The sequence below is a fragment of the Hemibagrus wyckioides genome, linkage group LG13 (assembly GCF_019097595.1).
Source record: "Hemibagrus wyckioides isolate EC202008001 linkage group LG13, SWU_Hwy_1.0, whole genome shotgun sequence".
NCBI classification, from domain to species: Eukaryota; Metazoa; Chordata; class Actinopteri; order Siluriformes; family Bagridae; genus Hemibagrus; species Hemibagrus wyckioides.
In genome coordinates this window covers 24,247,143-24,381,702 of record NC_080722.1, presented here as the reverse complement: position 1 = coordinate 24,381,702, position 134,560 = coordinate 24,247,143, and the positions used below count along the sequence as shown (strand labels likewise).

Genomic DNA, 134,560 nt, shown 5'->3' with positions numbered 1-134,560 from the left:
AGCTCATGTTGCTTAAAACAATGAAGTCAAAAGGACCACTAAAACCTTCTTGATTTTATGCCTCAGGTTTGGTTTGAAATATTTTTTCATTTCATTTCATTGTCTGTACCGCTCATCCGATCTATTCTTGGGTCACGGGGAGCCTGTGCCTATCTCAGGCGTCATCAGGCATCAAGGCAGGATACACCCTGGACAGAGTGCCAACCCATCGCAGGGCACACACACACACACTACAGACTCCAATCAGCCTAGAAGCATGTCTTTGGACTGTGGGAGGAAACCGGAGCACCCAGAGGAAACCCACTAAGCACAGGGAGAACATGCAAACTCCACACTCAAACACAGGGCGCTGGAGGTGTGAGGCGAATGTGCTAACCACTAAGCCTCCGTGCAGCCTAGTTTGAAAGATGTTATTTCAATGTACATTTAAAGCATTTGGCAGAAACCCTTATCCAGAGCAACTTAGGGTCAGTGGCGGCTCAAGTGGTTAAGGCTGTGGGTTGTTGATCAGCGGATCAGGGTTCAAGCCACAGCACCACTCAGCTCCACTGGAATTGGCAATTGAGCAAGGCTCTTAACCCTCTCTGTTCCAGGGGTGCTGTATCATAGCGCTGTATCTTCTGCCCCTGTGCTCTGACCCCAACTTCTGCAGCTGGGATATGTGAAGAAAAAAAGAATTCCACTGTAATGCATGTGTGGCAATAATCAGTTCTCTTACAATTGAGGGTTAAGGGCCTTGTTCAAAAACACAGAGGTGGACTTGGGATTTGATCTCACAACCTTCTGAGCAGTAAGCCAACACCTTAACCGTTTAGGGGCTATTTGGCTGCGCTAGACCCTAAACACTTCTATTCATGACAGCGAGGTTCTGCACACCAATGAACGCGCTGATCTGAATAAGCTGAGCATCAGTGGTGCAATGTAACAAAGTAAAATTACTTCGTTTCAGTACTTAAGTATTTTTTGAGAGTTTTTGTACTTTGCTTGAGGTTTTATATCTCTGTCAACTTTTACTTTTACTTCACTACTTTTTTTAAGCAAATTCTATACTTTTTCTGTTCGGCATTTTGGTTACTTACTACAAAAAAAAAACCTGCGTCCAAATTTGCGGTAAAGAAAGTTTGTGGTTAGTGATGACTATAGGACTTTAGGCTATGTCCAAACGTAGCTGGGTATTCTTCTACTTCATTTTTTAAATTTTGTCCACACGACCTACGTGTTAAAAATATCTTTGTCCAGATGAAAACACAAAACACCCTATTAAGTGCTGTCAGGAGCCTAGCCAATCAGAAGCTTAGACAAAACTTTATTACCAGTTTCAGTAGTTTAATAACAAGGGCGCGTTGCGGGAAAGCGATGCCTTTGACAAATTTTATTGTAGAATGTAGAAGTCCGACCGGGTCTCGTCCAAAACCGCCATCGCTGTTGTGGGAGTTTTGTATGCAGCAGCAGTGAGCTCTGTATTACATTCCAGCCCTCTGTTCATGACCGTAATGTGTGAGTAACTGCGCGTGTATGTGCACACGTAAAAAGTCCAGTAAACAACATTAACACAATCAGCAGTTTACGCAAGTCTGCTATTGCACAAAATATCTTCATAAACAAAGCTGATGTCAAATCAAGGAGACCGGCGCACAGACAATGATGTCAATTCATCAGAATCTCCGTTTCCCCTGTCCACACAACACCACTGAAAACGGAGTTTTGGAAAATCTTCTCTTTGGAAGGAGTTTTCCAAAAGCTCGGGTTTTCAAAGTCCTCAAACTGCATTAGCATGTGGACGAGAGGTCAAAACACAGAGAAAAATCTCCCTTCTTAAAAATCCCCGGGTACGAGTGGACACGGCCTTAATTACAAGTGCACGTGTATGGAAACACTGATACTGTACACTTCATTACAATACACTTCTTTCTTTCATGCAAGTCTTATTTTTTTGGTGCTGCACTTATTGAGAAGTTTAAGAAAGAAAGCAATACAGAATAAAATTCATAATTCTCCAAATTATTACAGTCTACTATTACATTTACTTGAATACATTCATGAAAATACTGCTTTTGATACTTAAGTACAGTTTATTTCAGATACTTTAAGACTTTTACTCAAGTAGAATTATAATGGTTGACTTTAACTTTTACTTTTACTTTTCTAACAAAATACCTGTACTTTTACTCAAGTGTGCCTTTTGGGTACTTTATACACTGCTGAGCATACTCTGGGCATGCATTTGCATCTTTGTTTATTACTAGAGAAACCTGCTGAAAAAAACCTTACTGCATCGTTTATCATTGTATAGCATTTCTTTAAGCTTCAAGACAAGAGTAAAGGATCGTATCCTTCAAAATTACGGCGATATCCTGAAAGCACAGCGGTCTCACCACACAGCATCTGTTCCTTACTGAGACTGGTGAATACACTACAGTTCTTGGTTATATTCACTGAAAATGCCAGACAAGTAGGGTCAGAAAGTTCTATCATTGGGAATGTTTGAGTGTTTTTAACATTAAACATTGTCAGAAAGCAGGTTTACAGAAAACCTGCCTGAGAAGAAACCTACAATTGTAGTGAACAAGCAGTATAAAGTGCATAGAAATGATGTTTCATTTTGGGATGATCCTAAGACAACATCTGGTCTGTGAGCATGTTCACCCCATGTCCATGTGGGTTTACTCTAAGCTCCTTTAAACATGAAACTTTTTTATGAAATATTTTTGACCTTGGCCAATTTGCAGAAGTATTAAAAGAGCAGAAGTGTCTGTCTACAGGGGAATAGAAACTGACTGGTGGATAGTGGTGCATGCAGGCCACCAGAAAGCCCACATCTTCTAATCTATGTAAAACACCTTAATGCATACAAATTCTGGTACATTATCTCCTTTTGGAAAGTTTTTTTCCATATCTATGTACTATATTTGAATATATGTGTACAAAATAAAGTTTTAGCAAATGTATAGATGTATAGGTTGCATGTATAGGTTATGTATATGTACTTTCAGTCGGTGTACTGAATGAAAATTAATACTAAAAGATGATGATATGTGCGAAAAAGACCCAGCAACATGAAAAGAAAGCACAAGAAGGAACAGGATTTTTTTTTTTCTTTTTATATTTTTATTTTATTGCAGTAATATATACTTGAGCCAGATCTTGTACCATGACGGTGCACCTGCACACACTGCATCGTGGACCAAGGGCTACTAGGACTACCTGGTGCCAAAACCTGCATCTACATTGAGAATGTGTGGCATATTCAAATTGTAGGAATTTTCCTTCCTCTTATATGTACGTGTGTGTACGTGTTTGGGTGTGTGTGTGCATATATAACTATATTTAGATGACCCCTGTCAGATATTCAGGCATGCCATATGACTGAGCATGTGTAACCTTTGCTGCCCTACTACATGCAAAAGTCATAGAAAGGTCAAGAAAAGGTGAAGGATCATCTTTGCCTTGGTAAGATTAGGTTTCTAATAGCAGCTTTGCAATGCTGCCAAATGAAGCAACAGGAAAGCACTGACACTGAAATTGAACAATTTATTTCAGCAGGTTAATGCACATAGAGAGCATGTGTGGTGATAGCGATGATAGCGAGATGATAGTGATAGCGAGAGCTTTAGCGATGATAGAGTGACCCTCCTCCACTTTTAGTCACATAATGTCAATGTGGAGCAGAAAGAGAAGTAGGAATTGGTTTAAAAAAAGAAGAAAAAAGACAATGAAACCACTGGAAAGAAGTGTGAATTTCTTGCCTATGAAGTAAGTGTTGCATTGTGAGTTTCCCATTTTACACTCAGTCATATTATTTTTCTGGTTGCACACACAGACATGGCCAGCATACAAAAAATAAACTGTGAAATCTTACAATACTCTTCTATTTAAACTACTGGCGTCATCTTCATGGCTACTTCTATAATACTCCACATTTGTGTGTAATCTGCATTTCTGAAATTTCCTTCCTATTTTTCTATACTCTGTAACTCATAACCTCACCATTATCTCCCTCCCTCAGTATTGCTTTAAATACCCTGCCTTGTTCTGTCTTTCTCTCTCTCTCTGTTTCACATGGAGGAATGTCGCCGCCCTTCTCCAGTGTCAGGTTGGGGCTAATTTTAGCCAAACAGCTCAAATGTGAGGGGTCATAATGCCTGATAAATACAGTGGCCAGGGCTGATTAGGGGGCGTCACGGGCTAGAGCCAGATCTTTTCCACCTCACCTCTTTCTCTCGCTCTCTCTCTCTCCGAGAGTCCCTCCATTCCCTCAGCTGTTCTCTCGACTGGGAAGGTAAGAGATGAAGCTTCTAAACGTTGCAGAGATATTGAGCTATAATCCTTTCGGGTAAATAATAAATGACAATTCATATAGACACTGAATGTGTTAATGCAGGATTTTCTCTGTGTGTGTGTGTGTGTGTGTGTAGGCATGATTTATAATATTTGTTTATGCCAAACTGCAATTAAGCAACGCAAGAGAAGGCAACCAGTAACACATTATTACATGTTATATAGCCACTTCCTTCCTCTTTAGAAATGGCAGGATGACGTTGCATCTCTTTGGCCAAGCCTAGCTAAGCTGACTAGAAGACACAATCACTTGTGTTCCTGCTACTTAGAGAATATCTAATGCTACTGAACAGAAGCAAGATCTGTGTACAATATTGTGGAGTGAGAGTATTCATTTTTAGTAGAAATGCCAACAAGCCTAGTCTAACCTGCTCCATGATTAATGCAAATAAAATTATAATGTACTTTCTAATTCATTTGGTCACCACCACATTTCTTTTTGAAAGGTTTTAAAGCAGTATCAAATGAATTAAACTGATCTTCTTGGACTTGTGGCATTACAAGCAAGGGCATTACAAGAGCAGCTGTCATCAACAGCATTTATATATAGCCTGACCTATTGAAGGGGTATCGTGGAAGGGCAGAAGAAAAATGAGCGCAGAGATAGAGAGGGGGTGCTATATATGTTTAAAGGTCAACAGTAAGAGTTTCTAAATTGCAAAGATAAGAAAGAGGGGAACTGCATGCAGCCAGTCACACTGTGACTCTTGTACTAAGTAAGTCTGAACTAAGACTCAGGTGTGAATTATGTGGGTGTGAAAAAAAAAATACAGAGGTCATGCTTCTTACACTCAAGTCTTGAATGTCTGAAGAGTCTTTGTCCCTGCTTTATGTCAAGAAATGAAACTTCTTAAGAATAAAATTTAAGAATAAAAGTAAAACAGGAAATAACGTTGTGCTACTGGTGTGTAGGATCGGTGTATAAAAAGGCATGTACAGATTTACATATTATACTGTACTGTGGAAGTGATGGCCGTTACCATCATGAGCCAAGTTTCCTACGTGTTAACATCTCTGCCCTGTCATTACTTCCCCTCTAGTTAAGCAGTAACATTTTGATATGCTATAGTTTTTCAAGGTATTGCACAACTGTATCCGTCGTATCCACCTCTCACTTCTGTTATTCTCTTTGACTCATGATTACAGTCACAATGCCTCACGCCTACCCATTCCTCAGCCCTGAGCAGAAGAAAGAGCTCAGTGACATTGCTCAGAGGATCGTCGCGCCTGGCAAAGGAATCCTCGCTGCCGATGAATCCACAGGTCTGTGTGTAAACACTGTCAAAATGCATGCCACTAGGAATACACTGTATCCATATGTAAGCCTTCAATACAAATCCAAAGATAATTTATTTACTGTTCCTTCTCACTCAACTGTACACTGCTACCACAGGCAGTGTAGCCAAACGCTTCCAGAGCATCAATGCCGAGAACACTGAGGAGAATCGGAGGCTCTACCGTCAGCTGCTCTTCACTGCCGATGACCGCGTCAAGCCTTGCATTGGAGGAGTCATCTTCTTTCATGAGACCCTTTACCAGAAGACTGATGATGGAAAGCTCTTCCCTCAGCTCATCAAGGAGAGAGGCATGGTAGTGGGCATCAAGGTTGACAAAGGAGTAGTCCCTCTGGCTGGAACTAATGGAGAGACAACCACCCAGGGTACGTTCTCCTTTTGTAGTTTTTTTGTACCAAACTCTTTTTGTCTTTTATGACATTCCAAAACCATTTTTCTCTCACACCGCCCCTCTCTCAGGTCTGGATGGCTTGTATGAGCGTTGCGCTCAGTACAAGAAGGATGGAGCTGACTTTGCTAAATGGCGTTGTGTGCTGAAGATCACCCCCACCACCCCCTCCAGCCTGGCCATCAAAGAAAACGCTAATGTTCTTGCACGCTATGCTAGCATCTGCCAGATGGTGAGATTCTCACAAACAATGAGATGATAAATCGTTCCATAGGTCTTTAAGCTATAAGTTTATTATTATGTTGTAACATCTCTCTCTCACCAGCATGGCATTGTGCCAATCGTGGAGCCTGAGATCTTGCCCGATGGTGACCATGACCTGAAGAGGTGCCAGTATGTAACTGAGAAGGTTCTAGCAGCTGTTTACAAAGCCCTGTCTGAGCACCATGTTTACCTTGAGGGCACCCTGCTCAAACCTAACATGGTGACAGCAGGCCACTCATGCTCTCACAAGTACGCTCCCCAGGAGATAGCCATGGCTACTGTAACTGCCCTGCGCCGCACAGTGCCCCCTGCTGTTCCTGGTTAGTCATACTCATACATATGCTAAAGTGCTCTCAAGCCCTAAAGTCATCCATATTATCACCATTTCCATCAATATTTTTGAAAGTAGACTTTGTCTACATTTAAGATAAGTTGTTATTATCTCAGGTTTCCTGTTTCCATTATGCAGATCACCTGTTTGTAGATCAAGCCTCAGTGGTTGTATATGGAAAAGAGACAGGGTTTCTCAATAGTGTCTAGACCACCCCATTTAAACACCAGCCTTTAAGCCTAAAAAGAAAAAACAGGAATAGAGAATGCTGACTGAAGACAGAGTAGTTTAATCTTAAATGTAGCTTAAAGCAGGAGACAATAAAAATAAAAAAATAAATAAATAAATAAATAAATAAATAAATAAATAAATAAATAAATAAATAAATAAATATGATGATAAATGAATAAATAAATATGATGATAAATGAATAAAAAGAAGAAAGGTTCAATTTAACAATGTTGCTTTCACCAAAGCATTTTTTCTAGGAACAAATCTATTTTTATCAAGCTTTTAACAAATTAAAATAATATAATAAATACATTAAAAAAATAAAATAAAGGCATTCTTTTTGGGGATTTTTTTGTGATCTCCTGTAAAGAAAATGCCCACTCTAAAGGTTAAGCTGGCTCAAGATGTCTGCTACACTTCCTGCTCGAATTTATAATGTTATCCATAAAAACTGGGTCCTTTAGATAAGTGGGGTCTCAGGTTATGATGCATATCACCAATGACATATCGCAGTTACATAAATCTGAATAAGACTATGACGATGACCTTAATGCTCCTTGCATGAGGCGATATTGCGCAAAGGAAATGTGGGCAGAATTACACAGCACTGAGACAAGCTCGATTTACTCAACTTTACCCCATAAACAACTCCTGTGCAACTTCTGAACAGTGGACTGAGTAAAACGTGTCAAATCGGACCAAATGATCCACTGTGGTCACCCTGACCAGGGAGCAGCCGAAAGAACAGCAGCCTAGCAGCTGTCCAGTTAATAATTGCTCACGATGTTGCCTTATGAAGTCGGTCTTTGGCACATTCTAAAATTAAAATATCTAAAAAGTAGGAATGCCAGACAGATGCCAGGTGGATATGTGGTTCAAACCAGTCAAAGTTTTACAAACCTCACATTGTACACTGTTGAGCTCACTGCAGTCTCCTTTTTCAATTTGAAAAAAATCAACTTTCCATATTTTCTCCTCACAGGTATTACTTTCCTTTCTGGAGGCCAGAGTGAGGAGGAGGCCACAGTCAACCTGAATGCCATAAACACATGCCCCCTGCACAAACCATGGGCACTCACCTTCTCTTATGGCCGCGCCCTGCAGGCTTCAGCCCTTAAAGCCTGGGGAGGCAAGAAGGAGAACGGCAAGGCCTGCCAGGAGGAGTATGTCAAGAGAGCCTTGGTATGTATCCTTAGAGTAGATGAACACTATCAACATTATCTAATGTTGGGAAATGCAATGTTTGTAGACTAAAATTGACTAAAATCTGCTGTTTCACCAGGCCAACAGTGCAGCATGCATTGGTAAATATGAATCATCTGGAGACAAAGGAGCAGCAGCAGGAGAGTCCCTGTTTGTGGCAAATCATGCTTATTAAAACGACCCAAAGCTTGCAGCGCACCAACACTCCAGCACCACCACCGTTTCCAAGACTTCACTCCGCTCTCACTCAGCTTCCTCTTTTCTGTCCTCTAATTACTCTATAGTACAGTAATAGGGTGTTCTGAGAGAGTGAGAGAAACTCTGGAGTTATAAAAGACAAAAAAAATTTCCATCTGCTTTTTCCAAAGCCTTAATTTAGCAAGAAAATTCCCTGTTTTCTAGGTGTAACATGACATTTAAAAAATTTTTCACATGATGTCCTTGATGCATAAAAACCAAGAAATAAAGAACATAGTCACCAACATGTGGACTGTGGTCATTCTAGTCATTTTAGTTCTGTAGCGTGACAAGTGTTGTGAAGTTGTCTACTCAAGTTAGGGTAAAATATACTCAGGGCTAAATATGTAAAAATCAACTATTTTGAATACAAAATAGAAAATATAACAATTGCCACAATTTCCTGGGTATGGTTATTGGGATTTAGAATAAAAGTACAGTCTGACTAAATTCTACTTAATTTGAAACACCACCACCTTTCATTAACATTCCTTTAAAATGACCTGGTGAATTTGGTTCATCTGATTCTGAAGAGAAAAAACACCCAGACACATGGCAAACACGGTCGTTGTGCATTGTGTTTGCTCCCTTTCAGCTTTGTGATGTGGGTGTGTGGGTCATCAGAGATGGAGCCTTTTTGCCACATGACTCAAAAGTGATCTCCTGTGTCATCATCGACAAAACCACATCCTCTTTTCAAAACCATTTTTTTCCACAGCTGATAAATGTTTCAATTAACCCTAGTAATCTCTGTGAAATTTGGAATAATCTTGTGTCTAAGGCAAGGTTCCTTTGAATCTGGTTCTTTAACTAGGCCACGCAAGCTAGCTGTACAAGCTGCAAAGACTCTCCAGAGACACCAATCAATCTTTGCTAATTTCTTGCAAGTTTTATGTTTCTTCATAATGTCTCATATAAGATTATGTAAGTAAATGGAAATAAAACCGGAACCACCGAGTTTCTGCAAGAACTTGACTTCCAAGGACTTTCATCCTGCTCTTAGTGAGCATCTTTGCTTCTGTCCTCTAATAACTAATACTGTTGTACAGTAACAGGGGATGAGTGGTGTCTTGAGAGTGAGAGAAACTTTAAAAAAAAAAAATTTAAAGAAAGAAAGAAAGAAAGAAAGACACAAACAACATAGTCATCAACATGTGGTTTATGGTCATTCCATTTGGTTCTACAGTGGGAGGTGCTGGTGTGAATTTGTCTACACAAGGGAAGTTAAAAGTTTTAAATGTACATACATATTTTTCTGCATGTTTGCCTACCACAAGTCGTTCTACTTTCTGTAGATTTTAAGGGGCTGGTGAAACCACTGCTTAAAATACAATGTTGTGCTTTTTTTGTCACTTCACTCAAAAGTGAGAACCCAACTCACCACATACAAAAGCAAGTCCTTTACAGTCTGAAACCTGGCTGTTTATAGCTGTCCATTTTCACCTTCTGGAACCATTTTTGTTTCTACTTTTGAAATATTTTTCTGATGATTCTACTAACTATAGTAGCAAAATTCAAAATAACTTTAAGTTTATTTATAGGGAAGTTTATAAGCAACATTATTTATTATCTGATGTAACCCAGAAAAGGACAGGTTCTTTTTTAAAGGTTTCATCATCAACAGAGAATTGCCTTTGCCCTTGCCCTTTCTTGCCACTTCTGGTTCTTTAGTGATTTAAATAGACAAGCTAACCATACGAACTACAAACACTCACACAACACCAATCATCTCTGCTCCATTCTTCCAAGTTTTATGTTTCTTTGTAATGTCTCATAAGTTTGTGTTTTGTTCTTGTTGTTGTTTAAACAGTACATGGGCAATTGCAAATAGGAACATATAGGAGGGACTCTGTTTGCACTGTCCTGTCTTGCACTGTTGCTCACATTGCACTTTATGTAGCTAGGACAAACTTTCTGTCCCTAGCTCTGTGTGGTTGTATTTGTTCTGTAGCTCTATGTTGTTATGCTGTCTTATGTAGCACCAAGGTCCTGGAGAAACAGTGTCTCATTTCACTATGTACTGTGTCAGCTGGTTGAAATGACAATCAAAACTTCTTGACTTGACTTATCAATGGAAAACCCTGTACCATACGCACCGTAGAACTAGACTGGGGAATCATTAGAGCAGTCAATTGGATTTCTTTGCTCTGGATCTTTTTTGCTATAAGAAAATCACAATTCATATGTCGCTTGTCATTCTGTCGCTACTGTCACTGAACTGGTAGCTCCGTGACATTTGCATGCATCAAAAATGAATTGTTGCCTGTTCAAACACCCTAGGGTGAACAGTTGCTCTTATAATAACCTCAACGGCTGGGCCCTTGAGCTAGGTCCTTAACCCTTTGTGCTTCAGCAGTGCTATGCCATGGCTGAATAATGGCTCCTACTTCTGTAATAAAGTATAATTATTCCCCTAGCTATGGTTATTGGGATTTAGTATATCAGTACAGTCAAAATAAATTCTAATTTTAATGACATCATTTGTTTTTAAATCTGATGAAACCGGAGTTTCTGAAGGAAACACACTACAAATATGCATGTGCATTGTGTTTGTTCCATTTCTGCTTTGTAGAAGATCGTTTTCAGTTTCTGTGATCTCCAATAAGACTCTCATTTCTTGCAGAAGAAACCATTTTCTGCACTCCACTTCCTTTTGAGCCTGAGAACTGGTGAAGCCATTGCTAAAAAAAAAAAAAAAAAAAAAAAAAAAAGTCCAAGTGAGGGTGATTGGGTCATCCGAATTTGAAGTTTGTCAAGCACTTTATTGAAAGAGAATTCATATCTATAGATTTTATTTGGAATAATGTTAACTCTATTCGAAGAGAAGTTTACAAGAAACATTTTTCATTTGCATTATCCACTCGAACCCAGAAAAGGACAGGTTCATTTTAAACAAAGTTCTTTTCGAGGTTTCATCCTCCCAAACACTCTCCTGAGACAACATCATCACTGGTAATTTCCTCCAAATTTTATGTTTCTTAAGTATGTATTCCATTTTTTTATGCATTCATACAAGACAAAATGCTAAACCAGCTCATTTCTATTGGTCAGGCATTCGCAGCAATTTGCAATTTGTTTGCAGGCGGTGACTACATCGGCCACCCAAAAAAGCACATTTGCTCCCATTACCAATATTCAAGGTCCCCTTTGAAAGAATTGGCATGGAGAGCTGAGCACACAAAGCTGTGTGAGTGAATGTATGTGTATATCTACATTACTGAGTTGTCCTACACTTTTATTGGAAGGAGTCTCCACTGTCAGCACTTTAAGAGAAAAAGCTGTACAGCTGACGTTTTTAAATACAGGATACACTTCATGGTTTTATGGCTGCTTTGTCAAGCCTTTTTTGGCCTTATTATATTCTTGAGAAACCAAATGCAGAAGCTGGTGAGAGGGACATCTGTTTATAGCTAACCGGAACTTGATTTGTGGCTGTTCCTTGTATTAAATGTAACCGTAAATGGAATAAAATTATCGTGTGTAAACATTTAATAAATAGAAATTGTGCGCATTTAGAAATTGAACACCAACAGACCATCCCATAGTTGACTGACCATGCTATTTTTAAATATTTAACAGCACACCCCATCATGCTGCATTCTTTAAATAGCATTAATTACTCATTTACTGATCACTAATTCAAAAAAGGTCAAAAAAGAGTGGCAAAGGGAGTTCTGGCTACTGCTGTCTATTGACCTCTTACCCCTTGCTATTTTTTCTGCTTTCTCCTTTTAGCGAGGTCAGTCAGTGGGCTGGTGACATCCAAAAAACAGGTATTAATTGAGTCCATTGTCCAATTAAAGAAAAATAAACCTTTATTATTGCCTCATATTACAGCATAGTACAATTCTTTTCTTCACATATCCCAACAGAGGGGGTTAAGAGCCTTGCTCGAGGGACCAACAGTGACAGCTTGGCAGTGCTGGGGCTTAAACTTTGACCTTCCGTTCCACAACCCAAAAAAAGTAAAACTAATAAAAGACCCATGGGAATTTCACCCAAGGAATTTGCCCATGAGGCTAAGCACTGGTTCCTCACCAAAGGCAGAAAAACACATGAAGAGACGTTTATCAGTTCTTTTATTAGAAGAATTGCACACAACACAATTAGAACTGTCAGTTTAATTTACCAAGTTTAAAAAATTCACCAAACAGTTATGAAACAAACATATTTACAGGCTAGCCTCTCCAAACTACCTGCAAAGATCCCAGGTGCTGGGTAGTACTATCTATAATAAGCAGATAATAACCTCTCATACAAAGCATTAAGCCAAATTTAAGCACAAATTACTGATAGCACCACGAAACCGGTAATATATTGTTGCACAGATCAAAACTACATAGCTGGCAAGTCTGAAGCACAGAAAGACACAAGGAATGCCAAAGCAGCTAGATTATTGACTCCCTCACAACTGCAAGGCAGAGAAAATAAACATCAGAAACACTGAAATGCAACAGACCAAATCCATACAAAATTCAAACTCAATTACATTCCATACTCAATCAGTTTTATTGTCGTACCAACGGCAGTCAGTGGCTTCCAGCAACAGGCAGCAAACAGAGCGATAACTTGGAAAATTATGCTTACTCATGCTACACACAGCAACAGTTTATGTACACTCTGGACACCCACTGATGACATCAATATCACAGGTCAATGCCAATGACATACTCGGGCAGATATGGCTTCTAGCCTCTGCTGCCATACAGCTCAGGGATGTCCCACTGGAACAGTCATTATATGAGACCATGGGGCAAGCACTTGCCCAAGTTAGAGTAAATGATGGTCTGCAAAGTCAACTCGAATTTTGGAGGCCTATAGTGTTGCCAGGGTAAATCTGAGGATAGGAATGTGATAAACCGCAGATTGAGGCACACTTTAGGCACCAGGCACATGTGGCAGACCTCAAACCACCCTGCAAGTTGCCTCCAACCAGCTCTGCCTCACTCCTAGACAAGCTCAAATGCTGCTTTTGAAAAGGGAAACTTGAAGCCCATGGTCGAGGCTGAGCTACTACCCGGTGAGCAGGCATTCACACTTTTTACCTCTAAAGTGTGTGCTACTCTAAGGAGCCGGTGCCCAAGCACTCTTTTGCAACAACACTCACTTTCTTTTATCTTGGTGCACTCACCCCATCATAGCTAAGTGCTGGTCCTCACCCACCTCAAAGCCTGTCTGCTCCCATTCTGGATCCACATCATTTTGCTTACCCCAACAGGTCAACAAAGGATGCCATTTCCACAGTGCTCCATTCTGCTCTGACTCACCTAGACAACTCCAACACTTATGCCAGGATGGTGTTCATTGATTTTAGTTCAGCATTTAACAGAGTAAACCCATCCAAGCTAATCTTGAAGCTTAAACTGTTTGGCATCAGTAGTCCTCTCCACAACTGGACAATGGACTTTCTTACAAACAGCCCACAATTTGTCAGACCGGACAACCTCACATGTTTTCCACAGCGATATGTACTGTCCATCTTCTAATACTCCCTCTTCACCCTAGACTGCATACCAGTGCACGGCTCCAACAACATCAAGTTTGCAAATGACACCATGTGGAAGAAGGAGATCCAGCACCTAGTGGCATTGTCTGGGAACAACAACCTGGAACTTAACACCAGGAAAATGAACATACTGGGAATCACACTCATTCTCCGACTGACATCAAAGGAGCTGCTGTTGAGTGTGTATCCAGCTTTGAGTTCTTCAGGGTCTACATATCTGAGGACCTCATCCCTGGTCCCTGAATGGCTCCTTTCGGGTTAAAAAGACACAACAGCACCTTTATTTTCTGAAATAGGCCTAACTGTGCTCTAATATTCTGGTGAACCACTCTACCATTGAGAGCATCATCACCAACTGCATCCCAGTCTGGTATGGTAAGTGCACTGCAACAGACAGAAAAGCTCTTCAGTGGGTGGTGAAAACCAGCTACCCAGCATTGGATGCATTTACAAGTAACTGTCTTCAGAGGGCGTAGATATTCATACTTATAAAAGTGTGCAGATGTAGAAAGTCCTTAGTACCTGAGAGGGCAGTTTAAATGCCTTTAAGTGCCTGAGGTGGTAGAGACACTGCCAGGCCTTCATCAGAACAGTGTTGATGTGACAGGACCATGACAAGTCTTGCATGTTGTGAACACCTATATACCGGAAACTGCACACTCTCTGCAGTGGGCTCCCACTGATCATGAGTGGCTGGTAGCTCCTCTTCTGCTTCATACTGAGTTCCAATATCAACTCATTTGTCTTGCTAAAGGAGATTGTTCTCCTGGCACCAAATCTCCAGGTTTTAAAGTTTTAAATCTCCTGTAGGTAAGCTGTCAGAGATCAAGCCTACCACAACAGTGTCGTCAATGAACTTGACGATGGTGGTAGAGTTGGAAGTGGCCACACAGTAATATGTGTACAGTGCGTACAGCAGAGGGCTCAGAACACAACTCTGGGGGTCTCCAGTGCTGAGGGTGAGGGAGGATTAGACATGTTTGCCCACCCATACGGCTTGTTGTCTATCTCTCAGGAATTTGGATAGGCTAAGTTGGATTGCTTGTCCCAGGCCTCTAACTTAAAGGTGATTCTGGAAGGAATTATGGTGTTGAATGCTGAACTGTAGTCTACAAACAGCATTTTAACATAATTCCCCTTTCTGCTGTCCAGGTAGCTTAGGGCTGTATGATGGAGGTGTGCAATGGCATCCTCGGTAGAATGTTTGGGATGGTATGCAATTCTGAATTCACTGTTCCATCAATGATGGTAAACCATCCTGGCCAAGATGCAGCAAAATGAGATAAGGTTATTATGCTGGAATGCAGTGTTTTCCTTTCTCCAAACATAGCACTTCTCATTTAGACCATAAAATTCTATTTTCTCATACATCCACAAAACATTTTCCAATAGTTCTATGACTTGTCCACATGATGTTTAGCAAATTCCAGATGGGCAGCAATGTTCTTTTAGAGAGATACAAAGGTTGTTCAATGTTCAGTGTTCTCCTGATGGTGGACTTGAACATGAACATTATTCAACATAAGAGAGTCCTTTAGTTGCTTAGAAGTTACCCTGGGTTTCTTTGTGGCCTTGTAGACTATTACAGGTAATGCTTTTGGAGTGATCTTTGTTGGTCAGCCAGGGTAGCAATGGTCTTACATTCCCTTAAATTCCCTCAATTTGTAAACCATCTGTCTGACTATGGATATGTGGAGTCTAAACTCTTTAGAGATGGTTTTCTAACCTTTTCCAGCCTGAAAGAACAATTTTTTTTTCTGAGGTTCTCAGAAATCTCTTGTGTTAGTACCATGATACACTACTCCAAACATGAAGATCAGACTTTGACAGATCCTTAAATAAAACATTCACTGACACCTGGTAACCCAGTGATTGAAAAGAAATAAACCTTCAATTTGACCTTCAAATTAACCACTAATCCTAGAGTTTCACATACTTTTGCTATTCATAGATATCTAATATTGAATAATTTTCCTAAATAATAAATTACAAAGTATATTTTTTTGTCTCATTTGTTTGAACGAAATCGCTTTTAGAACTTGTGTGAAAATCTGATGATGTTGCTGGTCATATTTATGCGGAAATATAGAAAATCCTAAAGGATTCAGAAACGTTCAAGCACCACTGTAGCTTGTCTGAGGACTGATGCATCCCTCTGCGCATAATGGCTTTAAGGTTCCATACCTGTCACAGGTAATTGTCTAATAAATCATTATGACGACTAATTGTCTGTTTTAGGTCTTTGACGATTAAATGATTACAGTTTTGTTTGCTGCATTCATTAAATAATTGTCACAACTTACTATGAATATTTAATTGACTCCTTTTTAAGTTGTCACTTGCAGTATATGATTAATAGACTTAACACTTTAAATATTAAATAATTTATTTAATGAATAATATATATCTTTCAGAAAACTAAAGATTCTGCCAATAACACATTTCAGAAAATTGAAAGTTCTAGAAATAACAGAAACAAACAATCACAATAAACTGTGACCTTAATCACAACAAACAGAACAGGCCATAAATATTTCCAAACAAAGCCAATCCTGCTCCTTAACAGCTAAGTAGATTAGGTGAAAGGAAGTAGTTTACAGATGGAAGTAGCACTTTTTTCACACTATTTTTCCACCACCAAAGTTAACAGGTTTGAATGTTCACACAGCATGCTGATTAGCATGTAGCAGGACCAGAGCAAAAGCAGCAACACCACATTAGTTTCGGTGGCAAGTTTATTTTTGCTACATGGTTCACGCTGATTTAAAGTGACACTGCATTGTTACTGGTCAATATAGAAATAGACACATATACGTGTATATACATGCATAAATATAGACGAATATGTCCAGTGAACAGCTGAACAGTTTCACTCTGCTGCGTAGAGAATGGCTCACTGGACACCTAACCATGAAACCCAACAAATAACATTTTCCAAAAAGTTGTTTAACTAGAACTAAAACCTAGAGGCGCCATCTTGAGGAGGAGAAAGATAAATGTCATTATCTGCGTGATTCAGTGCTTTGGTTACGTTTATTAGGTTTCATTTTTGCGAATTGTGACAGAAAACTAATTGATTTTTTTTTCTTTCATTATCAGTTCCAGATTTTTTTTCAGACTCTAAATTTTCTTATCTTTTCTTTTTATGACTCTCTAGTAAGGTCTAAATACTATTTATTACACTTTTGAATTCCCCACCATCCAATCTGTCCATTTCTGGCTCACTTTCTGAATCTAAACCACTTCCTTTCACACCACAGTGTTGGCTGCAACCTACTACTTCTACATCTGCTCTCAACCATATAGCAACCTACTCTCAAACCTACACCACCTTCTCCCACACACTAACCACTAGGCCAAACACTCCCCCACCAGACCACAAGTGGGTGTGCTCTTCCTTTGTCTTTTGCTTTTTTGACTTCCTGTGTGTCCATGGAGATAACTTTATTACCACATCACAGATTATAATGTTTTCTCCCCCTTAAGAGTCCAAACTAATTTCAACAATTTACTCATGAAAATCGCCAGCTTGTAAAGTCAGTCCCTTACCTACATGTATTTTTAAACAGATGCTACCAGAAGCAATCAAACCTCTTCCAAATAAACAATGAATATTTCATTGGGTACTGGCTTTGTACAAAAATCTTTTGACCAAGCAGTTAAAAAAACCCTGCTATGCTCATACAAATAGTATAGTTTTGTGCAAATGTTTTAGGCAGGTGTAAACATTTTTTACAAAGTGCAAAGTGAACAAACAGAAGACAAATCAAAATCAAATCAATATTTGGTGTGACTACCCATTGGCTTCAAACCAGCATCAATTCGTATACTTGCACACTTTGTACACTTCAGGGTTTTTGACTTATGTAGGTTCATATGTGGGTTGAAACAGAGCCATTAACTGTAACAGAAACGGCTGTGTGTCCTGAATGAAGCCGCAGTTCAACTGAAATGTAGAAGCGGCAAGAATGAAAATGTTATAATATATTAATAAATGTTATTTCCTAAGTAGGAAGGAGCCTTTGAGGTCACATGGCGATACAGGGATGTCGACTATGAGGTCAGGGAAACGGATAGAGGTACAGTCTGGCAAATTTACCAGCTGACCGTCCATAATCCATAGAAAGAGGTTGTCCAAAGGTCATTCCAGAGCGGGAGGAGCTGGGAACGGTTGGTAAATCTAAAAACGTTTCATCCATCCTGGTCCCTTGTGGAGACCACTTCTCATCGTCCCAACTCATGGAGGTTGCCAGGTTGCAGCAGGAGTTTTCCGATGTATTCTTGTATTCTTATCTCATAGAACACCACACTGAGAAACCCCCAGGGGTGGTAAAATTTGGATGGAAGTACGGTATCTGGACTTCCACTTGCCATGGGCAGCTGCATGGACAAACTGATAAGAAAGCAGTGATTGCAGCCTGCCCAAGACCTAAGACCTATAAATAAGTGAGTTTTTGGGGCTCACTGACTATTATTGCTGACTGATATCACTAAAAAGGAGCACCAGATATGGTCCAGTGGATGGACTCATGCCAACATGCTTTCATGGAGGTAAAGGCTGCACTCTGAGATGAGCCATTTTTACATTCCCCTGACTTCTCTGTCCCTTTTTAAAGACAGACACATTAAACAGGGGGCTGGAGGCCATGTTGTCACCGGTGGTGGAGGGGGAGGAACACCCTGTGCAAGAGAAGGCGTGGCTGGACATCAAATGGACGGTCCTCACCTTCCCATGTAATATCTCTTTATTGGTCCACCATTTGATACAGCTTCCAAGCTTCTTGGAATAGATTTATACAACTTATGAATATCTTCTAGTGGAAATTTGTACCATTCATCTAGCAGAATATCTTCTAGTTGCTACAGAGATGTTTACATGCTTCTCACTCTTCTCTCCAAAATTTCACACATTGGCTTGATGATATTCAAGTCAGGTGATTGAGCTGGCCAGGGCAGATGCTGAAGTTTATACTGGTGCTCCTCAAGCCAAAACTGAACTGTTCTGGCTGTGGGTATAGGCGCATTATCATCTTGAAAAATGGCATCATTGTTTGAAAACATTAGGACCATAGGATGCACCTGAATTTACAGATACTTGCAGACAGTAACATGACCATGTAGGCTAGTGATGGTGTCAGCAGAATACCACGATATGGCCACCAAAATCTCCCAGATTCACCCACACGTTTGAAGGTTGGAACCAGACCGTCCATGTTGTACAATTTCTTGGGGATTCTCCACACATAAACTCGACCTGCTATTAGGAATAATGTAAATGATGATAACATCAGACCATATCGTTCCAGACTGATAGACAGATTGGGGCGAAAGACATTGACATCCTGAAACCAGTGAAGCCAGTGATCAGTTTCATACCACTCAACACACATCCATGGTATAATTCTGCTTTCAACTCCAAATTTCTTTCTTTGCACTTCTTTATCTCCAATTTCACTTATGCACAGTATCCATGTTGATTGATGGGATGAAAGGTTTAAACCGCTGTTCTATGTTTTGCTCTGGTCCTACATCTAGATCATCTCCCCCTGAAGGGACCTGAAGCCAAGACCTCTGCTTTTGTCACTTGAATGTCACAAACTATTTGAGTTGAGGTTTCAGGAGTTGAATAAAGTTCTGTGATGAAAGTACAGTCGGAATAAAGTGTTCTGCCGATTCCATGTTCATTGTTGTTAAATACATTGAACAGGCATAACATTATGACCAATGTAGTGTTGGTCCATCTTTTGCTGCTAAGACAGCCCTGACCCGTCCTGCACTGTGTATTCTGACCCCTTTCTATCAGAACCAGCATTAACGTATTCAGCAATCTGAGCAACAGTAGCTCGTCTGTTGGATTGGATCACACGGGCCAGCCTTCTCTCCCCACGTCCATCAATGAACCTTGACCGGCCATGACCCTGTCGCTGGTTCACCACTGTTCCTTCTTTGGACCAATTTTGATAGATACTGACCACTGCAGACCGGGAACACCCCACAAGAGCAGCAGTTTTGGAGATGCTCTGATCCAGTGGTCTAGCCATCACAATTTGGCCCTTCGTCAAACTCAAAGCTTAAATCCTTACACTTGTCCATTTTTCCTGCTTCTAACACAACATTTGAGGACAAAATGTTCACTTGCTGCGTAATATATCTGCCACATCAGACTTATTCACTTCACCTCTCACTGCTCATAATGTTATACCTGATCACTGTATATATTCATAAAGATTTTACAATATTTATAATTAATATATTACAGTACATAATAAGATTAAGAAATAAGATTTTAGATTTTATTTAACTTTAAGATCAGGTATCATCTATTTTTCATGCAGATCGTCAAGTCTGAACCAGTTGGCATTTTCACTCGGTCCATTAAGTATGTTTAACAGTGGCTTCCTTTTTACTCACTCTGTGAGGAGGCTGTGTTTCTCTCAGTCCTCTAAATCTTCCTCTGTTTGCTCTTTCACTTGCTTTCCATCCCCATTTCTCTCTCTCTCTCTCTCTCTCTCTCTATCTCTCTCTCTCTCTCTCTCTCTCTCTCTTAAAACTCAATGGAACAATTTATTGCTATTAAATCGGTGCAGACTTTTGTGAAGCTAATCCCTGGCTGTTTGTTTAAAGCTACAGTCACAACAGCTCAGCATCAGCATTTGGAATTTGTCAGAAAATTGTTTTTGAATGACTTTTATTTTTACACTATATGGACTGATTCTTTACTGATGGCTTAGTAGTTAATGAGCTCTGTGGAATATTAACTAAAATTTACTAAAAGGGTTATGAGAGAGAGAGAGAGAGAGAGAGAGAGAGAGAGAGAGAGACAGAGAGAGAGACAGAGAGTGAGAGAGACAGAGAGAGAGAGAGAGAGAGAGAGGGAGAGAGAGAGACAGCAAGAGAGACAGAGAGAGAGAGAGAGAGAGACAGAGAGAGAGAGAGACAGAGAGAGAGAGAGAGAGAGAGAGAGAGAGAGAGAGAGACGGCAAGAGAGACAGAGAGAGAGAGACAGAGAGAGAGAGAGAGAGAGAGAGACAGCAAGAGAGAGAGAGAGACAGAGAGAGAGAGAGAGAGAGAGAGAGAGAGAGAGAGAGAGATCGACATATTATTTATATCTATTTTTTAATCTTTAATAGTTGTGTTAATAGGTGTTATTTCTAATGAAGCAATTTTTGAATTATAATAGAGAGAGAGAGAGAGAGAGAGAGAGAGAGAGAGAGAGACGGCAAGAGAGACAGAGAGAGAGAGACAGAGAGAGAGAGAGAGAGAGAGAGAGAGACAGCAAGAGAGAGAGAGAGACAGAGAGAGAGACAGAGAGAGAGAGAGAGAGAGAGAGAGAGAGAGAGAGAGATCGACATATTATTTATATCTATTTTTTAATCTTTAATAGTTGTGTTAATAGGTGTTATTTCTAATGAAGCAATTTTTGAATTATAATAGAGAGAGAGAGAGAGAGAGAGAGAGAGAGAGTGGGAGTGAGAGAGAGAGAATGACATTCACCCCTTCTTCCTTTGGTTTGTTTTTCTCCCTCTTGTTCAAGCCTTTGTGGAGGTTACAGTAATTTTTCTGCCCTTGTGTTGTTCTGTGACTCGACATGTAAATAATCACTGTGAGGTCACCAGTGAGTGAGGATTTTAGCTGGGTCACTATACACTGTGAATATAAAGCAGCCTAAAACACTGGAAAGCAGCCAGGTTGAATTTTAAGTGACCACTGTCCTAAAATCTCTCTCTCTCTCTCTCTCTCTCTCTCTCCATCTTCTCACTCTCCGGCAGTGTTTTGGAGAAAGCCATCATTACCAATGCTTTTTTTTTTACTCCTCTTTTCAGGTTCTAATTCTCTGCCCACTTCAAAACCGCCCACTCGTCTCGGCCGTCTATAAAAGCGTGTGTCACTAAGAGAAAGTTGTTGATAAAAAAAGAAAGAAAGTTGTTGATAAGGCATGTTTCCTCAGAACAGTGAAAGGCCATGAAGTTTAAAGTCCTGTTGTGTTTCTGTGTGCTGAGCCAAATACAGCAGGGTGAGTATTCATATGCATTGATCATTTTGTTTGCTGTTAAATCGAACAGGTAAGCGAGTGTTAGGTGAGATTTCTGGGAGTGTCTGTATTACAGTATGAATATTAGCACACAGCAGCACAACCTGTACACACTCTGTTAAATCACAGTCAGTGTTGATGCACTTAGCTAATATTTACTCGTCTATTAACAATAATAATAGTAACAATCATAAATATCAATTTTTCATATTTCATTTCATCTTGTTTGTTTATCTCGCTAGCTAACTAGACATCACATTTTAGATAAACCTGCCTGAAATTTAATTTTTTTTAAATAATTTAATAAAATAATAATTAAAATATTTTATTTACACACCCTCATGATGACACCTAGGATCATGGTGATCCTTTAGATATTATCTGGATATGGAAATGTGTCCAGTTTTCTATTATCAGACATGAAGTAGCGTGTTATAACTGCTAAGTCAGCTTTTCGATCCAAGAAAGCGTTTAATTTTACTTTTGTTTTTTTTGTTTTTTTCCACTGTAATGAATTTGGACCCATGTTGCCACTTGGTCTGAGAATGTTCACTTAATTCTTGGTATCCAGCTCATTCCTTATCAGTGGTTACATAAAGTTTTTTAACACCCTATTGAATCACTCTCAACTGTAAAACTGTAAAACTTTGCAGCTTTAGCCCAGGACTGATGAAATACTTGACAGAAACTCTTGATTTGGTTCCATGATGCTTGATTCAATCCATTTTTCTTCCGAGATAATATGTAAATTAATTCATATTTCTATTTTTTTGGCATCGCACATTACTAATCAAATGCAGCAAGAACTGAATTTATGTCTAAGGCAATAAATGTGTGACGTTGATTAGTTTAATAAATGACCAGAGTGATAAATATGTGTCGGTAAGAAGAAAGAGCGTGAAGGAGTAATGTGCAAGTCAAGGAGTTGGTACATCTTTTTTTGTTAGAATATATGATCAGATAACAGCACAGTGTGATGGAAAGACAGAGGTTAATGGCTCTTATCTTGATCCGACGTAACAGAAGTCGTCAGTTGTTACTGTACAGCGAGTGTTGTTCCACCCAGACGTATAAAGACATCAGTCAGCTCCCAGTCTTTGATGAATAATGTTTTAACTGGGTATTAATGTTAAACGAGGGTGTGAGTCAGATTATGCACTTACGATCACTGTGTGTGTGTGTGTGTGTGTGTGTGTGAGAGAGAGAGAGAGAGAGAGAGAGAGAGAGAGAGAGAGAGAGAGATTTAGTTCGACTTGACAATCTTTTTAGTTCATCATCTGCTTTATTCTGTGCACAGTTCATCTTTATCTTTACCTTGCTTAGTTTTCCTTTTTCCGTTACTGTGGAATCAGTATTATTCATATTATTATTATTATATATTATTATTCATTAGATAGATAGATAGATAGATAGATAGATAGATAGATAGATAGATAGATAGATAGATAGATAGATAGATAGATAGATAGATAGATAGACATTTTCATTTAACAGATACTGATTGCTCACTATTTCATTTTGTAACTTCCTGAGAGCATGTACAGGTCAATATCATCAGTGGGATTTTATTGGCATTCCTCTATTTAGCTTGTAATGAAATATGGTTTCTTTATGACCCTGGGGCAACACATTACAGTACACAAGACTATATAAAGTAAAATACACAACAGCACAGGGCAGTAAAACTACAGGTCTATAACATTGGTTGTAAACTATTGTTTAGTGAAGCATCAATAAGTTTAGTAGCAAAGTGCAGGTGTTTTTGCATCATACTGAGTTAGGGGTTTGATTAGCACAGGTAAGCGATGGAAGGCAGCAGTGTTGAGTAATCTAATGTAAAAGGATGAAAAGTCCATGGGATGGGTGAGAGAATTTGTTCACAATGCTGAGGAATTCCTGGGACATTTTTCTCCGCGTCCTCTTATGAGTAGGAGATGTTTAAGGTGAGTAGTCCTTCAGCTTAGTGTTTAAGGTGTTGGACTACTGATCAGAAGGTTTCAGTTCAAACTCCAGGTCCACCTGCTGGGCCCCTGAGCAAGGCCCTTAATCCTCAATTGATCAGTTGTATAAAATCTGGATAAGAGTGTCTGCCAAATGCCAGAAATGTAAATGACTGTCAATCTGATTTTTTCTACATGAAACGCCAATCAAATCAAATCTGATCAATAAAAAGTCAGCAAAAGTCCCGCCCACCCATGTATTCTGTTTCACAAAAATTATACATTAATATGTGGAAGAAAAATACCTTGTTAAATAAGAGCAGAGCAGCATTACTAAACTTCTGTGTGAATACAGTGTCATCATTTCGACCAAACTCCAGATAAACCTCATCTGAAAACACGTTAAATAAATATACACTGATCTGGCATAACATTTTGACCACCTGCCTAATATTGTGTCGGTACCACTTCTGCTATCAAAACAGCCCTGACCCAACGAGGCCTGGACTCCACTAGGTCCCTGAAGGTGTGCTGTGGGTATCTGGCACCAAGATGTTAGCAGCAGATCCTTTAAGTGCTGTAAGATGTCCTCCATTGGCCCCACCTCACAACTTACAGGACTTAAAGGATACTTTTGATAGATACTGACCACTGCAGACCGGGAACACTCCACAAGAGCTGCAGTTTTGGAGATGCTCTGATCCAGTGGTCTAGCCATCACAATTTGGCCCTTCGTCAAACTCACTTAAATCCTTCCACAGTGGAATGAAACAATGTTCTTTAGGACCTTGGAGATACAACACAGGACTCAGAGGTCCAGATTTGATGTAGCTATAGACTGCTGAGCTTCTGAGTTACAGTAGAAACTCTTGGCTAGTTTGTAGTGATCTGTCCAAGAGGCTTGGAGATCCAGTGTCATGGCATTGATGGTGGTATTAGTATGAAAGGTGACAAACCTGAGTGGAGATGAGAGAGCTGGACAGATTAATGGCTAATCTGCATCAGTCTATTTAGTTAGAGACGAACTAACAGCTAAATCCTGGAGGATATTCAAACAGAATTGTGGGTCATGTAAGAAAATCAGAAAATAAACCTTATGTACCACTGGATATCAGATATGCAAATAGTTCAGAGTGCATTTTTCATTTAATCTGTTACTCAGTCAAGCTACAAGAACTAAGACTGCTATTCAACGCAGAGTATCGATCTACTCAACATGTTTTCTTCTTCTATCTGTTTGTAACATTATACAACTTCTTTCTACAGTTTTAGCGTTCTGGTTTATATCTACATGATGTTTCATTTCTCATTTCTGTCTTCTTCCTTTCAGTATTTCCCACAGAGATATCAGTGAATGTGAGCTCCTCTGTTATCCTGCCCTGTACGTTCCATCTCCAATACGACGATTTAATTCTCAACATCACCTGGTCCTTCAACGGGTCAATCATTTCATCCAGTAATCAAACGGAAGGTGAATTTCCCGTGTCAGAAAATGGATTCAAGGGAGTTTCCCAGCTGAAGCTGTATAATGTTACGCCACACAACCAGGGGGTGTATGAGTGCCATGTGAAGACCAATCTAACCAATCAGCTCAGTAATGTCACACTCAACATTTTGGGTAAGTTTCATTCTTTACCTATTGTGGTGAGGATGACTTTTTATGAACTTTTAACAAAACTTTTTTTATTATTTATATAAGAAAATGTTCATTTAATCATCTCGTACAGCTATATCATTTCATAAGGTGACGGTTTTGCAGAAAACTACTTGAAATTTCAAGTACAGGATTCTTCCTTTACCTGAAGACACACTTACAATTCCTTTCTATGAGAGCTGTACAAAGCCAAAGAACATGGCTGAATGTGTGTTGTGATGATGTCACCCAATGCATCTTGGCCCAAATCTGTAGAAAATCTTCAGTAATTTTAGATAATTAAGAAATTAGGAAAATTCTATGAATATTATGAAGTTTACTCTATTTTTTTTTTGTTAATTTCTGTCATCACAAAATCCTTAAGGGGGATTACTAATGGTTTACTTGACAATGATTTACTTTTGATCTATAATTTCAGTAAAAGATTTCTTCTTTCCAAGTGGTTTTGTCAGAAATATCACAAAAGAATAAGACAACATATTTTTATTCTTCTCCTGATCTTCAGTAGATTCAACTGACTATAAGGCAGTGGTAGTTTAGAGGTCAAGGTGTTGGACTATTGATCAGAATGTTGTGAGGTCAAATCCCAGGCCACCAAGCTGCCACTGCTGGGTCCTTCAACAAGGCCTTTAACCCTCAACTGCTCAGTTGTGTAAATGAGATAAATGTAAGTCGCTCTAAGGGTATCTGCTCAATGCTGTAAATGACTTGTTGACTATTTTATAAGGGGTGAATGTGTTAAGATCAGATCAGATCAGATCAGATAAGATATGATAAGATAAGATAAGATAAGATAAGATAATGAAAGGAAATGAAAATGATAACGGAAAAGATAATATCAAGGCAAGGTGACTTGAAATTATAAGAGATATTATAGAAAGACTTAAAAAGACTTAGCATAAGTCAAAAGATAGTAGTAGTAGTATCTTCTTTATCTTTTTCTTTAGCAGCTAAAGAAAAAGAAAACGAAAATATCAAGGCAAGGTGACTTGAAAGTCTAAAAGATATTACAGACATTAAAAAGACTTTACATTAAAGATAACCAACTATATAACAATTAGAAAATTTGATTGACAATTAGAAACAACTAGAAAAAACAGGCATAACATAAGGTCTAGCAGCAGTAAGTAAAGGTGACTTGACCTTGGGTAGAAATTTAGAGCTGTTCCATAAGTTCTAGGTATTCTCTTAAAATTTTGAGAACACTTTGAGAGCAAAACAAATCATTTCTGTTTACTATTTACTTCCATATATGAATGTGCAGGTATACATCTCACTCTTCTTCATTCACAGCTCCACCGTCCGTCTTCGTGCCCTCTCCAGAGGTGGTGTTGGGGCGAGAGAGCATAGTAAAGTGTGGGGCAAAAGGCTTCAGTCCTCCTGGCATCACATTCTCCTGGATGCGAGCAGGCAAAGAGATCAGAGCTCCTCGTAAATCCAAAATAATTCACACAGAAGATGGTCTATATGAAGGTGTCAGCCAGCTGGTGTTCATTCCTGAACTTGCTGATCGAAACGCTACGTATGCCTGTGTGGTGGACCATGAAACTCTGGAGAAACCGCTTGTGAGAGAATTCAGAATAAACCTCACCAGTGAGTATTACTGATAACCTGGGGGATGTCACTGGAGTCTGTTAGTTTAATGTTACTTTAACTTTATTCAGAACTTTAGCAGGAACATATACTGTATATATATATATATATATATATATATATATATATATACAGAAAAAATATATATATATTTTCACTTGTACATTGCTAATAGACTTAATTTAGTTCTCTGCAGAATACACCAACTATGACCACCTGCCTAATATTTTGTTGGTCCCCCTTTTGCTGCCAAAACAGCCCTGACCCATCCTGCACTGTGTATTCTGACACCTTTCTACCAGAAACAGCATTAACTTCTTCAGCAATTTGATCAACAGTAGTTTGTCTGTTGGATCGGATCACATGGGCGAGCCTTCACTGCCCAAGTTCATCAATGAGTCTTGGCTGTCCATGACCCTGTCTCCGGTTCACCACTGTTCCTTCCTTGGACCACTTTTGATAGATACTGACCACTGCAGACCGGGAACACCCCACAAGAGCTGCAGTTTTGGAGATGCTCTGATCCAGTGGTCTAGCCATCACAATTTGTCCACAGGCTGTCAGTGAGGCTTCTTCAGGACTGATTTCTGTTCACACTCGTCTTGGTCTTGTGCCTTTGGCTGAATAAAAGTCATGCTTATATTCAATATAACTGCACTACTGCAATCTCGTGATATTGTGTTTTTAAATCATGACACTCAATCATGAGAGTGTCAGAAGGTGTTAATTCAACCAAACAGTAGGACTGACAGCATCAGAGCTGGCGGTGAGACAAATCAGAACTAGTAACAATTTACACAAGGACTGGTATGGCAGCCTTAAAGTGACGACAAACAAATGATATAGATAAAGCAGTTCTGATGTGCCAGAGACTTCAGCAGAGAAGTGGTATCCCAGTGGTTAAGGTGTTGGACTACTGATTGAAAGGTTGTGAGTTTAAATCCCTGGTCCACCAAGCTGCCACTGCTGGGCCCCTAAGCAAGACCCCCAAACTGCTTAGTTGAATAAACTTAGATAAACATAAGTCGCTCTGGATAAGGACGTCTGAATTTCTTTTGTCTCTTAAAGATTAAGAGAGAAAAGTCTAATGAGAGAATTACAGCTGTTATAACAAGTGATAATCATAAGAATGACTTGTTTCATGGACATTCCACAACATTAAGACTAACAACAAAAGGATAAAATATACTGTGGTGTTTTTTGTGGTATAAGAGGAATAAGATGTCCTGTTATTGGAATGTCACTGGACTGGAGTGGATACAGCATGCACTGTTCTGTTTTATTCCTTCCTTTATTAAAACACAGTGTCATCATTTTTATCTGTTTATGGTTGCATACTGTTGCAGAACATCCTTGAGATAAATTAGTTCCTATTATCAGCTTTATCTTCATGTTATCTTAGTCTTGTGTACATGTTCATATATCCTTCCACTCTGTGTGTGTGTGTGTTTGTGTGTGTGGGTGTGTGTGTGTGTGGGATGAGATGACTAACGTCATTTCTTTCAATCTTCCGGCTCTTCCTATCTTCCAGTCCTCCCCAAAGTCAGCGTGTCCGTCGTGCCATCCTCTTCACGCTCATCCCCCCTCACTTTAGCATGCGATATCAACGGGTTCTACCCCCAGGATGTGTCTGTGCTGTGGCTCAGGAACGGTACTGTCCTACCCGAGACTTCACAGATCCAACAGAACCAGGACGGAACGTACAGAATGCGTCGATTTCACACTCTCAGTGTAGAGGAGAGAGAAAGAGCCGGACAAGTCCAATGTGTGGCTCAACAAGCTCATGTATCCCAACCAGCTTTGAGCTCCATCGATCCATCAGCTGCGGATACGTTGGGTAACTTTCATAAATGTTCTGTATTTTCACTGAATGGTCTTGAAGAGCGTTCCTGAAGGAAGCTTCCCTTCTTCCAGAGGAAGCTTTTTGAGATTTTTTTTTCCATGTCTCATAAGTGTTTATTGTCCTTCTTTTCTCAGTACAGAAGCTTGTTCTGACTAAATCTGCAAAAGCATCAGTGGCAATGATGATCATCTCCTTGGTGCTTGTTCTTCTGCTTTGTTTTGGCTTCTCCTGGAAGAGGAGAGATGGTGAGACAGCATGGAGATACAAACACACCTGAATAAACATGTTGCTAGTTTTTCATGCCATGTTGACTGTGCTTGACGTCTGGGGTTGGACTCCTACGAATCTTTATACCAGGGAATAGAAGTATCAAAGATATTAGGCAACAGGCCACATTTTACTGGCTGGACCAAAAAATATGTTTAGAAGATCAATAACACATTAAAAACTTTCCATTTTCAATGGGCCTGTGCTGAAGGTAGCCTCAGAGTCCTGCTCTTCGTCCACCTCAAGGCATGTTGAGATGAGCTGCTCTTCTACTCACCAGATTTCTAACATTAAAGTGATTATTTGAGTTACTGTAGCCTTCCTGTCAGTTCAAACTATTCTTCCAGTCACATCTGGCTTGGACTCACAAATTTAAAACAAAATGATGTAAAGAAGACTTTTTTTTACCTGGCAGACAGAATTCATTTCCAGTACCAATCTTTATTGTCAAGGTCAAAGTTCAAAAGTCATTTTCTACTAGGCAGTGAAAAAGTTGAAAGGCCACTCATTCACTGATAACAGAGGGACTGGCTAAAGACACATTATAGACACCCCTCCAAATCATAGAATTCAGGTGTTGTTTTTCAGGGGTTGGGCTCGGCCCCTTAGTTCCAGTGAAAGGAACTCTTAATGCTTCAGCTTCATACCAAGACATTTTGGACAATTTCATACTTTGAAAGTGAGTCCTGACCTCAACCCCATAGAACACCTTTGGGAGGAATTAGAGCGGAGACTGCGAGCTGGGACAAAACTGGGACGTCTGCCTTTCCATGCACATGAATGTAATATGGAGTTGCCCCGCACTTGGCAGCTATAACAGCTTCAACTCTTCTGGGAAGGCTTTCCACAAGGTTTAGGAGTGTGTTTATGGGAATTTCTGACCATTCCTATAGAAGTGCATTTGTGAGGTCAGGCACTGATGTTGGATGAGAAGGCCTGGCTCACAGTCTCCGCTCTAATTCATCCCAAAGGTGAGGTCAGTACTCTGTGCTCTGTGAATTATAACCTATTATGACTGGTCCTTTTTTCGTACCATACAGTGTAAACACTAGTGCTGTGCATGAAAAACCCAGTTTCCTAAATTCTCAAGTTCTTTTGTAAAGATATATGTTTACACACTCACACACTTATTCTGTTAATGAGGACGTAACACATTTTGTCAGCAGTCGGGTTTAGGGCTCTGAGTTTACTGCTACATTTTGCCCCCTAGTGGAATAACACTATTATTCAATTACAATCCACAAAATGATTTTAATTTCGAACATGGAACCTGGTGTATGTTTGACACCACAGCTTTGTATAGAATAATGACCTTGACTTGACACAGAAAAGCTATAATGTCTCCAATTACCTCTCTTCTCCTCATAGAGAAACAGAAAAGTTTAAGTGTGTCTTGCATCATCCTGCCACCGAGGGTGGTGGTGGGACAGAAAGGCCGGGTCACCATCAGCATAGAAGGCAGAAGAGCAGATCAAGTCCAAACTGCCTGGTTTCTCAACGATGTCCATATTACAGATACGTCTTACACAGGTAACCCAAAGATAAAAGAATATTTACTATGTGATTTTATTGTAAAGAGTGTGTACGTGTGTGAATATATAACCCAGAGCAAGCATCAGAGCAGTCAGATCCTCAGTCACACCCAGACGAGGGTGTTTATATTCTCACTAGAACTCTAGACAGTGAATGAATCATCATCATACAGTATGTAAATAGAATACTGGGATTGTAAGTATTATACTGGGAACGGACTGCCCGTTATTCACCTTCTCTGTTTCTTTTCCTGGGTGAGAAGAAAGCAATGGCTCTAGAAGTCACACTCCGAGGACATCCCGTGTATCTCTGTTGTCAGAAAAAGCCCCTCTGCTGGCATCTACTGCTCTGGGCTATTACAAAATGCACACTCGGAAGCCCCTGCACTCGACCGGCCCCAACAAACAGCTCCTTTCCTCCTTCACCTTCATCCCTAACCTGTCTGTTCATAAGGGGGCCGTCTTCAAATGCCAAATCTCCTATAAAGGGAAAGACAAGATAGTGATGGAGAGAGTGTCAGAGAAGTTTACTATTCTGTGTAAGGAAATGACTTTTGGATTTTTGTTATTATTGTATTTTTACATTTAAATGTTTCTTTCAACAAAGAAGCTATTTTTGATGCTGTTTCATCTATATCTTTTCCATATACATATTCCCATGGTATTATTACATTTGTTTTTTGTACATTTTTTTGTACTAGCACCACCCGAGGTTTCAGAAATCCAACTCTCCGAACCAAATGAAGAGACAGGTATGAACGAAGAGGCACACACACACACACACACACAGCAAAACAAATGTCAGTAACACCCAATCCTTTCCCCAGGTATCGTGATACTGACCATCGAGGCCTCCCACTTCCACCCAGACGTCATCACCTTCCGCTGGTTCTGTGAGGGGGGAGAGCTGTGCCCCGTGGCTGTCCCTGCAGCCCTGGCAGCACCACGTCCTGATGCACAAGGCTTCTTCTCAGCCCGGAGCCAGTGCAGGTTACCCATGTCTGAGCTAGAGAGAGGACAAACTGCAGTGTGGGTCACTGTCCATCACATGTCTCTCAAACAGCCAATCAGACGAAAGACCAAAGGTGAGCGACTGCAAGCTAAAGGTGTAGGTTAAAACGTATATTGTGCATAATATTACAGTACATTTTATTTATTTGCTTTCTTGTTTGTTTACTTTCAACTGATATTTAGGTGTAAGACCTCTTCTGTGTATATTCACACTAATGTCTAAATATCATATTATTTATTAATTAATTACAAAATACATTTATTTATTTATTTATTTATTCAAGAAGTATGTTTGGTTATTTGTTTGGTTGGTTATGAGTTGGTTTGTATTTATTTATTAATGTTTAAATTGAGGTCTGAAACCTCTGATATGTTGTTTATTCATTGGTATATAAAGAAGACATTATTTGTTTTTATTTATCTATGCATTATTATTTATTAGTTTGTTTTTCGATGTGTTTGTTTGTTTAATAATGTCTTAATTTCTATCCAATTTAAAGTGATCACATCTTGCACAATATTTTTGTGTAAAACATCTTATATAATAATAATAATTTATATATACGTTTATTTTATTATTTTAATAGAATTCTATTTAATCGAATTTTTACACATAATTATAAATCAGAATAATATACAGTTATTTATTTTGCCATTATTTTTACTTTTGATTTATATTTATATGTAAAAATTCTTACATAATTTCAGCTGAATGTATTATTTATTCATGAACATGTATTATTTATGCATTCGTTTCACTGGTGCCGTCTGGACAAACATGAAAGTAACACGCATAACTAACAGAAAACTGAAGAAGAGAAGACAGAAGCATTGAAAGTGAAAGTGTATAGAAGAATGATGAAAGTAAACAGGGCTAATGACAGAAATAAAATAAACGTGTACGAATAGAACTGATAATACAGTACATTTCTTTCTCCTTTTACCAGGGTTCATAAAGAAGCCCATTGTATCAGAAATCAGCTGCACATCAAGCCCACAACAGGGACTTTTAACGCTGGCCTGTAGGCTCTCAAGCTTCTACCCTCCTGAAATTGCAGTGAAATGGCTGAAGCAAAGCAACAATGGGGAGATGGAAATTAAGAAAGAGGAAGGGCTGGTGGAAGTATGGGGGCCGATACAGACACAACTGAGGACATTTCGAGCCACGGCTGTGCTGACGGAAGTGGAGAACGGGCTGAAGGATGTAGATAAGGATGGAAAGATTGTGTGCAGAATCGAGCACTGCTCTCTGCTCGAGCCCATAGAGCGAGTCTGGACAAACTCTCAGTTTGGTAAGGCGTTTAATGCACATTAATGGAGTCTGAGTCTAAAAACATATCATCAGTAATGAAAACACAAACCGAACACAAACTCAAACACAAATACCTTGTTGTTCATCAAAATACATCAAAATAGATCGGTATCTACGATCCTGTATCTTAGACAAAATAAGATAAGTTATAAATACTGTGTATTATGAGAGTAATGAGAACATGGTGTATAAACAGGACATTCAGATATACACTGGTTTTCATATATATTCACTCTCCTTAAATTTTTCCACATTTTATGTTGGAATAAATCTGGATTAATGGAATAAAATAACTGGGTAAAGATTAGCCAAGTCATAGAAGCAGCCAAGAGGTCAAGGGTATCTCTCTCAGCATGATGCTACCACCAGCGAGCTTCAGTGTGTAAACAACAGTTTCTCAGAAATATAGAGGTCTCTGTTTTAAATAATGTAGTCTTCAATGAGTAAATTAATTCTTCTACTGGTTTTTGACATCTCCACCATACTGGAGTTTAAGTTAATACAAATATGGAGTCTTAGTGAATAGGACTGTACTACACTGAAACATCTTTTCATTTACTTCATGGTCTTTTCAATCTTTTATCTGTCCAGTGGCTCCCTCCATCCCCACGTCCTTGTCTGTTAACTGGAATAATGATGGTGTAGGGGTGTTTTCCGTGTGCCTGTCTGGTGGTGTTCCGTATCCCACACTGCAGTGGGCTGCAGGGGGCTCCACTCTCATCCCACTCATCTCCAGAGAGACAGAGAAAGTGACAGACAAAGAGGGAAGTGAGCTACTCAGTGTCTGTGCCTTGGTGAGGTCTGCAGAACCGCATGGAGACAAAGCCAGCTTACAAATTCTCCAAAAAGGACATCAGTGCAGTGAGTACATCCAAGCTGTACATGGATAAACTTGGAGATGTTATGGGTTAATTGTGTCTGTTATGGTCAGTTCTGTATATCTAGCACTCTGTAAGAAGCCGATGGAATTAAATAGACATTGCTGTAGACTTTTGAATTGGTAATGGAAGTGTACAAGGGTTAATAATAAATAATGTTAATGTTGATATGAAACTTTTCAGAATTTTAGCTAATTAGAAAGCTAGTCAAGCCTGTTTTAGAGTGTGATAATGTGCTCTTCATGGCAGATGATGATGATGATGACGATGATTGACCTGAGATCACAGAAAATGGCATTGTCCTAAAGTCATCAATCTGGGTCCTTTGAATACAGGCTTGAAGTAATAAAGATACTTCTTCTGTCTATTAGCATGTTTTATTTAGATTTGGCCATCACCCTCCTGGTGGTCCAGTGGCAGGATGCTGCGCTCTCATTACCACGGCCCGGGTCCGAGTCCCGGACAGGGAGCTAACCCAGCCACTGAAGAGTTAACTCTTTGTGCCAGTCCCAAGCCTGGATTAAATGGGAGGGTTGCATCAGGAAGGGCATCTGGTGTAAAACCTGTGCCAAATCAAAACATGTGGACTGAAATGATCCACTGTGGCGACCCTGACCAGGGAGCAGCTGAAAAAACAACAACAACATTTACATTTGGCCGTTATCATGATTCTAGTTGTATGATGTGCCTCCATACCTCAACCTTATATCAGTGGTTTTTATATGAACATCAGCAGCAGCAGTAACGCTCACACTAAATAAGAAAATTCAGATTTCCAGAATTTCCAGTTCTTCAGTCATCTTCAGTGAAGCAGTAATAATAATATAAGACTTTGGAAACAAGGCTGGTAAATTAGTTAGGTAAATTCTTTCTTCACATATCCCATCCTTGGAGGTTAGGGTCAGAGCACAGGGTCAGCCATGATGCAGCACCCCTGGAGCAAAGTGGATTGGGGGCCTTGCTCAGGGGCCCAACAGTGGCAGCTTGGCGGTTTCTGGAACCCCGATCTTCCAATCAACAACCCAGAGCCTTAACCACTTGAGCTACCACCAAACAGGAACAAGCAAGGAGAAAAACTATAGATAGATGAAGGTGTCATGTTCGTTAGACTAGTATAATCAGTTAAACATACTGTGTTTGTTCAATAGATTCTCAGTCCCCAGAATTGCAAATTGAAGCAAACGACGAGACGGCAGACGGTGGACGAGGACAAGAGAAGCAAATGGAAAGAGCTGCAGTGACACCAGACTTCACAGACGAGACCACGACAGAAGTAGGACAGGCCGAGTCTTTGTATATAAACACGGTATATGTGAGGGAAAAAAGAAAATGGGCAGAGAGAGAGTGTCTGAGAGTGACAGTGGAGATTACCCATCCTGCACTTCACCTGCCTGTTTACTGCACCTGGACAGGTAACTTACACATGAGCATCATTTTGTTAAATCGAGTCATATCTTTAGAATTTAGAACAATTTAGATTCATCCAATATATTCACATTTTATCTAGATTATTTTAAGAAACAAGATGGCACATTAAATATTTCTTAAATTTCTTTCAGCCCTATTTTTCTCTATATGCAACTTTACGATCTAATGAAATTATTAATAAAGGTTTGTGCCTATTGAAAATATTTTACAGAATGTGATTTCTGCTTTTGTTATACTTACAGAGCCTGGAGAGGAAGTACAATCCTAATAATGAAGTAAAAATATCCAGACAATATTTTTTTTTTACTCATTACGTTTACAACTTACAGCATGTATTGTTTTCATTTATATTTTAATTCCTATAACACGATGTATTTCTGTTTTAGTTGGAATAACTTATTATTTTTGTGTATGTTAAGTTATGAAGAATATTCTGTGTTTATCTGCATCGTTATAACAATACGTTTCACTGGTGGTGTGTCCTAATGTGTAACACTACTGTATAAAGGCAGTGTGTGTGTGTGTGTGTTGGGGGGGTCAGGGCGTGGGTTGTGTATGGCATGTTAGTTATAATAAAGCTTTAATAACTGGCAAAAGTGAAAGATTTAGGTCTACAGTGCCATTCTTACACATTAAGGAGCTGGTGTTGTTTATGAAGCATGAAACTTAATGAAAGTAACATAACTGATAAAAACAAGTTGTGGTAAATGTGCATGTCTGTAGAGTTTATTAAATAGCTTAGTAAGTTTATTAAAATGCTTTATTAAATAAAGATGAGTGATAAAAATGATAAAAAGATAATTCCGTGCTCTTTCTTTAATTCTTAGTCATACCACAAATTATATAGGACAAATTATATTGACGTCTTCCATAAAAGTAGAAGTAAAAAATGTTTCTTCAAATGAATAATGATCAGGTTTATAATTTGGGAACTGTTGAATATTCACGCCCCTCATTCTTGATTACTACTAAAGAGTCGTTCGCGAACGAGTCGACTCTTTGAACCGGCTCTTTTAGGAGCGTATCTGAAGAGCCGTAATCAACACTTTCTGCTGAAAATTAGTTGTGTTCACACTGTTATAGTGTATTGAGCGGGGCATAATAATCTAATAATGCAGAAATTCTCTTTATATACTGTCAATGTGGCATGTATGATGGCATGACGGTTTTATGATTCATTTACATGGAACATTTTATAATAAAAACAATGCACAGTATAATCTCATGTTATACAGTTAATCAGAATGTAGTATAAGGTAGATGGGATCGATAGGTAAGCTCAACGACTGAACAGCCCTGAAGTGGAGAACGACCGAAAGAGTCGGCTCTTATAGGTGAGCCGAACTGATTCATTTGACTCACTGAGAAGAGTCAGAATTCCCATCACTCGGACTCAGGCTTCTTGTGGTCTGTTGCTCCCAGTGAATAAGGCGTGGTTTCACACGTCGCAAAAAAAGTTAAAAACGGCGTCCTGATTAAAGGTAGAATACGAGTTATTCCCCTCCAAAATAAAACCTATGCAATAGTTGCTGATTCACACTGTACAGCCTTGTGTCTGCTTCACCCCCAGACCACAACAAACACCGGTCTGCACTCAGATACATCACCCGATTACTCCTACATCCAGCTCATTTCCTGGTTTATCATTTATAAGTTTAGGGAAGTGGACACACGCTCATGTTACAGCCGCAGATTACAGAAGTGATCATCAGCAAAGCGACGTGTGGAGATCGAACATCTAATATCTCTTTCTAATCATCTACATCTATCTATCTATATATATATATCTTTTTTTTACCACAAACCCACAGACAGTGCTACGTGTTTACTGTGATGTGCTTCTCTTCGGAAAAGAAAAGCTGGTCTATTTTGCTGTTTCCTCTTTAAAACTTCTCAACCTCAGGAGAACCTAAAGTCCGGCGACCTGCATGAAGCTCACAGACTTTATTCACACATCTAAACGACTCGGTTTTTATCGGTTTTGAGTATCAGACTGACACTTTATTCTAGATGGAAGGCTCTGAAAGTGCAATAAACAGAGTTGGTCGTGCAATGTGGACCGTTTGGGTGAGTTTCATTGTATATTTCTATAAATTCCATAGATTTATCAGTCAGTAAATGATGTGCCCAGGGGCCAGGAGATAAAAGCTACTTCCTGGAGGCACGTGAAACTACTTAACAACAATTGTGTTTAAATGAGTGTCCAGTTGTTTAGAACTTGCTGTCACAGTAGGATCGTTATTTCCTTTATTGTTGAGTTCATTGTTATAATTAGCATTCATTCTTATTGTTGTTTATACTGGTCACTTGAATTGAATGGATTAAATCCAAATACCAGGGTAGAAAACAGTCCAGGAAAAAAATGTCAAATTGGATGAACCTTAATGTATTGTGTAAGATAGATAGATAGATAGATAGATAGATAGATAGATTAATTGCTTGATTGATTGACAGACAGGCTGATAGATAGATAGATAGATAGATAGATAGATAGATAGATAGATAGATAGATAGATAGATTAATTGCTTGATTGATTGACAGACAGGCTGATAGATAGATAGATAGATAGATAGATAGATAGATAGATAGATAGATAGATAGATAGATTAATTGCTTGATTGATTGACAGACAGGCTGATAGATAGATAGATAGATAGATAGATAGATAGATAGATAGATAGATAGATAGATAGATAGATAGATGTTTAACATACATTACACACTCTAAGGTTATGTTTAGTACAAAAGTACAACAAGCACCAGCAGGCAACCAAGTGGCAATGATCCAGGAATGTACTTTGGGTGTGTGTGTGAGAGAGAGAGAGAGAGAGAGAGAGAGAGAGAGAGAGAGAGAGAAAATTCTGTCCAGTTGTCCATTAAATCTGAAACGCTACAGGTGCGGCTCAGTGTGTCATATTATAAGCCACGCCATTGTACACAATTAAATAATGATCTTTATATGTGAGTAGTGAGATTACTGCACATAAAGCAGTGCTGAGCGAGTGTCCAGGTGGTGAGAGGAACACGCCTCAGAGGTTCAGGGTCCCTGGCTCCAATTTTACATGCATGTCCACGTACTGTGGGTTTCTTCTGGGTTCACAGGTTTCCATCCATCACTCAAAAACAAGCCAGTAGGTGGATTGAGTAAGAAAAAAATGCACCTAGGGGTGTTGGTGGGTGTGTGTGTGTGTGTGTACGTGCGCTCTGAGATAACGTAGCATCTCTCCCAGGGTGTATTCCACTTCACACTCCAGATGTCAACACTCACCTGGATTGAGCCCTCACTTACTGAAAGTGATTGAGCGACATAAATATCTGCAGAACTTCTGACGTGGGCTAGCTACATGAAATAATCTGCTAAAATCAGCATCTTCCCAACATCCTGTATGGGTTCATGTTAATGTTTTTTGCTGGATTGATAAAAAAAAAAATCAGCAATTATGTGGGAGGCTAGGTTCCCTTTCGAGTCCTTGGTTCCTCTGTAGGTTCTTCCTCATATCGTGCCATGACACAGTCACCTCTGGCTTGGATCTAAATCTGGATTAAAAAGAAAATCGACATGATCTATGGTATCTACTGTATTCAGCAAGAAAATTGGCTGAAAAAGAAAAAAATTAATTCGGCCAAATACGCTTGAGGAAGCATGATTCGATGCTGAAAGGATCAGGATGAGGATGAGGGAAGAAATATAGCAAGCAACACAGACACGTTTAGACATGTACAGGTGTTCAGTATCCAGGTTCTTTACTACAACAACACCAGCCAACAGTGCTGCAGCGCATATCCTCTCACAGTTGATTCAGTTTGGCTGATTTGTTTGTATTACATGCTTAACACTGGTCTCAGAAGTGTCACTTGCAGAGTCATTTCCGTACTCTTCGAGTTAACACCTAAGCTATTATTTTGCAGTGTGGGTTTTCAATGCTGCTAATAATAACGGTGCTGATTGAAGGGCCACAGCTCTATAGGGCAGTGTACAGTCATGGTGCACTTTTTAGACGACAAAAAAGTCCTTATTTTTAGAACAAACACAAGGTGATTCACTTAGCAAAAGCCCCCCCCCCCCCCATTTTTTCCTTTCCTTCAGTTGTAATATTTTTATTTCCTTGGAAACTTTGATATAGTGTGGAGGCTTTTAACACCCATCCTAATGACCTCCTACCTTGCAGATTGAGTGGTTTAATGTTTATCCTACCATCAGTGCACCCAATCCTGCTGATCTGCTAATTATTAAGCCCTTAATGAAGTGAGCTAGGGGTGTTGAGGATAGAGAGTGCAAGGTAAGGGGTCTTCAGGACTGGAGGTAAAATATATATTGCTATAGCTGTACCCTTAGGGGAGAAAATATCTGCAGCTTGGAGTGTAAACAATATGTTTTAAAAATATTCAACACTTTTTTTAACCCGTGTCTTGAGCAGTGTAATACACACTCACTGTGCAATTTATTAGAAACACCTGCACTTTCATGCAGTTATCTAATCAGACAGTCATGTGGCCGTGGGCTGTGAAAAATATCATGCAGATACAGGCCGAAAGCTTCAGTTTAGCTTCACATCAAACGTTCGAAAAGTGTGATCTCTATGACTTGTGTGGCTTGGGCTAGTTTAAAGGTTTCAGATCTCTTGGGGTTTTTCACATACACACAAGAGTTTACACAGAACGGTGCAGGAAAAAGCCAGCCTAATGTGTGCAGAGGGTCTGCAGGCTGAAACACCTTGTTGATGAACCATTTCATGTAACTGAAGCTCTTGTCCTGTATCTGCATGACGTTTTGTGCTGATGCCACGATTGTCTGATTTTAAATAACTGCACTGATCTGTTGCAGGTCTGTAGGTGTTCCTAATAAAGTGCACAGTGAGTGTAGGTTCTTTTGGATGTCATTGATTTGTAAGTCCCTGTTGTATAACCAGAGATATAGGTACAATGGATATATATAAAAAAAAAATCTATACACCATTTCAGATTTTATTTTTCCAGCCACAGTGTGAAATAACGACATATAAAATATAAAAATGAAGAGAATTACAGAAAGAAACATTTTAGGGAAAGTTTACAATAATCTGGTGTTTGCAGATTATTGTTCAAACAATAATTAGCAAGTTTGCACACCTGTTTATGCAGTTTGATGGACCAGGGATTCGAACTCACTATATATATATATATATATATATATATATATATATATATATATATATATATATATATATATATATATATATATATATATATATATATATATATATACACATACATTTTATATAATTTTGTTGGACTACTCATCCGAAGGTTGTGAGTTCGAATCCCTGGTCCATCAAACTGCCATTGCTGGGTCCTTGAGCAAGGCCCTTAACCCTCAGTTGCTCAAATAAGATAAAATGCATGTGGTTGTGGATAAGGGTGTCTTCCAAATGCTGTAAATGTATACCTGGAGATGTTGCTGTGTTTCATCCAAGTGCAAGTCTGCATGATCTGCAGGGAGATTACAAAGCATGTATAAAATCTAACTTGCTGAAAGATATCAATCAGGAGAGGAGTATAAAAGAATTTCCAACCCATTTAGATGTACCATGGAACACCAAAAAGTCCATCATCAACAAATAGAGAAAGTGTAGCACTACAGTGATGTAATCAAAAAACAGGAAGTCCCTTCCAAAGTGCATAACAAGACAAAAGCGTTCCATTGAGGCTGCCAGGAGCCCTGCAGTAACATTAAAGGAGCTGCAGGAATATCTGACACCTACTGATTACTCTCTGCAGGGCGCTGATGGCTCAGTGGTAGGTTTCTTGCCTACCATGCGGAAGGCTCGGGTTCGCTTCCCAGCCAGTGCTCAAACCCCAGCCACTGGATGCAGTGTTGGTCCCAAGCCCAGATAAAAATGGGAGGGTTGCGTCAGGAAGGGCATCTGGCATAAAAACTGTGCCAAGCTGTTGTGCAGACCGGTTGGTCCACTGTGGTGACCCCTCACACATGTAGGGAGCAGCTGAAAGATCAACAACAACTGATTACTCTCTGAATCAACATGTGACAACAATCTCTCTTTTTCTTTACATGTTTGGGCTACGGGGTAGGATGAGCAGATGGAAGCCCTTTTCACATCTCACAATTCACATTATGGTTGAGATATCAAAATATAATATTATTATAGACTGAAAAACCTTTGGGGGGAAAACACCCTTTTGGCCAAGCCCTTTTTTTAAAATAAATATCCATTCTGTTTTGCTGTATCTAGAGAATACAATAGAATTATCTCTAAAATGTTACTAATTATAGCGACATAATAAAAAAAAATAGTCACACAGAGGCATTGTGTGAGCAAATATCCAGGGTTATCATAAAGTATGCGGCACCTATTAAGCCCTCTTCCTGCTGCTGTAGAGGTGACTATATTGCCTTTTCTGCTATAATTGACCATAATCCTGTGACCAAACACAAAACTGCATGGCTCTTACTCTAACTTTGTTATTTCTTCCTTTTTCATTGTTGTGTTTGTACAGGGCTACCTTACAGGCGCTGTAGGAAGATATCTCAGACCAGAGGTCAGGAATGAAGAGGCCCAGAATGTTCAACAAGAAGACACTGTACCCATCAGTAAGAGTTATAAGGAGTTGAAGGTCAAGGATGAGGAAAAAGAAAGAGCTGAAACAAAGATGAGAGATGATCTGCAGTATCCCGGGGTTAGAGTGCGGGCCGCTGCTGTTGAGTGGGAAAAGGGGAACTTTGCTCATTGTGAAGATAAACTCAAGAGCAAACTCACTTGTGGTGGCTCAGAGGCCGGAGACAAGAAATCTCAGGCGCAGAATCAGCTCAGCCATTGTACTGAACAAGAAGATTCACCTGCTAACGTTGATGCAGATGGAAAGAACCAAGACAGAACATTTTCTGGAAGTGAGGAAGCCGATCTAAATGTCGAATGGAATAAAACCAATCAGGAACAGACAAAGAAACCAGAAGAGGAAGAGAAAATCATGCGGAGAAAGTTTGATGAAACTGATGAAGAACCCATTAAAAGTGACCAGGGCTTACTGGCCAAGGAAGCTGAGCTAAATGAGACGAGGAAAGACTATCAAGAACAAGGAAATGAAGAGGAAGAGAAACATGTTGGTGAAAGTATAAAGAGAGAGAATGATGGAATGGAAGCGGAAGACAAAACAGTTAAAAGTGAATTTATTGTCCAGGGCTTACTAGCCAAGGAAGCTGAGCTAAATGTTGAGAGAAGTGAAAGCAATCAGATACCGACTAAGAAACTGGAAGAGGAAGGTGTTGAAATAATAAGAAGAGCGAATGATGAAACTGGAGAAGAACTAACTAAAAGTGAGTCTATCGAACACTTCTTACTGGCCAAGGAAGCTGATCTAAATGTTGAGAGGAGTGAAAGCTGCCAGGAACAGGGAAGAGAAGAAGAAGAAGAGGAACGTGAAGATAAAATAATAATGTGGAGAGAGAATGATGAGTCTGAAGAAGAACCAATGAAAAGCCAGTTCACTGAGCAAGACCTACTGGTTAAGGAAGATTATCTACATTTTAAGAGGGATGAACACAGTCAGGAGCAGAGAAGGGAATCCCAAGAAGAGGAAGAGGAAGGTGTTGATGAAATCTTGAGGAGAGAGAATGAGGAAACTGAAGAAGAACCCATTAAAAGTGAGTTTGAACAAGGATTATTGGCCAAGGAAGCTGATGTAAATGCTGAGAGGGATGAAAACAATCAGGAACAGGGAGGAAAACAGGAAGAGGAAATGGAAGATGATAAAATTATGAAGAGTGAGAATGATGAAACTGAAAATGAATCCATGCAAAGTGAGTTTATTGACCTGGATGTTCTAAATGTTCTGGGGAGTGAATGCAGCCAGGAGCAGAGAAGGGAAGAGGAAGAGGAAGATGTTGATGAAATTATGACAAGAGAGAATGATGAAAGTGAAGAACAACCCATTCAACGTGAGTTTATTGACCAGGATGTTCTAAATGTTGAGATGAGTGAATGCAGCCAAGAACAGGGAAGAGAAGAGGAAGAGGAAGGTATTGATGAAATATTGAGCAGAGAGAATGAGGAAACTGAAAGAGATCTGATTAAAAGTGAGTTTATTGACCAGGAATTATTGGCCAAGGAAGCTGATCTAAATGTAGAGAAGAGTGAAAGCAGCCAGGAGCAGAGAAGGGAAGAGGAAGGTGTTGATGAAATTATGAAGAGAGAGAATGACGAAAGTGAAGAAGAACCCATTCAAAGTGAATTTATTGAACAAGGCTTATTGGCCAAGGAAGCTGATCTAAATGTTGAGAGGGATGAAAACTATCAGGAACCGGGAAGGGAAGAGGAAGTGGATGAGGAAGAGGAAGATGTTGATGAAATTAGGACAAGAGAGAATGATGAAAGTGAAGAAGAACCCATTCAAAGTGAGTTTATTAACCAGGAAGTTCTAAATGTTCAGAGGAGTGAATGCAGCCAGGAACAGGCAGGAGAAGAGGAAGAGGAAGGTGTTGATGTAATTTTAAGGAGAGAGAATGAGGAAAGTGAAGAAGAACCAATTAAACTTGAGTTTACTGACCAAGGCTTATTGACAAAGAAAGTTGATCTAAATGTTGGGTGGAGTGAAAACAACCAGGCGCAGATACGGAAAGAGGAAGAAGAAAAGGAAGAGAGAGATGTTGAAATAATGAAGAGCGAGAATGATGAAACTGAAGAAGAAGACATTAAACGTGAATTCCTTGAACAAGGATTATTGGCCAAGGAAGCTGATCTAAATGTTGAGAGCGATGAAAACTATCAGGTAGAGGGAAGGGAAGAGGAAGGGGATGAAGAAGATGAAGGTGTTGAAGAAATTATGACAAGAGAGAGTGATGAAAGTGAAGAAGAACCCATTCAAAGTGAGCTTATTAACCAGGAAGTTCTAAATGTTGAGAAGAGTGAATGCAGCCAGGGACAGGCAGGAGAAGAGGAAGAGGAAGGTGTTGATGTAATTTTAAGGAGAGAGAATGATGAAAGTGAAGAAGAACCAATTAAACTTGAGTTTACTGACCAAGGCTTATTGACAAAGAAAGTTGATCTAAATGTTGGGTGGAGTGAAAACAACCAGGCGCAGATACGGAAAGAGGAAGAAGAAAAGGAAGAGAGAGATGTTGAAATAATGAAGAGCGAGAATGATGAAACTGAAGAAGACATTAAACGTGAATTCCTTGAACAAGGATTATTGGCCAAGGAAGCTGATCTAAATGCTGAGAGGGATGAAAACTATCAGGAACAGGGAGGAAAACAGGAAAAGGAAATGAAAGAGGATGAAATTATGAAGAGTGAGAATGATGAAAGTGAAGAAGACCCCATTCAAAGTGAGTTCAGTGAACAAGGCTTATTGGCCAAGGAAACTGATCTAAATGTTGAGAGCGATGAAAACTATCAGGTAGAGGGAAGGGAAGAGGAAGGGGATGAAGAAGATGAAGGTGTTGAAGAAATTATGACAAGAGAGAGTGATGAAAGTGAAGAAGAACCCATTCAAAGTGAGCTTATTGACCTGGATGTCCTAAATGTTGAGAAGAGTAAATGCAGCCAGGGACAGGAAAGAGAAGAGGAAGAAAGTGTTGATGAAATATTGAGGAGAGAGAATGAGGAAACTGAAAAAGATCTTGTTAAATGTGAGTTTGCTGATTTAAATGTTGAGATCGACGAACACTATCAGGAACAGGGATGGAAACAGGAAGAGAAAAAGGAAGATGGTGAAATTATGAAGACTGAGAATGATGAAACTGAAAAAGAACCAAATCAAAGTGTGGAGATGAGTGAAAGCAGCCAGGAGCAGAGAAGGGAAGAGGAAGGGGTTGATGCCATCTTCAGGGGAGAGAATGATGAAACTGAAGAAGAAGCAAGTGACCAAGGCTTTGACCCTGAAGAACCAGCAGGTGTGTGTGATCCAGGAGCTACAGCAGAGGTCCCCATGGCCTTGGTGGATACGATAATGGAATATGTTTATAATCAGGATAAAAATGAGCTAAATGTGGAAGAACAAATCTGTCATGTAACAACCGAGCATGAAAACAAAGCTTGTAAATTACAAATGGTGGATGAGGGGTTGTTTATTCAGCTAACCTCAACAAGTGAAGGGAGGGACCCTTTAAACCCCAGCCTCAATCTGGAGGTAGAAATGCCTGACAATGCCACACTGTTGCAAGAAAAGGAAATTATTCAAGTCCACAATGAGGAAACAATGCAAGAGGCTGTGGGAAATGAGAAAGATGGATACCATGAAGAGTTCTCAGCATGTGAGAAGTTCACAGACACTGGCATTATTGAAGAACAGAAAGTCTGTGATATGGAAATGAAAGAAACTTTAAAACAAGTTATTGATAGAGATGTGGAAACTGAATGCGAACCTTTGGTGGTGACACAGATAGAAAATGCAGAAATGTACAAGAAAATGTTTGAACCCAGCAGCGAGTTTGACGACGAGGACAATACGATAAAAATGCAGCAGTCAGAACAGAGTGAAGAGCAAAAGGCCACATCTGAGATGGACCTGAATGTAGAGCTGAGACAGTTAGATGATACAGTCCATAATCACAAAGGATCACAAAGACCAGTGGTAATGACTAAACAAGACTTTGAGGGTGTCATTACACAGCCAGAAACAGAGACAGGAAACCAAACGGAAACGGTTGAAGCCACATCAAAATTCAGAGCAGAAGTTGCTGCAGTAGATGTGAAGAAATCAGCTGAAAGAGAGACTACATCGCATGAGCAGCATGTAGATAAAGAAGAAGTGGCTGCACAGAAAATAACGGGCCAATGCTTCCTTGAACAAGGGTCACTGCTAGAAGACCTTGTATCAGCTGATACAAAAACAAATGAAGCACCATTTTCTGAAATAAAGTCAATTCCTCTTGAGGAAACTGTAGTTGAGTCTCTTGATGAAATGAAAGGTTCTTCACTGCAGGAACTGCATGAGTGCTCCAGTGAAGCTGAACTAAACCTGGACGCAAAGTCCAGCTCTCCTGTTCAGATCAATCAGGATGAGTTCACAGAGCAAGAAGCTTCATCACATGGACTCTCTGAGATCGAATCAGAACAGGAACCCCTGGAGATGCAGACAGATTCCCAGAAAGATACAGAGGAACTAAAGAGGCCTGATGAAGCAGATAATGGATTAGTAGATGAAATAAAGGATGTGATATCCTGTTTGGGTGTTGAGGAAGAAATGAGTGTTTTGACAAAGGATTTAGAGAATAGTGAGCGAGAAATGGAGGAAATAAAAGCGCATAGTGAAACTGAAAGCTGTGAGGAAACATCAGAGAGTAGCATGAATGTGGAATTACTGAGTGACACACGGGAAAGTGAAGCAGAAATGACAGATGTTGAAACTATGGTAGATTCAACAGGTGAAGAGATCAAAGCAATGGAAGAACCTATCCATCAAGAGGAAGAAACGGATAAGTGCCATCTAGTTCCTTCCGAATCAGAGGCATCGGAGGAAATTGGCCGGGAACATGAAGAAAAAGTCGAACATGGACAATCGGTGGTAGACAGTAAGGAGGACGTCGGAGATAGAGGCAGATCTGGACTGAAGAGAGGGTTTGAAAAAATCACAGGAGACAGTGACCAGGATAAACCACCTGTATTAACAGATCTTTTACTTCCATCACAGGTAAAATGCCGGTTAATGCAATTGGAGTAGCCTCTATTGATAGTTTCTGAGATTTGTGTTTAAGTTTATGGCTGTTATTTTCATTTCACACTTACAGGCTTCATCCTTGGACTTTACAGTCCAGAAGTCGAAGATCGCTGTGAAAAACCCTCTCGTTCGCCCCCCTAAAGACCCTCGTACACTTATAAACATGGCTTCTGTTGAACCCTTGACTCCTCATCCTCCTCATCCTTCACTGCCCGGCTTTCTAAAAAAGAGTCATATAGAAGGTGCATCACTGCCAAGCAAAGGTGTGATCGGATTCAAACTCCCAGGTGAGTTAATACACCTAATTATTATAATCCAAAGACTTCTAAGTGAGTAGGTCATGTCCTAGCGTCCATCGATTGACCTTAATTGTAATAGGGAGAACATATTGACTCCATATTGGTTCCGGCGCAAACAATGACTTGGCCATTTTGCAAGTTTTTTTTCCCTCTTCATGTTACACTACATTGCTAAAAGTATTGGGACACCCCTCCAAATCATTAACTTCAAGTGTTGTTTTTCAGGGGTTGGACTCAGTCCCTTAGTTCCAGTGAAAGGAACTCTTAATGCTTCAGCTTCACACCAAGTGTGGGTTTGGGGATGACCCCTTCCTGTTCCAACATGACTGCACACCAGTGACCAAAGCAAGGTCCATAAAGACATGGATGAGTGAGTTTGGTGTGGAGGAACTTGACAGGCCTGCACAGAGTCCTGACCTCAACCCCATAGAACACCTCTAGCATGAAATTGTCCAAAATGGTATGAAGCTGAAGCATTAAGAGTTCCTTTCACTGGAACTAAGGGGCCGAGTCCAACCCCTGAAAAACAACACCTGAATTCAATGATTTAAAGGGGTGTCCCAAAACTTTTGGCAATATAGTGTATCTCAGGAAGTTTTTTTTCTTGCAACTCTTGTCTCTGTCTTGCTCATTATGGATCTAATTCTGCATCCGGATTTCTGTAAAGCTGCAGTTTGACAATGTCTATTGTTAAAACACTATACAAGTCCAATTTAATATCAAAAAATGACTAGATGTTCTATATGACTTTTCTGGGGACAAATGAGAGCATGATCATAATGAAGTATGTATTCAGTATATAGTTTGAAAAAAAAAGAAGGTACACAGGCATATTTCGATGTTGTGATATTTCGAAATAGTGACTGACTTCCTCTCATTTTGTTGTTGAGGTCTGGGTTCTGGTTTCCCTGCACTGAGAAAAACTGAAACTGGAGGAAAAATAAGAGGCGGGGAAGATTCAGAGAGTGTAACGTCACAGGTACGGGTGTAAAAAATAAACAAAACAAACCACAAAACCTGAAATTTCATTGTAATGTGCATATAGCATGTTCACTACTGGCATTAATGATTAGTATATTAATGGTTTGCTAGATATAGCTGTATTAGTATGACTACAGTACCTACTGTTTATCATGCAGAGACCCGACTCAGGCTCACAGTCAGCAGATGATAACGTCAAGCAAGAGACATCGCCTCAGAAACCAAAATGGACACCACCAAGACAACCTGGGTACAGCCGTCTATTTTAATACGCATAGATGGGTGACAAATTAAAAGAAAACTAAATATACAGTGTGTTAGTAAGATGTTGGGCTACCACAAGTGACCAGAACATCTTCAATGTACATTAGCATCGATTCTACAAGTCTTTATTAAACCATTTTGTGAAGTCCCTGTGCCCTGTGCATGGGGGCGGAGTCAACCTAGAAAAAACCACACCCATCAGGATAGAATTGTTTCATTAGATTAAGGAGATCCGTGAGAAGACCTTTTTATTGGGTTTTTTCCCCTTTAATTTGTTACCCATCACATAATGATACAAAAATTTAATTGTGTTTAAGCAGTTAATTTTTCCCCTTGTGTGGTGTTGTGTGTGTGTGTGTGTGTGTGTGTGTATGTGTATAGGATGGGCAACCCTATGATGATGGCAGAGCTGAAGAGCAAACTCAAAAAACCTGCAAAAGAGTAAAAGAAATTTAACAGAAGTTTATTTTTTTTCCATCTGTGCAATGTAAATAAATTGATGTCTAAAAGAGATTTCATGTATGTTTATCATTAAAATGTTTGTTCAAAATGAGATATCTTGCTTTGGTGATTAGACAGACAGGCATTGAGTCATTCTTTCCCCCTATATTTTCCCATATGCAATGGAACCATCACAACTGGCCCACCTTTACAAGTACTCGGCCCTGTGCCAACTGTGAGCCAGTGGCATCGCTTCTCCTCTCCTTCTCTCCTCCTTTCAAGCACCAGATCAAGGCTTGGCTACATCTCTCAACTGTACATGGGTTGGTAGTTACAGCCGGTCATCAGATGGGCACCCCTATATTTAAATGATTTAAATCCCATTCATTTTTATGGAAATCTCTTAACATCTGCCATATCATGACATAATCCCCTTTGAGTTCATTTTACTCTCAGGCTGTAACATTATAAGATAAAGTTTAGGGGGGTGAATACTTATGTAGTCTACTGTAGACAGGCAAATAAAGTAAAATTTCAGTGTAGTACATACAGCTTCTAGAGTAACAGGACATGCTGAGCAAAGTCCTCAGTGCGTTTCACACACACACACACACACACTTCTCCCTATTCAATAACCCGCTGTTGGTTGCCTTTTATTTGTGAGGTGTCGTTTGGGAACGAGTCGGTTCTTTCGAGTGAACGTTGAGAGCCGATTCGCATATGCTCCTTTTAGTATTATTATTATTATTATTATTATTATTATTAAATAGCTATGTAATTTAATTGTTTTGAAAGTGCTGTTTGCAACATTTGATTTGTGAATGGTGGCACGTGAGTTTGAATCTGACTCTTGAGCTGTTTGCTTAAATGAATGTTAAAGTTAAAGAGAAAATTTTATTTTGTTCATTAAAATATACAATATTATACAAGTTATGAAACAATCCAGAGTTAAGCAAAGAGGGGGGAGAAAAATATAATGAGTCGTTTACAAGCCGAAAGAGTCGACTCTTATTGGTGAGCTGAATCAAATGATCTGACTCACTAAAAGCAGTTGGCGTCTTTTTCACTAGTTTTTAGGCGGCGAGGGAGACTCTTTACGAACGCAAGACACAAGGGCTGTGTTCCAAATACGATTTGATCCCTTGAATATAAGCGCAATTTAGTGTAATCTAAATGACGTTGCGCCCTGTTGTAATGCACTATATATACAGTAGGGAGCTGTTTGGGATGGAGTCCAGGTCTGGGCGGGATGATGACGGCGTAGATGGCTGTGGGAAAGGGGCGGAGCTAGACGCCGGTACATGGTGTCGAATGAAAAAAAAAAACGGTGAGCCGGTTGAAAGAGAGCGAACGACTCGGGAGAAGGGAGAAGTTTCCTCGGTTTCTCCGAACTCACCCGAAATCCGAGTCAAGGGTCTCAGGTAATTTTAACAACCACTTTTAATCGATTCCTCGTAATTGGGTTGATTTCGGTGGTCAAAGAGTTGTAGGTTTCAGCTGAAGTACCGTGGTCGTAAAATTGTTCCAGGCCCAGCTAAGCTAAGCTAAGACAGGACTCCCTTTTACTTCAGCACACTAGGCGACATTTTAATGTTTAATTTATTTTAAACTCGCCGTGTCTTTTTAGGTTCGTGTAAAAAAAATAGTCTGTGGTAGAACAATCCCAGAATGTGTTGTTTAAGTGTGTGGTGTGAAGTTCAAACGCGTTAGAATTGTGTCCTTAACCTGTCGCGTTGATTAGCTTAGCCGAGAAGCTAACGGTGCTCTGAAGCCTTCCGGAGCCGAACGCTTTAAACACGGCGCCTTTCAACAATACGCTTTTAAATTAATTCATAGATTATTAATAACGTTAACAACAACAACCACCATAGCCGCCGTCTCTGGTAGACGCGAAACGATCAAGAACGCGCATCTCATGCCCACTGTGTGAGTTAGCTAAGCTAAGCTAAGAGATGCTAAGAGCTAAGCGTTTGCGTCAGAGTTTGGTTCCGCTGGCTGGAACTGGTTTATTTTTTTTTTCTTCTTCACCGAACTCTCTCAATGTATCCCAAACCTACACTTTCTTGTCACGTGAAGAAATCACTTTTTGTTTATTACGTTTATCCAAAATCGATGTAATTTATTTATAGTATTTGATTGGGATTGGGAGTTGTCTCGGCTGCTGAAATTGGCGTTTTGTTTGTTTCTATATAGAGAATGTTGGAAGTTTTCGCAGATTAAAGTAGGACACTTCCGGTCACTTAGGGATTGTTTATTTGCATACACGCTTAATAAAGCACAAAAATGTCCTTTTAATGTTATTAGGGGTTTAAAACATTTCACTGTGGAGAGAGAGAGTGAAGAAGAAGAAAAGTTTGTTAGAAAATCGTGGCTTTGTTTTTCAGCCCAGATTATCAGGCACTTGTGTGTGTGTGTGTGTGTGTGTGAACTGTGGTCGTGTTTTTCCCCCTTAATCAACATGAAATGGTCAGTTTTTCTGGGATCAGGCATCACAGATCATCTTAAAAACTGAAGATTGTTGTTGTTTCTGAATATAAAGGGGTGGAAGTTGTGGTGTTTTTGTTTGTTTTTGTTTCCAGCTCTAGTGAAATGTGGTTTATGAAGGAAACTGACATGCGTATGTGTATGGGGCTAAAACTGGGGTCAGAAACTGTGACGCTGATGCTTGTTTGACGTTTGGATATATTTTGCTGTAGATGTGGTGAGATGATGTTCCTACAGAGTGTTGTTTTTACCTGTAGTGTCTTGCCTTAAGGTGTACAGAGACAGAGAGGTGATGTGTGTGTTTCTCCTCCTGGGAAGGTTGGGCAGTAATGTGTAAAGCACCTTTGGGCTGGATCCAGTACACTCCCTTTATATATAACTGCATGACCTATCCTATCTGCCTTTATTTTCCATGCCTCATCTGCTCTTTCGTTCTTTCTTTCTTTTTGTTTGTTGTCCTTATCTTTTGTTTCATCTTTCTCTCTATTGTCTTGGCTTCATCTACTGTACATAGTTTCCCCCAGCTTTTTTCCCCCCACTATCCTTAGTTTTCTTTTTGCTTTGGTTCCTCTGGTTTCATGCACAGTCTAAAAGGAAATAAGCTAGCTCATTTTTTGTGTCCTAATATTTTAAATCGTTAAAGAGGTTATTTCATATAACACTGCTTAGATTATGCTATAATACACAAATGTTTGCCATGTTAATCCGTGTTTCATAGTCGAATGTGAGACTGTGAGGTTAGTATAAGTTTCTCTAGTGGTTTGGCAGAAAAGCCTCTCAAGTTTTCTGTTTTCTGTTATGTTCTGGTTAGAAGATGTACAGCCCGGATAATTGAACTTATCTGCTTCATATCTCACCCAGAAGTCACACTAGTTTTACAAAGTTTTAAACTCACGAGCCTTATCATCTCGCACAGTCGTCAGTAATCACAGATTAATCAAGATGCACACCCCAAGATGCAAGTTTTTTCTTAGGTTATTTATTTATTCATTTATTTTTTAAAAAGTGAAAACCAGCTGTCATCCAGGATGCTAAAGTGTGTGACTGCACTGGAGCGGGCAGGCATTCTAGATCCCTATCAAACACCTCGGTAAAACCTTCAACTCGAGAGCACAATCGGTTAGAAACGTTTTTTCTTTTTCATCTTAGCAAGTAACCGGAATGAAAATTCTTCCATGTGTTAGAGTAACATTCAGCGTGCTTGTTTAAGTAAGTAATATTACTGCGTGTTATTTAACATGCCCCAATTCGGTGTTTTCGACCGTGTAAAGTGAGCTGTGTATTAAACTAGTACACAATGATGGATGGTGTACCTAATAAACTGGTCATTAAGTGTGTTTGTGTTTTTTTTTTTTCCTCTGTTCCCCAGGCTTCTTTACCATCAGGATCCCCGTACCCCCAGTGCCGTGTTGTGTCTCGTGTGTGTATGAGTGCCTGAGTGTGTGTGTGTGTGTGTGCGGGAGGAGAAAACCAGTTCAGCTCGCTTTGTGCGCTTGACCATGGGTGACATCAGTGATCTGGACCGACAGATCGACCAGCTGAGGAGATGTGAGCTCATCAAAGAGAACGAAGTCAAGGCCCTGTGTGCCAAAGCCAGGTAAGAAACAATGAAAAAGACCCTCTTACTAATCATGGCTCCATACTGACTGTATACCATAACCCAGGATTTCTGACGCAGCTGAAGTCATGCTAGTTTAGACCTCACAATATCACTCGCTTCAAACAACACCTTAAGAGCATTCGCGTATACATACTGTGAGTATTTCCTTCCTAACCGCACTGTGCTTTTGTTTTCATCTCTTTGTGTTCTAGAGAGATTCTCGTAGAAGAGAGTAATGTACAGAGGGTGGATTCTCCCGTCACAGTAAGTAAAGGGAATCCTCTAAATCACTCGAATTAAATGACTCATTAGAGTTTCATTGGAATTTAATGACGCTTGGGACGATTGAAATGTTTTCATTATCCGTGTTCAGAGGCTGAAAGTCTTGTTTTCTCCTGTCATTGGTTAAAAAACAAATAGCAGCTTTCTCAGACCCTGACCTGTCGTCCAGCACATCTGTGTAACATCTGCTTACATTACATTCATGTATAATCTACTTTTGCATTCGACTGACCCCAGACGCAGGAAGTCAGAGTTCAGAATAACTGAATTTTTAACTGTGTTCAACATGCAAAGTGGAGGGAAAACCGACCATATTTGCCTTTTGTTAGCAACAAGTTAAGCAGCTGACTGTGAAGTTATTCATATAGATATAACAAACTAATATGTATGTTAATGTGACATCCTCCAGTGATGGCACAGCGATCTGTGACTCAGTGTCACAGAATCCAGTCATGGCTGTTTGTGAGCTCAAGTATGCGGAATGTGGGCGGATAGTCCGGTCATCCCTGTACATCACGCCGCCCTGTGACCTAGCATGAGCAGCAGTTTGACTTAGCATGTCTCAGAGAAATGACTTTGTTTGCTAGGCTTTGTTTACTCTTTACGCTTTGTTTACTCTGAGCAGCCGTGTTGATTTGATTTGACGTGGCTCGAACTCCTGACCTTCCTGAGGAAGAAGAGTCAGTCCTGTAGTCAAATGCTGTGCTGAGCAGATCCATGGAAACGTCTCGCGAAAAGCTTGTTCTGAAACGTCACTGTTTTTGTACCTCCTTCACTGGTGCACGCGATAGAAGCTAATCTGATAAAAAAAAAATGCTCTGTTTTTAATAAGCATGCTGAAGAAGTTGTTTATTTGACTAATGGAATGAGTCTCCAGTGTCACTGGAGCTTTGTAATACCAATATTTGACATTTGAGCTTTCTGATTTCTTAGAAATGTAACTAGCTGAGGTTTAGCTTTGAGCAGAAGAAAAGACTTGTGTTTATTAACAGGAAACAGCTCGTCTACAACGCCAAGTTTAACTGATTTTACAAGTGTGATGTGCTGCTGTTTAATGCTGTAATAACAGTAATAAAAACTTTACTTTGTGCTGAGACACATCCCACCACCCCTTTGCTGCCTATAGATAATAGCACAGGTTTATAACACAGCTGATACACTCTCATGCTGGAGGAATATCATATGAAACACCTCAGATCAGGGTTAATAAGACATTTGGTTTGTGTCAGAGATGTGCCAGATAGCATGGGGGGATAAAATAATTGTTTATATCTTGTTTAGTTAAATGTTTGCTTAATCTTGGAAACATGTCTGGTTTTATAACTGATATAAAAAGTATATGATCCTTTAGGCTTTTGCTTGCTAAAAAAGTACAAAGCATATCCTTATTTAAATGGCATTACCCTTTAAGCAGATCTAACTGGTTCCGTGGATTTGTAAAATTCTGGTATCTGCCAAATGTTCTCATCACTTTGGTGCTTATGTAGTTGAAATTTTTTATGCAGTTTGTATGTCTAATGCTGCAAGAAACCACAGTGTCTAGAATACACTCAGCTCTCACACACACACACACCCATGTGAACTGCAAACACACTGACCTTTCATTTTTTACAGATTTTTTTTTTCTCCCTCCAGTTGTGCCTGTGTAAACATGCAGATTGATGTAACATGGCATGATCTTTTCTCCCCTCAGGTGTGTGGTGACATCCACGGACAGTTTTATGACCTGAAGGAGTTGTTCCGAGTGAGTCTTGCATTCACACCCACAAGTTACCAGATTCAGAATTCCTGTCTATTGGATGCGAGTGTGTGGTATTGGCCACAGATGGCACATTTGGAAATGTTTGGAATTTTTAGTGAGGGCTAAAAATAAAAAAAATCACAAGAGCACAGTTTTCCATTACACTTTTACTTTTTTCCATTACACAAACTATTAATTCTTCATATTTAACTAGAGCAGAGCCACAAAAGAGCTGAGCTGATGCTTTAAAAAAATACATCAGTAATCACCTCCGCTGATGTAAAGGGATCACAATAACACTGTGCCGTTAGTATTACAGACCAGGGAGGACACATGATTTCACTGGCCTGGTCATGCAGACTGTATTGGTTTTTCGTTTAGTTGTCATGTGTACAAACAGGTTCAACAAGCTGTTCATATAACTGTCCCCAACAATTTACACTCAGTATAGTCTAATAACCATGAGAGTAAAATATAATTATTGACCCGTGCAAAGAAGAATCTGATATGCTTGTGGAAATACAACACAGCCCATTTAGTTTACACAATTCCTAATCCCGATAACTGCTGTACTATGCGCATGCACACACACACACAGAGGATCTGATCCAGCTGTTGGTAGGAACATTTTTTGTTTCTTCTTCTCATCTTAATCTTCTTGGACTGTAGCGCTCTGGATTTTTTTTTTCTATAGCATATTGGCGAAAGAATTTCTGCTCTCTTGTCACAGACACAAACACAAAGCTTCATGAACAGAGACATAATCAAGGCTTTTAATTAATTCATTTATTCAGCTGGGCTCGGGATAGATTTGAAGCTGAATGGTGTTAGTTCCCCCTTTTTACTCTAGTTAAGTGGACATTCAGCCATGGGACTGGGCACAGTGGAGCTGATGGGCTAGCTAAGGAACTTGTTTGTCCAATCCTGACATATTATATTACTTATTATGTCAGAAGTTTCGTTTAGAGAAACTGGCTCTTTGGTTCTATTTAATAAAGTTTAAAAAAAAAAAGTGCCTACTTAAATAAACGTAGTTGTTTTGATTAAAAACCTGTTTAAATGGATGTGTTTTCTGTGCAGGTGGGAGGAGATGTTCCAGAGACAAATTACCTTTTCATGGGAGATTTTGTGGACAGAGGCTTTTACAGTGTTGAGACTTTCCTGTTGCTCCTAGCTCTTAAGGTTTGTAATTGGTTTTTCCCTACAGTTCTTATTGTTGGTCAAATGTGTTTAGGCTATTGTTAAAAGCTCATGTAAATAAATAAAGGGCTGAGCAGTCCAGGGTCAGGGATTGTTCTTAAGGGGCTGCCAGGTTCTCTGGGATTTGAATAACGACTCTCTGAGCACTAGCTATTCTTTACACTGACAGTCAGAGCCTAATGTTTGGCATTTTGCTGTGAGAAGAAGTGTGAAAGAAATAGTTCTGTAGCCTTCATTAGGCTAATGGTTTATAAAAAGCTGATTTGATACTAAAGTTGAATTTTCGCTCTACCTCAGGTGCGCTACCCAGACAGAATCACGCTGATCCGAGGCAACCACGAGTCCAGACAGATCACGCAGGTGTACGGCTTCTACGACGAGTGCCTAAGGAAGTACGGCTCCGTCACAGTGTGGAGGTACTGCACAGAGATCTTCGACTACCTCTCCCTGTCGGCCATCATCGACGGCAAGGTCAGTCTGAAATAAACACTAAAACGAGCTCCATTCCCTTCCTTTGATTTGTTCTTGGGGTAATACGATATTTAGGAGGAAATATGATGTTATTTCGGCTGCTCTCTGTTCTGGCTCGCCATTTGGTCCGCAAGTTATGATTTGGCGCAGGTTTTATGCCGGATGCCCTTCCCAAAGCAACCCTCCCATTTAATCTGGGCTTGGAACCAGCACTGAGAGTTAGAAAATATGATATTCAGAAGAAAACCTTTTCTTTAAATAGTCTGTGCATCACCATGCAGAGAGAGGAATCGTGGGTAAATGTAGCAAAACATGCTAGTGCAGGAAAACTGCTAATGCCAGTTTTCCCTCAAGCACCCGTGTCTGTTTGCGTATTTGGAAATGGTTTGATGAAACATTGCGATTGAGATTAATTGTTTAGTTCAGAGTAATACTTTAGTACGTCTAACAAAATTGTAAACTATAAAAAAAATTTCACCCAGAGCTTTCTGTCTTCCCTAGACAAGCTTGTGTCTCGGAACCTTTTCTGGAAAATGTAGTCAGTTTCTGGAAAAGACTGCAAGGATCAACATGTCCCAGTGCAAATACACTATTGCCAAAACTTTTGGGACACCCCTCCAAATCACTGCGCTCAGGGGTTGGGCTCGGCCCCTTAGTTCCAGTGAAAGGAACTCTTAATGCTTCAGCTTCATACCAAGACATTTTGGACAATTTCATGCTCCCAACTTTGTGGGAACAGTTTAGGGATGTTCCTGTTCCAACATGACTGCACACCAGTGCACAAAGCAAGGTCCATAAAGACATGGATGAGTGAGTTTGGTGTGGAGGAACTTGAAGGCCTGGCTCACAGTCTCCTCTCTTAATTCATCGGGTAGTTCATCAATCTAATTCATCAATCTAATTCATCAATAGGGTTCTATCACTTTGAGGTCAGGACTCTGTGCAGGCCAGTCAAGTTCCTCCACACCAAACTCACTCATCCATGTCTTTTATGGACCTTGCTTTGGTCACTGGTGTGCAGTCATGTTGGAACAGGAAGGGGTCATCCCCAAACTGTTCACACAAAGTTAGGAGCATGAAAGTGTCCAAAATGTCTTGGTATGATTAAGAATTAAGAGTTTCTTTCACTGGAACTAAGGGGCCGAGCCCGACCCCTGAATTCAATAATTTGTAGGGGTGTCCCAAAACTTTTGGAAATATAGTGTATATTCACTCTTGGTGTCTCAGACCAGTGTGATTTGCTTAATGCTTGATTATGTGAAACGTCCATAGATTTCATTTGAGTAGCCTGATGGCCTTGGAGGACTGCATTATAAAAGTAAATAAATAAGAACTGTCTTTAATTTACTACAATATTGATATTATACTGTCATATTGTAAATTCAAATTTTTATTTGTCACATACACAATCCTACGTAGTATGATATGCAATACAGCCCTTATTTGTAAGAAAACAACAAAGTCTACTGGAACCAATAGTTCAGTCTCAACAACAGAAGCTTCATTCAGTATTAAGGTCATTTTACTTGTAGCTGCCTTTTCTTTTATCTAACCTCTGCTCTGAAACATTACTTTTATTTTTAGGAGCTCACAGGATGTGTATTTTAAATGAACATTTCTAGGCAGAAGTGTGCGTGTGTGAGAGATGGTGGTGTTATGAAATAGCTCAGTAGTTGCAGCCAGATGCAACGTCCTGTGTGTAAAACAGTTCATCTCTACTTTGTGTTTCTCAAATGCAGCATTAGACTAAACACATCCCTCCATCATAAACACAGCCTTTTCCTGCTCTACAGAAATTGTTTGTCTGGATATTGTAAGACACGTTTGGTTCTTCTGCACAGCTTTTACCACGAGAGGAAAACATGACTAGCGTATTTTCCACCACACACCAGCATGCACCTCGAGGCTTTTAACCACCGTCTGTAAACTCTTGATTTACTGTGTTTGCTTTGACGTGTAAATGTAGTATATGTACAAATAGCAGTATTTACAGTCTGGTGACTTTATAGAAGTTGGCTAGCTTGTGTCAAAGATGGCGTTTGCTATCTTTACATCGTGGTCACTGTGCTTGTTCTGTAGCCACCATGAATCCTGCCTCATTTTTAAGAAGTCAGATAATCAAAGTCTTGATACGAATGGTTTTGTGCTCCTGGTTTGCTCTGCAGATTTTCTGTGTGCACGGCGGCCTCTCGCCCTCCATCCAGACTTTGGACCAGATCCGAACCATCGATAGGAAACAGGAAGTGCCGCACGACGGGCCGATGTGCGACCTGCTGTGGTCAGACCCTGAAGGTAACAGGATTTTTTTGGGATTCGCAACATCTGCGGTTCCATAGATTCAGTAACCAGATGCTTTTATCCTAATTTTTCGACTTTTAGAACTTTAGACATTTTTGAATAATGGAGAAACTACATTCATGCATGTGAAGACATTTCAGCCAACTGGTCTTGTAAATCTTCCACATAATGAAATAGAAATATGGGTACTATTTTAATCATTGGACAAATAGCTGAGGTGTGAGAGGAATAAAACACAAAAAAGAAGACATTTATTATTTTCTAATAACAGCATGCTCCAAGTGTTTTATTCCTCATATAATTGAGTGGAAATGAAATGGAATTAGTGGATTACATTTCCCTGATTTAAAGTGAGCCTCTACAGATGTTTATGGGCAGTGTCATTTCTGCTCTAGGTGTCTAATTAATGATGATTTTGTGCATTTGCAGATACCACAGGCTGGGGAGTGAGCCCAAGAGGAGCAGGATACCTGTTCGGCAGTGACGTCGTGGCCCAGTTCAATGCCGCTAATGATATAGACATGATCTGTCGAGCCCACCAGCTCGTTATGGAGGGCTACAAGTGGCACTTCAACGAGACTGTGCTCACTGTGTGGTCTGCACCCAACTACTGCTATAGGTGAGTGTGTGTGCGCATGAGCAGACGTCTCCATTTTATTTATTTAGTAGAATAGGAAGTAAACCATATGGATGGTTTCATACATACTAAAAAGTTATTAGGTCAGAATGAATCTTAATGTGGACGCTGAAATCATTAGTACAGGGTCTCTACAGATGTTGGGTCAGAGCCAGGAAAACTGTTAGCCTTATTAAGAAGCAGCACATATTTCCAGCAGTTTGAGTGATTATGCAACCTGAAGCAGACGGATCCTCACTGCTATGTTTTAGTTTGTTTTTGTCGGCTGTCACGTAAAAGACTATTGGTGGTCTGTCGATTTAAGTTCGTCTGACTGAGCCAAATTTTATTTTTTATTTGCTGAAGATGCTTGTGCCAGTTTGAGTAATTTTTCTCTGGTCTCGGTCAGGTGTGGGAACGTAGCAGCCATCCTGGAGCTTGACGAGCATCTGCAGAAAGAGTTTATTATATTTGAAGCTGCCCCACAAGAAACCAGAGGCATTCCCTCCAAAAAGCCAGTGGCCGACTACTTCCTGTGAGCCTGCCCCAAACGTAGGAAAGGAAACGCAGGAAGTGTCATCTCATAGATTTACCTGTATTTCTCTCTGTCCCACCCTTCCCTGCCCCACCTGTCTTAACTGTGCTTTTTTTTTTAAAAAAAAATACTTTTTCTACTTTTTTTTTTTTTTCTGTCTCTACCCTTCTTTTTGTCCTTCTGCTTATTTTCTTCCTTAGCTACACACTGTCACCTGAACACACACACATGCAGAGACTGGCTTTGTAGTTCCTCATACTGCTGTAAAGTCACTTGCTCTCATAAATACACTGTAGCTGTATGCAATTCAAACCAATGTGAATAGCACTCTGGTCAGTTGAAAGCAGCAGGGAAAAGGAGGTAAAGACGGACATTGGTGTTTCAAAGAGCCCTCATTTATGTTTAAGGAAAGCTATCGGATATCTGCATTATTTTTTTTTTTTATTTTAAACTGCTTCTTTTTCTCATCCCTTCATTTTAAATGCGTGGGCAAACAAAAGTGACACTACTGCCCGTTGTTATAGATTATGCATCTTTTTTCTTCCCCTCTCAAGCCCTTGTCTTACTTTTGACCTTTGTGAAGGAATGCCTACGTTCCCTGCAGTGATCAACTGCCACACTGGAAAGTATTGGAACAAAACCAAACTGTTTTAGGCAACATGCTTTCTTTTTTTTTCTTCTTTTTTTTCTTTTTTTTTTTCCTCCCATCTGACTTCTCTCAATAGAGGAAATGTTGATTTTTATTATTATTTGTGACAATAAACTGTACTTTTGTATGAACATAAAGTGTGTTCTTTTTTAATGTATTTGATGATGCATGGTTACTTGCATATAAGGTTTTAATAACTATAATGTTCTACATTATGGTTATGTGGTAATATACACTTAGCCTTCTACTTTAATAGGAGAACCCTGTACATCTGCTCGTTTATGCAGTTAACCATGATCAGCCAATCGTGTGGCAGCTGCACAATACATAAAATCCTGATACAGGTTCACATTTAGAATGGCGTTCACACAAAATGGTGCAAAAAACACAGCAAGACCTTGTTGAAGAAAGAGACCAGAGGATGATACCCAGATTGGTTTGAGTCAACCAGGAAGTCTATGGTAACGCCACCCCAGAGATCACGTCACATCAACCCTTGACCTGGATGAGCTACAACGGCAGAAGGTTCTACTATCAGCCAAGCACAAGAGCCTGAGGCTACGTCTTGGATGAGACACCAGTCTGCCACAGACACTGTGTACACATACTGCACATTAACACACTCCTCCACACCTAGGGAGGAGTATCCAGTCTGACTGCTGGTGTGCTATTTCTGTGACCTGTCTGGAAACTCATGTGGACATGGAAAGAAAATGAAACTGCACAAATGGTTGCATAAGCTCAGGTTTAATTCTAGGACTTTGGATGTGTGAGACCACAGCACAAACTACCGTGAGGTCAGATAATCCCTGTGGCTAGGCACAATTTGCCCTCTCTAGTTGTATGCTGCACCGCACTCAGCATTGCATAATATTAAAATATTATGTATTGCATTTCACCCCCACTTCCCAAAAAATATGGTGGAATCCACCCTATGCCAATGAAATACTGTCCAATCCCGCCCACTCCCAAAGGAATACTGTCCAAATCATCCACTCCCAAAGGAGTACTGTCCAATCCCACCCACTCCCAAAAGAATACTGTCCAATCCCGCCCACTCCCAAAAGAATACCGTCCAATCCCGCCCACTCCCAAAAGAATACCGTCCAATCCCGCCCACTCCCAAAGGAATACTGTCCAATCCCACCCACTCCCAAAAGAATACTGTCCAATCCCACCCACTCCCAAAAGAATACCGTCCAATCCCACCCACTCCCAAAAGAATACCGTCCAATCCCGCCCACTCCCAAAAGAATACCGTCCAATCCCGCCCACTCCCAAAAGAATACCGTCCAATCCCGCCCACTCCCAAAAGAATACTGTCCAATCCCACCCACTCCCAAAGGAACTTTGGCCAATCTTTCCCACTCCTAAAGGAATACTGTCCACTCCCAAAGGAACTGTGACCAATACCATCCATTGCCGAAAGAATTCCAACCAATCCCTCCCACTCCAGAAGGAATTCTATCCAATACCACCAAACCCTAAAGAAATTCTAAATAACCCTGTCTAAGCCTGAAGGAATTCTCCAGCAGAAGGTTGGAGCAATACCGCCCACTCCTGTGCATGCTTGCAATGGCTCAGGATTTTTTTCTAAAAAATTAAGTAATGTAACCCACCCTGACCAGGATGAAGCATTTAGTGCAATAAATACACTGCACAAGAACCCAGTACACTTCCATGTTAATGTACATGGCATTATAGAGTATATTTATAGTAACTGTAAAGTTTTGAGGCATAGTGCAGATATATATAAATAAAACCGAAACTGGACATACACTATATGACCAAAAATTTGTAGACACTGACCATCACAGACGTGGTTTTTCTCCATACGGTTTCCACCTTGGAACTTGGAAGCACACAGTTAAAGTAAATATGTATTATTATTACACTTTTCTTTCACTGGAACTAACGGTCCCTGTGCCTGTGTGGGTTTACTCCGGGTACTCCGGTTTCCTCCCACAGTCCAACAACATGTACATTAGGTGGATTGGTAATTCTAAATTGCCCATAGGAGTGAGCGTGAGTGTGTGTGGTTATCTATCTATATGAGTGGGTATCGAAAATGGATGGATGGATGGAACTAACGGGCCCTAACGAAGCAAAGCTCTTAAAGGCAGAAGAATCCTAGGGGGCTGACCAGAGCCCTCGTCTCATCTTTTTTTTTTAGAATGAACTGTAATATAGACTCCTTGTTGGACATTTTGTGCTTTTGTGAGTAAATAAACACAAATCACAATAACCCGTCCTAAATCTAGCAGGAAGCTTTCGCAGAAGACTGTAGTCTGTTATAGCAGGAAATGGGAGACGACTCCATATTAATGCCCATTGGTTTTTTTGAGCCCTGTGATGGACTGGTGACCTGTCCAGGGTGTACCCCTGCCTTTCACCCAGTGTGTGCTGGGAAAGGCTCCAGCAGATCCCCCTGACCCTAATTAGTTGGATGTTGAACTGTCAAGAGTCCACATACTTTTGACCAAATAGTGTATTAAAGTGATAATTTCTGTACTAAATACAAAATAAATGTAAAATAAATGTACTTTAAATGACTCGAGTAAAAGTTTTGTTATTGCGGTGTTGGTTGTTTTATTCGCCTCTACACGAGGTGGCAGCTGCTCTGGCGGGCTACGCAACGTCATTTCCTCTCTCGCCGGAAGTAGCCAAAAAGGCTCGGACGCACGCCGTCATTTGTGCTGACAAATTCGCAAATCTGGATTTTAACTTGGCTGTAAATAAGCTCGAAACACGAGAATCGACCGGCTCTATTAGATAACAGGTAAGTCTGCGTGTGGATCTGTAAACGTTTAACGATGAGGATGTTTAATGTCACGTGTAAATGTTAGCCGGCGTCATGCCGTACTGCAGAGCAGCCTCTCGTGTCTTAGCTAGCATGCTAGTTATCTTAGCGGCAGATCTTAGGCTTGGCGTAGTCAGTATTATTGTTATAATAGTCACCTTATTATTATTATTATTGTTGTTGTTGTTATATATGTATTCAGCCTGTGTATTATTTAATCCGCAGTTAGCTTGTTGGTCAGAATACAGCTAACTGGATGCTAATTATTTGCCCGTTATAGACACTTAGCTTAGCAGCTAAATGGGTGAAAAGTCTTAGATGGAGTCCAGCTTTTTGCTTATTAACTACTTCAATTATGTGGAAGTGAAAGAGTGTTTTTTATTTATTTATTTTTACAATATATTCTGATTTGCACAACCTTTCGTTCTCCACAGTCAGTTGTAGTCAGGCCTTTTTTTCAGGGGAAGGTAGATGATGCCTGTTCAAAATGTCGCTTGAGCTCGCCACGTGACGTCACGCCCTAATTTGCATGTCGATTTATTTGTGTTTTTGTGTTTATTCGCTCTCGGTTATTTGCATAATTTATTTATTTTTTTTATTAGGATAGATAGAAATAGTTATTAACTTATAAATAGAGGTGGCCAGGCTGGTACGGTGTTCAGGGTTGATGAGCTCGCTGTTCACAATTTTTAAAATTATTTTTTTATTATAATTTTCATTATAATCTGATTGGTCAGAAGGTGTGCACTAGTCTCGTGCATGACCTCCAGCTGTTATATGAGCGCTAGGTTGAAATGAATGCGCACATTTTAATGTTATTGTTTCTATAGTAACCGCTCTTGCATAGAGACACATGGGAGATGTGACACATAATCTAAGACTAATGAACACTGGTGGCCAGTGAGAACGTTGGTGACCAGTGATTAGCCAGTGAAAATGCTAGTGACCAGTGATTGGCCTAGTGGGAACACTGATGACCCGTGATTGGCCAATGAGAATGAGCAACAAGTTTCTGAGACAGCATCACTGGTCCAGATAGTGGCAGGAGCATCACTGGTTTTATGTGCTGGTGCTGATCATATATTCGTTTTGCTCCCAGTGTGAACAGCTTTCACCATGTCCCGTTTCTTCGCCACCGGATCCGACAGCGAGTCGGAAGAGTCTTCATCCACCGATGAGATCGCCCCTAAAGCGACCGGGACTACTTTCAACAAACAGTCAGTACTCACTCACTCGCACGCCTTCTACATGTAGAGACACTGCTCTGTTGTTTTCCTCCTTCTGTGATTAAGATTCAGTATTTATTTTTTATTATTTTATTTTTTCCTCCTCAGAGCCTTGTTGTTGAGTGATGATGAAGAAGACACCAAAAGAGTGGTGCGCAGCGCCAAGGACAAGAGGTGAGCAGGGGTTTGGGGTGTGTGTGTGTGTAAACACAAAAGGGGAGTTGACCAAAATGTTCTTTACCCACAGTTAAAAATAATGAAGCGTTAAATAAATGTTCTATTTAAATAAATAGATTTATTTATTTTTCATTTATTTCTATTTAAATAAATGTTCTATCCAATTCTATTCAGATCATCATACTGAGTTTGTGTAATAAAGTTATTTTGTCAAAAATAATAATCTGATCCTTGTGTGTTTTTTCCCTGCCTTAGGTTTGAGGAGCTGACCAACTTGATCAAGACCATCCGCAATGCCATGAAGATTCGAGACATGGCCAAGTGTCTGGAGGAGTTTGAGCAGCTATGTCGAGCGTTCCTCAAGAGCAAGGCGATTGTAGATAAAGAGGGAGTTCCACAGTTCTACATTCGCCTGCTGGCTGACCTGGAGGATTACCTCAACCAGGTGCGTGAGATGAACCAGAGAAATGGACACTTCATTAAAAAAATGAAGGCTTTTTGGTTTTTCCTTGAGAACATTTTGGTGACCTTTGTCTCGAGAGTTGAACAGATGCATGTGGTTTGCTGTTGCAGCTCTGGGAGGACAAGGAGGGCAAGAAGAAGATGAACAAAAACAACGCCAAAGCTCTGAGCACGCTGAGGCAGAAGATCCGCAAGTACAACCGTGACTTCGAGACGGACATCGCCACCTACAAGGAGGTCAGTCCTCAACATTTGAAGACTGTTACAACAACTGTTACTAATAAAGTTTAAACTGATGGAAATGGAAGATTTTTCATCTCTATCTGGCTGAACAATCATTTATACCTTTCAGTGTTACTTAATCCAGTCCTTCCAGGATTGAACACAATCATTTTGGTTTAGAAACATAGTGACATCATTTCTCATTGACTGTTTTGGGGAAGTTTCTAATTTCACCTTTGAGCAGTTTTAAACATTTAAAAGATAAAATACTTGAGCTGCTCTCCTCTTTGCTTTTAGAACCCTGATCAGTCTGCTGATGAAGAGGAAGAGAAGGAGGAAGCTGGATCAGGTACGTGACGGATCTGTCTGTTTGGACCTATCGCACAGTTACTGGTTTGAAACCATTACATGTCGAGAAACCACTAACTGAGCTCATCGGCCAGCTTGGGATTATATTTTTGTATTATTTTGATTAGAATTAGCAGAATTCTTCCAGAATTCTCATCTCTTTCTTGGAATTAAATCAGTTTCTTTGTAGAGCGCTCAAAGCAGCTTTACAGAAGTGTAGAAACATAGAAATAATGCTAAAGGTAAGTTGCTATTTATCCCTAATGAGAAGCCTGAGGTGACGGTGGTGAGGGAAAAACTTCCTGAGATGATCTGAGGAAGAAACCTTGAGAGGAACCAGGCTCTGAAGGGAACCTCATCCTCATTTGGGGGACACTGGACAGGAAATAATGGAAATGTTGATAATGTCCTTTCTACAACATCAACCAAGAGCTCTTGAATTAGATTTTATCATATTGTCCAGATGTAACAAGCTTCTGTAAATATAGAAGGAGAAATTATCTCTGTAAAATCTCACGTTACAGCACACGAGTCGAATTTTCCAAACCCAAAAGTGTTTAATGCTTCAGATACCTATCGTATTGTCATATGTACATATCATTATTCCTGTGGAAACTTATGTTTTGATGATTTTTGTATGATTTAATGCATTTCTTCTGCGTGTGTGTGATGTGCAGGCTCATCCTCCGACAGTGATGGAGAGGGAGCAGGGGAGAGCGTCACAGCCAAGAGTTTTATGAAGAAGAAGCCCGCGGCTGAACCGGCTCCCGAAGCCAGCAAGTTCCTCAAGGGGGCAACTGCTGTGAGTCAACGACCTCAACATTTATACACCAGAACACCATCAGCAACAAAAATACATAATAAAAGTTCAGGGCGTTCAGTTTCCATTTCAAAAATGAAGTAAGCAGAAGAGTGTTTACATTTTTCAGTGCATATTGAAAACAACTAGCTTGTTAGCCGGCGCAGTACTGGTCTGTGGTGTCAGCTGAACTTTGTGTCTTGCAGGATGAAGAATCCGAGAGCAGCGATGATGATGATGAAGACTGGGGCAGCGACTCCATGGACAGCAGCAGTGAAAGCGACGACAACGAAGGCAACACTACATCCCTGGCTACGGCTTTCCTCAAAAAGTAAGCCTCACACTGGATTGTGGTGTTTATTTCGTTTATATATATATATATATTTTTTTTTTTTATTTGGTTTGTTTATATGCTTAAGTTTTGTTTGTTTATTGATTGTATAATTGATTTATTTTTGTTTTGTTTATTTCATTTTATTTCATTTACATATTTATTCGGTTTGTTTTTAAACTTTAGTTTTGTTATTTATTTATTTTTTTTCACTATATATTTTTTTTAATTTGGTTTGTTTATATACTCAAGCTTTGTTTATTGTACTTATTTTTGTTTTATTTTTCTGCTTATTTATTTCATTTATATACGTATGTTTGGTTTATGTATATAATTTGTTAGTTTATTGATTGTATTATTTGTTTGTAATTAATTGATCAATTTGTTTATTTGCTTCCTCATTAAATTTATTATTATTTTTTGTTTTTGCATCTTAAATATTACATTGAATGTTTGACCTCTGTAATGGACATATTTAGCTAAAGGTATGTTTGTGTGTCATCGAGCTCTCCGTTGCTGTCGCAGTAAACTAAAGGTTTGTTTCTCAGGACCCAAGACGGAGACAAGCAGCTGGGTGATCGCAAGAAGGAGGACAGGAAGCGCAGGACCAAAAAGAAGGAGCGTGCCGATGAGGAGGGCGAAGAAGGTGAGGAGGAGGGAGCGGACGGTGAAGAAGGAGGCTGGAAGAAGGTGAGGGGAGGAGTGCCCCTGGTCAAGGAGAAGCCCAAGATGTTCGCCAAGGGCACGGAGATCAACACGGCCGTGGTGGTGAAGAAACTCAACGAGATCCTGCAGGCAAGAGGAAAGAAGGGGACAGACAGGTACTGGCTTTACTGCTCAGATTGACCAATCAGCAGCTCTCCTTTCAACTCACCTTTAAAGTTTTATTTTAACCTCTGTTGGTTTCCTGTGCTGTTGTATTCCTTGTATTGAATTGGTGTGTGTGTGTGTGTGTCAGAGCTGCTCAGATCGAGCTCCTCCATGCTCTCGCTGGCATCTCCGAAGAGAACAACCTGGGTCAAGGCATCACGGTTAAGATCAAGTTCAACATCATCGCCTCTCTGTATGACTACAACCCCAATCTGGCCGCCTTCATGAAGGTGGGTGCTTTTCATATGCACTTTATTCAAACGGCTAGTCCACTTCTGCTTTAGGATCGACGTGTGCATGCTCATTGTCCTTTCCGTCTTCTCCGTTCTCAGCCGGAAATGTGGAAAAAGTGTCTGGAATGCATCGACGAGCTGCTGGACATCCTGTTTGGCAACAACAACATCTTCATCGGAGAGAACATCGCTGAAGACAGTGAGAACCTGGCCATCTCTGACCAGGTCAGCAATTTCTGTTCAGAGGAAAAAGCTGTAACATTTGCCCTAAGCAATTACTATGGCTGGGGCAAGAGGTCATTGGAATTTTTTTTTATGATTTCATTTGTTGAAAATCTGATGAAATAAAGTTTTTTTTTTGTTTGAACTCAGAGTTTATGGCTTGGTGTCACTAGGCTTTATATTCCTGATTCTTATCAGTTTCAGGAGTTTGCACTCAGACACTGTAGAAATTCCCCGTGTGTGTTTTTTGTGTCGCAGCCTTTCCGTGTCCGCGGTTGCATCCTGACGCTGGTGGAGAGAATGGACGAAGAGTTCACCAAGATCATGCAGAACACTGACCCCCATTCTCAGGGTGAGCTCAATAACTAAACTAACAGATCGACCACGAGTGGGTCTCATTTCTACTACTATATTGTTAATGTGTTTGCTTGCTCAGAGTTTTCCATTTTCAAATCTATTAGCTTAACCAGGACCTCGAACATTTCTGCTGTCTAAACTCGGAGAGGGTAAAATAAAAGAATCAGCTGCGCAGTTGCAAAAACGGAATTTATCCAAATTTACTATAAACCATAACACGTTTGCTCCTCCAGAGTACGTGGACAACCTGAAAGACGAGGGACGCGTCTGCAACATCATCGACCGCCTGCTGCAGTACCTGGAGAGCAAAGGCACGACGGAGGAAGTGTGTCGCGTGTACCTGCGCCGCATCATGCACACCTACTACAAGTTTGACTACAAAGCCCACCGTCGCAGCCTGGGCCTGCAGGGGGAGAGCAAAGTAAGTCAGCTCAGAGTGTGTGTATATACTGTATAAAAGCATCATTTGTTAGCATTTTAATCAAGCCTCCCTCCTTCCCCAGTCTGAGCAGGACCAGGAAGAGAGCGAAGGTGAGGACAGCGCCATCCTCATGGACCGCTTGTGCAAGTTCATCTACGCCAAGGACCGAACCGACCGCATCCGCACGTGCGCCATCCTGTGCCACATCTACCACCACGCGCTGCACAGCCGCTGGTACCAGGCTCGGGACCTCATGCTCATGAGTCACCTGCAGGACAACATTCAGCATGCTGACCCTCCTGTCCAGGTACACTAAAGGAACCTTTAAACATAATTCTTAATAAATAACGGTCTGAGATTGATTTAACGGTTTAAGTTTTCACTCGACAGATCCTCTACAACAGGACCATGGTGCAGCTGGGCATCTGCGCCTTTCGCCAGGGCATGATCAAAGACGCTCACAATGCCCTGCTGGACATCCAGTCGAGCGGCAGGGCGAAGGAGCTGCTCGGTCAGGGTCTGCTCATGAGGAACATGCAGGAGAGAAACGCAGAGCAGGAGAAGATCGAGAAGAGACGACAGGTACGGTTAGCACTGTGCTGTGAACCATCTATAAATAACCAGGGCTGTGGAGTTGATAGCGACGTAACGGTTGGATGTGTACAGTACGTTTATACAGTAGACATTTTCACAAAGCCTTGTGGAAGTCCGGATGTCAAGTCGAGGAAGCAGTGGTGAGAGAAATGACAGGAAGAGATGCATTTAGAGGAGTCACCAGATTTATAAATTCTTATGGTGTAGAAGTGTAATGTCAAACTATTTGTGTCTGCAGTATACAAGTGAGGGAAGAGTAAACCTTGCACAAAAACGGTGCAGATTATCTATGTAGAACCATCAGCAGCATCAGGTCACACAGTCAGAGCTCTAGTGCAGAAGCTCCAAGCAGAAATAATGCTGTGAGGTTACGCTCTGTGCCCCTGAAGGTCATGATTTTAAGCCAGTTCACCACCACTGTGCAGTAAGTAAAGCCCTCATATCTCCCCTCTCTGCTCAAGGGCAGATCCGAGGATGTGCTTCTTTATTCACTTATCATTTACTTTGTCGTCATCGTCTGTAGTGATGGACACACTTTCAGACCCCTGTCATCAGGTTTAATTTAACAGAGATGTTTAAAGATCTTTAGATACATGCTAAAATGTCAGTAATAATGCTTAATATGTTTATCATTAATCTTGGATGATTATTATTATGGAGCATCCTCGTGGATGAATTGTTTCTATAGAAACTGATCAATGCCTTCTGATCACTCTAAGGAGTCAGGAATCAGAATTTAGCCCCAGGCATGTCTCAGATCTTACTATAATAGGATGGTCATGTTAATAAGCGTTAATCTTTCCTGCTCGTCGCTCAGGTGCCGTTCCACATGCACATCAACCTGGAGCTGCTGGAGTGTGTGTATCTGGTGTCAGCCATGCTGCTGGAGATCCCCTACATGGCAGCGCACGAGTTTGATGCCCGTCGCCGCATGATCAGCAAACAGTTCCACCACCAGCTTCGTGTGGGCGAGAGACAGCCGCTACTGGGTGAGGGCCCCGGTGCATTCTGGGATCTTAAGAGTTACTGCTATGAGTGCTGGATGCAGCTTGAAAAGAGAATCATCATCATCAGTTCATTTTATTTATACACTTATAAACTGTTTGACTTAAGGCTAGTTGCTTAGTAACAGACACAATATTAGAAACTGAACTACGTACGCCTCTTATCACATGCTTCATACAGTCACAGAAACCTCACACTCAAGGTCACATTACCACCGAAATAAACCGCTTCTCTCCATTTTCTCCAGGCCCCCCCGAGAGCATGAGGGAGCACGTTGTGGCTGCTAGCAAAGCCATGAAGATGGGCGACTGGCGCACATGTCACTCCTTCATCATCAACGAGAAGATGAACAGTAAAGTGTGGGACTTGTTCCCCGAGGCGCAGCGCGTCCGGGAAATGCTCGTCAGGTAAAGACCACGCTCAGGTTTGGACGGCAGTTCGGGCAGCTGATTTAAATACACTCGCATCTCTTTCTTTATCACATTATTAATGAATAAAAATGCATGGGATGCTGATGTCAAAATGAAATGAACAATTTCCTATCAAATGCTTACAAGAAAGAAATGTAAGATTATTAAACCTATTTCTTGACATTTTTGACAGATTTCAGAATTTATTTAAGCATTTATTCCTAGAAAGAAGCAAAAAATTAGACAATAGAATAAGAAATATAAATTATGCTAAGAAATAGGTCTTAATAGTAAATGGTAATAATCTTACTTAAGATATATTGTTTAAGCTATTTTAACTTTTTATTTATTTTTTTTATTCGGCAGGAAGATTCAGGAGGAGTCATTACGCACCTACCTGTTTACCTACAGCAGTGTTTATGACTCGATCAGGTACGGCTACAGTGAGCTGTGTGTACAGTCTAGACCTCTGACTGTGGTGTGGTGGCGACGCTACATGACGTGTGTGTGTGTTTCCGCAGTATGGCGATTCTCTCCGAGATGTTTCAGCTGGAGTTACCCACAGTGCACAGCATCATCAGCAAGATGATCATCAACGAGGAGCTGATGGTAAAGCCCAAACTGCTGGCTGTTGTTTGTGAATTTGCCCAATTTCTATTCGATTTTTACACCTTCACACCCATCTCTCTTCCAGGCGTCTCTCGACCAGCCGACTCAGACGGTGGTGATGCACAGGACGGAACCCACGTGCCTGCAGAACATGGCGCTGCAGCTGGCAGAGAAGCTGGGCGGACTGGTGGAGAACAACGAGCGCGTCTTCGACCTCAAACAGGGCGTCTACGGAGGCTACTTCAACAGAGGTGAGAGGATGTTGTCTGGAATAAATGTACAATGGGGCTGAATATTAAGTGAATGCATGCATGCTTGCTCAATTGCCCAACAGTGGAGCTTAGTGATGCTGGGGCTTGAACCCTGATGAACAACACAGAGCCTGAACCATCACTGCCCCTTTATTTATTATTCAACTGAACAGGAAGTGACCTAGTTCTTCATTTATTATTCAAATGAACAGGCTCATGTGTTCCTCCACTCACGATGCTGCTCATGTCCTGAGAAATTCTAATATCTAATTTCTCATTCTGCTTAACAGATCAGAAAGGAGGATACCAACAGAAGCAGGGCTACCAGAGAGGTAGGTGTACACACACACACCCCTGATCACTTGGAATTCCTGTGCTGCCAGATATTTACAATCATTTGTAGTCTTCACCTCAGAGCTGTGACATGAGCCTGGTTTGCTCACGTTTGTTTGTTTGTTTGTTTATTTATTTATTTTTATTAAGGATACTAATCTGTTTATAGTTAATGGTCTGAAACCTCCATGTAATTGTCAGTAGTAGTTCCTGTTACCTTTGGATGACGGCTATGATCTATAACCTTCTCTTGAAGTTAATAAGACCTAAAGAGAGAGAGACTGTAATACCTGCTGTCCTCCATCCTGCCGACTTTCTCGTGCACCACATGACTGAGACTGGAGACTCCTTCCATACATGTTAAATAATTTAATCATGAGACAAGATTAAACTGATCCTGATGCTTCAGGAGAAGTGAGTTACGCGCTCGGTTTCTGCTCTGATTAACCCCCTGGCCCTTCACCTTACATTAAAACACCATGTCTGTGTTCAGGAGGCATTTAGCTGGAAGGTGCCATTATTAAAAATGATTAAATACAAGCTTATTAAAACCTGTGGAGTTTAGCTCATTTCCTCAGACCAGAGTCTTTGCTGAAATGTTTTTAATTTATTTCTATTTATTTGTTTTGTGTTAAATTTCTATGTAATGTATGAGATTTTTCTGACCTCTTGGTTGCGGTGTCATTGCTAACAGTTTCTTTCTCCCTCTCAGATCAGAAAGGTTCCTACCAGCAGAAACAGAACTACCAGCGAGGATCCTACCGGAGCCAGAACCAGGGCTCGTATTGAGTTCATTCAGAGCGAATCTCTCATTCCATACTCGCCTCTGCGCACTTCCATCATCTCCTCTGCTTCACAGCATCACCACACTGACCGCTCTGCAGTTTTATAGCTGTAGCAAACAACCATCCAGATATTTCACCTTCTGCTGCTTCTTCTTCTTCATTGGTTGAATGCATTAAGGGTGGAGCAGATTTTCTGGTAGAACAGATAGAGCATTGTTTTTTTTTTTTTCTGTGATCAATAAATCAATAAATATTCAGTTGATAAATCTGCTTGTTTGTGTGGTTTAAGGTAGATTTTATATATTTATATACATCACTTACACTGATCAGGTATAACATTATGAGCAGTGAGAGGTGAAGTGAATAAGACTGATGATCTCCTCATCATGGCACCTGTTAGTGGGTGGGATATATTAGGCAGCAAGTCAACATTTTGTCCTCAAAGTTGATGTTAGAAGCAGGAAAAATGGACAAGCGTAAGGATTTGAGCGAGTTTGACCAAAAGGGCCAAATTGTGATGGCTAGACCACGGGATCAGAGCATCTCCAAAACTGCAGCTCTTGTGGGGTGTTCCTGGTCTGCAGTGGTCAGTATCTATCAAAAGTGGTCCAAGGAAGGAACAGTGGTGCACTGGTGACAGGGTCATGGGTGGTCAAGGCTCACTGATGGACGTGGGGAGTGAAGGCTGGCCCGTGTGATCCGATCCAACAGACGAGCTACTGTTGCTCAGATTGCTGAAGAAGTTAATGCTGGTTCTGATAGAAAGGGGTCAGAATACACAGTGCAGGACGGGTCAGGGCTGTTTTGGCAGCACCAACAGAATATTAGGCAGGTGATCATAATGTTATGCCTAATTGGTGTATTTTTGTCTTATGATATTCTGACCACTTTCATGTAAACAGTTTGATGATGGACATTGTCCCATTACAGAAAAATATAAATTCAAGATATAAATTATACATTTTAATGAGGAAACCAGAATTGGTCATGATGGAGTGGAAAATGTCCATGACATAAGAAAGAAACCCTAAAAGGAACCCCATCCTCATCTGCATGACACCGGAGGGTGCGATCGTAAATCATTTCCCTTATAACCGTGTACTATATGGTCCAAAAGTGCAGTCGTGCAAAAGCGCAGCACAGATTAGCCCTGCAACGTACAGGTCACTGCACAGGTCCTTCAGTTCAAATATTTGCTCGAGCCTCTGCTGACCACCAGTGATGAACTCGGAGAGTGTGTCCTGGCCGAATTGAGAGACGGTGACAGTTTGAAACATAATTTTAGCACACTTGTATAATATAGCCTGGGGTCAGCAACCCCTGGGATGTTTCCAGGAGGTGAGATGAAACCGGAGAACCTATAGGAAACCTCGGGAAGCCATGGAGGGAACGTGTGAGACAGTGACCTGAGGTTCTTGTTGAATTGAATGAGAATCGTTCCAATTTCAGGTCACTGCATAACGAGCGCAATGTGGACGTAGTGTGTGTTTAAAACAGTAGCTTAATGAAATGTCTCCAAAGGTGAAGAGCTTTGAGATGTCTACACTACCCAACTCATGATATCTGAATGAATTCCTCCTGAATTAACAATGTGCTTGAATTGTGAACATTCTTCTTCTTCTTCTTCTTCTTCTTCTTCATCTACTTATCATCTTAGTCCATATTTACACTAAAAGATAAGCCCATATCGTGGATGCTGTTCACTTCTCATTTAATTGAATTAGGAGAAATCCTGGCAGTATGATTATGAGTTTAGTTTTCTGGAGCGTAGTTGTAGGTTAATCTTTGGCCCCTGGTTTGTTTGCAGGGTCCAGTTTTGGATCAAAGTCTGTGTTTTGAGCTGGACATGTCACTAACCAGTAACATCACTCTAGTGATGAGATTTTATTCTTTATGTTTTGTGGCTTTTTCTTTTGATTTTTTATTTCTTTCTTTTTTTCCAATTTAATGGAAATGTTAGTCTGGAATGTTACGGTTACTATTTCTGCAATAATTATTCTATCTGACTGTCTGTCTCTCTCTCTCTCCATCCCTCTCTCTCTCTCTGTCTTTATCTCTGTCTCTCCAGTTCTTTCTAGAAAAAAATCTCTGTAACATCAAAATCCCACACCGTCTTTCAATATTAAGCTGCGATACAACACATTGAGCCATTATTTTAAATGCACCACCCCAAATGAAATGACCAAACGTTTCTTCCTAGCGTGTTCCCCTGTCGCGCAGCCCAAAGTTCATCCTGTCAGTAATTAACCATGAGACCCAACATAAACCCCAAACCTCTATCCTCTCTCCTTTTTCATCCAAAATTTGTCTATCACTGGATATTCACCTGCCAGGTTTTCATAATAATCTCTGGTCTATCTGGAAGTAACTTCTTGGACTTGAGAAGGTATGAACTTCTGCTGTGACTTTTAGATAAATGGATTTTTGTATGAATTTTGATTTCCGTTGTAATAAATAAGTGAATGCACATTCTTCATGTACAGATCTGTAGCAGAGAACCGATTTGGATTTTGGAATGATTTAAATCCAGTTTGTGGATAAATTTCTTTCACGAGACATACACAAAGTTCTGAACAAAATCCACAGAGATGTCCTTAGTGCTCCGCTTGAGAACGTTCCAGCATTTCCAGTCCCTGAGGATAATAGGAGCACGGACGCTGACGTCAGAACGCTCGGGGTTCACGCCCATCAGGAGTCATGAGCTCAGGGACCCGGTTCCAAATGCACTGCTAACGTTCAAGGACCCACGAGCGTTTCAGGCTAAGAGCTTTTGGGAACTCGTAAGAGCACTCGGGGTTTTTAGACTCTGCTCTTACCCTGCGCTGGTCAATAACTGTGACAAGGTGAGTCTCACTAAATAACTGGTTAATTGGATGCTTAGTTGCTGCTTGACCAGCTGTGCCTCATTAGCATACATTCACACCAGAGCTTATATAATGAATGCTTCAGGATTTTGTGTGTATATATGTGTGTATTTCTGTTTACCTGGGTGACCCTGTCCAGAGTGTCCCACACCTTGTGCCCCAAATCCAGGTTCCTTACGAGCTGTGGAGTCAATTTGCGGATAGAAATTGTCTTAATAATAGAAATTCCTCCTCTTTTGAGTCAGTGAGTCAAATTCTCCCAAATGATTCTTTTTTTTCTAAGCCAGATGTTGTTCTTTGCTAAGACCACTCTTTATGACTCTTTAAGCCACCTCCAGGAGGAGGAATCTGACCCCCCTGGGAATGGCTATGCTGTTCCAATAATTTCACAGAGAGCTGTATGTTTACTACTGAGTTTATTATATGTTACAGTTTAAACATGTCCCGTTTTCTCTCAGCTTATGTCGTTCACAAGGGCCATCCTGGGCAAACGCGTTTTCGCCATGGTCCTTCGTCCGTTTGTGTACGCTCAGTTTGTTGCCGGGGAAACCGAGAGTGAGATTGCAGCATCCATGGAGAAGATGAACTCGCTAGGACTACGTCCCATGTTGGCTGTTCCCATTGAAGAGGATCTAGGAGAAAGCTCTGGGTACTAAAACAAAAACCGTTCATAAGGACATTTCTAAAAGAAAGAGACTAAAAAATAGTCACTGCCTGTTTGAAATAAACAGAGAGAAGAGGTACGATGACAACTTGGCAGCCATGTTGGAGTGTGTGCGCATGTCTCACAGCAATGCTTGGAGCAAAGATCCCATGATGCAGCTGAAAATCACCGCCTTGATCAGCCCCGAGCTTTGTGTAAGTGACTGATGGTCAGATGTTAATGTTAGAAAGACTCCTATCAATTAATCTGCATCATGCTGATACAAACAGTAAATTAGTACTAAAAAGTAGTATTAAGACTAAAAGTTCCTCCTCCCCCCACTGCACAAATTGGTATTGCCCAACTATCTCATCAAAACACGGCGATTGATCCAAAGTTGTTCACACTGTATACCCTTGTTAAAATTCCACAATAAATAATGTGTTTAAGTTTAATCAAATAATTATCTGATCATAAATGCCGATGGATGGATGGATGGATGGATGGATGGATGGATGGATGGATGGATGGATGCATGGATGGAAGGATGGACAAATGGTTAAATAGATACAGACTGGTTTCACAGGCAAAGGGGAAAAATAACCCATAGTATTTTTTTAACAGAAAATAAGACAGTGTGGATGCCAAAGATCCAGAAAACACCTAGCTCATCAGCCGGACCCGGTGCTTACTGTATTGACTATTTACTGCTTTGTTGAATGTGTGTAGGTCAATCTGACGTCCTTGCTGAAGAAGCACCATTATGATCTTGACCTGGTGGTCAGAGCTATGGACGGAGAGGTACAAATGCCTGGGAATTTATGTTTTTATTCCTTTTGTTCTATAGTTACAAAACCAATAAACATTTTGGAAATCCTTTCCCTAACAGTCTGTTACATTTCCTGGACTCAGAGAAACTGAAAACACACATTTTCTTCTTGGACTCAACAGACTAAACCAAATCGGAGAGGTATTAACCCTCACGAGAATTAAACTGTTTTAAAACAATAAAAATGAAAACAAATGCTGATGAAGTAATTGTCAACAGGCAAGTGTTAACAAAGTCAGAGTGCTAGTGGATGCCGAGTACACGTACATGAATCCTGCGCTCTCGCTCGTCACTATGGCCATGATGAAGAAGTTCAATCTGGATAGCGCCTGGATCTGGAACACGTACCAGTGCTACCTGAAGGTCAGTTGTCATTTAATTGGAAAGAGCAGTTTATACGCCGCTTTCACCTCCCAGAAATATGCCAAATTGCCCCTAAGTGTGAATGTGTGTGCTTTATTCATGTGGTACTCCATCCAGGACTGAGACTCGGACACAGTGTTCCATCTGGTTTCACCAAAATCCTGTTACTGCAGATGAATGAATGAATTGTGTTTTTCTGCCTCTCACCAGGAGTCCAGAGACCTTGTGTTCGATGCTATCCGTCTGTCTGTGGACCAGTCTTTCTGCCTCGGGGTTAAACTTGTCCGAGGTGCATATATGGACAAGGAGAGGAAGCTGGCGATCAAGGAAGGACGAGATGACCCCATTCACCAGTCCTGGGAGCACACAAACAACAGGTAAATAAATCACAATCTAGAAATATCCTGCGTGATGGTTTCTGTTTTCATGCTGTGGCGACTTTTCATTACAGCTACAACGAGTCTCTGGAAGTGATGCTTAACCTGATTTCTCAGCAGCCTGACCGCTACAAGATCATTGTAGCAACTCACAATGAAGAATCTGTTAGAAAGGCGGTGACGTGGTACGGCATGATGAACACACCAGTATGATTATGATGGAGGCTTTGCTTTGCTTTGAATTTGTTCTTGATTAAGAAAGATTTCCAATTATTATGGAAATGTCTAGTTCTGTGGCTTAAAAAAAATTTTGCAGGGAGAATATAATGAATCTCTTTTTCAGGATGACTGAGTTAGGGATTGCTCGAGAAGGAGGTTCAGTGTGTTTTGGTCAGCTTCTGGGGATGTGCGATCATGTGTCTCTCACTCTGGGTAAATATCATCATTCACCTCTATGATGTAAGGAATAAACTAAGATGGCTGGTGCTGTTAGGAGACAATAATTAATGATGTTATGAAATCGATTTAGTGATAAAACCCCAAACTTTATTATCTTCACAAATAAACAACTAATTCTACGCTACTTGTTTTATGCTAGGTAACAGCGAAAAGAATTAGGCACCAGTCAGTGACAGGGTTTGATTTTTCAAATCATTTTTATTGGTTTAAGGGAAAAAAAAACCCATATGGCGTCCATTCCAGTGGACGCAGGGTCTTAAACATGACCATATTTTAATTTAATTATATGATTTTTGATTATATAGAGCCTTACAAGTCCCTGTGAATGAGTTGTTACTACTGAAACAATAATATATTAAGGTGAACACACTCATGTACACCAGTGAACTGAATTACAGCTAGGACTCCGGTCAAAATCAGATTTGAGGATGATTTATAAAACACTGGTGCTAATATCCTTATTAAATGTTAGATTATTTTGCTTTTGTGACTATGTGACTTCCCTCCAGCTCAGCAGGGTTTCTCGGTGTATAAGTCGGTGCCTTATGGCTCAGTGGATGACACTCTGCCGTATCTGGTTCGGCGGGCTCAGGAGAACCGAACCGTGCTGCAGGGGATCCGCAAAGAGAGAGACCTGCTGAGGCAAGAGCTACGTCGCAGACTCCGGGATAAGATCACTCGAGCCAAGTAGAGAGAGGGAGAAAGAGCAAAAACAACAGAAGATAAGGTCTGCAGTAGGAACGTGCTAGCTGATTAAACTGAAGTCAAATTAAGTGAAGTAATGAGTAATTGGTACAATGAAAAGAAAAGAAAAGATAAGATGATTTTATGATAAGTGTAATCTCACTGCATAGGTATGGTTTGCGAAATGTACTACGCTACTGCTACGTATACTTTCCATGTGGTGTTTTCCTGCATTACTCTGCTTAAAGTGTGCCTCATTATATCATCAGCTTGTATTACATCAGCTTGTGGGCTTCTGAATGTTTACTTAGACTTTCGGCTTTTTCTCCAAACCACCCCAACACCAAATGGAGAGAAAAGGAGAGGGGGGCTCTGCGGTCATTATCACCTGCTCTTTAATGACTTTCAGCGCTACAGCCAGTTCACTCCCATTCAAAAACCTGTTCTTGAGCAAATGGGCTTGTACTCTTTTACTCCGCAGGATAACAAATAACAAAAAAGTGCAACAATTTAAAGGGCCAACCTTCGTTGTGTAAATAACGCCAAGGAAAATAGGAGAAACAGAGTGCAACAGATTTATGGGACATCTTTAATCCTTGTCTGCAAAATGACACAGGACACAGTGGAGCAGCTTTAATGGGACACAGCTTGCCGGCTCGAAGCGTGTTCACTTCTCATGACATATGGAGGCTTATGGAATGTACAAGAGAACGTGTAGCCCTCAAAGTGAAGCCTCAATGAGTTATTTAATGGAATTAAGGAATTGGTAATGAAATATACCTCAGACCTGGTACACTGTGTCTCAATATCTGTAACAAATCAATGTCCTTCTTTAAAAATAGCAAATCTACAATGGGGCCCAAAAGTCTGAGAGCACTAGTTAAAAAGCTTAAAATTATTTTTCAAATGTCAAAAATCAGTATTTGGCTCTATCAGTGCTTTGTCTAACAATAGAAAGTGTTACTTTCTTAGTTTTAGTTGTATTTAAATTTCTTAAATTTCAATTTTGTGGACCAAAAAATGTTGTAAATTCATCTATATACACTGATCAGGCATAACATTATGACCACCTTCCTAATATTGTGTTGGTCCCCCTTTTACTGCCAAAACAGCCCTGACCCCTCGAGGCACAGACTCCACTAGATCCCTGAAGGTGTGCTGTAGGATCTGGCACCAAGATGTTAGCAGAAGATCTTGGTGCCTATGGAGGCCCCACCTCGCAATTTACATGATTTAAAGGATACTTTGGATAGATACTGACCACTGCAGACCAGTTTTGGAGATACTCTGATCCCGTGGTCTAGCCATCACAATTTGTCCCTTTTGGTCAAACTCGCTCAAATCCTTACTCTTGTCCATTTTTCCTGCTTCTAACACATCAACTTTGAGGACAAAATGTTCACTTGCTTCCTAATATATCCCACCCACTAACAGGTGCCATGATGAGGAGATTATCAGTCTTATTCACTTCACCTCTCACTGCTCATAATGTTATACCTGATTGGTGAATATAAATTGAATGCTTGCAATGAGAACTATGTGAAATGGCCAAAAGTTTGTGGACACCTGGCCAAAACTCTATATCCCATTCCAGATTTATTCCACTCTGCCATTATAATAACCTCCAAAAGTGCATTAGTGAGATCAGACAGTAATGTTGGTGAGGAGATCTGGGGTGCAGTTGGTGTTCCAGTTTATCACAAAGGCATTCAGTGGGGTTGAGTTCAGGGATCTGTGCTCGAGTAATTCCAGTCCAACTTGGAGAACCATGCTTGCTTTGTGCACATGGACATTATCATGATAGAACAGGTTTGGGCCTCTTAGCTCCAGTGAAGGGAAATTGTAACACTACAGCATACAAATACATCCTATACAATTGTGTGTAATACTACAATTGGGTGTGATGGTCAGATGTCTACAAACTTATGGCCATATCATTTAGAATGGGAACTGTTAATCTGCTCTAGAAGCTAGAAATTAGGCAAAAACATTCACAGCACTTTTGGTGCTTTCATTAATTCATTCATCTTTAGTAAGAACTCTATGCTTGTCAGGGTCACTCTCTATCTGGAGCCGATCCTGGGAACATGAGGTGGGAATACATTCTGGATTGAATGCCAATCCGTTGCCATTACACAAACACTCACACACCTTTTTAACAACTGAGGGGCAATGTTTGTGGTTTTTTTGAGGACCTGGAGGAAACATGGAAGCTGCCCTGATGCTGTGAAGTGGCCAGACTACCTGCTGCTTAACACATTAAAGTTTTACTTGAATAGATGATTTTGGTGGAGCAATGTATGATGTCACATATTTACCATGAGTGTTACTAATGCTTATTTTTACAAAACTGGAAGAATGTCTCAATGTTTTCTGTGTACATTAAAGTGTTTAGAACTAAAATGAAGTTAATTGTGAATATCGAATTTGTTTTTCTAGACGCATTTATAAAGGTACATTCATGAAAATACATTGTTTGAATTTCTTTTGTTCATATTTTGTGATTCTTCAGTCGTAAATAAAGAGAAAGGAAAATGTTAAACACACTTTATTTGCTAGTTTCGGTATACAGATATTTTAAATGAGGTAAGAATGATATATTTGATTTATCTATCCTGAATGCAAAAATAAACACTAAATCCATTACATAGAGGTTCAACGACGTAGCTTATATTCAGAGGATGTCAGGCAAAAATTCCTTCTCAAAATGCAGGCCTTCCTCCAAGGTCTAGGTAGGACCCTTGGCTGTTAGCATGTACATGTTGGGGCTGCCTGTAAATGTGTCTGAGCTGTAAATGAAAAGATGATCGGGGGTCCTGACAGAGCCGGAGAGGATAAGAAGGAAATGGGTTATAGAGGGAAGTAGCCGAAGAGGGCAGGGTGTTATCTAATGAAGGGAGTAGGGAAGGGTGCAATACCATATCAGGAAGGTAGGGGGCAGCTGCATTGAGCTGAGGAAATGACCCTATTTCTGATGGAGCTACTGGAGGATATGCAGCGGAAGTAGCAGTGTACTGTGTATGAGTTGATCCTGGCATGGGGTGGTTTTGTAGGGCTGAATGTGGAAGAAGTGAGGCTGTAGATGCTGGCATAGGAGCAAAGGACTGTGATGGAACTTGAGAAGCGTTTGCAAACTGGGGAGGGATACTGGACAAAGTAGAGGTTGAGAATGACTGAGTCATAGTTGGCTGGACCTGGGCTATATTTGGAAGAGTTGGAACAACCTGAGAAGATGCAAGAGTAGGAATTGCTACATTCTGGAGAGGAGGGGGACCAGATGGGATGGAAGCAGGTAAGGGATAAGATATGTGAGAGGCTTGAGTCGAGTTAGAAATGGACCCAGGGACTACATGAGAGAGCGAAGACGCAGAGATTGAATTGACTATGGGGTTGGTAAGGACTTGTGAACGAGCTCCATTTACGGAAGACATTTGATTGAAGGATCCGTTTGCTGAACTTGTTGGGTTTTGGTAAGTTGAATGGTTCATATGAATAGTTGCAGACGACTGGAAAGAGTAAGGTGCTAGGGTTTGTACAGGCAAAGAGGTTGAAGTACTTGTATTGCTGGGTTGTGGTGGGAAAGGAAAAGCAGTCGTGTTGCTCTCCTGATCTGATGGGGTATTTAAAGGGGTGGAGGTGGATTCTGGCACAGAATTAAAGGTGAATGCTGCTGGGATTTGATTTGTATCTGGTTGTCCATTTGGATGCGTCACTGGAGGAAAGGGAAAGGCAGTTTGGGATAGGATTTGGGATGGGGGAGTGGTGGAATCTGGATTACTGGAGGATTGCACTGGTGGAAAGGGGAAGGCAGTTGGGGTGGAGTCTTGAACAGCAGAGGGTGTAGAATTGGAGGAAGCCAAACCACCAATCGCCTGGCTCTGAGCTGTGTCAACAGATAGACCAGGAGCGCAGCTGTTGATGGACTGGCAAGAAGGTTGAGGAAGGGAATGGAAAGGTGGGTTTGTGGGTGTGTGAGGGCTTAGGTTTTCTTGGGATGGAAGAATGGAGTGGTAGGAGGAAGAGGGCAACTGTGGTGAAGAAGATGAGTGACACATAGAGGTATGTGTAGAATCTTGGGGAGGGGTAGCAGTGGAGGTGATTGGAGAAGAGGAATCCATGGTAGGATAGTGTGATGAAGCTAGGGATGAATAATTTTGCACAGATGTAGGATTGGAATGAGAGGATGGTAGATCAGTCTGAGTGGAGGACAAAGATGAATAGAGGGATGTAGGCTGTGATAGAGGCACTGACAGATGAGATGAAGGTGGAATTGAGGGAGCTGCATATGTAGTGTATGAGGAAAGGCCAATCATCTGGGTAGAGCTGTTGAAAAGAAACAGTTATGTATGAAACACTGGCAGTGTTTTCTTTCACATAATTCATTAAATAGATTTAAAAGAAGCATATGACTATAGTTTGCGCTTTATATATGGTAGGTTTATTTGTAGTGTAAGACTTACCCATCAAGCAATCCATTGTTCACCTCGTTATTAGATGTGGACTGAGGTTGGTTCTCTACTGACTCTGGAATCTCTGAAATCTCTGACATCTGAGTCATCTGGGAACTCAGAAATGTTTGACCAGTGCTATGCTGCTGTACTGCCTGCTCTGGTATAGATGGCACATCGGAGCAGAAACCTGAATCAGACAGCGACAGAGTGGTGCTTTCCAGTCCCATGGGCTGTGGTAACACCTCGGTGGAATCACATGGGTCACATGATTCTGGTGGAAAGAAAGACAAACGCTGAGTCACAGAAAGAACTAGAACTATTCCGTCTATTTGGTGTCTGTTTCGAGAAATTTTGAAGTGAGTTTGGTTACCAATGTCTAAAGGTTCCTCTTGATTGGGGTAGTTTAATTTCCTCTTTTGCCTCGCCTCCCTTTGTCTGGAAGAAAAAAATGATATGTTTAATAATGACATGCTTTTCCACAGACATGTTTTTCTATAAATAATTGACAGGACTTACTTCTTGCTGTTCATGCCATTCTCCCTGAAACCTTTGGCAAAGGGATTGGAATTGATCTTCAGTTCAGTTATCTGAAGAAAACATTATTGAGTCATGTTAAAGTGAAATGATCCTCTTCCAGTGGTTTATACTACTCTGTCTGTCCTTTAACATGAATTTATTTATACCTTGTTGTTCTGGTAGGCTGTAACAGTGATGAACTGGGTCTCAGGGAAGGTGAAGGTGTGTTGAGCTCCACCCCACATCATCACATCCCTGGTTTCAACCACATGCACTCTCGCTTGGTACTTGTGCAGGGAGTGCAGAATGATCTGGTGGTCAGAGATGGTGGACAAAAGAAGGTAAAATGCTTTTAAAGGGGCAATAGCCTTTCTATGACTCTAATTCTTTCTAAGAACTAGATTCACAGAGGAAATAAAAACAGACCATGATAAGCATGATGTATATACTCACATATCCTTGTCCGTCCAGTGTGTTGTTGGTGAGTTTGGCTCGATGGAAAGATATGGTCCGGTTCTGCCAGTGTTCACCAGTTGCGGGAGAGTCGGGGTGGATGAACACCCTGTCTGGAAGTCGAGCTTCAGCTCCTCCCACCACCTGCCAATTGTCATCCTGGAAACGATAGCGGAAGGAGTCTACGGGTATGATGTCCAGCAGGAGGATGTAACGCAGGGATGGGTTCAAGCCAGACACCTTCACTTTTAGCTGAGGAAACATACGTCTGATGGAGAGAAATGAATATAGGAATGTTTAATAACATTAAGGTCATTCATTCATCTTCAGTAAGCACTACATCCTGTTCAGGGGTATCTAGAACTTATCCTAGGTACAAGATTCTATACATAACAACAATCATGCCACATACTTTGCACTTATTTCTATGTGAATATATAAAGAGTCTTTAAAGGCACAATACCATTTTATATTATTTGTCTTTATTTATGAAAGAAATTAACAAATTAGACAGAGGACAGCTTAAAAAATATAGAGTAAAATGGTATGGAAATGCAATTGGGATACAAATAACCATTAGATTTCACTTTCATGTCTGCATCAATTAATAATAAAAAAATGCACTACCTGCCCTTCTTGGTGATGATCATCTCAGTGCCAACGGTGCTAAACTGTTTCCATAGCGATACATTTTCCAGCTCTATCTTTATAACGTCTTCAGTTTTCCCAAAGTTGTCTCTTTTTGCCGTGGGTGGGGGTAGCAGACGGGGTGGCAGGCTCCGGGCCGCCATGTCACATGATGTAGGGTACAGGGAAACGTGGGCTGGTGGCTCTCGATCTGAAGGGCAGAAGAATGACAATATATTAGGCATAGCATCAGCACTAGTCATATGATCACATCTCAGCTTTCTCTTTCACATCTGAGGTGCTCACAGCCTACTGAATAATTTGATGAATAGCTGATAAGGTGAAGAGCAGTAAATTGTTCTGATTTCCCGTATGAGGGGGCCGGCACAGTTTATTTGTTCTTTATTCAGCTTTATTTATTTATCTAATAGTCTAGTAGACCGCATTAAAATACAACTCAATCCAATTTTATTTGCATAGTGTTTTTAAAATGGACATTGGATATATAAATTCAGGATATAAATGAAACATTTCACTAACGATCCTGCCAGAGGCAAGGCTTGTGAGGAAAAAGTCCATATGAGGGGAGAATAAGACATTATTAAGGAGAAACCTTGAGAGGAACCAGACTCATAAGGAAACTCTTTCTCATTCATGTGACACCGGAGAGTGTGATTATAAATCATTCATGTCTATAACTGTGTAGTGTGTGGTCCAAAAGTGCAATTTTTTCCTGTAACCAGGAAATTCGTTCGAGTTATAACATGAAGCATGTCTATACATGTTGTTGTTGTCGTTCTTTCGGCTGCTCCCTGTTCAGCATCACCACAGAAGATTGTTCAATCTGCATATTGTTCGATTTTGCACAGTTTTACACCAGATGCCTTACACCTTTCTGACTCAACCCTCCCATTTTAGCCAGGCTTAGGACCGGCACTGAAAGTTAACTCTTTAGGGTCTGGGTTAGCGCCATGTCTGGGAATCGAACCCGGGCCATGGCACTGCCACTGGACCACCAGGAGGCTTGTGAAGGCTCACTATTATCTGACGTGAACAATCTACTAATAATCTGTCCTATCTGTCAGCCCTGCTTGAATTAATACACTTAATACCAGTTATTTAGGCAACACACACACACAGTGATTAATAATACACAGTAATCACTAAGAATTGGGAAATATGTGGCAGAAATGTCCCTGTCCATTTCATTTAAACTCACATTCTTCTTCGACTCATCTGATTCTGAAATCCGAGATCCTTCCAGTAATTATGTGATTGAGTGAAGAGTAAATCCTCTTTTTGTCTTCAAACGCAAAACACTCTCTTACCTCGATAGCAGCAGTCTCCAAGTCTTTGTGCTGCGAGAGCTAGACTGGGATACATCTCCACTCCCAACATCCTCTCGCCCGTCCTCAGGCTCCTTTAGAGCTTCAAGAAATCCTTTCTACTGTGTCAAATCTTCCAATTTACCTCGAACGTCTTAACATGCCTCACTTACGTCTTCTTCTCTTGTTCTGCTCTTGCTTCTTTTACCAGCCAGTGGCTGTGTGCCTGTGTGTTATATAGGTGAGCGTGGATTAGCATATCAACCAAATGGCAAAGTTTTCACACTCCCTCCCTCTCCTTTCCTTCAGTCTCCATCAGGCCTGTAAGGACCACACGCTTGTCCTTTGCATACTGTTTAAACAAGCAAACACACACACACTCGCAGGCACAAGCATGCAAATTTCTATGACGGCAAACAAAATTCTCACACACTCGGGATTAACAAAGCAAACAAACCAAACAAACAAAAAAACTCTGACACAATATCGAGCAATTAATTATACACAGTTATGTTACACTTTAAGCCTGTTCCATAATCAGGGTTGTTTAGTCGGACGTAGCTTCAGCTACAGCTGATACTTCTTGGTGATAACACACTTCAGACTGACTTCTGACCACAAGCTATAAGAAGTGACCCAGTACATATGCACTGTATCATTAGATTGTGTCAAAGATTGATCAAAGTGGGGTCCGTCATCATTATTTTTTTTTTTACAGCTTTGTTTCAGCTCACTTATTATACATTTTTAGACAAACTCAATTAAAAAATCCCCTCAAAACATTTAAACACAAAAAACACCTAGAAACGATCAGTGAAGTCCAATTAAAATATGTGTTGTGAGTGGAAATTTCAGGAATTAAAAATATCTCTCCGGTTCCATTCAACAATTTCATCAAATTCTTACTGTACACTTATACAAAGAAGAAAAATAATAAGTGTAATACATGAATTGCTGATTTATGGTCATTAAATTAATTTGTACTGAGAGTTAAGATAAGATGAGATGAGATGAGCTGAGATAAGATTGAGATGATGAGATAAAATCGATCTGCTTTAGAGTACACAAGAGAAATAAATATAAATATAGAAAATGTACAAAAGGTGCTTGAGAATTAAGATAATATTGCACATAATATAAATCACTATTATTAGTTGAATCTAGGAGATTTTATTATTCAAATACACGGAAAAGTCAGGGAAAAGTTTACCAGGACACAGTGATCGGAAAAGAGCTGAAATGTAAACAGCGTGCAAGTCTTAACATTATTTGACTCCCTCTATCCTTCTCCTTCTCTCTGACGGAGGTGTGGAGGGCAGGGTTTTCAGGTGGAAGCATGTGGCACAGTTTGGTCTGATTGCTGCAGTTTGGTCATCTATGTAAACACTGCAGGTCAGACACCATGTATCCACACGTGGCCGAAACAGCCTTACAATAACACAGAGCTGTAGAATAACAACCGACGAGGTGCTGGATGAAATAACAACTTCCCACAGCGCCATGAAATACTTTAATAGTTCGGTCTGTTTAGTCAGGTGAATAGTTTGGTTAGTCATGCAAGTATAATATTTTCATCAGGTTTCTTTTACAGGTTATTTCACCAGCGTCGCCTCTGGATCGCTCACGAATTTCTTTTTCCAATAAACATCGTCACAAAGCAGAAATCTTAAATGCAAATTCAGCGCTCTCCGATCAGCAAGCTAGAGCCGACAGCGGCAGGAGAAATGAGGAAGAAAGATCAAATAGAAATCCTCCACTTCTGGGTGACTCTGGATTATGAAATAAAGAAATAATTCTTCTGCTTTAACTCTATACTGTGTTAATGATCTCATCAGCAGTACTTCTACTACAGGTCATCAGTAAGGTGTAAGGGATTCAGGACACTTCGATTTCCGTAAAGCTGCTTTCTGACGATGTCTACAACGTTAAATCAAATCGAATCGAATGGAACATTCCAGGCAAGTTCACATGCCATGACCTTGACTAGTTTAATTCCTTGACTTCTGCCTCAGGTAGAGGTTAGAAGCAGCTTCTCTTGTTTTCCACAAGCTCCACATTCTCAGTGTTGTTGTAGTTGTTGTTTTTATTTGCCACTTGACGGGGGGTTTATGAAAGACAAACTGGGTGAGAGAGGAAGTTCAGGCGTGAAAGCTCCACCCTACTAAAGTTTGTCTCACAGCCTTAAGGTCATTACTTACCCGTGTGTGTGTGTGTGTGTGTGTGAGGGAGTGTGGGATCAGAGATTGTTAAGCGTAATGACCTTTAATGTGTTTACGAGTGGACAGGTGTGCCGCTCTAGAACCAGTAGCAGTACGGACACCCTTCCATGATATTAGTGGTTACGAGTGTTTGTTTTTTTTTTTTAAATGCTTGACCAGTGACCTGTGCTAAATGTCTTTACTGCACCATTTAAGTGCAAACACTCACTTGTCACACATCACTGCTTTAACACACCCATTCAGTCCATACTGATACCATTAACACCATTATTAAGTCCTTTTCAATTATCTTTCTTAGTCATCGAAAGAGCCTTAGCCGAGGAAGTCCTTTTTAAGGCGAGCGACATTACATCAGAGTTGTGTAACTGTGGGAAGCAGCTTTGTGGTGTCCATTGTGATACGCAGCACTTAGACACCAAGATGTGTGCAATAGTGTACAATCTTAGAAAGAGGATACCGCAGTCCTCAGGATTTCAGTCTCATGAAGAGGTCAACACACACACACACACACACATACACTCACAAGGTATAGGTCATGTATGAACAATGTGATCAGACCCAGCGGGCAGTACAGATAAATAAACCTGCCGCTGCACAGTTTCTGAATCATTTCATCATACTAGTGGACCATGGAGGCTGAGCTGGGAGTCGGGGTGTTGGTGGTGTTTGTAGCATTGTACATCTCATGCTCTGTGTATCTGCTGCGTAACCCCATCGTTCTCCACAAGAAGAAACATTTAGCTTTTTACAGCAGACATATTTCTCACAGAGGAGGTGAGTGCTCCAGTTATCTCTGTTTTTTATGAATATTATAAATCTGTTTTTTTGAAGATTTTTGGATCTTACACAGTATTTAGATGCCTTTGTAATCATTTTGGTCAGGTGCAGGTGAAAGGATAGAGAACACTATAGAAGCTTTTACGCAGTAAGTAAGACAGATCTCTCTCTCTCTCTCTCTCATCCATTTCTCCATTCAGGTCAGTCGAGCGTGTCTCAGTTTATAGACTGAACGTATTGAAGGTGCTTTAATCAACACAACAACTAATACAAATAAATTTATCATTACGTTTCCTGATTCTATGATCACTTCATTTCAGTATATTTGATGAATAATGAATAGAATGAAGGTTTGAATTGAGAAAGTTAACAAACATTGATATGTTTATACTGTTTATTCCTTACATAATGTCATTTAAGGATTATTACAGTATGAAACAGTGTATAGTTCATTAAACAGACGCTTTTTTATATTTTATAAAAGTTATATAGAAGACACTTCCAATCAACGTAATGTAGGCTTTAGAGACTTTTCAACCAAGAAAGAAAGAAAGAAAGAAAGAAAGAAAGAAAGAAAGCCGTACATTTTTTGTTTGTTCTTCAGGGGAAGATGATTTTTGTTTTTTCCCACCTTGTGTCATGCAGCTCTCCTAAACTGTATAAATAAAATTTGTAATCAGAAAATTAAAAAAGGAAAGGTAAAAAATGTTTTAAAATGATTATTTTAAGCACACTACACTTGCCTTAAACAACAGACAAACAAAACCTCATAGATTTACCTTTTTATAGACGTGATTTATAATAAAAGGATTTTGATTCATGCACTTTGTAGTAAAAAGAAAATCAAAAAATTCTTTTATAAATAATTTATTATGCAATAAATTATTTATAAAAGAATTTTTTGATTTTCTTTACTAATGACCACTGCTATTAATATTATTAATATAGGGCTATAAAATTCTACTATGAAATAATAATAATAATAATAATAATAATAATAATAATAATAATATTTCAGATTTTTTTTTTACTACTGTTCAAGACACAGTGTAAGAGTTTTAAAGAATCAGGTAGAATTACATTACATAGGCACGCAGCAGGCAGTGGAAGCATGCAAAAAAACAAACATCTTAAACAAATGAGTTTACTTCTGAGATTTAAATAAAACAATGGAGTCCAACTGACGGATATTTCAGAGAAGTGATTTCCAAAGACGGGAAGCAGTGCAGCTGAAAGCCGTGGCATTACGTGATGTGGAAGTGAAAGACTCAGTAGAGGAGGAGCTCAGGGTGTGGGAGAGGAGAGCAGATAGGCGAGAGGATACTATAATAATAACAATAATAATAAAAATATTAATAATAATAATGATGATGATGTTCTCCCCCTCAGTGCAGTGGACGTGGGAACTGAGATGCTGGAACTGGACTGTCATTTAACTCTAGATGGTTACGTTGTGGTGTGCCATGACAAAAACCTTGAAAGACAGACGGGATCTGACGTGGACATCTCCTCGGTTAAATTTCAGGTGTGATTTCCCCAAATTCTTTTCTTCTTTTGCTTTATTTTAATGAAGTTCAGTTTATTATCTTGTTTTCTTCTTTATTGCTTAGGACTTGCCTCTCTATAGAAAGAAGCTTGAGGTCACCTTCAGTGCTGGTAGGTTAGGTCAGATTCCAGTGCAATGAAATGTTAGACTGTGAAGTGTTTGTTTACTAAAAAATATGAAAATGTCCGTCAGGGCGATACAGTATGGGACGAGACCGGAGAATTGCCCTGCTGGAGGACATCTTTAAGAAATTCCCTCAAACGCCGATCAACATCGAGGTGAAACAAAACAACGATCTGCTGATTCAGAAGGTATTTACCGTTTGACCGTATAATAATAATAACCGCTGTTGTTTCAGCTGTAATAACAGTGCTGTGGTCTTTAGGTCTCCTCACTGGTGAAAAAGTACAACAGGGAGAGCATCACTGTCTGGGCCTCAGAAGATTCTCACATCATGGCAAAATGCAGGAAACAGGTACGGAGTTAGACGTGTCTGTGATGTAGACGTGTCTGTGATATAGACGTGTCTGTGATGTAGACGAGTCTGTGATGTAACCATGTCTGTGATGTAGACGAGTCTGTGATATAGACGTGTCTGTGATGTAGATGAGTCTGTGATGTAGGCGTGTCTGTGATGTAGATGTGTCTGTGATGTAGACTAGTATGTGATGTAGATGTGTCTGTGATGTAGACAAGTCTGTGATGTAGATGAGTCTGTGATGTAGACGAGTCTGTGATGTAGACAAGGCTGCGTTGTAGATGTGTCTGTGATGTAGACTTATCTGTGATGTAGAAGAGTCAAATGTAGACTTGTCTGTGGTGTAGATGAGTCTGTGATGTAGACGTGTCTGTGATGTACACGAGTCTGTGATGTAGATGTGTCTGCGATGTAGACGTGTCTGTGATGTAGACATGGCTGTGATGTAGACGAGTCTGTGATGTAAACATGTCTGTGATGTAGACGTGTCTGTGATGTAGGTGAGTCTGTGATGTACACGAGTCTGTGATGTAGACTTGACTGTGATGTAGACATGTCTGTGATGTAGATGAATCTGTGATGTAGACGTGTCTGTGATGTAGACGAGTCTGTGATGTAGACGCGTCTGTGTTGTAGACGAGTCTGTGATGTAGACGCGTCTGTGTTGTAGACATGTATGTGTTGTAGACGAGTCTGTGATGTAGACCGGTCTGTGATGTAGACGCGTCTGTGATCTAGACGTGTCTGTGATGTAGACGTTTCTGTGATGTAGACGAGTCTGTGATGTACACAAGTCTGTGATGTAGATGAGTCTGTGATGTACACGAGTCTGTGATGTAGATGAATCTGTGATGTAGACGAGTCTGTGATGTAGACGAGTCTGTGATGTGCACGAGTCTGTGATGTAGATGAGTCTGTGATGTAGACACGTCTGTGATGTAGACGTGTCTGTGTTGTAGAGAAGTCTGTGATGTAGACGGGTCTGTGATGTAGACGCGTCTGTGATGTAGACGTGTCTGTGATGTAGACGTTTCTGTGATGTAGATGAGTCTGTGATGTACACAAGTCTGTGATTTAGATGAGTCTGTGATGTACACGAGTCTGTGATGTAGATGAGTCTGTGATGTAGACGAGTCTGTGATGTAGATGAGTCTGTGATGTGCACGAGTCTGTGATGTAGATGAGTCTGTGATGTGCACGAGTCTGTGATGTAGACGTGTCTGTGATGTAGACGAGTCTGTGATGTACACGAGTCTGTGATGTAGACGAGTCTGTGGTGTACACGAGTCTGTGATGTAGACGTGTCTGTGATGTAGACGAGTCTGTGATGTACACGAGTCTGTGATGTAGACGAGTCTGTGGTGTACACGAGTCTGTGATGTAGACGTGTCTGTGGTGTACACGAGTCTGTGATGTAGACGAGTCTGTGGTGTACACGAGTCTGTGATGTAGACGTGTCTGTGATGTAGACGAGTCTGTGATTAGTTGCCCAAAGTATGAAAGACTTTCATTATTTCATGTTTAAATGGTGTTTGGTGTTCTATATACTGACTGACTTGTGAAACTGCGTACCCAGAATCCCTTCATGCCGTACAGCTTCACAGTTAGACGGGGAATCCTTCTTCTAGCACTCTACTACACTGGACTTCTGCCCTTCTGCCCTCTGGGAGAAAGTCTACTCCAGTTCTACCTGCCCAGAGTGTTTAACAGGTCAGTAGCTGTAAAGGACCAGAGCTTTAGGTTTTCTACCCAGTCGGGTTTATTTTCTCTGCAAGTTCAGACTTTCTGTATGAGAAGAGCTTGAAGATGTTTGTGTGGCTGATGGTGAAGTGATGAACAGATGATGTCATAAAGGCTGACTGAACACTCTAATAATAGATATGTAGGAACAACACATCGCTCTTTTTATAGAGTCTTATATGACAGATATGACATGGATATGACAGATGACAGACATGACACAGATATGACACGGCTGTGACACAAATATGACAGGGATATGACATGACTATGACAGGGACATGACAGATGACAGATATGAAACAGATATGACACAAATACGACACAACTATGACACAGATATGACACGGATAGGACATAGAGGGAGAGGACACAGGTATGACAGTGATATGACACGATACAGATATGACAGGGATATGACACAGATATGACAGGGATATGATCCAGACATGTCACAGATATGACACAGATATGACACAATAATGAAATGTTCTTTAGTGAAAGTAAAGCAATCTTCACATTCTGTAACAGACACAACACAACAATTATGTTCTGTATTAAACGTAAAGAAAACCCCTTTTAAGCCATCTTACCATCTTATGAGACACAAATTTTTTGCTTCAGTAGCTGCCACTTTTTATTCAGAACCTAATGCATTTGATTCAGTTTCTAATGCATTTTATTCAGGACCTAATGCATTTGATTCAGTGATTTTGTGTGTGTGTGTGTGTGTGTATGTGTGTATGTATATCTGTGTATGTGTGTGCGTGTGTGCGAATGTGTGTGACATTATGATGCATGTACAATGACGCAGTGTGCATTGACTCTATAGCAGAAGGTCAACCAGGTATCATGGATACTGAAAAACCGGACATACTAGTCCTTTAGCATCCTGTTTTTCACCTACTGTAGAGAAGAGCAGTATGGAAATCCAGACGCAGCTGACTGAACCCCAGACTCCCTCACTTACAACAGTGTCTGGTCTCATTAATGCTCTCGTGAGTCATGACCCTCCTAGAAGGGTGGAGCTTATCACAGAGGCAGAGGGAGGAATAAATCTGGAGTGGGATGCTTAAAAAACACACACGAGTGTGATAATCATGTACTGCACACACACGTGCAAAAGATTTACGCGCTCTGTATTTACTCTTACAGGGGTTATATTCCTGAGGAGTCTTTTCTTAAGAGCAGAGTTGTGGTCTCTCTCATTGAAAAGTAAGTCAGACATTTTATTCTGGTTTAATGTGTGCCTTAATGTGTGAATGAGTGTCTGTGTGTGTGTGCGTATATGTATGTTTGTGTGAATGAGTGTACGAGTGTGTGTGTGTGTGTATGAGTGTCTATGTATGTGTGTGTGTGTGTGTGTCTATGTATGTGTGTGTGCGTATATGTATGTTTGTGTGAATGAGTGTACGAGTGTGTGTGTGTGTGTGTGTATGAGTGTCTATGTATGTGTGTGTGTGTGTATGAGTGTCTATGTATGTGTGTGTGTGTGTCTATGTATGTGTGTGTGTGTGTGTGTGCGTATATGTATGTTTGTGTGAATGAGTGTACGAGTGTGTGTGTGTGTGTGTATGAGTGTCTATGTATGTGTGTGTGTGTGTGTGTGTCTATGTATGTGTGTGTGTGTGTGCGCGTATATGTATGTTTGTGTGAATGAGTGTACGAGTGTGTGTGTATGAGTGTCTATGTGTGTGTGTGTGTGTGCGTATATGTATGTTTGTGTGAATGAGTGTACGAGTGTGTGTGTGTATGAGTGTCTATGTATGTGTGTGTGTGTGTGTGTGTCTATGTATGTGTGTGTGTGTGTGTGCGCGTATATGTATGTTTGTGTGAATGAGTGTACGAGTGTGTGTGTGTGTATGAGTGTCTATGTGTGTGTGTGTGTGTGCGTATATGTATGTTTGTGTGAATGAGTGTACGAGTGTGTGTGTGTATGAGTGTCTATGTATGTATGTGTGTGTGAATGAGTGTACAAGTGTGTGTGTGTATACATTTATGTATGTGTGTGTGTGTGTCTATGTACACTACCAGTCAAAAGTTTGGACACACCTTCTAATCCCATGGTCTTTCCTGATGTTTACTTCTTTCTACATTGTAAAACAATGCTGAAGGCGGCTGAAATCCACAATAATGTCGTTTGAACAGTTGATATTGAGATATGTCTGCTACTGATGCTCTGTAAAGCCTTCATAACGCCTCTAATCTGAGGTGCTGTTAATTGGTGATTTCTGAGGCTGGTCACTCTAAATGAACTTCTCCTCTGCAGCAGAGGTCAGTTTTGGTCTTGTTTTACTGGGATGGTCTTCATGTGAGCCAGTTTCATCATGGTGCGTGATGAGTTTTGCAAATGCACTTGACAATACTGTTCTTGCAAGAACTATTCCAGAACACCTGACCTTCGTGTCTTAAAATAACAACTGACTGTTTTTTGTTGTCGTTACATATGGATTACTGAAGTCCATGTGTGTTATTTCATAGTTTTGAAATCTCCAGTATTGTTCTAGAATGTAGAAAATAAATCCCTAAACAAAAAACACTGAATTAGAAGGTGTGTCCAAACTTTTGACTGGTAGTGTATGTATGTTTGTGTGAATGAGTGTACAAGTGTGTGTGTGTATGTGTGTGTGTTTGTGCAGGTGTATGTATGTATTTGTGTGCACATATGTGTGCATGTATGTATATGTGTATGAGTGTAGTAGTGTGTGTGCTTGTGCGTATGCATATGTATGTAGGCGTGTGTGTGTGTGTGTGTGTGTGTGTGTGAATGAGTATTTGTGAGAGTGTATGAGAATGTGTGTGAATAAGTGTATGAGTTTGTATGTGTGTGAATGGGTGCATGATGCCCTGTGATATAAAGGGTTCACTGTATTTTTTCTTCTTCCCCAGACTGACTATGAGAAAGTCATTGCTAGAGCACTTGGTGAAGCGAGGCATGCAGGTGTGTGTGTGTGTGTGTGTGTCAGTTTCTTTCCTCTGTAATCACTATTAAATCACACGGCTGTGAAACACTCCATGCACTGAGATGACCTGTGCTCTTTGGTCCTCAGGTTCAGCTGTTCGTGTGCAACAACGAGGAGGACATCGCTGCGGCCTTCGCGGTCGGCGCTACGGGAGTGATGTCCGATTACCCCACTGTCCTGTCAGACTACCTACAAAAACATCCCTCTGTTTAAAGTAAAAAAAGGTGACCAGTGTTGTATACAGTAATCATGTTTATTCCTTTGAAATCATTTTCCAATGTTTAATATCTCCAGTAGAGTTCAGAGTGTGAGATCAGGAGATCAGGAGATCACATGACCTGCAGCGGGTCTCTGTCTTTTTGGGAGATGATCACGCTAACAGAGTCTGGGAGACGTGCGGCGAGCCTCTCCTTAAACACAGGGAGGAAACCCCTCTCGCTGTTACTGTGGTCACTCAGAATCACACTCGTGCCTTTAGACACAGCATCCAGCACCTCGTGATGAGACATTTCACCTGAGAAATAAAACACACACACACACACACCATTTTCAGCTCTGAATGCACGGGGGATTCTTGTCTTTTGTCATTAATATTACTAATTTTGTGTGCTGTTGATTAAATACAACTATACACTAATCAGCCATAACATTATGACCACTGAGAGGTGAAGTGGATAACACTGATGATCTCCTCATCATGGCACCTGTTAGTGGGTGGGATATATTAGGCAGCAAGTCAACATTTTGTCCTCAAAGTAGCGAGTTTGATGAAAGCGCCAAATTGTGATGGCTGGATCAGAGCATTTCCAAAACTGCAGCTCTTGTGGGGTGTTCCCCGTCTGCAGTGGTCAATATCTATCAAAAGTATCCATTAAGTATTGTTGGTATTCTTTGAGTCCTGTATGTATCCTTTAAGCCCTCTAAGTTGCGAGGTGGGGCCTCCATGGACTTATTTTGGTGCCAGATCCCACAGCACACCTTCATGGATCCAGAGGAGTCCAAGCCTCGACGGGTCAGGACTGTTTTGGCAGTAAAAGGGGGACCAACACAATATTAGGCGGGTGGTCCTAATGTTATGTCTGATCAGTGTATACTAAATATACAGTATACTATGGATAAGCAGTATGGTAATGACCATGATGACGTATGATACACATGTATAGAAATTTCACACGATCACCCTGATCAACCGCATCTTGTAGGAAATTAATGCAAATCTTCAGTCAAGCCACTCTAAGACATTGTCCATTGTTAAAAAGCGCTATACAAATAAACTGAATCGAAATGGTTTGCTAATCAGCATTCTGGTGGATTTTTGATCTCGTCTCCAACAGTAACTCAGTACTGAGCTCAGGGTTTGTGTGGAGGCAAGCTGTAAATTCATTTCAGATCAGGATTTAAAGCTATTTATCATTAACATTAGCATCTGCATCGTCAGTGTGTGGGAGGGAAATCCAAAACCAGTTCACTTCTCTTCAATTCATTGTTTTTTAACGGATACGTTTCCTACACGACAGTAGAATATCCTCTGAGAGAAGTTAAATGTGCTGATAAATCTGCTTAAACGCATCAACACCCACACAAATGGACCACGCTCCAAGATAGAATTTGTTTCCAATTTGTTTCCTCATTTACTCCAAGAGAGAAGAAACCAATTGCGCCGGGTTTTTTAATTCAGACTATTCTCCATTTTAAAAAGACTCGCTGCTTTTCTTCAAGAGCCAGACATCATTCTGCCGAACCAGGAAGTGTGATCGGTTACAGATCTCTAGGACTGACAAGATAGAGAAATTAAACCTGTCACAATCAGAATTATTAACACACGTTAATTAATAAACGCTAAACGAACCTTAATTATAAACACGCTTATGAACGGTTTATTTATGTCAATTCTTGCTGTTTGGATCATCATCACGTCCACAGTTGAAGTAAAGACACCAGAGGATCTCAACTTGCTCACAGATAAAAATAACAGAATGTGCAAATCCAAAATCTCGTTGAGACTCGTTGAGACGGAGGACTTGATTTACATAGATTTGCATTTTACATAGTCTCCATAGTTAAGTGGGCAACATTTTATCGCTTACTTCGCTGTATTAGTTCTAGGAAAATTTTAACCTAGCAGCTTCAACATATTTTTTTTCTTTTTTTAAATTATTTCTTTATTTATTTATTTCGAGCTTAAATAAAATGAAGTAAAATTACACCGTAAATGTTAAACTGTTTTTGTCTTCGAAAACATTTTGTATTGTATTCTCACTTTAGATCAAATAAAGAAAATTCCCTATGACAGAACTGTCTGTGTGTGTGTGTGTGTGTGTGTGTGTTTACCGGTGATGTAGAGGTCTGCTTTCACACCCTGCAGAACTGAAGCTCCTGAGCCAGCACACACAGCTACACTCTTCACCACAGAATCTGAAATATTAACAGAAAGACACGCCGGCTTTAATAACTGTAAACAACACACCCGGTTTCAGTCAGGTGCTAGCCACCTCCTTCCTCCTTAGAATTGTTTACCTCTTGTTTTGCATGCTTTCTTAGAATTGAACAGAGGTGGACAGTAAAGAAGTACATTTACTTGAGTACCGTACTTAAGTACACTTTTTGAGTATCTGTACTTTACTTGAGTATTATTTTTTCTGGATACTTTTTAATTTAACTTCACTATATTTGAAAGACAAATACTCTACTTTATACTCCACTACATTTCTGTCCAGGTCATTGAGTAGAAAGTAGTTACATTAATCATAGGATGATTTTTTTCACTCTTGTAGCGTCACATGTTGTAAAGTTCATTGGTTTTCCATAATTTTTTTAACTCAATTGCTGACAAAATGGACAAATATATGCTTTGTATATTATACACCACCAATGCATTGGTAATGATGTCAGTTAACACACAAAAACGTATGCTGTGTCCAAATTCTCATACGATGTGTCCTAAATAGTATTCAAAAATAGAATTAGTATGCCCCAAATCATAGCATACTGAGAGTATACTCTCAGTATACTAAGAGTATTCCAAAAATTCCTGGATGGTCTACTACTTCCAGTAGAAATTCAAAGTGCAGAACAATGCACACTGTAACGGGTAATATTGCCCACAACGCATTGCACACGGGGGAGGAGCCTGGACAATGGTGTAAATGCATATTAAAACGGTGTAAATGAATTGTGGAAATATATATAACTCTTTGTTAAAGCAGTGTTGCTGTTGGGTGGTTGTACAGCTACAGTTGTGTAGCTGGGTTTTAAAGCAGGTTAGATTTTTTTTTCTGACCAGTCTTCATTTACAGACCATTTGATTGAAATGTGCACGAGTGGATACACATAGGTACATGTGTACAGGTACATCTCAAAATTTAGAATATCATGAAAAAGGTCAATATTTTTTGTCGCTCAGTTCAGAAAGTGAAACCCATATATTATATAGATTCATTACACATAGAGTAAAATATTTCAAGCCTTTATTTCTTGAAATTGTGATGATTATGGCTTATAGATAAGGAAAACCCAAAATTCTGTGTCTCAGAGAATTAGAATATTGTGAAAAAGTTCAATACTGGAAAGTCATGGTGTCAAACCCTAATCGGCTAATTACCTCAAAACACCTGCAAAGGTTTCCTGAGCTTTTAAATGGTCTCTCAGTCTGGGTCAGTAGGCTACACAATCATGGGGAAGACTGCTGACTTGACAGTTGTCCAGAAGACAGTCATTGAAACCCTCCACAAGGAGGGGAAGCCACAAAAGGTCATTGCTAAAGAAGCTGGTTGTTCACAGAGTGCTGTATCCAAGCATATTCGTACAAAGTTGAGTGGAAGGAAAAAGTGTGGTAGGAGAAGGTGCACCAGCAAAAGGGATAACCGCAGCCTTGAGAGGATTCTCAGGCAAAATCCATTCAAGAATTTGGGGGAGCTTCAGACGAATCCTAGACATGGCCTACAAATGTCGCATTCCTCGTGTCAAGCCACTCCTGAACCAGAGACAACGTCAGAAGCATGTTACCTGGGCTGTGGAGAAAAAGAACTGGACTGTTGCTCAGTGGTCCAAAGTCCCAGAGTCTGGAGTAAGAGTGGAGAGGCACAGAATCCATGTTGCTTGAAGTCCAGTGTGAAGTGTCCACAGTCAGTGATGATTTGGGCTGCCATGTCATCTGCTGGTGTTGGTCCACTGTGTTTTCTGAAGTCCACAGTCAACGCAGCCATCTTCCAGGAAATCTTAGAGCACTTCATGCTTCCTTCTGCTGACAAGCTTTATGGAGATGCTGATTTCATTTTCCAGCAGGACTTGGCACCTGCCCACACTGCTAAAGGTACCATAAGCTGGTTCAATGACCATGGTGTTACTGTGCTTGATTGGCCAGCAAACTCACCTGACCTGAACCCCATAGAGAATCTATGGGGTATTGTCAAGAGGAAGATGAGAGACACCAGACCCAACAATGCAGATGACCTGAAGGCTGCTATCAAAGCAACCTGGGCTTCCATTACACCTGAGCAGTGCCACAGGCTGATTGCCTCCATGCCACGCCGCATTGATGCAAAAGGAGGCCCAACCAAGTATTGAGCGCATAGAAACGAACATACTATTCAGAAGTCTGACATTTCTCTTTGAAATATCCTTTTTTATTGATCTTATGTAATATTCTAATTTTCTGAGACACAGAATTTTGTGTTTTCCTTATCTGTAGGCCATAATTGTCACAATTTCAAGAAATAAAGGCTTGAAATATTTCACTCTATGTGTGATGAATCTATATAATATATGGGTTTCACTTTCTGAACTGAGTGACAAAAAATATTGACCTTTTTCATGATATTCTAATTTTTTTGTTGGGGGTGGTAGGAGTGTTAAATTAAAAATGAAAATGATTATACCTGTCTTTTTTGTCAATTCAGTTGTTTGATTTCTATAGGTTTTGTAACATTCTAAAAGCTCTTAATTCCACAGATACTACAAACTGGTCAGTATATTCACTAGGGTGCTACAAAAGGTACTGTAAGTATTGCATACAACAATAATAAAACAATGCGTTGACATTTACTTTTGATACTTAAGTACTTTTAAAAACAAGTACCTCTGTACTTTTACTTAAGTAAAAATCTGTCTTTACAACTTTTACTTGTAATGGAGTAATGTTTGACCAGTAGTATTTGTACTTTCAGTCAAGTAAGGAAGTTGTGTACTTCGTCCACCTCTGGAATTGAAATAGCCTCTAAACAAAAAATCCCTTAATTGTATCTATGTTCTATTTATCGGTCTCTTTACATTCTTGATGAACATTTGAGTGAGACACAGTATATACAGCGAAAAAGAAAATGAACTCAGCACTGTTTGTCTAAATTGTGCTCTATTCCTTCATTGTGAAAAGTTGGTTATTGACATGTAACTCTTCCATAAAAGTAAAGAAGGAAAATATATATATATATACTTAATAGTTTACAAATAGTTTATTTGAACCCTTTCTCTGAGCAAACTTTAATAACTTATGACCTTATCTTGGAATAATTGATCCTATAGCCCTCTCTGTCTCTCTCCTTTTTCTCTCCGTCACTCTCTCAAGCTCCAGCAAGTTAATCATGATAAAGTGAAGTAGACCAGACTCGAAACTCAATAACGGTTATGACACGGACTGAGCCTAGTGCTATAGTCTGAACTCTCCTTTTTTTAGTAAGTCTGAATGCTCCAGATTCAGCCTTGCACAGGAAAGAGATAAAAGGAATTTTTTATTTGGTCAAAGTCCCTGCTCAACTTATAAAATAAAATAAAATGAAATGAAATGAAATGAAATGAAATGAAATGAAATAAAAAAGAAAAGGAAAGGAAAGAAAAATAAAATAAAATAAAATAAAAAAGGAAAGGAAAGAAAAGAAACATAAAAGAAAAGAAAAGAAAAGAAAAATACAATAAAATAAAATAAAAAAGAAAAGGAAAGAAAAAGAAAAAGAAAAGAAAAATAAATGAACATAAAATACAAATTATATGATTAGCAAAATAAATAAAATTTATTATTAATGTAAAATAAAATGATATAAAAGAAGTAAACAGTGAAGAAAAAAAGACATAATGGAAAAAAAAAACTTATACTTGTATTTAAAAATAAATACAATTAACATAAAACAAAATAAAATGCCTCAGTCATTATTAAAGAAAAAATGTTGTGTTATGCTGTGTATTTCTATAACGTCGCTTTGGGACAATGCCCATTGTTAAAAGCTCTATACAAACAAAACAGAACTGATTCGAATTAAAACTTGAGCATGTCAAGGATCTTACAAAAAGAAAAGAAACAAAGTGCCGTGTGTCTGAGCTGAGTGAGATTATAGGCTGTAAAAGCACCAGATGGAGGAGAAGTAGATTAACAATTTGCTGAAAGGACACAGAAAAATAAAGCAGTGTACTGTGAGGCAGAGAGTGAACGTTTCAATTAAATGACATAACTCGTGTAAGACAGCTGGTTAAATAAAGAAATCCTACTAAAAGTGTCCTTTAGATCAGGACCAGGTTCTTTTTCTACAAAATCACAAATTTAGAATTTTCAGATAAAGTCTGCTTCACACCTTACAGATATATTACTGAAATAAATGAAAAAATATATTTTTAACAATGGATGATCATCCTTACCTAATGTTTTCTGATTTCCCAGAGCCAGTCTGAGGTAAGGCAGCCCGAGGTGTTTCTTCACCCTCTGGAGGGCCGAAGCCGTGGACATCGGCTCATCCAGTACAGCGTGACGTCCTTGACCGCAGCCTAGTAAGGGAGGCTACAGATAAACACAGTGAGAGGGACAGCTTCCTTGTTGTACTGACCACATGATTATACGAACATCAGCAATAAAATCTCTGTTTTCTAACCCTCAGGAGGCTTTTTTTCTCCCATTTCCTTTCTCAGGAGACTTAAGGTGTGTTAAGGAAATATTAAACATCGTGTATTTTAAACTTCAATGATTTTAAAATACCATGATATAATACATTCTCAGTATATTGGAAATATACTAACAAATTCTTACATTTAAATAAAATATGCTTAGAAATATATATTTATCATTATTTATACTTACCACCTGCCAAGCATAATTAAAATGAATTGAATTTAAAGTTAGTTTGTGTGTTGCGTTTAACACTGGACATGGGTGTAAAGGAATATATCAATTTTACGATAAGAAAAATTTTACATTTTAATTTTTTTTTTGCATTTGTTAAAATAGCTATATAAATATAATAATAATAATAATTTAAAAAAATTAAAAGAACTAAATTAAAAATTATGTTTTAAAGACACATATTAATACAAAATATAATTAAATAGAATTAAATTTAATATTTAGCTAAATGTAACAAGAATTAACAAAAATCAGTATTATATTTGACATTTTTCTAAAAATATATTAAAATTATTTGAGTGGATTACATTAAAGCACAATTCAATTAATCATTAATCAATCTTTAATCATTATTTCTATAACTCCCCTAAGGCTATTGGGGAGAAAAAAAGGATGGCCTGAGAACTGGAACGAGAACTGCTGGTTTTACATAAACAAAAATACTGACCTCAACCATATAAGCTCCTCCGAGTTGAGGCACATTTGCATTCACGCATCAGTCTTTCATCCATTTGCTTTGCGCTGTTATGTTACTTTTGCGGCTGTCTTCAGAAAGAGTTTAGAAAGACACTCAACGTAAACAACGCAAACTTTGCTTTAGAGAGACTGTACACGGATCCTCAAAGCCAAGAGAATGACCGTGAAAACCCCACACGCACCTCCTGGCTACTGGAATCAAATTTTGTACACATGTACAATCCATGACTCTGAAGTAGGCTACCAATTTTGATGCTCGTATCTCAGTAGGAGGAGCTTAAACCGTCAGTTTTGCACCTTTAATGGGATTTCCATCGATGACTTATTGATTAGTTGAACACAAAGCCAGCACTGGCCAATCAGCTTTCAGTATGCATTTGATTTACAGAGTTGCCTTCAACCAAAACACAAACCCTCTATGTAACATTACATTAATTGGCCACTAGGGGCGCTACACGCAAAGCAGTGCTTGCATCCCAGTGATTGCTGCTTGAGCTTATATTTATTAATAGTGCAAACAAAACCTTCTGTGTATTATCTATATGTTTTATCTTTTCAAATTTGCACAATACCTTCTCAGATACAACCGTCTTAAAGGTGTGTTCACACATGCAACGAGTTTGCCTCGACAAAGACTGTGTCTATTCAACTAGAGCAGGTGACGTCTAGGAACATGAGCAACATCAAACGCTGGAGGCCGGATGAGGGCGTGTCCACACCAAGGACGTGAAAAAAAACGAGATACAACTGTCTTAGAGTTATGTAAAGGTGTGTTCACACATGCAACGAGTCGCAGCGACAAAGACCATTTCTATTCAACTAGAGTGAGTGACATCTAGGAACGTGAGCAACATCAAACGCAGGAGACCGGATGTGGGCGTGTCCACATCAGCGACGTGACAAAATCAAGATAAGTTCATGCAAATACGGAGCGGCTTGCTACAGCGACTACAAATGGGAGTGAAGACTGCGAGAAAACAGGATGCTCTGTTTGACTGATTTGAGTTGCACTGGTAAATGTTACTAAGGCAACCAGGCGTAGCCTAGTGGTGACTACACAGTAGAGCAATTGGTGACTTTGCAATGGAAGTCGATCGAGCAGCAATTAAAGTCAGTCTATAAGGTGTAAGTACGGCACATTTTACCTGCTGGACCTGTGTGATGTTGAGAGACTGGCTGGCTGTAGCGCTGTTTAATATAGCCTGAACAGCAGGGGTCAGTTCTGAGCTGGAACAGGTCAGGATCACATGCTGTGCCTCTTGTTCAGTCCTGAAAACACACATGAACAAACGTTACTGAACCAGACCAGGTCTAAATATTAGCAACCTAGGAAGTCTTATATTGCTGCCATGTCAGGGATGGTAAGCAAAAACACCATGGAACTGTAGTGGGCACCTGAGTACCTGTGTCAGGTAACTTAACCCTCAAACATCTAGGCATGCTGTATGACTTGATTCTGTTTAATATAACTTTTAATATTACCCTATACCAGGTCTATAGTCATACTTTATATAATTATTCTGCCAATATTACTCTGAAACCATTCACATGACCGGCACAAGAGGTCACAACGCTATGTAGCCAGAAGTATATGGACACCTGACAGTCACGCTCATATATCGATATACCCATTCCCAAACCGTGGAGATGGTCCTCCATTGGCATCAAAACAGCTTTTAATCTTCTGTGAAGGATTTTCACTAGATTTTGGACTGTAGCTGTGGAGATTTCTCCCTATTCAGCCACAAAGACACGCCCTGATGCGAGATGTCAGAATGTCTGGTGCACCACTGGCTTTAAAGTTCACTGGGATAGAGGCCAGAGCTTTATGGACTTGGGCTGTGGGGATTTGGGATCACTCAGCTACAAGAGCATTAGTGAGATGATGTTGTGTGAGGTCTGAGGTGCACTCGGGGTGTTCCAGGTCAACCATAAGAACAACTCATATCTATGCCCACATACCTTAATATGTTGTACTGAAAGGTTTCATTATTTTCTGTCTTTATGTCCTTCAAGATATTATTGAGCTCTTCTTCATTTCTGGCTGTAAACTCCAGTCTGTGCTTTTGGTAGCCGCTACAGTGAGCCTGTTTTAACACGGACACTTGTCCTCTACCTGTAAATAAAAAAAAATACATTTGTGATTAATAAAAAGAACCAGAGCACATTGTTGTGATGTACCCGGGATTAGATCTGAATCAAAACAACCAACCTACGCCTTCTATCAACCAGTCGTTAAGGCCGTCTTTCACGCTATCCCATGACGTATGAGGCGAGAAGACAGCTATGCCACTTTCTATAGCTCTGATGGCCAACTGCTGTTTCCAGTCCTTTTGAACAAGTCGTTTAAAAGGACGGAAAAGAGGTGGGTGGTATGAAACGATGAGGTCACATGTCATCGCTTCAGCTTCATCCATAACATCAGCAGTCAGATCATTGGTGAGCAGGATCGTCTTGACTGGACGCTGTTTGCTCGGTTCCACCAACAGACCAACATTATCCCAAGATTCGGCTAATGAGAGTGGAGCAAGCTGCTCTAGAACTTCCAGGACTGTCTTTAAATCCATCGAAGGAGGAGACTGAGAGAAACAACGAGAAGACAGAACAAAACTGGGAGTGTAAAATGAATGGCAGGGTGAATGATGGGATGTTTTAAAGGTTGCTCTCAGGAAGTGGTGTTTTCTTTGGAGGGCAGTGCTCGAGAGGCGATTCAACTGAGACAGGCTGCAGTTCAACCTGAAGGAACTTCTCGAGATGTTCACAGACCTAGAAAACATGGATGACGTCACTTCTGTGAAAGAATAGGGAAACAATGATAAAATTAATACAATTTTTTACATACACTAACGACAGGATTTTTAAAGGTGGATCGGGGCTCACTAAAAAGATATAATACAGTTTACTTCATTCCATTTAGATGAAATTTACTTAATTCAAAACGATCTCTGTCTTAATATTTTGTAAAACTAACAGAACCAATAACTTCTTTTAAATGGCTGAATGCAATTCGGCTTCCTAGCAGACACGGAGTGCACTAAGTAGAGTACACGCGCTGTTAGCATGAACCCTACGCAGTGCATGTGTATAGGGAGTGCTAAGCGATTTGACATTGAGCCCTTATTTGGCTAGCACGCGAGCTACCACCAGCTAAGCAAGCCTTACAAAAAGCAAGTGTTAAGTAGACTGTTTGCACACAAAATGGATGCACACTATAATTACAGATAAAACCCGTTTGTTTATAGCAAAGTGAAATGCAAACTAAAAATAAACTAACTTAAAATATCGGAATCGCAACACCATCTTACCAGCAGTGACACTGCTAACGCTTCCGGTGGGCGGGTCTTTGAAAACAACGACAACTCTGATTGGATGAATAATCATATAACGTTAACAGTCACAACAGTACCAAAATAAGTCAAACATATTTAATAGATAGATAGATAGATAGATAGATAGATAGATAGATAGATAGATAGATAGATAGATATGTATTACATTACAATGCTGCACATTTACATCATACATACACATATACATGTATATCCTCTTGTTTGGGTATGTACTGATGATCTCTGGCTAAATTACTCACCTCCGCCTCCATACACCCATAGCTGACTCTAAATAGCTAAGAGTGATGTGTGCCACTAAACCAGCTGTGCTGCTGAATAGCACTGGGTCATGAAAGAGGCAAGAGCAGATTAAATTGGATTAATGGGATAGACAGCAAGAGTGCAGGAACATCCTGGATGTATCACAATATCTTCTTACAGTGGACAGTTGCCAAAGCTTGTGCATCCAATCACATATTTTACCTCTAATAAATTACCCTGTTGCTGAATTCTGACAAATGTGCATGGTGCATGACAGATGTGAAAGAGACGCAGGATGAATAATTGACACTGTAAGCCTCTGATAGCCAGCTGGCAATATTTGTATTCGTATTCGTTTAGGATTAGCAAAATTGTGCATTTCTATATTTAGACCTCAGGCATAACTCTAGACTTAGTTAGAATTAGCGCTCTTCATGCAGTAAAACACTGGCAGTATACAAGACAGCAATGCACGAGAAAAAAAAACATTATTTCCCTCTTCAGTCCACATTTTCTATCCCTGTTTTGGGCTAGAAAGGAATTGAACCCTGACAAACCTTGCCTTGGATGTTTCTACTAAAAGAAAAAAAAAACATCAGCCGAGGTGTGAACTACACGCAAGGTCATTTGCATGATCTGAGCAGCGCATCGAGTCAATCCTCCATGTAAATACAGATGTAGCTTTGGACTGTGCCAAACAAGTAAAAGTAACTTTCCAATTGTAAATGTGAAATGTGTTTTAAATCCACAAAAGCTGTTTTATCACAGCAGCAAGAGGGCTGTTATCCTGACAGTTCCTGAGATTCACTACAGACTCATGCACAAGAAATCTATATCAAGCAACTGACATTTTATTATTTGCTCCATCAATCCAAACAGTATTCAAAGAAGCCACAGACATTTCGATAGAGTAACAAACTATTGCTAGAATTAGAATTGCATATATCAGGTTCGTACTGACTCATATCAGAGCTGCTTGTCCAATCAAGAACTATCTGCTGTATAAAAGAGTGATATTATACACGTACAGGCAGATTTGTCAGATTTGCATTTCATTCATTCCTCCCCACTGACCCTTTCATCCTAAACCGGCTCATTCCTCAACTGTCTGATCCACATTTTAAGTGTAGTGGAATCAAAGCCGGTTATTCCTATTTGGCTTCTGGGAATCAAATCATGTCTCGAAAAGGGAAGAGTAGCTGTACAGAAGAAGTACACTCAGCTTAGTGGCCATGCTGGTGTATGATGCCGGGTCATGGCAGAGAGAAGGGCGGATTAATTTGGATTAATGAGTTGGAGAGAGAACAGAAATGTCCTGGATTGGGGGCATGAGACCCAAATCAAGTGCAAATGCAGTATTATCAGCCATGTGATATCTTTCTCTTACACATACTTAGCATTCTCTGCATTAATTGATCATCCTTGACTGATTGTCAATGCATTACATGGTATCTTTAGGCATGGATGGTTGCCTTTACCTTTTTGATCTTTGAATGTTAAACTGAATCGATTTGAACTAAACGCAACTGTACTCACCTGATCAACTGTACTCACCTGATCTGATCAGAGCAAGCATGTATGTGATTAGAGATTTAAACATCACAGATTATCAGCTAATCCTTGCCCAGTTTTGTATCAGATCAGGTCTTGGTCTCGGTTTTATTACATGCTCTGAGTACAGCTTTAGTCAGCTACAAAGACAGCCAGATCCAGGGCAGTTTGGGATTTTAGTTCTCAGTAATCACGCTTTCCCTTCCTGTTGATCTCTGGCAAGTTCTCTCTGTTTGAGATTTTTGTACTGCTTAATGCTTAATTCGGTCACCCTAAGTGACCTTTGTTAAGACGATGAGGCAGCAGCAATATTCATGGCTGGCTTGAATTATTCCAACATTCCTCCCTGACTCGGGGTTGTCTTCTGTATGTATTGTATTAATATTAAATTTGCACTGATAATGTTCATTTTTTTTCATGATGTTAGGCTAAAAGCAGTGCAAGATTATTCATGTGCTGAATGCAAAATAAAAATAATAGTAAATAATGTATTCAGTCAGAAAGTGCCATAGTGGGAGATATTACACATACAGTACAGTACTCTAAAATATTAATGTAGTCTAAGTAAGAATAATAATATTATTTAAACATTGTATGTGGTCAGAAAAGTGATGTCATGGGAGATATTGCACAAAAGTTACAAGGAGTCTGATATCAGATCTATTCATCAGTCAGACTCTGATATCAGATCTATTCATCAGTCAGACTCTGATATCAGATCTATTCATCAGTCAGAGTCTGATATCAGATCTATCCATCAGTCAGAGTCTGATATCAGATCTATCCATCAGTCAGACTCTGATATCAGATCTATCCATCAGTCAGATTCTGATATCAGATCTATCCATCAGTCAGACTCTGATATCAGATCTATCCATCAGTCAGAGTCTGATATCAGTTATAATCATCAGTTAAAGTCTGATATCAGTTCTATTTATCAGTCTGACTTTGATATCAGTTCTATCCATCAGTCAGAGTCTGATACCAGTTATATTTATCAATCAGCATCTGATATCAGTTTTATCTATCTGATATCAGTTCTATCCTGAGTCTGATATCAGATCTATCTATCAGTCATAGTTTATATTAAATCTATCCATCAGTTAGAGTCTGATATAAGTTATATTCATCTTTCTAAGTCGGACATCAGTTCAATCGATATCAGAGTCTGATATCAGTTCTGTCTATCAATCAGAGTCTGATATCAGTTCTATTCATCAGTCAGAGTCTGATATCAGTTCTATCCATCAGTCAGAGCCTGGTATTAGTTCTATCCATCAGCCAGATTTTACATCTGATCTATCCATCAGTCAGAGTCCAGTGTAGATGTAGTAATAAATAACAAAGTGCTGTGAATAGAGGATAGAGTTTTGGTTGTGCTTGTAGCGTGTTATTGGTACGAGTTCAACAGTCTGATGGCCTGCATGAAGAAGCTATCCTGCATCCTGCTGGTGTGCGATCTGATGCTGTGATACCATCTGCAAACATCCCCACCTGCAGGAAAGTCAAGTCAGTGTATTCTCACACTCATAGGTTTTCAGAATACACAGTACATGAACACACTGCAATTCCTCGGCCACAGTAACAGCTTCTATAACATGCACACGACATCATTTATAAACAAAAAAAAATACCATATATACGATAATAACATAAAGAAAGTACCGCATGTGTGTTATTGTATATGATAGGATTAGTGCAAAATATCAGAACATAGAGTGTAAAGGTACAGAGGTATGAGTCACAATGCAAAGAGGATGTAGCTAGTGGAAAATACAGTATATATGTATCGAGAAAAGAAGATGCTGTATATAAATCATATACAGTTGTGTATGCGTATGTTTAATTGTCATATGTAGAGATGTCAGTGTACAGTGGAATGCTTAGGTGAGGCTCAGGCAAACTACAGCAATAATTTAAGCAAAAACTTAGTGTAAAAAAAAAAAAATGAAATAAATAAATAACCACTTAGGAATAGTAATATTATATACAATATATGGATATGTGGGTATACACTGACCAGGCATAACATTATGACCACCTTCCTAATATTGTGTTGGTCCCCCTTTTGCCTCCAAAACAGCCCTGACCCGTCATTTGGACACCTTTCTATCAGAACCAGCATTTACTTCTTCAACAATTTGAGCAACAGTAGCTCGTTTGTTGGATCAGATCACACGGGCCAGCCTTCGCTCACCATGTGCATCAATGAGCCTTGACCTCCCATGACCCTGTCTCCGGTTCACCACTGTTCCTTCCTTGGACAGCTTTTGATAGATACTGAACATTTGCCTGGTTGAGATGCTATAAACTGGACACTTGTTCTGGATCTGGATGAGTAGATTTGTTGGAGATGAGAGAGATAGATAAGCATACCTAATACTCTCTCTCTCTCTCTCTCTCTCTCTCTCTGTGTCAAGCTACACATGCACCTACTCCTGAGATTTCAGTGATCCTGACCCCTTCTGTTCCCCTGACCTGCAATCTGGTGATACATGAGACTATTGTGGATAGAACCACCATGATAGAAATCGTAACAATGGGTTTGGACTGCAATCCATGAACAGTGGATACCTTTAGATTACAGTTACCTTTAGATTTTGAAAGCTGAACAAATTTCCTGGTTATAGAGGGGAAATTATTTATAATCCCCCTATCTGGTGTCACCCAGATGAGGATGTGTTTCCTTTTCCTTGCCACTGTTGTGTCCAGCTTGCTTATTAGGGATAAATTGATATGTTTAAGCTGTTAAGCTGCTATAAACTGTTATAAGCTGCTTTGTGACAATGTCCATTGTTAAAAGCGCCAAACAAATAAAACTGAATTAAATGCGTTGCGATCCATTTCTCGTGGTCCTGTGGAGGAGTTTTAAGTCATGTGTGAGTCTAATGCGTATTTAAATCACAACAATATAAATCCTTTTTTTAAAGCAGTGCATTTATTAATAAATGTTGTCCAGGATACAGTATTTTATCATCAGTGAGTATAATGTATAACATTTTGAGCCTCAAATGGCATCATTGCATAATACAATTATATTAAAACGAACAACAACAACAAAAACAGCCTTTTTAAAACTTTTGCATAGTTGAAAGTGAGAATATAGTTGTATGTGTAGCTATGCATAGATACTGAGAAGTGACAAATTAAAGGAAAATATGAATATCAAGACATAGATGATTCCAGACAAGTGAAGATCTTGGTCACTCATAAAATCTGCTCACTAGGAACTACATTTCCCATGATTCCCAGCCAGATAACAAACTACAACCCTCAACCTTTCCCTATTTCAAAGTCTCCCTTCAGAAACCCTCCAGTTTCCACCTTCCTGTATTGACCACTTCAGAATTCAAAACCTTTGACCTATACATTTCTGCCATCTGAAGGAACGATAATTAAAGCAACATCTCGGATTTAACTCTAGGAGAAAGACAGCAGTATATCGGATGGGACATCAGTTTATGCATATCTGTTTTTTTTTTTAATGTTTGTTTCCAACCGTGTTGGCATATACACCGATCAGGTATAACATTATGAGCAGTGAGAGGGGGAAGTGAATAAGACTGATGATCTCCTCATCATGGCACCTGTTAGTGGATGGGATATATTAGGCAGCAAGTCAACATTTTGTCCTCAAAGTTGATGTGTTAGAAGCAGGAAAAATGGACAAGAGTAAGGATTTTACCTGGGGAACACATGGCACCAGGATGTACTATGGGAAGAAGGCAGGCCCGCAGAGGTAGTGTCATGCTTTGGGCAATGTTCTTGTCCTTGGGTCCTGCCATCCATGTGGATGTTACTTTGACACGTACCACCTACCTAAGCATTGTTGCAGACCATCTACACCCTTTGATGGAAACAGTATTCCCTGATGGCTGTGGTCTCTTTCAGCAGGATAATGCACCGTGCCGCAAAGCAGAAATGGTTCAGGAATGGTTTGATGACCACAACAACCAGTTTGAGGTGTTGACTCTGCCTCCAAATTCCCCAGATCTTAATCCCATCTCACAACTTAGAGGACTTAAAGGATCTACTGCTTACATCTTAGCACCAGATCCCACAACACACCTTCAGGGATCTAGTGGAGTCCATGCCTCAACGGGTCAGGGCTGTTTCGGCAGTAAAAGGGGGACCAACACAATATTAGGCATAATGTTATGCCCGATCGGTGTACATGCACACAGTTTATTCTGTACTTCAATAAAAGTGCAATTACTCATATAAATAAATACTCTGATAAAAAAGAAAATTGAAAGCTTCCAATTCTGTATTCAAGTTAAAATAGAAATGTAGAAACCCTTCCATTTAAGTATGAAAGCACAAGAAAGATTGACCAAATCTAAACAAAAGACCTAGCTCAATCCACACACTGATTTTAGTTACTTTAGTTACTTCTTTTAACAACTAACCATGGAATGTAAGAAGTACAAAAGCTCTTTTCATTCCATAAAAGATTAGATGTGTTATGAATTCTGCTAATGCACAATTTTTTGAAAATGTAGTGAGGACAAAAAGTTAAAAAAAACAGATAGGGGGAAAGTACAGTAAGAAAGTAATGGTGCGTGTCGTCACTTCCCACCTCTGCACCTCTCTCAGCAGCTTGACATCATTTTCACAAACTCTGCCAAAAATAAAAAGCAAAATTATCCCATGCTCCATCCACAGCGTATATATATATTAACAATGGCTGTTGTTAGTTCACACCTTCAAAGTCCACAGTTCCATCACCGTTGTCATCGACCTCTCTGACCACGGCGTCGATCTCTTTGTGACTCATGTTTTCCCCCAACAGCTTACTCATAGCTAACTTCAGCTCTTCTGTCGTGATCTCTCCATCACCGTCCATGTCAAACTGCAAAAGGAGAACAAAAAGAACTTAAATCATTGAATAATAAAAGAGATAATTATGGCATTCAAATTCTAATGGATTGGCTCACATTAGGTCAGACCTCAGGGATACAATTAACCACAGACTGAGGGAGTTTCATGTGGCTTAGAGATTGAGATAAACAAGATTCAAGCCCATTTTTCTTGTCCAATGTCAGCTAGAGCCAGTTTGAAATTGTTTCTGCTATAAATACTAAACAATAGACACAATAAACCAAGTTACATCTCATGGACAAGACAGACTAGCCCATGACCACATGGAAGGATCTCAGGAACTGTTAAATATCAGGAACCTGATATAAAATTTAAAAAAAAATTACATTTACATTTATTATCAAAATAAACAATAAATGTTCTTTTTTCGATGAATATATTAAAAACAATTACAATAATAATAATAATAATAATAATAATTATTATTATTATTATTATTATTATTATTATTATTATTATTTATTAGGAGGCATGAGCTACCTTAAGAAGGTGCTGAACTCATATCTGTATACTTTCCCTGAGTAATTAGCGATTGAAGGAAGGGTCAAACACAGCTCGTTCCTGTAGATGGTCATATCTGACATACTGAGAGATTTACAGCTTTTCTTCTGACCTGTTTGAAGGCATCCCTCAGCTCTTTCATGCCAATCATGCCAGCTGTTTCAGCCAGGAGTTTTGGTGCCATCAGTTCCACAAAGTCTTCAAAATCCACCTGTCCTCCCACTGCAAGCCAGAAAGCCATACTACTGTTAAAATGGATTAAAATAGAATTCAATAGTATTTTGATTTTAAATCAGTTGGAAGGTGATGAATATTTCACTACTAATGTCACAAGCACCACAAGCGGATTTTGTATATTTGTGTATGAAATGCTTAAAGTAAAATGATCTTGAATATTGTCAGATATATCTGATATTTAAGATTATGTGATCACTATAGTAGTATTAAACCTATTACTAGACACTGGTCAAAAATAAAAGCTTTTTATAATTAGATTATTTTTGTCAAAAAGAAATATCTTGAAATTGCTTTATTCCTATAAACAGGTCTTTTAAGCTTTTTTTTTTTTTTAGAAAGATTTTTTTTTCCAATATAACAAAAGCATTTTAAAAGAATTATTTGAAAAAATATTATTAAAAAAAAACAATCTTATATTTACGTTATCAGAATTCCAGATATTCTGTATGTTCATTTGATTATATGTTCATTTGATAAGATTGTATGAATGATCATGCGCTAGTGGCTGAGTTAATAGTTACTTAAATGTGAATTAATCATGAGTTAAGGCATGTACTAATCACGAAACAATGAAGAGCTAAGACGTGTACTAATCAGAAACTAAGAATAAGTTTGGTCATGTACTAATCACGCACTAAAGATGAGTTAAGCCATGAACTAATGATAAGTTAAGGCATGTACTAATCACACACTGATGAGTTAAGGCATCAATCACAATGTAATGAAGACTAAAGGCGTGTACTAATCACATGCTAAAGATGTGCAAAGGCATGTACTATTCACGCTCTAAAGACAAGTTAAGGCATGAACTAATACAAAACTAATGATGAATTAAGGCATGTACTAATCACACATTAATAATGAGTTAAGGCATGAACTAATGACATGCTAATGGTCGGTTAAGGCATGTACTAATCACACTCTAATGATGAGATAAGTCATGTACCACTCTAAAGATGAGTTAAGGCATGAACTAATCCCAGACTAAATATTAGTTGGCATGGACTAATCACACATTAACAATGAGTTAAGGCATCAATCACAACCTAACGAAGAGTTAAGGCATGTACTAATGACACACTAATGGTGAATTAAGGCATGTACTAATCACACTCTTAAGATGGGTTGAGGTATGGACCAATCACAAACTAATAATAAGTTTAGCCATCAATCACAAACTAATAAAGATTTAAGGCATGTACTAATCACACGTTAATAATGAGTTAAGCCATCAATCGCAAATGAACTAACAGTTAAGGCACATACTAATGACACACTCATGGTGAGTTAAGGCATGCACTAATCACGCACTAATGAAGAGCTGGTGTATGAACTAATCACAAACTAACAAAGAGCTAATCTTAACGACGTGAGTCTTAAGAATGTGTGCATAAATAACGATCTCTTTAAACATGCAACATGACTCAACAAGACAGCAGTAACTTTACGGTTCATGTTGATATTCTGTCCAAGTTCGATCAGCTCCATCTCCGTAGGCATGTAACCCATAGTTCTCATCAGGTTGCCCAGATCTTTACAGCTGATCAGTCCATCCTTATCCTTATCAAACTCTTCAAACGCCTCACGCAGCTCTGCAGACAGACACAAACACACACAAATCCCACAGGAAACTAATCACCTTTAATGTACTAGAGGGTATTACTGCTCATATAATAGATACAGCTAAGATACAGGAAAGTAGGTTCAATAACCAGAACAAAAAAATCCTATTCCTTATTAACTTTCACAAATACACGAATTAATAAAAATAAAATCTGTTGTCAGGCTGTCATCCAATGTATAGCTCTCACAATTTAAGAGAAAATGTATATACAATATGTGAAATATACATTTACATGAGACGTGAGGACAGAACATGAGACGTGAGGACAGAACAATAGATCTTCTAATCATTTCAAGGAAACTTGAAGAATAATCAATAATTTATGATATTATTTGTTTCTACATATGAAACAATACTATAAATATTAGTACTGTACTGGGAATCCAGGTATCAGTGCTGTCATTGGTCATTCCCTGTAGTCTGCTAGCTCACCTTATCTTCCGAGTCACTCCCAAAGAGAACCTCAACATCTTCAGCTCTGCTACCTCCAGCTCTGACTCCTGTCTCTTCCTCAGTGACACTGTCTCTAAACCATACAGCATGGCCGGTCTCACCACTGTCTTGTACACCTTCACCTTGATTCTCACTAGCGAGAACTTTATATAGCCAAGACTGGGGTCTAGGCAACACAGTGACTTCCCCCTGAGCTAACTAATTTATGAATGTATAATTTCTCCAACTTTGTGATAAAAAGGATCATTTAACACTCAAAAATGCTTTAAATTCACCTGATAGTCTGATACACTGCACACGTGAATAATTAGGATACAGTAAAGTAACCCTGTTAATCCTTCCAGAGAAAGTTATATGGGAGAAATGACACAGTTTGGAGTTACATATGCAAAATATTCACTATGTTGAATATATTAGTGCAGTTTACCTTCAATCTCGTCATCCGCCAATTCTCTCTCCTGAAAAAATAAAACAAGTTACGTTATCTTACAGAATCTCTAATTCATATTGCATACAAATGATTGGCGCAAAATGGTGTAAACTGTGTACATCACTTCTAAAGGGCAGTACTAAATGGGAAAAAAAACTATTTAAACTGATCATCCTGTTCAAAAGTTTACACCCCCCTGACTCTTAAATCATATTGCCGTCTTGAGCATCAGCGAATGTTTTGTATAGTTATGTACGAGTCTTTTAGTTGTCCTCGGTGTGAAAAAGATGGATCTCGAAACCATAATAGTCGCTGGTGGACCATGTAGAAGATGCTGGAAATGTAAAGAATGAAGAACAGAGAGCTGCTTAACTGCTCAGGACTAACGAGGGACTCATGAACAACTGGCACAGAAACGTTAAATCAGTGGGTATCAAAAATCCAGAATTGAGAATTGAGCGTGTGTAAACGCTCGAACTGGTTCATTTGTGTAAATTCAGTTATTGTTGTGTTTAGTGGACTAAATGTATACATGTCTTATGTGAAATAGCTTATTCAGGGCAAAACTAAATAAAAAAAAAAACAAATAAATGCTCTTTTTGCAGATTCATATATACAAATCATGATATGATCTTTCAGCTGCTCCCTATATGTGTGAGGAGTCACCACAGCACAACAACTTGGTCAGATACCCCTCCTGACACAACTCTCCCATTTTATCCACGCTTGGGACCTGCACTGCATACAGGGGCTGGGACTCGTACCTGGGCCTTCCGCATGGTAGGCAAGAAACCTACCACTGAGCCACCAGTGCACTTGTTCCAACACTGAATAAATGCGTTTTTTTCCCCAAATGGTCCAAAAATACAGCATGTACATATCTTATGACATAACCAGATAATCAGATCCTGGACCATGAACCCACTTTACATTTACAGTTCAGATGTAAAATTACTTACAATCTTCCCTCCTCGTATAAAGATGCACGCGGTCATTGCTTTGAGGAAGATGAGGTTTAGCTGAACTTAGTTCTGCCTGCAAGAAAAATAAAATTAAAATAAAAATGTGTGCAAAAATTTAAGTGGTATTTAGAGACTATTAAAAAAATTGGCAAAAATTATTAGCATTGCATGTCATCATTAGAAACCTTTAACTATTGTTGTTATGTTACAGTATAATAAGTAGTATAATCTTAGTTACATTATTATGCATTCAAATAGAGTTTATCCATCTCACCTAAATTTTCTCTTTTTTATTTCAAGCCTTCTGTATATAAAACTCCACCGTGTCTCCTCCACTGAACTGTCCTTCCTCGTCCTCTTGTCGTCTCTCGCTTCTGCTTTGCCGGGTGTGTGAGTGGTTTCTAAAATGTGTGTTTCTGGCAAATAGGAGAGCAGGATGAGGAAGAGGAGGAGGAGGGGACATGATGACATGATCTACAGTCAGATCAGTACAGCGACACACACACACACACACACACACATGCTCACACACACATGCTCACACACACACACACACACACACACAAAAGAACATGAAAGGTCCTGTTAACAAGTAGGACATACAGTATACAAATGTGATGTAGTTCATAATAGTTGTATTGAGAAGCTGTTGCAGAGCCTGGTGGTGATGGTGGTGGTGATGGTGGTGGTGATGGTGGTGATGGTGGTGATGGTGGTGGTGATGGTGGTGATGGTGGTGGTGATGGTCGTGGTGATGGTGGTGGTGATGGTGATGGTGATGGTGGTGGTGATGGTGGTGGTGGTGGTGATGGTGATGGTGATGGTGGTGGTGATGGTGGTGGTGATGGTGGTGGTGATGGTGATGGTGATGGTGGTGGTGGTGGTGGTGGTGATGGTGATGGTGATGGTGATGGTGGTGGTGATGGTGGTGGTGATGGTGATGGTGATGGTGGTGGTGATGGTGGTGGTGATGGTGGTGATGGTGGTGATGGTGGTGGTGATGGTGGTGGTGGTGGTGGTGGTGGTGGTGATGGTGGTGATGGTGGTGGTGGTGGTGGTGATGGTGATGGTGGTGGTGATGGTGATGGTGGTGGTGGTGGTGATGGTGATGGTGGTGGTGATGGTGATGGTGGTGGTGATGGTGGTGGTGATGGTGATGGTGGTGGTGATGGTGGTGGTGGTGGTGATGGTGGTGGTGGTGGTGGTGGTGGTGATGGTGATGGTGGTGGTGATGGTGATGGTGGTGGTGGTGGTGGTGGAGGTGATAGGGATGATCCTGTACCTCCTGTCAGATGGTAGGAGAGAGAAGAGTCCCTGAGATGTATGAGCAGTCTGCAATACTAGTGGCTTTGTGGATGCAGTGGTTGTTGTATGATGGTGTTGATGCTTGTTCAAAAGAACCCTGATTGTCTTTCCAGCTGTTCTCACAATCCACTGTAGAGTCTTGTGGCCAGAACCTGTACAGCACCACATAGTGAAATAACTGCCATCTATTATCTGTCTGTAGAAGTTGTTGATGGTGGAGTTTGGCTCTCTTATAGTTCGGGTTTCTCTTCAGTCAAGCATAAATCTTTTGCGTTTTACTAAAGATTTCTGTGGAGTTTGACATATCAATGAGTTTGACATATTTTTCGGGGCGGTGGAAGCTCAAGTGGTTAAGGCTCTGGGCTGTTGCCCAGAAGATTGGGGTTCAAGCCCCAGCACCGCCATGCTGCCACTGTTGGGCCCTTGAACAAGGTTCCCAACCCATCCTGCTCCAGGGGTGCTGCATCATGGCTGACCTGGTGCTCTTAAGGATAGGATCTGTGAAGAAAGACTTTCACTGTGCAGTAATGCATATGTGACAAATAAAGATAACTTAACTAACCTTCAGGGTCTGCTGGAAGTAACTGCAGACAGACAAAGTATTTGTTCAGCAGGAGTTGTGGTGGTCTTCCCCAGTGGACTGTATTTAAACACTGACCTCTCCAGGACAAACACTGCATAACTATTCTCTACACTTCTCTGTCATAAAAATGCCATCAGTATATGTATACAGAATGATGCATTTTGAGATGCTTTTCTGAGAGTTTATTGTAAATGTTTGTTGTTATTTGAGTTTCCATAGCCGTCCTGTCAGTTCAAATCTAATTTAATCCAGGTCAACTCTGACCTCTCTGCCTTTCCATGGATCAATCCAGTTCTTTTGTGTGAAAACCCCAGGAGTTTCTGAAATACTCAATATGGCTCACCTGTCACCATCAACCATGGCATGGTCATAAGTTTCTGAGATCATATTATGTCCTTAATCTAATCCAGGAGTCGTATTAAATCCTATTAAAGAGGCCAGTGAGGTTGACAAGCTTTTGATTTTATACAGAGAAGTAGTGAATTAGTAGTGGTGCTAATTCACTGCCTGAAGCCTAAACCTCTACACTGTCCTCTACCCTGACCTTCCATGTAGAGAAAAACTCTTCCTGCTCAGTTACATAAATGATTGCACTTTATTAATCCTCAGCTTTGGCTTCGGTGACTGTAATACAGATTTTTATTAATATTTGGCATATTATAGTCCAAATACAGATGCCAAAAATGTTATGTAAAGGAACGGTGAGATGAGGAAAACAGGTCTACTTTCACCCTAGTGGAAGTAATTAAATATTAATCGGGTAATTATATAATAACACAGATTTGTGGAGAGATTAGCTTTATATATCACTGTGTAGTTCAATCTATATGATCATTAAGGGCCTTGTTCAAGGGCCCAGCAGTGGAAGCTCAGACTTCTCAGTCTTTACCACAGAGCAATATCTTTTAGCCACTAAGCTACCACTGCTCTATTAGGACGCTTATATTCAGCAAAAGTGTGGTAAATTATGATGGGATTGATGATGATGATGTGTTGTTATGCCACGATATGGTGTGAAATGTTTACTAATAAAATATTCAGCAAAAAAAAACTTAAATAAAACTGATTATAGTTAGCGCGCAGATGATACTACATTTCCCAGAATTCCGTTCTGTGGATATTCCGCTTGACTTCCTGGTTACGTTTCAACTGTCAAAAGAAACACTTAGTGGAACGTAGAGATGTATTTTAATAATACACGGTAAGGCACTTTTATTGACACTTTTAAATAAAATAAAATAAAATAAAATAAAATAAAATAAAAATCTTCTCTTGATAGATAAATGTTAAGTAACGTTATTTCTTATAGTCTGTATAATAGCTAGCTAGCTTAGCGAAGTGTTTGTTTACATGCACTGGTTTCAAATCGTTACCAAGCAGTTACTGATACTAATTTGTGTGTATTGGAGAAAAGCATGATTTTTATTACTTTTTTGTTCATTATATCTACAAATCTCACTACTGTTTGCTTGCATTTGCTATAAAATTACAGTAAAGATAGTGTTAACAGTGTTAGTTAATTTGAACACCTTTGCTACGATTTATTCTCACCGGTTAGATGTTCAGACAAAGAAAGATTCTTTCTAAAGGATATTAAGATGCCTTGCAATGCCTATCTATCTATCTATCTATCTATCTATCTATCTATCTATCTATCTATCTATCTATCTATCTGCACCGATCAGGCATAACATTATAACCACCTGCCTAATATTGTGTTGGTCTCCCTTTTGCTGCCAAAACAGCCCTGACCCGTCCTGCACTGTGTATTCTGACCACTTTCTATCAGAACCAGCATTAACTTCTTCAGCATTCTGAGCAACAGTAGCTCGTCTGTTGGATCGGATCACATAGTCCAGCCTTCACTCCCCACGTGCATCAATGAGCCTTGACCACCCATGACCCTGTCGCCGGTTCGCCACTGTTCCTTCCTTGGACCACTTTTGATAGATACTGACCACTGCAGACCAGGAACACCCCACAAGAGCTGCAGTTTTGGAGATGCTCTGATCCAGTGGTCTAGCCATCACAATTTGGTCCTTCGTCAAACTCGCTCAAATCCTTACGCTTGTCCATTTTTCCTGCTCCATTTTTCCTGCTTCTAACACATCAACTCTGAGGACAAAATGTTGACTTGCTGCCTAATATATCCCACCCACTAACAGGTGCCATGATGAGGAGATCATCAGTGTCTAGGCAAATCCAAAAAAGTGTTGGTCGAATCACTGCTATGTCTTTAGGGAAACAGCCACTTTATCAGTACCTAAGGCCACCTACAGATGAACAGCTGCAGGACCTTTCCGGTCTTAGGTACACATCTACACAATTATCCTCCAAAGAAATCTTGAGCATGAAGTGTTTTTGGGAAATGCAGGAAGTTTAAATTAGATGTAGTATTGAGATAAAACAGGCAGGTCTGGAACCACAGCTGTGGAAGCGTGTCAGGATTCAGTACAAGCTTCACATCAGGCAGCAGGACAGTGTGTTAGTTATACTTTTATTCTGTAGTGGTTGTATATAAATAAAATAGAAACACCACAATCATGAGACTGTCATTTCTGCACCATTACACCTGAGCGATCCTGTATAGAAGTGCTATTAAAACATACAATTTAACAAAAACCGTCGTTCCGTCTCTTGCAGCATCGTGTGTGGTTGTGAAAGTGACTGAGACGGCTACAGCGAGACGCTTCTCCTCATCCGACGATGGAGGATTTCAGACGAACTTACCAGCGGCTGTGTAAGGAAGCAGGCGTGGAACTCCAGGAGTCGGTCCTGGCCCAGTTGCAGGAGGTCCGGGCCGCGGCCGGCGGCACCAAACTGGACCTAAGTGGCCAGAGCCTGACGGTGGAGTCGTGCTCCATGCTGGGCAAGACGCTGCAGAATGACACGCTTTTCACCCAGCTCATCCTCAGTGACTGTATGCTCAGCGAGGAAGGTGAGATCAGAAATAGCTAGAATCCTGTCCGTAATATTGATTAATATTCTAATACAATCTGTTTGTTGAATCATTTGATTGAAGTGGGTCCTGATGCAGTTGAGTAGAAAGTTATGGTTTCTGGTAAAAACAATGAATATATTCCTTTATGTTAAAAACTTAAATCAGCAACAAATCCCAAGAAGCTAAAACAGAAACATTGATATACATGCATAAATATTCACCCCCTATCGAACATTTTCAGTTTTCCAACCTGCTTATTGCCCTGAAGATCTTTTGCATTCAACCATATTTCACTTCAAGAAACATTTTACCTACTGAGGATTAGTTGGTGCACAGGTTATCTCACCTTACCTGTCATTCACAGGCACCAAGCTTCTTCTGAAAGGCCTGTGTTCCAACACCACAGTAAAACTGCTGGATCTGAAGGTAAACATCAGCATTTCTTATTCTCTTCCTCAGCATGGTGTCACAGATAATCATCATATATGCACAATTTAGAGAAGAACCAGGTCCCTAATTGACCCAGCCGAGCTGAATTGACCCAGCCGAGCTGCTCTGGAAGCAATTTTATTTGTCTTTGTGCTTTTAGGGCAACAATTTGAGGGGTGCAGGAGCAGAGGCGTTGGGGAAGCTGTTGGTAAGAAACAAGGTTTTGCAAAGGTGAGTGTACAGCACGTCTTAGCCGGTGGTAATAGGGCGGTGGTAGCTCAGTTGGTTAAGACTCTGGGGTTCCAGCCGCAGCACCAAGCAATGGCCCCAACCCCCCTTGATCCAGGGGCGCTCTGACCCCAACCCTCAAAGGGGCAGTGATAGTTCAAGTGGTTAAGGCTCTGGGTTGTTGATGAATGATCAGGGTTCAAGTCCTTAACCCTCCCTGCTCCAAGGGTGCTGTAGCATAGCTGCCCCTGTGCTCTGACCCCAACTTCCTCAGCTGGGATATGTGAAGAAAATAATATATATAAGAAAATAATATATATAAGAAAATAATATATCTCAGTTCATCATCTCCTCTGATTTTCAGGCTCATGTTGGAATGGAATGCTTTAGGGATGTGGGAAGAAGGCTTTTCCGTGTTCTGCGAAGGTCTCGCTTCTAATAGTTCTCTTATCCAGCTGGACCTGCGCAACAACCAGATCAACCATCAGGGAGCAGCTGAGATCGCTCTGGCCTTAAAAAGGAACTCGGTCCTACAAGAGCTCGGTGAGTGTTACTCTGTAGATACAGGGATCATTTCCTCTCTCTCTCTCTCTCTCTCTCTCTCTCTCTCTCTGTCCCGCTGTCTCTGAATCTCTCTCTGTCTGTCTTGCTGTCTCTGAATCTCTCTCTCTCTCTCTCTCTCTCTCTCTCTCTCTGTGTGTCTTTCTGTCTGTCTCTATCTCTCTCTCTGTCCTTCTGTCTCTCTCTCTTTCTGTGTGTGTCTCTCTCTCTCTCTCTCTCTCTTTCTGTGTCTTTCTTTCTCTCTCTCTCTCTTTCTGTGTGTGTCTCTCTCTCTCTCTCTCTCTCTCTCTCTCTTTCTGTGTCTTTCTTTCTTTCTTTCTTTCTTTCTTTCTTTCTTTCTTTCTTTCTTTCTTTCTTTCTCTCTCTCTCTCTCTCTGTGTCTTTCTCTCTCTCTCTCTCTCTCTCTCTCTCTCTCTCTCTCTCTCTGTGTGTGTCTTTCTGTCTGTGTCTCTCTCTCTCTCTCTCTCTCTCTCTCTCTCTCTTTCTGTGTCTTTCTCTCTCTCTCTCTCTCTCTCTCTCTCTCTCTCTCTCTCTCTCTTTCTCTCTCTGTGTCTTTCTGTCTAAATCACACACTTAGGTTACTTTACTTCCTGAATAAGTGCGGACCCGAGTACGAGTGGCACATTTTCACATTCACAGGAATCACAGCACATTTCCAGTACAACCAAACTCACACCCGACTCCTACAGGAAGTCTCGGGTTTGCTACAGTCGTGCACTTCCTGTTTTACATGATGCTCTTAACCTTACCAGTTCCTTATACAAGCAGTGCTCTGTTTCAGACTAAACTGCCAGTGTCAAATCCTGCTCTGTCTCTCTTTCTCTTTTCAAGCCTGTCAGTCCATTCTTGTACAGAAATACTGATCTGGTAGCTACTAGACTGCTGTTCTCTTCTCTTTTTCCGATTATTGTTTTTCTGAATGCTTGTGTGTGTGTGTGTGTGTGACAGACTTGCGCTGGAATAACATCGGCCTGCTGGGCGGCCGCGCTTTGTTAGAAGCTCTACAGCAGAACCGCACTCTCCTCCAGCTCAACATGGCCGGCAACAACATCCCCAGCGACGTCCTCAAAGCTATCGGTCAGGCACAAGCATCTGTGTAGCTCAAATACAGCCAGAAAGCCTGGGTGACTGAGTGACACCGATCAGGCATAACATTATGACCTAATATTGTGTTTGTCCCCCTGTTGCTGCCAAAACAGCCCTGACCCGTCTTTCGGTTTGAATCTTTTCTTTGCAGAGCAGTCTATGGATCACAATGCAGACAGACATTCGACCCTGCGGGAAAGCCACGGCAAGACTCAGGTGCTCAGTAAAGAGATCCAGATCCTCAAAGAGGAGAAGAACCGCCAGGTTACCAATGCTGAGAGATTTTGATGCTCTGTTTTACTATTTTTACCTGTCAGGATGAATTCATAACACTTTCTCCTGCTCTTTTACAGTTTCTAAATCTGATGGAAACCATTGATAAGCAGAGGGATGAGATGGGGCGGAGCAGCAGGTCAGTTATTATTGTGCCTTGAATGATTTGCTCAGGTGCCCAACAATGAGGAAGGAAGGGTTAAGGAAGGAAGGAATGAAGGAGGGATGGAGGTAGGAAGGAAGGAGGGAGGGAGGAAGGATGGAGGGAGGTAGGAAGGAGGGAGGGAGGAAGGATGGAGGGAGGAAGTTAGAAGGAAGGGAGGGAGGGAGGTAGGAAGGATGGAGGGAGGAAGTAAGGAGGGAGGGAGGGAGGTAAGAAGGAGGTAGGGAGGGAGGGAGGGAGGAAAGGAGGGAAGTATGTTTGGAAAAAATGAATAATGGAGGAAAGAGTGAAAGAACTAAGGAAGGAAGGAGTGAAGGAATGAAAGAACTAAGGTGGTCCTGTGATCAGAAGGTTCTGAGCTCAAATCACAAGATCACCAAGCTGGGCCCCTGAGCAAGGCCCTTAACCCTCAACTGCTCAGTTTTATAAAAAGATGAGGTGAAATATAAGTGGCTCTGGATCACAGCTAAAATGCCTTAACTGTAAACTCCAAAGTAGTGAAAGTCCATTTGCTGCGATTAAAAGGTGTGTAATGTTGTTTCTCACAGCAATGAGATACCTTCATAGTACGACATGTAGTGAAATATCCACATCATAAAAATATCATCAATACGAATAAAGAGCATGAAATAATGGAAGAAAGCTTATGGAAAAATATAGAACTATATATCTGAATGCAGAACAGTGTGACTGTTGTGAAGAAAGTGCTGAAGTGTGTGATTGTAGTGCAGAATTGTAGGTGTGTGTGTGTTGAGTACTAGAGTCCAGAAAACGCTCTCATTCTGGTTAAGAGCTCAGATGGTCTGCAGGAAGAAGTGTGTTGGCCTTCACAAGGTCCTGAGCTCAAGTTACGGTCTATATGAACTCCTGCATTAGTTTCTTGTGGGTTCCTTCCCAAGTTTCTTCCCAAAAACATGCCGATGCTCAGACATACAGGGAACTGATTTATTATTTATCTCTAATTTTTATTATAAAAATGCTAGACATCCGATTTCTCGTGTCTGATTCAGAACTTCATCAGTACGCTTGGGACAGCTACAGGAAGCCCTGAACGAACGGAAATCAGCTGTGAATTCCCTCACAGCCAAGTAAGTAGAGCACACACGTTACCTTCTCGTCATAGGCACTTCGAAAGAATACCTTTTTAAAGATTTTAGGTTACTAATAAGTATAATATAGGGTTCTCCTGTTCTCCTCTCAACAACATGTTCCTGATATCTAACCAGAGCTGATGTTTATTTCCTTTTGCTTGTGCAGGTTACAGATGACCGAAGCTGCCCTGGCTCTGTCTGAGCAGAAGGTCAATAACCTGGGAGATCTTCTGACTAAAACCAAAGCGGAGAGGACTGAGCTCATGGACAGACAATCCAGAGAACTGAAGAAACAGCAAGAGGTGCTACTTTTTTCTTTCTTTCTTTTTTTTATGTGATAAATCGGATTATTTTTTAGCAGCGCTGAATTCTGGATTCTGATTGGTCAGAAAGTGTAATATTTCAGACAGTAGTGTTCAAATGACAGGAAAATTGCTATAATAGTGGAATAAACCACTTTGCGATGTGCTGCTATAGGAAAATAATCAACAATAATGCCATGTTGTACAACATAACAGATTCTTATTGGTCAGAAGGTGTTGAATAATATTTCAGAACAGCAGCTCAGACAGTAGATTATTTTAATTCTGTGTTTTTATTCCTTAACGTTTTTGTATTCTAAGTAATGATGATGTTTTATTTTTTTAGGACAGTATTCAGCGCGAAGGGAAGTTTTTGAGGGAAGTGAACAGTCTGACAGAGAAGAACCATCATCTGAAGAACAAGGTGCAGAGCTTGAGGGTTAGCACCCGAGTGTTGGATATTATTGGGTGTAGAGTGTGTGTTAACATCTGTGTACTCTGTGCACAGCTGGAGGATGCTGAGCGGCGCTGCAAAGGTCAACAAGAGCAGATCTTTGAGCTGAAGCAGGAGCTGACCAACTCCACTGCAGAGCTAAAATTACGCCTGTCCCAAGCTGAACGTAGCGTCTCTCACACACACACACACACACACACATTGTGGCACAGAGTGGCTTGTACTAAAGTGCTTTTTCATGTTCACTAGAACGCTTGGACATGGAGAAGAGAAGATCCAAGCAAGCTCTTGAAGACATGGACAGTTTGCGTCAGAAAGAGGTGACGTTTTAAGTGCAGTGATGTCACATCACACACACACACACTCACACACACGAGTGTGTTCTCAGTATACATCACACAAGGCGGATTTCTCAATATATGTACAGCGTTCTTGTTTCTAAGGTACCAGGTAAGGAGGCAAGTACGTCTCTGATGTGTGTTCTTGTGTAGGTCGATCATGTCAATAAGCACCTGGAGGAGACCGAGAGAGCTCTACAAGACCGTATCCTCAAACTCGAGGGTCAGCGGATCCAGCTGGAGGAGGTATTATCTAATCAACTCGTCTTTTAAACCAAATCCTTAATTATGTTCCTGAGTTTGTTTTTATTCTACTGGGATTAAAAGTGTATTCAGTAAGATAAGTCCAAATTCACATTGTCTGAATTTGGCACACTGTCTCGCCCTACCTTTGCCCCATGTAATGCTCTACATTAAACAGTCGCGAGTGAGCGAACTCGGGCGGAAGTCAATTCAGAGCTGCAGTGTTTGACTAAACAGGGACCTGCAAATTCGATTCTAATCTTTTTTTTCCCCACTCAGGAGCTGAGCCGAACGAAGGCTGGCATGGTGACGGAGAGGGCTCAGGCAGAAGAGGAGCTTGGGAGAGTGCGTGCTCAGGTGCGCCTGGAAGAGGTATGGATCTCAGTGGCTGAGGAACCATCATGGTGATGATGTGAATAGTTCAGATGTAGGAAATGACCTCAGGATGTATTGAGTGTAAAGTGCAGTCATAATTACAAGGATCTTAGAAATATTCTTATACCCTAAATTGTTTCTGTCTGCAGCAGCAGCATCTGAACAGCATGGAGGAGAAGTTACGGAGCATGCGTCAGTCACGCGACGAGACTCAGAGCCACTGCACACAGCAGAAGCAGACCATCACTGAGCTGCAGAGCCGAGTCGGTCAGCAGAGCGTAGAGACGGACGCCCTGCGGCGCAGGATAGACGAGCTGCAGCAGGTGCGGTGCTGGTGACAAAACTGCAGAGTCACAACGTAAACATACAGACAGATGACAGATTAAAGGAAAAACCAACATTATGTGTGTCAGTGAGGTATTTCGGGCCATCAGAACAGCTGTAACTGTATTATAGACATGAACTCCATTCTTCCGAAACATCTCTATTTAAAGATTTTCTATTTATTACATACCATTTATATTTAACATTTCTATTTAAAGAAGATGGTCCAGCTTTGCACTCAGGACTTTTACTTCTGTCTGAAACTTCTCACTTTCTTTAAAGAGACAGCATCATAAGTATGTTAAGTAGCCTTTATTTGTCACATATACGTTACTGCACAGGGAAAATCTGTCTTCGCATATCCCATCCTTGAAGGGTTGGGGTCAGAACGTAGGGTCAGCCCCTGGAGCAGTGAGGATTGGGGGCCTTGCTCAAGGGCTCCACAGTGGTAGCTTGGCTGTGCTAGGGCTTGAATCCTGATCTTCCGATCAACAACCCAAAGCTGTAACCACTTGAGTACCACTGCCCAAAATTACACAGAACCATAACCAAAACTGTCACCTTCTCAAGGCCAGACTAAAGAACTTAGCCAAAAGGCTTGGAAGTGATAAGAATGGCAGTAAAGTCAGGAAGAAAGTGTAACTCGTTAATGGTTGTTTTCTCCCAGAGTGAAGCATGATGGTGGTAGCATCACATCTGCTACTGTTATTAGGTGCAGGTTTACTGTAGGTGGCATCCACGCTTTCTCACATTCATGCAAACTAAACGATCCTGCACAGAAAGTTTTTGAACATGAACAGGACAAAATATTATTATTATTTTTTTACTTAGCTCAAAATTCTCCAGGAAGAGTGGATGAACGTTGTGTTTTTTCCCCCAAGACACGATCGGTCATAACATTATGACTACCTGCCATGTTGGTCCCCCTTTTGCTGCCAAAACAGCCTTGACCTGTCGAGGCATGCACTCCACTAGATCCCTGAAGGTGTGCTGTGGTATCTGGCACCAAGATGTTAGCAGCAGATCCTTTAAGTCCTGTAAGTTGCGCGGTGGAGCCTCCATGGATCGGACTTGTTTGTCTAGCACGTCTTACACACAGATGCTGGATTAGATTGAGATCTGGGGAACTTAGAGGCCAAGTTAACACCTCAAACTGGTTGTTCTGGTCATCAAGCCATTCCTGAACCATTTTTGCTTTGTGGCACGGCACATTATCCTGCTGAAAGAGGCCATGGCCATAAGGGAATACTGTTTACATGGAAGGGTGTAGATGGTCTGCGACAATGCTTAGGTAGGTGGTACATGGTCCACATGGATGGCAGGACCCGAGGTTTCCTAGCAGAACTTTGCCCTAAGCATGACGCTGCCTCTGCCAACTCGCCTTCTTCCCATAGTGCTAAACATTCAAAACTTTGCTGTCTGTATGTAACTCTGTCATTTTTACTCCCTTCTATGAGATCCTGTTCTAAAGTCATCCTTGTCCACAGGAGCTTGCAGGGAAAGAGCAGGAGAAGGTGGCGGAGGTGACGCGGGTGAAGGTAGAGTTACAGGAGCAGATCGGCCACTTGCAAGCCGAGAGGACGGTGCAGAGCGGCTTAAAGGAGAAGATCGCTGCTTTGGAGAGAGAGATAAAGGGTAAAGACTGCTTTAGCTCATTACATAGGGCTAATACCATCAAAAAATGGCTGTGATCCAGTGGTCTAGCCATCACAATTTGGCCCTTCATCAAACTCGCTCAAATCCTTACACTTGTGCATTTTTCCTGCTTCTAACATCAACTTTGAGGACAAAATGTTGACTTGCTGCCTAATATATCCCACCCACTAACAGGTGCCATGATGAGGAGATCATCAGTCTTATTCACTTCACCTGTCAGTGGTCACAGTGTTATACCTGATCGGTGTATGTCCATGTGTCTGAAAGGTGTTTTTTTTTTCTCGGAACAGCACTTAACACAACTCATCGAGAAGCACTTCTGGACAAAGAAAGCGAGATCTCGTCTCTGCAGGAGCGCCTGCGCATGCGGGAAGCGGAGATCCAGCGTATACGCGAGGACGAGGCGCAGAGAGCCAGTTTCCTTCAGAACGCCATCCTAACCTATGTTCAAGGTTCCACTCTTGGACAGTACAGCCCAAAAAAATGAGCCCCACTCAATCCGTAATTCAACCTACTGAACCCCTTCACTGTGTCTTCGGTCACTGAGGTCATTTTGAACGAAGAGGAGTAATAAACCAAGCAGACTCATCCGAGGTCCTTCTTCAGTTAAAGCCTTACAATGCATTTATACAACTCTTCTCGTTTTAGGAACAATAAATCCAGACTAGATACAATGCATATGGTGCTAATTTTACATATTCTTATCTGGATGAGGTATTTTGTGTTTTTTATTCAAAGTGAACAAACTATTGTTATTATTTTTTTAACAAGCAAATCATGGTTTACACCGACCTTCTGGTATCTCAGGAATAACAAAATGAAGTAAATCCCAGCACTCTTTGCTACGTGTTTTTAAACCTTGATTTGGTTTTATTTTGTTTAGTTGTATGGAGCGATTTTCTATAATAAAATCTCTTTATAATAAATCATGCAAATGTACACTTTCTTTCTTTCGAAGACAAAAGGACACGTGTTACCATACTGTTTACATATATACAGTGTAATATATATATATATATATTTATACTAGAACCTACACTTATTGCTTATGTCATTCTCTTTCAATTAAGTCCTGAACAATACACTCATCATCCACTTTATTAGGAATATTTATACACCTGTGTATTAACCCAAACTGTCCAGTTTGTGTGAGTCTCTGCTTAAGTTCCTGTTCTTGGCAGGTTCATAGGAGTTGAACCTGCTGGTGTAGATCATCCACCTCAACGTTCAGTGTTCTGTGCATCTTTACTTCTCATCAAGCTTGTACAGAATGATAATATAAGTTACTATATCCTTCCATACAGCTCTCCTCTGATCTCACCATCAACAAGACGTTTCCACCCACAGAACCGTCCCTTTTGTGCAAACTCTAGAGACTTATGTGTGAAAATCCCAAGAGTTTCTGAAATATTCAGTTCAGTTCAATTCAGTTTATTTGTTTAGTGCTTTTAACAATGGACATTGTCTTAAAGCAGCTTTACGGAAGTATAGAAACAGAATTATAGCGATAAAGTTTAAAGTTAAGTTACTATTTATCCTTAAAACTTATCCCTATAAGAAGCCTGAGGTGACGGTGGTGAGGAAAATTTCCCTGAGGAACCTTAAGAGGAACCAGGCTCGGAAGAGAACCTCATCCTCATTTGGGTGACACTGACAGTAAATAATGTAAATGTAAATAAAGTCCTTTCTACAACAGTTTATATTCACGTGGAAGAGCTCCTGAGGAACTAATAGTCAATGTAATTTCTGAGTTCATTATAGACACTAATACCTTCCTGAAATACTTAGACCAGCCCTTCGGGATCAACAAAGATCTCACCTACTTCATTCTGATCCTGGGTGTGAACATTACCCGAAGTTCTTGGACCTGTATCTGCAGGGTTTTATTGCATTGTGCTGCTGCCACATGATTCGCTAATTGCAGGTGTTCCTAATCAAGAGGACAGTACGTATATTCTAGACTCATTATGAGCCAGGCCTTCTCGTCTAACATCAGTGCCTGACCTCAGAAATGTGCTTCTAGTGGAATGGTCACAAATTCCCATAAACACACTCCTAAACCTTGTGGAAAGCCTTCCCAGAAGAGTTGAAGCTGTTATAGCTGCAAAGAGCGGGACAACGCCATATTACATTCATGTGCATGGAAAGGCAGACGTCCCAGTTTTGGCCTGTCTCGCAGTCTCTGCTCTAATTCATCCCAAAGGTGTTCTATGGGGTTGAGGTCAGAACAAGGCCAGTCAAGTTCCTCCACACCAAACTCACTGGACGTGGTGTGCAGTCATGTTGGAACAGGAAGGGGTCATCCCCAAACTGTTCCCAAAAAGTATGAAACTGTCCAAAATGTCTTGGTATGAAGCTGAAGCATTAAGAGTTCCTTTCACTGGAACTAAGGGGCGGAGCCCAACCCCTAAAAAACAACACCTGAATTCTATGATTTGGAGGGGTGTCCCAAAACTTTTGGAAATATAGTGTATTAAACAATTCATATAATTTAAAAAGTTAAATTCAATTCAAAAGTTTTTAGGTTTAATTTTCTGATAGATAACATTCCTAATTGTTAATACTGGTAGCTGTCAGATACTGGAATACTCCTGTTGCCTCTACCTGCCATTTTACCCACTTTAATAATAAAAAAACTTTTTATACAACTATGAATTTCCTGGTGGCAAGATCCCATGCTCTCACCTCCATGACCGGGGTTCGATCTCTGAAAGGGACACTTGGGAGTTAACTATTCGTGCTGGACCCAACCTGGATAAAATAATCGGGTTGCGTCAGAAAGGCGTAAAACCTGGCAACCCTAAACAGGGAGCAGTTGTAAAAGACAACTACTTTTTATTACAACAATTATGTTCTCTCACTGATCTAAAAGGAGCTTCAGGGTCCAGTCCCTTCTAGTCTTCTCAAAATGTCTGTGTTGGCTTCCTCTGTGTTTTTCTTTTTTCTCCCACTTCAAAAAAAATTGTGTGTGGCTCCATGATGAAATAATTGTTGCAGCAGAATTGTTACCATTAAAAGAAATGACCTGGTTAGCACAGATAGGTTCATCCTTCTCCTCTTCATTTGCCTGCCTGGTTTTAAACGTAATGGATGCTCTGATAGTCAGCTCTCCACAGGAGGCAGTAACAAGCATGAAGGAATGCTGATGAGCTTAGTCCCGAATGAATCATAGACCCTCTACAGAGCTGTACGTATTTCCATTTCATCAGCTAAACCCAACGAGATTTTGACTCATGAAATGAATGGAATGTGGTGACAGACTTTCACTCTTCACTCACAATTTGTTCATGGTCATTGATTTGAAGTAAGGGATGTTGGAATGTCGCACAAATCGAGAGAGTCACAATAGCAAAATTCCAAGCACATTCCACGGCTCAGTAGAAAAAACGCCTTTTGACTTGTGTCCCATCCTGTCAATGGGAACTGGGAAGAAGGGAAACGGGGGCGTCTTGGCCTATGGTACACGGCAGGACAGGAAGGTCGAGTGCCAGCAAATGGGGGTGTAGTGGCTTAACACATTTGCTTTACAAATTTGGGGTTGGGGGTTTGATTCCCACCTCTGCTTTTTGTGTGTGTCTGGAGTTCCCACAGAGCTCTCCATGTGCCTTGGGGTGGTTCCTCCTTCCTCACTAACTTTGTGGCAATGGAAGAACCGCATGGGTGTGATGGTCAGCTGTTCACATACTTTTGGGCATGTAAGTCTATATTAATAAGAAACATTTACATAAAGAAATTAAAGTTGTCTTTACTTTGTCATTACTGCACAGTGAAATTCCTTCTTTGCATATCCCATCCTTGGAGGTCGGGGTCAGAGTGGTTTGGAGGCCTTGCTCA

At 40.3% G+C, this 134,560-nt stretch overlaps 11 protein-coding genes and 1 non-coding gene across 14 annotated transcripts; 9 read left to right on the top strand and 3 right to left on the bottom strand.

The window, feature by feature from the left end:
- Positions 1–4,121: 4,121 nt before the first annotated feature.
- aldoab (aldolase a, fructose-bisphosphate, b) lies at positions 4,122–8,532 on the top strand. The gene is made up of 7 exons (XM_058405515.1): positions 4,122–4,279; positions 5,485–5,601; positions 5,732–5,998; positions 6,093–6,253; positions 6,347–6,605; positions 7,830–8,029; positions 8,130–8,532. Exons 2-7 carry the CDS (start codon positions 5,490–5,492, stop codon positions 8,223–8,225), a joined length of 1,095 nt encoding a protein of 364 aa, XP_058261498.1. The 5' UTR covers positions 4,122–4,279; positions 5,485–5,489; the 3' UTR covers positions 8,226–8,532.
- Positions 8,533–21,609: 13,077 nt separating this feature from the next.
- Positions 21,610–36,084, top strand: si:ch211-180a12.2 (uncharacterized). Its single transcript, XM_058405910.1, has 13 exons — positions 21,610–21,807; positions 25,096–25,383; positions 26,713–27,012; positions 28,544–28,849; positions 28,990–29,100; positions 30,491–30,652; positions 30,918–31,193; positions 31,356–31,406; positions 31,482–31,739; positions 32,613–32,957; positions 33,569–33,838; positions 35,004–35,267; positions 35,526–36,084. Exons 1-13 carry the CDS (start codon positions 21,756–21,758, stop codon positions 35,549–35,551), a joined length of 2,709 nt encoding a protein of 902 aa, XP_058261893.1. The 5' UTR covers positions 21,610–21,755; the 3' UTR covers positions 35,552–36,084.
- Positions 36,085–36,859: 775 nt separating this feature from the next.
- On the top strand, positions 36,860–49,308 carry si:ch211-136m16.8 (trichohyalin). Of its 2 annotated transcripts, XM_058405908.1 has the most exons (7): positions 36,860–37,350; positions 41,780–46,909; positions 47,007–47,223; positions 48,126–48,214; positions 48,375–48,466; positions 48,862–48,921; positions 49,137–49,308. In XM_058405908.1, exons 1-7 carry the CDS (start codon positions 37,294–37,296, stop codon positions 49,291–49,293), a joined length of 5,802 nt encoding a protein of 1,933 aa, XP_058261891.1. In that variant the 5' UTR covers positions 36,860–37,293; the 3' UTR covers positions 49,294–49,308. The 2 variants fall into 2 exon arrangements, with proteins under 2 accessions (XP_058261891.1, XP_058261892.1); XM_058405909.1 differs by lacking the exon at positions 49,137–49,308 and having other exon boundaries at positions 36,862–37,350; positions 48,862–48,993.
- An 874-nt stretch (positions 49,309–50,182) lies between these two features.
- Positions 50,183–60,923, top strand: ppp4cb (protein phosphatase 4, catalytic subunit b). Its single transcript, XM_058405911.1, has 9 exons — positions 50,183–50,342; positions 52,775–53,002; positions 53,218–53,269; positions 54,981–55,031; positions 56,109–56,210; positions 56,526–56,699; positions 58,865–58,991; positions 59,427–59,616; positions 60,023–60,923. Exons 2-9 carry the CDS (start codon positions 52,905–52,907, stop codon positions 60,150–60,152), a joined length of 924 nt encoding a protein of 307 aa, XP_058261894.1. The 5' UTR covers positions 50,183–50,342; positions 52,775–52,904; the 3' UTR covers positions 60,153–60,923.
- Positions 60,924–63,418: 2,495 nt separating this feature from the next.
- eif3c (eukaryotic translation initiation factor 3, subunit C) lies at positions 63,419–73,518 on the top strand. Its single transcript, XM_058406298.1, has 22 exons — positions 63,419–63,576; positions 64,697–64,814; positions 64,932–64,997; positions 65,256–65,445; positions 65,574–65,699; positions 65,982–66,033; positions 66,710–66,834; positions 67,038–67,162; positions 67,711–67,983; positions 68,121–68,262; positions 68,365–68,490; positions 68,746–68,839; positions 69,078–69,265; positions 69,348–69,572; positions 69,656–69,847; positions 70,677–70,848; positions 71,112–71,271; positions 71,641–71,706; positions 71,796–71,883; positions 71,969–72,134; positions 72,425–72,466; positions 73,180–73,518. Exons 2-22 carry the CDS (start codon positions 64,714–64,716, stop codon positions 73,254–73,256), a joined length of 2,796 nt encoding a protein of 931 aa, XP_058262281.1. The 5' UTR covers positions 63,419–63,576; positions 64,697–64,713; the 3' UTR covers positions 73,257–73,518.
- A 1,961-nt stretch (positions 73,519–75,479) lies between these two features.
- prodh2 (proline dehydrogenase 2) lies at positions 75,480–79,902 on the top strand. The gene is made up of 11 exons (XM_058406300.1): positions 75,480–75,638; positions 75,736–76,095; positions 76,575–76,765; positions 76,848–76,974; positions 77,489–77,560; positions 77,649–77,729; positions 77,808–77,951; positions 78,162–78,328; positions 78,403–78,513; positions 78,672–78,760; positions 79,297–79,902. Exons 2-11 carry the CDS (start codon positions 75,841–75,843, stop codon positions 79,476–79,478), a joined length of 1,419 nt encoding a protein of 472 aa, XP_058262283.1. The 5' UTR covers positions 75,480–75,638; positions 75,736–75,840; the 3' UTR covers positions 79,479–79,902.
- Positions 79,903–82,029: 2,127 nt separating this feature from the next.
- tbx6 (T-box transcription factor 6) lies at positions 82,030–87,067 on the bottom strand. Its single transcript, XM_058406299.1, has 8 exons — positions 86,847–87,067; positions 85,519–85,729; positions 84,892–85,159; positions 84,606–84,749; positions 84,439–84,509; positions 84,293–84,357; positions 83,932–84,193; positions 82,030–83,794 (listed from the first exon to the last, which is right to left on the bottom strand). Exons 1-8 carry the CDS (start codon positions 86,914–86,916, stop codon positions 82,174–82,176), a joined length of 2,712 nt encoding a protein of 903 aa, XP_058262282.1. The 5' UTR covers positions 86,917–87,067; the 3' UTR covers positions 82,030–82,173.
- A 2,607-nt stretch (positions 87,068–89,674) lies between these two features.
- On the top strand, positions 89,675–96,791 carry gdpd3b (glycerophosphodiester phosphodiesterase domain containing 3b). The gene is made up of 10 exons (XM_058407279.1): positions 89,675–89,836; positions 89,945–89,987; positions 91,229–91,364; positions 91,450–91,495; positions 91,578–91,696; positions 91,771–91,860; positions 93,440–93,573; positions 94,759–94,818; positions 96,493–96,544; positions 96,654–96,791. The coding sequence occupies exons 1-10, from the start codon at positions 89,692–89,694 to the stop codon at positions 96,777–96,779; spliced, it is 951 nt and encodes a 316-aa protein (XP_058263262.1). The 5' UTR covers positions 89,675–89,691; the 3' UTR covers positions 96,780–96,791.
- A 9-nt stretch (positions 96,792–96,800) lies between these two features.
- nif3l1 (NIF3 NGG1 interacting factor 3-like 1 (S. cerevisiae)) lies at positions 96,801–107,488 on the bottom strand. 2 transcript variants are annotated; one of them, XM_058407277.1, is made up of 7 exons: positions 107,451–107,488; positions 106,358–106,936; positions 106,108–106,261; positions 105,291–105,414; positions 103,191–103,329; positions 98,898–98,981; positions 96,801–97,080 (listed from the first exon to the last, which is right to left on the bottom strand). In XM_058407277.1, exons 2-7 carry the CDS (start codon positions 106,920–106,922, stop codon positions 96,896–96,898), a joined length of 1,251 nt encoding a protein of 416 aa, XP_058263260.1. In that variant the 5' UTR covers positions 106,923–106,936; positions 107,451–107,488; the 3' UTR covers positions 96,801–96,895. The 2 variants fall into 2 exon arrangements, with proteins under 2 accessions (XP_058263260.1, XP_058263261.1); XM_058407278.1 differs by having other exon boundaries at positions 107,420–107,479.
- A 4,757-nt stretch (positions 107,489–112,245) lies between these two features.
- Positions 112,246–118,760, bottom strand: cabp5a (calcium binding protein 5a). The gene is made up of 7 exons (XM_058407250.1): positions 118,649–118,760; positions 118,372–118,447; positions 117,410–117,440; positions 116,354–116,497; positions 114,781–114,890; positions 113,991–114,138; positions 112,246–113,907 (listed from the first exon to the last, which is right to left on the bottom strand). Exons 2-7 carry the CDS (start codon positions 118,405–118,407, stop codon positions 113,879–113,881), a joined length of 498 nt encoding a protein of 165 aa, XP_058263233.1. The 5' UTR covers positions 118,408–118,447; positions 118,649–118,760; the 3' UTR covers positions 112,246–113,878.
- A 1,153-nt stretch (positions 118,761–119,913) lies between these two features.
- On the top strand, positions 119,914–120,023 carry LOC131364219 (U5 spliceosomal RNA). The gene has a single exon (XR_009206436.1). It is a non-coding gene; the product is annotated as a U5 spliceosomal RNA (small nuclear RNA).
- Positions 120,024–121,369: 1,346 nt separating this feature from the next.
- lrrc45 (leucine rich repeat containing 45) lies at positions 121,370–131,655 on the top strand. The gene is made up of 18 exons (XM_058407249.1): positions 121,370–121,463; positions 122,906–123,200; positions 123,568–123,629; positions 123,793–123,863; positions 124,225–124,403; positions 125,370–125,498; positions 125,659–125,771; positions 125,861–125,919; positions 126,954–127,031; positions 127,201–127,336; positions 127,683–127,760; positions 127,845–127,956; positions 128,040–128,110; positions 128,282–128,374; positions 128,651–128,743; positions 128,896–129,069; positions 130,558–130,705; positions 131,017–131,655. Exons 2-18 carry the CDS (start codon positions 122,969–122,971, stop codon positions 131,211–131,213), a joined length of 2,025 nt encoding a protein of 674 aa, XP_058263232.1. The 5' UTR covers positions 121,370–121,463; positions 122,906–122,968; the 3' UTR covers positions 131,214–131,655.
- The last annotated feature ends 2,905 nt before the right edge of the window (positions 131,656–134,560 follow it).

Excerpts from the sequence above, each read along its gene's own strand:
- aldoab (XM_058405515.1), top strand. The coding sequence starts at position 5,490 with ATGCCTCACGCCTACCCATTCCTCAGCCCTGAGCAGAAGAAAGAGCTC. Across the intron at positions 6,606-7,829 it reads AGTGCCCCCTGCTGTTCCTG|GTATTACTTTCCTTTCTGGA; the intron begins GTTAGTCATACT and ends TTCTCCTCACAG. Across the intron at positions 8,030-8,129 it reads AGTATGTCAAGAGAGCCTTG|GCCAACAGTGCAGCATGCAT; the intron begins GTATGTATCCTT and ends CTGTTTCACCAG.
- si:ch211-180a12.2 (XM_058405910.1), top strand. The coding sequence starts at position 21,756 with ATGAAGTTTAAAGTCCTGTTGTGTTTCTGTGTGCTGAGCCAAATACAG. Across the intron at positions 29,101-30,490 it reads CTCCTGGAAGAGGAGAGATG|AGAAACAGAAAAGTTTAAGT; the intron begins GTGAGACAGCAT and ends TTCTCCTCATAG. Across the intron at positions 30,653-30,917 it reads TACAGATACGTCTTACACAG|AAAGCAATGGCTCTAGAAGT; the intron begins GTAACCCAAAGA and ends CTGGGTGAGAAG.
- si:ch211-136m16.8 (XM_058405908.1), top strand. The coding sequence starts at position 37,294 with ATGGAAGGCTCTGAAAGTGCAATAAACAGAGTTGGTCGTGCAATGTGG. Across the intron at positions 37,351-41,779 it reads GTGCAATGTGGACCGTTTGG|GGCTACCTTACAGGCGCTGT; the intron begins GTGAGTTTCATT and ends GTGTTTGTACAG. Across the intron at positions 48,922-49,136 it reads CTCAAAAAACCTGCAAAAGA|TACTCGGCCCTGTGCCAACT; the intron begins GTAAAAGAAATT and ends CACCTTTACAAG.
- ppp4cb (XM_058405911.1), top strand. The coding sequence starts at position 52,905 with ATGGGTGACATCAGTGATCTGGACCGACAGATCGACCAGCTGAGGAGA. Across the intron at positions 55,032-56,108 it reads ACCTGAAGGAGTTGTTCCGA|GTGGGAGGAGATGTTCCAGA; the intron begins GTGAGTCTTGCA and ends TTTTCTGTGCAG. Across the intron at positions 59,617-60,022 it reads GCACCCAACTACTGCTATAG|GTGTGGGAACGTAGCAGCCA; the intron begins GTGAGTGTGTGT and ends GGTCTCGGTCAG.
- eif3c (XM_058406298.1), top strand. The coding sequence starts at position 64,714 with ATGTCCCGTTTCTTCGCCACCGGATCCGACAGCGAGTCGGAAGAGTCT. Across the intron at positions 68,840-69,077 it reads CACTGACCCCCATTCTCAGG|AGTACGTGGACAACCTGAAA; the intron begins GTGAGCTCAATA and ends TTGCTCCTCCAG. Across the intron at positions 71,707-71,795 it reads AGTGTTTATGACTCGATCAG|TATGGCGATTCTCTCCGAGA; the intron begins GTACGGCTACAG and ends GTGTTTCCGCAG.
- prodh2 (XM_058406300.1), top strand. The coding sequence starts at position 75,841 with ATGTCCTTAGTGCTCCGCTTGAGAACGTTCCAGCATTTCCAGTCCCTG. Across the intron at positions 78,514-78,671 it reads GTTAGAAAGGCGGTGACGTG|GATGACTGAGTTAGGGATTG; the intron begins GTACGGCATGAT and ends TCTCTTTTTCAG. Across the intron at positions 78,761-79,296 it reads TCATGTGTCTCTCACTCTGG|CTCAGCAGGGTTTCTCGGTG; the intron begins GTAAATATCATC and ends ACTTCCCTCCAG.
- tbx6 (XM_058406299.1), bottom strand. The coding sequence starts at position 86,916 with ATGTTGGGAGTGGAGATGTATCCCAGTCTAGCTCTCGCAGCACAAAGA. Across the intron at positions 85,160-85,518 it reads ATCATCACCAAGAAGGGCAG|ACGTATGTTTCCTCAGCTAA; the intron begins GTAGTGCATTTT and ends TCTCTCCATCAG. Across the intron at positions 84,194-84,292 it reads AGAGGAACCTTTAGACATTG|AATCATGTGACCCATGTGAT; the intron begins GTAACCAAACTC and ends TCTTTCCACCAG.
- gdpd3b (XM_058407279.1), top strand. The coding sequence starts at position 89,692 with ATGGAGGCTGAGCTGGGAGTCGGGGTGTTGGTGGTGTTTGTAGCATTG. Across the intron at positions 89,988-91,228 it reads ACTATAGAAGCTTTTACGCA|TGCAGTGGACGTGGGAACTG; the intron begins GTAAGTAAGACA and ends TCTCCCCCTCAG. Across the intron at positions 91,365-91,449 it reads TCTCCTCGGTTAAATTTCAG|GACTTGCCTCTCTATAGAAA; the intron begins GTGTGATTTCCC and ends TTTATTGCTTAG.
- nif3l1 (XM_058407277.1), bottom strand. The coding sequence starts at position 106,922 with ATGTTTTCTAGGTCTGTGAACATCTCGAGAAGTTCCTTCAGGTTGAAC. Across the intron at positions 106,262-106,357 it reads CTGGTTGATAGAAGGCGTAG|GTAGAGGACAAGTGTCCGTG; the intron begins GTTGGTTGTTTT and ends TTTTATTTACAG. Across the intron at positions 105,415-106,107 it reads TTTCAGTACAACATATTAAG|GACTGAACAAGAGGCACAGC; the intron begins GTATGTGGGCAT and ends GTGTGTTTTCAG.
- cabp5a (XM_058407250.1), bottom strand. The coding sequence starts at position 118,407 with ATGACCGCGTGCATCTTTATACGAGGAGGGAAGATT. Across the intron at positions 116,498-117,409 it reads GGCGGATGACGAGATTGAAG|AGCTGCGTGAGGCGTTTGAA; the intron begins GTAAACTGCACT and ends GTCTGTCTGCAG. Across the intron at positions 114,139-114,780 it reads TGAGGGATGCCTTCAAACAG|TTTGACATGGACGGTGATGG; the intron begins GTCAGAAGAAAA and ends CTCCTTTTGCAG.
- lrrc45 (XM_058407249.1), top strand. The coding sequence starts at position 122,969 with ATGGAGGATTTCAGACGAACTTACCAGCGGCTGTGTAAGGAAGCAGGC. Across the intron at positions 123,864-124,224 it reads AGAAACAAGGTTTTGCAAAG|GCTCATGTTGGAATGGAATG; the intron begins GTGAGTGTACAG and ends TCTGATTTTCAG. Across the intron at positions 130,706-131,016 it reads TTTGGAGAGAGAGATAAAGG|CACTTAACACAACTCATCGA; the intron begins GTAAAGACTGCT and ends TTCTCGGAACAG.